The following is a 144179-nucleotide window of genomic DNA, read 5'->3' as shown; positions in this document are numbered from 1 at the left end:
GCACGCACAGAGAGAGAGAGAGAGCAAGGCGCACGCACAGAGAGAGAGAGAGAGAGAGCAAGGCACACGCACAGAGAGAGAGCAAGGCACACGCTCAGAGAGAGAGAGAGAGCAGGGCGCACGCACAGAGAGAGAGATAGAGAGAGCAAGGCACACACACAGAGAGAGAGAGAGAGCAAGGCACATGCACAGAGAGAGAGAGAGAGCAAGGCGCACGCACAGAGAGAGAGAGAGAGAGAGCAAGGCACACGCACAGAGAGAGAGAGAGCAAGGCACACGCTCAGAGAGAGAGAGAGAGCAAGGCGCACGCACAGAGAGAGAGATAGACAGAGCAAGGCACACACACAGAGAGAGAGAGAGAGCAAGGCACATGCACAGAGAGAGAGAGAGAGCAAGGCGCACGCACAGAGAGAGAGAGAGAGCAAGGCGCACGCACAGAGAGAGAGAGAGAGAGAGAGCAAGGCACACACACAGAGAGAGAGAGAGAGAGCAAGGCGCACGCACAGAGACAGAGAGAGAGAGAGCAAGGCACACGCACAGAGAGAGAGAGAGAGCAAGGCACACGCACAGAGAGAGACAGAGTGAGCAAGGCACACGCACAGAGAGAGAGAGACAGAGTGAGCAAGGCACATGCACAGAGAGAGAGAGAGAGACAGAGAGAGCAAGGCACACGCACAGAGAGAGAGAGACAGCGAGAGCAAGGCACACGCACAGAGGGAGAGAGAGAGAGCAAGGTGCACGCACAGAGAGAGAGAGCAAGGCACACGCACAGAGAGAGAGAGAGCAAGGCACACGCACAGAGAGAGAGAGAGAGAGCAAGGCACACGCACAGAGAGAGAGAGCAAGGCACACGCACAGAGAGAGAGAGAGAGAGCAAGGCACACGCACAGAGAGAGAGAGAGAGAGCAAGGCACACGCACAGAGAGAGAGAGAGAGAGCAAGGCACACGCACAGAGAGAGAGAGAGAGAGAGAGCAAGGCACACGCACAGAGAGAGAGAGAGCAAGGCACACGCACAGAGAGAGAGAGAGAGAGAGCAAGGCGCACGCACAGACACAGAGAGAGAGAGCAAGGCACACGCACAGAGAGAGAGAGCAAGGCGCACGCTCAGAGAGAGAGAGAGAGAGCAAGGTGCACGCACAGAGAGAGAGAGAGCAAGGCGCACGCTCAGAGAGAGAGAGAGAGAGAGCAAGGCACACGCACAGAGAGAGAGAGAGCAAGGCGCACGCTCAGAGAGAGAGAGTGAGAGCAAGGCACACGCACAGAGAGAGAGAGAGCAAGGCGCACGCACAGAGAGAGAGAGAGAGAGCAAGGCGCACGCACAGAGAGAGAGAGAGAGAGAGCAAGGCACACGCACAGAGAGAGAGAGAGCAAGGCACACGCTCAGAGAGAGAGAGGGAGCAAGGCGCACGCACAGAGAGAGAGATAGAGAGAGCAAGGCACACACACAGAGAGAGAGAGCAAGGCACATGCACAGAGAGAGAGAGAGAGCAAGGCGCACGCACAGAGAGAGAGAGAGAGCAAGGCGCACGCACAGAGAGAGAGAGAGAGAGAGAGCAAGGCACACACACAGAGAGAGAGGGAGAGCAAGGCGCACGCACAGAGACAGAGAGAGAGAGAGCAAGGCACACGCACAGAGAGAGAGAGCAAGGCGCACGCACAGAGAGAGAGAGAGCAAGGCGCACGCACAGAGAGAGAGAGAGAGAGAGAGAGCAAGGCGCACGCTCAGAGAGAGAGAGAGCAAGACGCACGCACAGAGAGAGAGAGAGCAAGCACACGCACAGAGAGAGAGAGAGCAAGGCACAAGCACAGAGAGAGAGAGAGAGCAAGGCGCACGCACAGAGAGAGAGAGCAAGGCGCACGCACAGAGAGAGAGAGAGAGCAAGGCACAAGCACAGAGAGAGAGAGAGAGCAAGGCACACGCACAGAGAGAGAGAGAGCAAGGCACACACAGAGAGAGAGAGAGAGAGAGCAAGGCACACGCACAGAGAGAGAGAGAGAGAGCAAGGCACACGCACAGAGAGAGAGACAGAGAGCAAGGCACACGCTCAGAGAGAGAGAGAGCAAGGCACACACAGAGAGAGAGAGAGAGCAAGGCACACGCTCAGAGAGAGAGAGAGCAAGGCGCACGCACAGAGAGAGAGAGAGAGCAAGGCACAAGCACAGAGAGAGAGAGAGAGCAAGGCACACGCACAGAGAGAGAGAGAGAGAGCAAGGCGCACGCTCAGAGAGAGAGAGAGAGAGCAAGGTGCACGCACAGAGAGAGAGAGAGAGCAAGGCGCACGCTCAGAGAGAGAGAGAGAGCAAGGCACACGCACAGAGAGAGAGAGAGAGCAAGGCGCACGCTCAGAGAGAGAGAGTGAGAGCAAGGCACACGCACAGAGAGAGAGAGAGAGCAAGGCGCACGCACAGAGAGAGAGAGAGAGCAAGGCACACGCACAGAGAGAGAGAGAGCAAGGCACACGCACAGAGAGAGAGAGAGAGCAAGGCACACGCACAGAGAGAGAGAGAGCAAGGCACATGCACAGAGAGAGAGAGAGAGCAAGGCGCACGCACAGACACAGAGAGAGAGAGCAAGGCACACGCACAGCGAGAGAGAGAGCAAGGCGCACGCTCAGAGAGAGAGAGAGAGAGAGCAAGGTGCACGCACAGAGAGAGAGAGAGAGCAAGGCGCACGCTCAGAGAGAGAGAGCAAGGCACACGCACAGAGAGAGAGAGGGAGCAAGGCGCACGCTCAGAGAGAGAGAGTGAGAGCAAGGCACACGCACAGAGAGAGAGAGAGAGAGAGCAAGGCGCACGCACAGAGAGAGAGAGAGAGAGCAAGGCGCACGCACAGAGAGAGAGAGAGAGCAAGGCACACGCACACAGAGAGAGAGAGCAAGGCACACGCTCAGAGAGAGAGAGAGAGCAAGGCGCACGCACAGAGAGAGAGATAGAGAGAGCAAGGCACACACACAGAGAGAGAGAGCAAGGCACATGCACAGAGAGAGAGAGAGAGCAAGGCGCACGCACAGAGAGAGAGAGAGCAAGGCGCACGCACAGAGAGAGAGAGAGAGAGAGAGCAAGGCACACACACAGAGAGAGAGAGCAAGGCGCACGCACAGAGACAGAGAGAGAGAGAGCAAGGCACACGCACAGAGAGAGAGAGAGAGCAAGGCACACGCACAGAGAGAGACAGAGTGAGCAAGGCACACGCACAGAGAGAGAGACAGAGTGAGCAAGGCACATGCACAGAGAGAGAGAGAGAGACAGAGAGAGCAAGGCACACGCACAGAGAGAGAGAGACAGCGAGAGCAAGGCACACGCACAGAGGGAGAGAGAGAGAGCAAGGTGCACGCACAGAGAGAGAGAGCAAGGCACACGCACAGAGAGAGAGAGAGCAAGGCACACGCACAGAGAGAGAGAGAGAGAGCAAGGCACACGCACAGAGAGAGAGAGCAAGGCACACGCACAGAGAGAGAGAGAGAGAGCAAGGCACACGCACAGAGAGAGAGAGAGAGAGCAAGGCACACGCACAGAGAGAGAGAGAGAGAGCAAGGCACACGCACAGAGAGAGAGAGAGAGAGAGAGCAAGGCACACGCACAGAGAGAGAGAGAGCAAGGCACACGCACAAAGAGAGAGAGAGAGAGAGCAAGGCGCACGCACAGACACAGAGAGAGAGAGCAAGGCACACGCACAGAGAGAGAGAGCAAGGCGCACGCTCAGAGAGAGAGAGAGAGAGCAAGGTGCACGCACAGAGAGAGAGAGAGCAAGGCGCACGCTCAGAGAGAGAGAGAGAGAGAGCAAGGCACACGCACAGAGAGAGAGAGAGCAAGGCGCACGCTCAGAGAGAGAGTGAGAGCAAGGCACACGCACAGAGAGAGAGAGAGCAAGGCGCACGCACAGAGAGAGAGAGAGAGAGCAAGGCGCACGCACAGAGAGAGAGAGAGAGAGAGCAAGGCACACGCACAGAGAGAGAGAGAGCAAGGCACACGCTCAGAGAGAGAGAGGGAGCAAGGCGCACGCACAGAGAGAGAGATAGAGAGAGCAAGGCACACACACAGAGAGAGAGAGCAAGGCACATGCACAGAGAGAGAGAGAGAGCAAGGCGCACGCACAGAGAGAGAGAGAGAGCAAGGCGCACGCACAGAGAGAGAGAGAGAGAGAGAGCAAGGCACACACACAGAGAGAGAGGGAGAGCAAGGCGCACGCACAGAGACAGAGAGAGAGAGAGCAAGGCACACGCACAGAGAGAGAGAGCAAGGCGCACGCACAGAGAGAGAGAGAGCAAGGCGCACGCACAGAGAGAGAGAGAGAGAGAGAGAGCAAGGCGCACGCTCAGAGAGAGAGAGAGCAAGACGCACGCACAGAGAGAGAGAGAGCAAGCACACGCACAGAGAGAGAGAGAGCAAGGCACAAGCACAGAGAGAGAGAGAGAGCAAGGCGCACGCACAGAGAGAGAGAGCAAGGCGCACGCACAGAGAGAGAGAGAGAGCAAGGCACAAGCACAGAGAGAGAGAGAGAGCAAGGCACACGCACAGAGAGAGAGAGAGCAAGGCACACACAGAGAGAGAGAGAGAGAGAGCAAGGCACACGCACAGAGAGAGAGAGAGAGAGCAAGGCACACGCACAGAGAGAGAGACAGAGAGCAAGGCACACGCTCAGAGAGAGAGAGAGCAAGGCACACACAGAGAGAGAGAGAGAGCAAGGCACACGCTCAGAGAGAGAGAGAGCAAGGCGCACGCACAGAGAGAGAGAGAGAGCAAGGCACAAGCACAGAGAGAGAGAGAGAGCAAGGCACACGCACAGAGAGAGAGAGAGAGAGCAAGGCGCACGCTCAGAGAGAGAGAGAGAGAGCAAGGTGCACGCACAGAGAGAGAGAGAGAGCAAGGCGCACGCTCAGAGAGAGAGAGAGAGCAAGGCACACGCACAGAGAGAGAGAGAGAGCAAGGCGCACGCTCAGAGAGAGAGAGTGAGAGCAAGGCACACGCACAGAGAGAGAGAGAGAGCAAGGCGCACGCACAGAGAGAGAGAGAGAGCAAGGCACACGCACAGAGAGAGAGAGAGCAAGGCACACGCACAGAGAGAGAGAGAGAGCAAGGCACACGCACAGAGAGAGAGAGAGCAAGGCACATGCACAGAGAGAGAGAGAGAGCAAGGCGCACGCACAGACACAGAGAGAGAGAGCAAGGCACACGCACAGCGAGAGAGAGAGCAAGGCGCACGCTCAGAGAGAGAGAGAGAGAGAGCAAGGTGCACGCACAGAGAGAGAGAGAGAGCAAGGCGCACGCTCAGAGAGAGAGAGCAAGGCACCCGCACAGAGAGAGAGAGGGAGCAAGGCGCACGCTCAGAGAGAGAGAGTGAGAGCAAGGCACACGCACAGAGAGAGAGAGAGAGAGAGCAAGGCGCACGCACAGAGAGAGAGAGAGAGAGCAAGGCGCACGCACAGAGAGAGAGAGAGAGCAAGGCACACGCACACAGAGAGAGAGAGCAAGGCACACGCTCAGAGAGAGAGAGAGAGCAAGGCGCACGCACAGAGAGAGAGATAGAGAGAGCAAGGCACACACACAGAGAGAGAGAGCAAGGCACATGCACAGAGAGAGAGAGAGAGCAAGGCGCACGCACAGAGAGAGAGAGAGCAAGGCGCACGCACAGAGAGAGAGAGAGAGAGAGAGCAAGGCACACACACAGAGAGAGAGAGCAAGGCGCACGCACAGAGACAGAGAGAGAGAGAGCAAGGCACACGCACAGAGAGAGAGAGAGAGCAAGGCACACGCACAGAGAGAGACAGAGTGAGCAAGGCACACGCACAGAGAGAGAGAGAGAGAGACAGAGTGAGCAAGGCACATGCACAGAGAGAGAGAGAGAGACAGAGAGAGCAAGGCACACGCACAGAGAGAGAGAGACAGAGAGAGCAAGGCACACGCACAGAGGGAGAGAGAGAGAGCAAGGTGCACGCACAGAGAGAGAGAGAGAGCAAGGCACACGCACAGAGAAAGAGAGAGAGAGCAAGGCACACGCACAGAGAGAGAGAGAGAGCAAGGCGCACGCTCAGCGAGAGAGAGAGAGAGAGCAAGGTGCACGCACAGAGAGAGAGAGAGAGAGCAAGGCGCACGCTCAGAGAGAGAGAGTGAGAGCAAGGCACACGCACAGAGAGAGAGAGAGAGCAAGGCGCACGCACAGAGAGAGATAGAGAGCAAGGCGCACGCACAGAGAGAGAGAGAGAGCAAGGCACACGCACAGAGAGAGCAAGGCACACGCTCAGAGAGAGAGAGAGCAAGGCACACGCACACAGAGAGAGAGAGAGCAAGGCACACGCTCAGAGAGAGAGAGAGAACAAGGTGCACGCACAGAGAGAGAGAGAGCAAGGCGCACGCTCAGAGAGAGAGAGAGAACAAGGTGCACACACAGAGAGAGAGAGCAAGGCGCACGCACAGAGAGAGAGAGAGAGAGAGCAAGGCACATGCACAGAGAGAGAGAGAGAGAGAGCAAGGCACACGCACAGAGAGAGAGAGAGAGAGCAAGGCACATGCACAGAGAGAGAGAGAGAGAGAGCAAGGCACACGCACAGAGAGAGAGAGAGCAAGGCACACGCTCAGCGAGAGAGAGAGAGCAAGGCACACGCACAGAGAGAGAGAGAGAGCAAGGCGCACGCACAGGGAGAGAAAGAGAGAGCAAGGCACACGCACAGAGAGAAAGAGCAAGGCACACGCACAGAGAGAGAGAGTGAGAGCAAGGCTCACGCACAGAGAGAGAGAGAGAGCAAGGCACACGCACAGAGAGAGAGAGAGAGAGCAAGGCACACGCACAGAGAGAGAGAGAGAGAGCAAGGCACACGCACAGAGAGAGAGAGACAGAGCAATGCGCACACACAGAGAGAGACAGAGAAAGTCACACGCACAGAGAGAGAGAGAGCAAGGCACAGGCACAGAGAGAGAGAGAAAGGCGCACGCTCAGAGAGAGAGAGAGAGCAAGGCACACGCACAGAGAGAGAGAGAGCAAGGCGCACGCACAGAGAGAGAGAGAGAGCAAGGCACACGCACAGAGAGAGAAAGGCGCACGCTCAGAGAGAGAGAGAGAGCAAGGCGCACGCACAGAGAGAGAGAGAGCAAGGTGCATGTGCACAGAGTGAGAGAGAGAGAGAGAGAGAGCAAGGTGCATGTGCACAGACAGAGAGAGAGAGCAAGGCTCACGCACAGAGAGAGAGAGAGCAAGGCGCACGCACAGAGAGAGAGAGACAGCAAGGCACACGCACAGAGAGAGAGACAGAGCAAGGCGCACGCACAGAGAGAGAGAGAGAGCAAGGCACACGCACAGAGAGAGAGAGAGAGAGAGAGCAAGGCGCAAGCACAGAGAGAGAGAGAGAGCAAGGCACACGCACAGAGAGAGAGAGAGAGCAAGGCGCACGCACAGAGAGAGAGAGCAATGTGCATGTGCACAGAGAGACAGAGAGAGCAAGGTGCATGTGCACAGAGTGAGAGAGAGAGAGCAAGGCTCACGCACAGAGAGAGAGAGAGCAAGGTGCACGCACAGAGAGAGAGAGACAGCAAGGCACACGCACAGAGAGAGAGACAGAGCAAGGCGCACGCACAGAGAGAGAGAGAGAGCAAGGCACACGCACAGAGAGAGAGAGAGAGCAAGGCGCACGCACAGAGAGAGAGAGAGCAAGGCGCACGCACAGAGAGAGAGAGAGAGCAAGGCTCACGCACAGAGAGAGAGAGAGCAAGGCGCACGCACACAGAGAGATGAGAGAGCAAGGCGCACGCACAGAGAGAGAGAGAGCAAGGCACACGCACAGAGAGAGAGAGAGACAGCAAGGCACACGCACAGAGAGAGAGAGAGCAAGGCACACGCACAGAGAGAGAGAGAGAGAGAGCAAGGCGCACGCACAGAGAGAGAGAGCAAGGCACACGCACAGAGAGAGAGAGAGAGAGAGCAAGGCGCACGCACAGAGAGAGAGAGCAATGTGCATGTGCACAGAGAGAGAGAGAGCAAGGTGCATGTGCACAGAGTGAGAGAGAGAGAGAGAGCAAGGCACACGCACAGAGAGAGAGAGAGAGAGCAAGGTGCATGTGCACAGAGAGAGAGAGAGAGCAAGGCACACGCACAGAGAGAGAGAGAGAGCAAGGCACACGCACAGAGAGAGAGAGAGAGCAAGGCGCACACACAGAGAGAGAGAGAGAGAGCAAGGCACACGCACAGAGAGAGAGAGAGCAAGGCACACGCACAGAGAGAGAGAGAGCAAGGCACACGCACAGAGAGAGAGAGAGAGAGCAAGGCACACGCACAGAGTGAGAGAGAGAGAGCAAGGCACACGCACAGAGAGAGAGAGAGAGCAAGGCACACGCACAGAGAGAGTGAGAGCAAGGCACACACAGAGAGAGAGAGAGAGAGCAAGGCACACGCACAGAGAGAGAGAGAGCAAGGTGCACGCACAGAGAGAGAGAGAGAGCAAGGCGCACGCTCAGAGAGAGAGAGAGAGAGAGCAAGGCACACGCACAGAGAGAGAGAGAGAGCAGGGCGCACGCTCAGAGAGAGAGAGTGAGAGCAAGGCACACGCACAGAGAGAGAGAGAGAGAGAGAGCAAGGCGCACGCACAGAGAGAGAGAGAGAGCAAGGCGCACGCACAGAGAGAGAGAGAGAGAGAGCAAGGCACACGCACAGAGAGAGAGCAAGGCACACGCTCAGAGAGAGAGAGAGAGCAGGGCGCACGCACAGAGAGAGAGATAGAGAGAGCAAGGCACACACACAGAGAGAGAGAGAGAGCAAGGCACATGCACAGAGAGAGAGAGAGAGCAAGGCGCACGCACAGAGAGAGAGAGAGAGAGAGCAAGGCACACGCACAGAGAGAGAGAGAGCAAGGCACACGCTCAGAGAGAGAGAGAGAGCAAGGCGCACGCACAGAGAGAGAGATAGACAGAGCAAGGCACACACACAGAGAGAGAGAGAGAGCAAGGCACATGCACAGAGAGAGAGAGAGAGCAAGGCGCACGCACAGAGAGAGAGAGAGAGCAAGGCGCACGCACAGAGAGAGAGAGAGAGAGAGAGCAAGGCACACACACAGAGAGAGAGAGAGAGAGCAAGGCGCACGCACAGAGACAGAGAGAGAGAGAGCAAGGCACACGCACAGAGAGAGAGAGAGAGCAAGGCACACGCACAGAGAGAGACAGAGTGAGCAAGGCACACGCACAGAGAGAGAGAGACAGAGTGAGCAAGGCACATGCACAGAGAGAGAGAGAGAGACAGAGAGAGCAAGGCACACGCACAGAGAGAGAGAGACAGCGAGAGCAAGGCACACGCACAGAGGGAGAGAGAGAGAGCAAGGTGCACGCACAGAGAGAGAGAGCAAGGCACACGCACAGAGAGAGAGAGAGCAAGGCACACGCACAGAGAGAGAGAGAGAGAGCAAGGCACACGCACAGAGAGAGAGAGCAAGGCACACGCACAGAGAGAGAGAGAGAGAGCAAGGCACACGCACAGAGAGAGAGAGAGAGAGCAAGGCACACGCACAGAGAGAGAGAGAGAGAGCAAGGCAAACGCACAGAGAGAGAGAGAGAGAGAGAGCAAGGCACACGCACAGAGAGAGAGAGAGCAAGGCACACGCACAAAGAGAGAGAGAGAGAGAGCAAGGCGCACGCACAGACACAGAGAGAGAGAGCAAGGCACACGCACAGAGAGAGAGAGCAAGGCGCACGCTCAGAGAGAGAGAGAGAGAGCAAGGTGCACGCACAGAGAGAGAGAGAGCAAGGCGCACGCTCAGAGAGAGAGAGAGAGAGAGCAAGGCACACGCACAGAGAGAGAGAGAGCAAGGCGCACGCTCAGAGAGAGAGAGTGAGAGCAAGGCACACGCACAGAGAGAGAGAGAGCAAGGCGCACGCACAGAGAGAGAGAGAGAGAGCAAGGCGCACGCACAGAGAGAGAGAGAGAGAGAGCAAGGCACACGCACAGAGAGAGAGAGAGCAAGGCACACGCTCAGAGAGAGAGAGGGAGCAAGGCGCACGCACAGAGAGAGAGATAGAGAGAGCAAGGCACACACACAGAGAGAGAGAGCAAGGCACATGCACAGAGAGAGAGAGAGAGCAAGGCGCACGCACAGAGAGAGAGAGAGAGCAAGGCGCACGCACAGAGAGAGAGAGAGAGAGAGAGCAAGGCACACACACAGAGAGAGAGGGAGAGCAAGGCGCACGCACAGAGACAGAGAGAGAGAGAGCAAGGCACACGCACAGAGAGAGAGAGCAAGGCGCACGCACAGAGAGAGAGAGAGCAAGGCGCACGCACAGAGAGAGAGAGAGAGAGAGAGCAAGGCGCACGCTCAGAGAGAGAGAGAGCAAGACGCACGCACAGAGAGAGAGAGAGCAAGCACACGCACAGAGAGAGAGAGAGCAAGGCACAAGCACAGAGAGAGAGAGAGAGCAAGGCGCACGCACAGAGAGAGAGAGCAAGGCGCACGCACAGAGAGAGAGAGAGCAAGGCGCACGCACAGAGAGAGAGAGAGAGAGCAAGGCGCACGCTCAGAGAGAGAGAGAGCAAGACGCACGCACAGAGAGAGAGAGAGCAAGGCGCACGCACAGAGAGAGAGAGAGCAAGGCACACGCTCAGAGAGAGAGAGAGAGCAAGGCGCACGCACAGAGAGAGAGATAGACAGAGCAAGGCACACACACAGAGAGAGAGAGAGAGCAAGGCACATGCACAGAGAGAGAGAGAGAGCAAGGCGCACGCACAGAGAGAGAGAGAGAGCAAGGCGCACGCACAGAGAGAGAGAGAGAGAGAGCAAGGCACACACACAGAGAGAGAGAGAGAGAGCAAGGCGCACGCACAGAGACAGAGAGAGAGAGAGCAAGGCACACGCACAGAGAGAGAGAGAGAGCAAGGCACACGCACAGAGAGAGACAGAGTGAGCAAGGCACACGCACAGAGAGAGAGAGACAGAGTGAGCAAGGCACATGCACAGAGAGAGAGAGAGAGACAGAGAGAGCAAGGCACACGCACAGAGAGAGAGAGACAGCGAGAGCAAGGCACACGCACAGAGGGAGAGAGAGAGAGCAAGGTGCACGCACAGAGAGAGAGAGCAAGGCACACGCACAGAGAGAGAGAGAGCAAGGCACACGCACAGAGAGAGAGAGAGAGAGCAAGGCACACGCACAGAGAGAGAGAGCAAGGCACACGCACAGAGAGAGAGAGAGAGAGCAAGGCACACGCACAGAGAGAGAGAGAGAGAGCAAGGCACACGCACAGAGAGAGAGAGAGAGAGCAAGGCACACGCACAGAGAGAGAGAGAGAGAGCGAGCAAGGCACACGCACAGAGAGAGAGAGAGCAAGGCACACGCACAAAGAGAGAGAGAGAGAGAGCAAGGCGCACGCACAGACACAGAGAGAGAGAGCAAGGCACACGCACAGAGAGAGAGAGCAAGGCGCACGCTCAGAGAGAGAGAGAGAGAGCAAGGTGCACGCACAGAGAGAGAGAGAGCAAGGCGCACGCTCAGAGAGAGAGAGAGAGAGAGAGCAAGGCACACGCACAGAGAGAGAGAGAGCAAGGCGCACGCTCAGAGAGAGAGAGTGAGAGCAAGGCACACGCACAGAGAGAGAGAGAGCAAGGCGCACGCACAGAGAGAGAGAGAGAGAGCAAGGCGCACGCACAGAGAGAGAGAGAGAGAGAGCAAGGCACACGCACAGAGAGAGAGAGAGCAAGGCACACGCTCAGAGAGAGAGAGGGAGCAAGGCGCACGCACAGAGAGAGAGATAGAGAGAGCAAGGCACACACACAGAGAGAGAGAGCAAGGCACATGCACAGAGAGAGAGAGAGAGCAAGGCGCACGCACAGAGAGAGAGAGAGAGCAAGGCGCACGCACAGAGAGAGAGAGAGAGAGAGAGCAAGGCACACACACAGAGAGAGAGGGAGAGCAAGGCGCACGCACAGAGACAGAGAGAGAGAGCAAGGCACACGCACAGAGAGAGAGAGCAAGGCGCACGCACAGAGAGAGAGAGAGCAAGGCGCACGCACAGAGAGAGAGAGAGAGAGAGAGCAAGGCGCACGCTCAGAGAGAGAGAGAGCAAGACGCACGCACAGAGAGAGAGAGAGCAAGCACACGCACAGAGAGAGAGAGAGCAAGGCACAAGCACAGAGAGAGAGAGAGAGCAAGGCGCACGCACAGAGAGAGAGAGCAAGGCGCACGCACAGAGAGAGAGAGAGCAAGGCGCACGCACAGAGAGAGAGAGAGAGAGCAAGGCGCACGCTCAGAGAGAGAGAGAGCAAGACGCACGCACAGAGAGAGAGAGAGCAAGGCGCACGCACAGAGAGAGAGAGAGCAAGGCACACGCACAGAGAGAGAGAGAGAGAGCAAGGCACACGCACAGAGAGAGAGAGAGCAAGGCACACGCACAGAGAGAGAGAGAGCAAGGCGCACGCACAGAGAGAGAGAGAGCAAGGCGCACGGACAGAGAGAGAGAGAGAGAGCAAGGCACACGCACAGAGAGAGAGAGAGCAAGGCGCACGCTCAGAGAGAGAGAGAGCGAGGTGCACGCACAGAGAGAGAGAGAGAGAGCAAGGCACACGCACAGAGAGAGAGAGAGAGCAAGGCACACGCACAGAGAGAGAGAGGGCGCAAGGCGCACGCTCAGAGAGAGAGAGAGAGAGCAAGGCACACGCACAGAGAGAGAGAGAGAGAGAGCAAGGCACACGCTCAGCGAGAGAGAGAGAGCAAGGCGCACGCTCAGAGAGAGAGAGAGAGAGCAAGGCACACGCACAGAGAGAGAGAGAGAGCAAGGCGCACGCTCAGAGAGAGAGAGAGAGAGCAAGGCACACGCACAGAGAGAGAGAGAGAGCAAGGCACACGCTCAGCGAGAGAGAGAGAGAGAGCAAGGTGCACGCACAGAGAGAGAGAGAGAGAGCAAGGTGCACGCTCAGAGAGAGAGAGAGAGCAAGGTGCACGCACAGAGAGAGAGAGAGAGCAAGGCAAACGCACAGAGAGAGAGAGAGAGCAAGGCACACGCTCAGCGAGAGAGAGAGAGAGAGCAAGGTGCACGCACAGAGAGAGAGAGAGAACAAGGCACACGCACAGAGAGAGAGAGAGAGAGCAAGGCACACGCACAGAGAGAGAGAGCAAGGCACACGCACAGAGAGAGAGAGAGAGCAAGGCGCACGCACAGAGAGAGAGAGCAAGGCGCACGCACAGAGAGAGAGAGAGAGAGCAAGGCGCACGCTCAGAGAGAGAGAGTGAGAGCAAGGCACACGCACAGAGAGAGAGAGAGAGAGAGAGCAAGGCACACGCACAGAGAGAGAGAGAGAGCAAGGCGCACGCACAGAGAGAGAGAGCAAGGCGCACGCACAGAGAGAGAGAGAGAGAGCAAGGCGCACGCTCAGAGAGAGAGAGTGAGAGCAAGGCACACGCACAGAGAGAGAGAGAGAGAGAGCAAGGCGCACGCACAGAGAGAGAGAGAGAGAGAGCAAGGTGCACGCACAGAGAGAGAGAGAGAGCAAGGCGCACGCTCAGAGAGAGAGAGTGAGAGCAAGGCACACGCACAGAGAGAGAGAGAGAGAGCAAGGCGCACGCACAGAGAGAGAGAGAGAGCAAGGCGCACGCACAGAGAGAGAGAGAGAGAGCAAGGCGCACGCTCAGAGAGAGAGAGAGCAAGACGCACGCACAGAGAGAGAGAGAGCAAGCACACGCACAGAGAGAGAGAGAGAGAGCAAGGCGCACGCACAGAGAGAGAGAGAGCAAGGCACACGCACAGAGAGAGAGAGAGAGCAAGGCGCACGCACAGAGAGAGAGAGAGAGCAAGGCACACGCACAGAGAGAGAGAGAGCAAGGCACACGCACAGAGAGAGAGAGAGCGAGAGCAAGGCGCACGCACAGAGAGAGAGAGAGAGAGCAAGGCGCAAGCTCAGAGAGAGAGAGAGCAAGACGCACGCACAGAGAGAGAGAGAGCAAGGCGCACGCACAGAGAGAGAGAGCAAGGCACACGCACAGAGAGAGAGAGAGCAAGGCACACGCACAGAGAGAGAGAGAGCAAGGCGCACGCACAGAGAGAGAGAGCAAGGCGCACGCACACAGAGAGAGAGAGAGAGCAAGGCACACGCACAGAGAGAGAGAGAGCAAGGCGCACGCTCAGAGAGAGAGAGAGAGAGGGCAAGGTGCACGCACAGAGAGAGAGAGAGAGCAAGGTGCACGCTCAGAGAGAGAGAGAGAGCAAGGCACATGCACAGAGAGAGAGAGAGAGAGCAAGGCACACGCACAGAGAGAGAGAGCAAGGCACACGCTCAGCGAGAGAGAGAGAGAGAGCAAGGTGCACGCACAGAGAGAGAGAGAGAGCAAGGCGCACGCTCAGAGAGAGAGAGTGAGAGCAAGGCACACGCACAGAGAGAGAGAGAGAGAGAGCAAGGCGCACGCACAGAGAGAGAGAGAGAGCAAGGCGCACGCACAGAGAGAGAGAGAGAGCAAGGCACGCGCACAGAGAGAGCAAGGCACACGCTCAGAGAGAGAGAGAGCAAGGCACACGCACGCAGAGAGAGAGAGAGCAAGGCACACGCTCAGAGAGAGAGAGAGAACAAGGTGCACGCACAGAGAGAGAGAGAGCAAGGCGCACGCTCAGAGAGAGAGAGAGAACAAGGTGCACACACAGAGAGAGAGAGAGAGCAAGGCGCACGCACAGAGAGAGAGAGAGAGCAAGGCACATGCACAGAGAGAGAGAGAGGGAGAGCAAGGCACACGCACAGAGAGAGAGAGAGCAAGGCACACGCTCAGCGAGAGAGAGAGAGCAAGGCACACGCACAGAGAGAGAGACAGAGCAAGGCACACGCACAGAGAGAGAGAGAGAGCAAGGCGCACGCACAGGGAGAGAGAGAGAGAGCAAGGCACACGCACAGAGAGAGAGAGCAAGGCACACGCACAGAGAGAGAGAGTGAGAGCAAGGCTCACGCACAGAGAGAGAGAGAGAGCAAGGCACACGCACAGAGAGAGAGAGAGACAGAGCAATGCGCACACACAGAGAGAGACAGAGAAAGTCACACGCACAGAGAGAGAGAGAGCAAGGCACACGCACAGAGAGAGAGAGAAAGGCGCACGCTCAGAGAGAGAGAGAGAGCAAGGCACACGCACAGAGAGAGAGAGAGCAAGGCGCACGCACAGAGAGCGAGAGAGAGAGAGCAAGGCACACGCACAGAGAGAGAGAGAGCGAGAGAGAGAGTGAGCAAGGTGCATGTGCACAGAGTGAGAGAGAGAGAGAGAGAGAGAGCAAGGTGCATGTGCACAGACAGAGAGAGAGAGCAAGGCTCACGCACAGAGAGAGAGAGAGCAAGGCGCACGCACAGAGAGAGAGAGAGAGAGAGCAAGGCGCACGCACAGAGAGAGAGAGAGAGAGAGAGAGCAAGGTGCATGTGCACAGAGTGAGAGAGAGAGAGAGCGAGAGAGAGCAAGGTGCATGTGCACAGACAGAGAGAGAGAGCAAGGCGCACGCACAGAGAGAGAGAGACAGCAAGGCACACGCACAGAGAGAGAGAGACAGCAAGGCACACGCACAGAGAGAGAGACAGAGCAAGGCGCACGCACAGAGAGAGAGAGAGAGCAAGGCACACGCACAGAGAGAGAGAGAGAGCAAGGCGCACGCACAGAGAGAGAGAGAGAGCAAGGCACACGCACAGAGAGAGAGAGAGAGAGAGCAAGGCGCACGCACAGAGAGAGAGAGCAATGTGCATGTGCACAGAGAGAGAGAGAGCAAGGTGCATGTGCACAGAGTGAGAGAGAGAGAGAGCAAGGCACACGCACAGAGAGAGAGAGAGAGAGCAAGGTGCATGTGCACAGAGAGAGAGAGAGAGCAAGGCACACGCACAGAGAGAGAGAGAGAGCAAGGCACACGCACAGAGAGAGAGAGAGCAAGGCGCACACACAGAGAGAGAGAGAGAGAGCAAGGCACACGCACAGAGAGAGAGAGCAAGGCACACGCACAGAGAGAGAGAGAGAGCAAGGCACACGCACAGAGAGAGAGAGAGCAAGGCTCACGCACAGAGAGAGAGAGAGAGAGCAAGGCTCACGCACAGAGAGAGAGAGAGAGCAAGGCACACGCACAGAGAGAGAGAGAGAGAGCAAGGCACACGCACAGAGAGAGAGAGAGAGCAAGGCACACGCACAGAGAGAGAGAGAGAGCAAGGCACACGCACAGAGAGAGTGAGAGCAAGGCACACACACAGAGAGAGAGAGAGAGAGCAAGGCACACGCACAGAGAGAGAGAGAGCAAGGCACACGCACAGAGAGAGAGAGAGAGACAAGGCACACGCACAGAGAGAGAGAGAGAGAGCAAGGCACACGCACAGAGAGAGAGAGTGAGAGCAAGGCACACGCACAGAGAGAGAGAGAGCAAGGCACACGCACAGAGAGTGAGAGAGAGAGAGCAAGGCACACGCACAGAGAGAGAGAGAGCAAGGCGCACGCTCAGAGAGAGAGAGAGAGAGAGAGCAAGGTGCACGCACAGAGAGAGAGAGAGAGCAAGGCGCACGCTCAGAGAGAGAGAGAGAGAGAGCAAGGCACACGCACAGAGAGAGAGAGAGAGCAAGGCGCACGCTCAGAGAGAGAGAGAGAGAGAGAGCAAGGTGCACGCACAGAGAGAGAGAGAGAGCAAGGCGCACGCTCAGAGAGAGAGTGAGAGCAAGGCACACGCACAGAGAGAGAGAGAGAGCAAGGCACATGCACAGAGAGAGAGAGGGAGCAAGGCGCACGCACAGAGAGAGAGAGAGAGAGAGCAAGGCACACGCACAGAGAGAGAGAGAGCAAGGCACACGCTCAGAGAGAGAGAGAGAGCAAGGCGCACGCACAGAGAGAGAGATAGACAGAGCAAGGCACACACACAGAGAGAGGGAGAGAGCAAGGCACATGCACAGAGAGAGAGAGAGAGCAAGGCGCACGCACAGAGAGAGAGAGAGAGCAAGGCGCACGCACAGAGAGAGAGAGAGAGAGAGCAAGGCACACACACAGAGAGTGAGAGCAAGGCACACACGCACAGAGAGAGAGAGAGAGAGCAAGGCACACGCACAGAGAGAGAGAGAGAGCAAGGCGCACGCACAGAGAGAGAGAGCAAGGCGCACGCACAGAGAGAGAGAGAGCAAGGCGCACGCTCAGAGAGAGAGAGTGAGAGCAAGGCACACGCACAGAGAGAGAGAGAGAGAGAGCAAGGCGCACGCACAGAGAGAGAGAGAGAGAGAGCAAGGTGCACGCACAGAGAGAGAGAGAGAGCAAGGCGCACGCTCAGAGAGAGAGAGTGAGAGCAAGGCACACGCACAGAGAGAGAGAGAGAGAGCAAGGCGCACGCACAGAGAGAGAGAGAGAGCAAGGCGCACGCACAGAGAGAGAGAGAGAGAGCAAGGCGCACGCTCAGAGAGAGAGAGAGCAAGACGCACGCACAGAGAGAGAGAGAGCAAGCACACGCACAGAGAGAGAGAGAGAGAGCAAGGCGCACGCACAGAGAGAGAGAGAGCAAGGCACACGCACAGAGAGAGAGAGAGAGCAAGGCGCACGCACAGAGAGAGAGAGAGAGCAAGGCGCACGCACAGAGAGAGAGAGAGCAAGGCACACGCACAGAGAGAGAGAGAGCGAGAGCAAGGCGCACGCACAGAGAGAGAGAGAGAGAGCAAGGCGCAAGCTCAGAGAGAGAGGGAGCAAGACGCACGCACAGAGAGAGAGAGAGCAAGGCGCACGCACAGAGAGAGAGAGCAAGGCACACGCACAGAGAGAGAGAGAGCAAGGCACACGCACAGAGAGAGAGAGAGCAAGGCGCACGCACAGAGAGAGAGAGAGCAAGGCGCACGCACACAGAGAGAGAGAGAGAGCAAGGCACACGCACAGAGAGAGAGAGAGCAAGGCGCACGCTCAGAGAGAGAGAGAGAGAGGGCAAGGTGCACGCACAGAGAGAGAGAGAGAGCAAGGTGCACGCTCAGAGAGAGAGAGAGAGCAAGGCACACGCACAGAGAGAGAGAGAGCAAGGCACACGCACAGAGAGAGAGAGCAAGGCACACGCTCAGCGAGAGAGAGAGAGAGAGCAAGGTGCACGCACAGAGAGAGAGAGAGAGCAAGGCGCACGCTCAGAGAGAGAGAGTGAGAGCAAGGCACACGCACAGAGAGAGAGAGAGAGAGAGAGCAAGGCGCACGCACAGAGAGAGAGAGAGAGCAAGGCGCACGCACAGAGAGAGAGAGAGAGCAAGGCACGCGCACAGAGAGAGCAAGGCACACGCTCAGAGAGAGAGAGAGCAAGGCACACGCACGCAGAGAGAGAGAGAGCAAGGCACACGCTCAGAGAGAGAGAGAGAACAAGGTGCACGCACAGAGAGAGAGAGAGCAAGGCGCACGCTCAGAGAGAGAGAGAGAACAAGGTGCACACACAGAGAGAGAGAGAGAGCAAGGCGCACGCACAGAGAGAGAGAGAGAGCAAGGCACATGCACAGAGAGAGAGAGAGGGAGAGCAAGGCACACGCACAGAGAGAGAGAGAGCAAGGCACACGCTCAGCGAGAGAGAGAGAGCAAGGCACACGCACAGAGAGAGAGACAGAGCAAGGCACACGCACAGAGAGAGAGAGAGAGCAAGGCGCACGCACAGGGAGAGAGAGAGAGAGCAAGGCACACGCACAGAGAGAGAGAGCAAGGCACACGCACAGAGAGAGAGAGTGAGAGCAAGGCTCACGCACAGAGAGAGAGAGAGAGCAAGGCACACGCACAGAGAGAGAGAGAGACAGAGCAATGCGCACACACAGAGAGAGACAGAGAAAGTCACACGCACAGAGAGAGAGAGAGCAAGGCACACGCACAGAGAGAGAGAGAAAGGCGCACGCTCAGAGAGAGAGAGAGAGCAAGGCACACGCACAGAGAGAGAGAGAGCAAGGCGCACGCACAGAGAGCGAGAGAGAGAGAGCAAGGCACACGCACAGAGAGAGAGAGAGCGAGAGAGAGAGTGAGCAAGGTGCATGTGCACAGAGTGAGAGAGAGAGAGAGAGAGAGAGCAAGGTGCATGTGCACAGACAGAGAGAGAGAGCAAGGCTCACGCACAGAGAGAGAGAGAGCAAGGCGCACGCACAGAGAGAGAGAGAGAGAGAGCAAGGCGCACGCACAGAGAGAGAGAGAGAGAGAGAGAGCAAGGTGCATGTGCACAGAGTGAGAGAGAGAGAGAGCGAGAGAGAGCAAGGTGCATGTGCACAGACAGAGAGAGAGAGCAAGGCGCACGCACAGAGAGAGAGAGACAGCAAGGCACACGCACAGAGAGAGAGAGACAGCAAGGCACACGCACAGAGAGAGAGACAGAGCAAGGCGCACGCACAGAGAGAGAGAGAGAGCAAGGCACACGCACAGAGAGAGAGAGAGAGCAAGGCGCACGCACAGAGAGAGAGAGAGAGCAAGGCACACGCACAGAGAGAGAGAGAGAGAGAGCAAGGCGCACGCACAGAGAGAGAGAGCAATGTGCATGTGCACAGAGAGAGAGAGAGCAAGGTGCATGTGCACAGAGTGAGAGAGAGAGAGAGAGCAAGGCACACGCACAGAGAGAGAGAGAGAGAGCAAGGTGCATGTGCACAGAGAGAGAGAGAGAGCAAGGCACACGCACAGAGAGAGAGAGAGAGCAAGGCACACGCACAGAGAGAGAGAGAGCAAGGCGCACACACAGAGAGAGAGAGAGAGAGCAAGGCACACGCACAGAGAGAGAGAGCAAGGCACACGCACAGAGAGAGAGAGAGAGCAAGGCACACGCACAGAGAGAGAGAGAGCAAGGCTCACGCACAGAGAGAGAGAGAGAGAGCAAGGCTCACGCACAGAGAGAGAGAGAGAGAGCAAGGCACACGCACAGAGAGAGAGAGAGAGAGCAAGGCACACGCACAGAGAGAGAGAGAGAGCAAGGCACACGCACAGAGAGAGAGAGAGAGCAAGGCACACGCACAGAGAGAGTGAGAGCAAGGCACACACAGAGAGAGAGAGAGAGAGCAAGGCACACGCACAGAGAGAGAGAGAGCAAGGCACACGCACAGAGAGAGAGAGAGAGACAAGGCACACGCACAGAGAGAGAGAGAGAGAGCAAGGCACACGCACAGAGAGAGAGAGTGAGAGCAAGGCACACGCACAGAGAGAGAGAGAGCAAGGCACACGCACAGAGAGTGAGAGAGAGAGAGCAAGGCACACGCACAGAGAGAGAGAGAGCAAGGCGCACGCTCAGAGAGAGAGAGAGAGAGAGAGCAAGGTGCACGCACAGAGAGAGAGAGAGAGCAAGGCGCACGCTCAGAGAGAGAGAGAGAGAGAGCAAGGCACACGCACAGAGAGAGAGAGAGAGCAAGGCGCACGCTCAGAGAGAGAGAGAGAGAGAGAGCAAGGTGCACGCACAGAGAGAGAGAGAGAGCAAGGCGCACGCTCAGAGAGAGAGTGAGAGCAAGGCACACGCACAGAGAGAGAGAGAGAGAGAGCAAGGCACATGCACAGAGAGAGAGAGGGAGCAAGGCGCACGCACAGAGAGAGAGAGAGAGAGAGCAAGGCACACGCACAGAGAGAGAGAGAGCAAGGCACACGCTCAGAGAGAGAGAGAGAGCAAGGCGCACGCACAGAGAGAGAGATAGACAGAGCAAGGCACACACACAGAGAGAGGGAGAGAGCAAGGCACATGCACAGAGAGAGAGAGAGAGCAAGGCGCACGCACAGAGAGAGAGAGAGAGCAAGGCGCACGCACAGAGAGAGAGAGAGAGAGAGCAAGGCACACACACAGAGAGAGAGAGCAAGGCGCACGCACAGAGACAGAGAGAGAGATCAAGGCACACGCACAGAGAGAGAGAGAGAGCAAGGCACACGCACAGAGAGAGACAGAGTGAGCAAGGCACACGCACAGAGAGAGAGAGAGAGAGACAGGGAGAGCAAGGCACACGCACAGAGAGAGAGAGACAGAGAGAGCAAGGCACACGCACAGAGGGAGAGAGAGCAAGGTGCACGCACAGAGAGAGAGAGAGCAAGGCACACGCACAGAGAGAGAGAGAGAGCAAGGCACACGCACAGCGAGAGAGAGAGAGAGCAAGGCACACGCACAGAGAGAGAGAGAGAGAGCAAGGCACACGCACAGAGAGAGAGAGAGAGAGAGCAAGGCACACGCACAGAGAGAGAGAGAGAGCAAGGCACACGCACAGAGAGAGAGAGAGCAAGGCACATGCACAGAGAGAGAGAGAGAGCAAGGCGCACGCACAGACACAGAGAGAGAGAGCAAGGCACACGCACAGCGAGAGAGAGAGCAAGGCGCACGCTCAGAGAGAGAGAGAGAGAGAGCAAGGTGCACGCACAGAGAGAGAGAGAGAGCAAGGCGCACGCTCAGAGAGAGAGAGAGAGCAAGGCACACGCACAGAGAGAGAGAGGGAGCAAGGCGCACGCTCAGAGAGAGAGAGTGAGAGCAAGGCACACGCACAGAGAGAGAGAGAGAGAGCAAGGCGCACGCACAGAGAGAGAGAGAGAGAGCAAGGCGCACGCACAGAGAGAGAGAGAGAGCAAGGCACACGCACAGAGAGAGAGAGAGCAAGGCACACGCTCAGAGAGAGAGAGAGAGCAAGGCGCACGCACAGAGAGAGAGATAGAGAGAGCAAGGAACACACACAGAGAGAGAGAGCAAGGCACATGCACAGAGAGAGAGAGAGAGCAAGGCGCACGCACAGAGAGAGAGAGAGCAAGGCGCACGCACAGAGAGAGAGAGAGAGAGAGCAAGGCACACACACAGAGAGAGAGAGAGAGCAAGGCGCACGCACAGAGACAGAGAGAGAGAGAGCAAGGCACACGCACAGAGAGAGAGAGAGAGCAAGGCACACGCACAGAGAGAGACAGAGTGAGCAAGGCACACGCACAGAGAGAGAGAGAGAGAGACAGAGTGAGCAAGGCACATGCACAGAGAGAGAGAGAGAGACAGAGAGAGCAAGGCACACGCACAGAGGGAGAGAGACAGAGAGAGCAAGGCACACGCACAGAGGGAGAGAGAGAGAGCAAGGCGCACGCACAGAGAGAGAGAGAGCGAGAGCAAGGCGCACGCACAGAGAGAGAGAGAGAGAGCAAGGCGCAAGCTCAGAGACAGAGAGAGCAAGACGCACGCACAGAGAGAGAGAGAGCAAGGCGCACGCACAGAGAGAGAGAGCAAGGCACACGCACAGAGAGAGAGAGAGCAAGGCACACGCACAGAGAGAGAGAGAGCAAGGCGCACGCACACAGAGAGAGAGAGAGAGCAAGGCACACGCACAGAGAGAGAGAGAGCAAGGCGCACGCTCAGAGAGAGAGAGAGAGAGGGCAAGGTGCACGCACAGAGAGAGAGCAAGGTGCACGCTCAGAGAGAGAGAGAGAGCAAGGCACACGCACAGAGAGAGAGAGAGAGAGCAAGGCACACGCACAGAGAGAGAGAGCAAGGCACACGCTCAGCGAGAGAGAGAGAGAGAGCAAGGTGCACGCACAGAGAGAGAGAGAGAGCAAGGCGCACGCTCAGAGAGAGAGAGTGAGAGCAAGGCACACGCACAGAGAGAGAGAGAGAGAGAGAGCAAGGCGCACGCACAGAGAGAGAGAGAGAGCAAGGCGCACGCACAGAGAGAGAGAGAGAGCAAGGCACGCGCACAGAGAGAGCAAGGCACACGCTCAGAGAGAGAGAGAGCAAGGCACACGCACGCAGAGAGAGAGAGAGCAAGGCACACGCTCAGAGAGAGAGAGAGAACAAGGTGCACGCACAGAGAGAGAGAGAGCAAGGCGCACGCTCAGAGAGAGAGAGAGAACAAGGTGCACACACAGAGAGAGAGAGAGAGCAAGGCGCACGCACAGAGAGAGAGAGAGAGCAAGGCACATGCACAGAGAGAGAGAGAGGGAGAGCAAGGCACACGCACAGAGAGAGAGAGAGCAAGGCACACGCTCAGCGAGAGAGAGAGAGCAAGGCACACGCACAGAGAGAGAGACAGAGCAAGGCACACGCACAGAGAGAGAGAGAGAGCAAGGCGCACGCACAGGGAGAGAGAGAGAGAGCAAGGCACACGCACAGAGAGAGAGAGCAAGGCACACGCACAGAGAGAGAGAGTGAGAGCAAGGCTCACGCACAGAGAGAGAGAGAGAGCAAGGCACACGCACAGAGAGAGAGAGAGACAGAGCAATGCGCACACACAGAGAGAGACAGAGAAAGTCACACGCACAGAGAGAGAGAGAGCAAGGCACACGCACAGAGAGAGAGAGAAAGGCGCACGCTCAGAGAGAGAGAGAGAGCAAGGCACACGCACAGAGAGAGAGAGAGCAAGGCGCACGCACAGAGAGCGAGAGAGAGAGAGCAAGGCACACGCACAGAGAGAGAGAGAGCGAGAGAGAGAGTGAGCAAGGTGCATGTGCACAGAGTGAGAGAGAGAGAGAGAGAGAGAGCAAGGTGCATGTGCACAGACAGAGAGAGAGAGCAAGGCTCACGCACAGAGAGAGAGAGAGCAAGGCGCACGCACAGAGAGAGAGAGAGAGAGAGCAAGGCGCACGCACAGAGAGAGAGAGAGAGAGAGAGAGCAAGGTGCATGTGCACAGAGTGAGAGAGAGAGAGAGCGAGAGAGAGCAAGGTGCATGTGCACAGACAGAGAGAGAGAGCAAGGCGCACGCACAGAGAGAGAGAGACAGCAAGGCACACGCACAGAGAGAGAGAGACAGCAAGGCACACGCACAGAGAGAGAGACAGAGCAAGGCGCACGCACAGAGAGAGAGAGAGAGCAAGGCACACGCACAGAGAGAGAGAGAGAGCAAGGCGCACGCACAGAGAGAGAGAGAGAGCAAGGCACACGCACAGAGAGAGAGAGAGAGAGAGCAAGGCGCACGCACAGAGAGAGAGAGCAATGTGCATGTGCACAGAGAGAGAGAGAGCAAGGTGCATGTGCACAGAGTGAGAGAGAGAGAGAGAGCAAGGCACACGCACAGAGAGAGAGAGAGAGAGCAAGGTGCATGTGCACAGAGAGAGAGAGAGAGCAAGGCACACGCACAGAGAGAGAGAGAGAGCAAGGCACACGCACAGAGAGAGAGAGAGCAAGGCGCACACACAGAGAGAGAGAGAGAGAGCAAGGCACACGCACAGAGAGAGAGAGCAAGGCACACGCACAGAGAGAGAGAGAGAGCAAGGCACACGCACAGAGAGAGAGAGAGCAAGGCTCACGCACAGAGAGAGAGAGAGAGAGCAAGGCTCACGCACAGAGAGAGAGAGAGAGAGCAAGGCACACGCACAGAGAGAGAGAGAGAGAGCAAGGCACACGCACAGAGAGAGAGAGAGAGCAAGGCACACGCACAGAGAGAGAGAGAGAGCAAGGCACACGCACAGAGAGAGTGAGAGCAAGGCACACACAGAGAGAGAGAGAGAGAGCAAGGCACACGCACAGAGAGAGAGAGAGCAAGGCACACGCACAGAGAGAGAGAGAGAGACAAGGCACACGCACAGAGAGAGAGAGAGAGAGCAAGGCACACGCACAGAGAGAGAGAGTGAGAGCAAGGCACACGCACAGAGAGAGAGAGAGCAAGGCACACGCACAGAGAGTGAGAGAGAGAGAGCAAGGCACACGCACAGAGAGAGAGAGAGCAAGGCGCACGCTCAGAGAGAGAGAGAGAGAGAGAGCAAGGTGCACGCACAGAGAGAGAGAGAGAGCAAGGCGCACGCTCAGAGAGAGAGAGAGAGAGAGCAAGGCACACGCACAGAGAGAGAGAGAGAGCAAGGCGCACGCTCAGAGAGAGAGAGAGAGAGAGAGCAAGGTGCACGCACAGAGAGAGAGAGAGAGCAAGGCGCACGCTCAGAGAGAGAGTGAGAGCAAGGCACACGCACAGAGAGAGAGAGAGAGCAAGGCACATGCACAGAGAGAGAGAGGGAGCAAGGCGCACGCACAGAGAGAGAGAGAGAGAGAGCAAGGCACACGCACAGAGAGAGAGAGAGCAAGGTACACGCTCAGAGAGAGAGAGAGAGCAAGGCGCACGCACAGAGAGAGAGATAGACAGAGCAAGGCACACACACAGAGAGAGGGAGAGAGCAAGGCACATGCACAGAGAGAGAGAGAGAGCAAGGCGCACGCACAGAGAGAGAGAGAGAGCAAGGCGCACGCACAGAGAGAGAGAGAGAGAGAGCAAGGCACACACACAGAGAGAGAGAGCAAGGCGCACGCACACAGACAGAGAGAGAGATCAAGGCACACGCACAGAGAGAGAGAGAGAGCAAGGCACACGCACAGAGAGAGACAGAGTGAGCAAGGCACACGCACAGAGAGAGAGAGAGAGAGACAGAGAGAGCAAGGCACACGCACAGAGAGAGAGAGACAGAGAGAGCAAGGCACACGCACAGAGGGAGAGAGAGCAAGGTGCACGCACAGAGAGAGAGAGAGCAAGGCACACGCACAGAGAGAGAGAGAGAGCAAGGCACACGCACAGCGAGAGAGAGAGAGAGCAAGGCACACGCACAGAGAGAGAGAGAGAGAGCAAGGCACACGCACAGAGAGAGAGAGAGAGAGAGCAAGGCACACGCACAGAGAGAGAGAGAGAGCAAGGCACACGCACAGAGAGAGAGAGAGCAAGGCACATGCACAGAGAGAGAGAGAGAGCAAGGCGCACGCACAGACACAAAGAGAGAGAGCAAGGCACACGCACAGCGAGAGAGAGAGCAAGGCGCACGCTCAGAGAGAGAGAGAGAGAGAGCAAGGTGCACGCACAGAGAGAGAGAGAGAGCAAGGCGCACGCTCAGAGAGAGAGAGAGAGCAAGGCACACGCACAGAGAGAGAGAGGGAGCAAGGCGCACGCTCAGAGAGAGAGAGTGAGAGCAAGGCACACGCACAGAGAGAGAGAGAGAGAGCAAGGCGCACGCACAGAGAGAGAGAGAGAGAGCAAGGCGCACGCACAGAGAGAGAGAGAGAGCAAGGCACACGCACAGAGAGAGAGAGAGCAAGGCACACGCTCAGAGAGAGAGAGAGAGCAAGGCGCACGCACAGAGAGAGAGATAGAGAGAGCAAGGAACACACACAGAGAGAGAGAGCAAGGCACATGCACAGAGAGAGAGAGAGAGCAAGGCGCACGCACAGAGAGAGAGAGAGCAAGGCGCACGCACAGAGAGAGAGAGAGAGAGAGCAAGGCACACACACAGAGAGAGAGAGAGAGCAAGGCGCACGCACAGAGACAGAGAGAGAGAGAGCAAGGCACACGCACAGAGAGAGAGAGAGAGCAAGGCACACGCACAGAGAGAGACAGAGTGAGCAAGGCACACGCACAGAGAGAGAGAGAGAGAGACAGAGTGAGCAAGGCACATGCACAGAGAGAGAGAGAGAGACAGAGAGAGCAAGGCACACGCACAGAGGGAGAGAGACAGAGAGAGCAAGGCACACGCACAGAGGGAGAGAGAGAGAGCAAGGCGCACGCACAGAGAGAGAGAGAGCGAGAGCAAGGCGCACGCACAGAGAGAGAGAGAGAGAGCAAGGCGCAAGCTCAGAGACAGAGAGAGCAAGACGCACGCACAGAGAGAGAGAGAGCAAGGCGCACGCACAGAGAGAGAGAGCAAGGCACACGCACAGAGAGAGAGAGAGCAAGGCACACGCACAGAGAGAGAGAGCAAGGCGCACGCACAGAGAGAGAGAGAGAGCAAGTCGCACGCACAGAGAGAGAGAGAGAGAGCAAGGCACACGCACAGAGAGAGAGAGAGCAAGGCGCACGCTCAGAGAGAGAGAGAGAGAGGGCAAGGTGCACGCACAGAGAGAGAGAGAGCAAGGCGCACGCACAGAGAGAGAGAGACAGAGAGAGCAAGGCACACGCACAGAGGGAGAGAGAGAGAGCAAGGCACGCGCACAGAGAGAGCAAGGCACAAGCTCAGAGAGAGAGAGAGCAAGGCACACGCACGCAGAGAGAGAGAGAGCAAGGCACACGCTCAGAGAGAGAGAGAGAACAAGGTGCACGCACAGAGAGAGAGAGAGCAAGGCGCACGCTCAGAGAGAGAGAGAGAACAAGGTGCACACACAGAGAGAGAGAGAGAGCAAGGCGCACGCACAGAGAGAGAGAGAGAGCAAGGCACATGCACAGAGAGAGAGAGAGGGAGAGCAAGGCACACGCACAGAGAGAGAGAGAGCAAGGCACACGCTCAGCGAGAGAGAGAGAGCAAGGCACACGCACAGAGAGAGAGACAGAGCAAGGCACACGCACAGAGAGAGAGAGAGAGCAAGGCGCACGCACAGGGAGAGAGAGAGAGAGCAAGGCACACGCACAGAGAGAGAGAGAGAGAGCAAGGCACACGCACAGAGAGAGAGAGTGAGAGCAAGGCTCACGCACAGAGAGAGAGAGAGCAAGGCACACGCACAGAGAGAGAGAGAGACAGAGCAATGCGCACACACAGAGAGAGACAGAGAAAGTCACACGCACAGAGAGAGAGAGAGCAAGGCACACGCACAGAGAGAGAGAGAAAGGCGCACGCTCAGAGAGAGAGAGAGAGCAAGGCACACGCACAGAGAGAGAGAGAGCAAGGCGCACGCACAGAGAGCGAGAGAGAGAGAGCAAGGCACACGCACAGAGAGAGAGAGAGCGAGAGAGAGAGTGAGCAAGGTGCATGTGCACAGAGTGAGAGAGAGAGAGAGAGAGAGAGCAAGGTGCATGTGCACAGACAGAGAGAGAGAGCAAGGCTCACGCACAGAGAGAGAGAGAGCAAGGCGCACGCACAGAGAGAGAGAGAGAGAGAGCAAGGCGCACGCACAGAGAGAGAGAGAGAGAGAGAGAGCAAGGTGCATGTGCACAGAGTGAGAGAGAGAGAGAGCGAGAGAGAGCAAGGTGCATGTGCACAGACAGAGAGAGAGAGCAAGGCGCACGCACAGAGAGAGAGAGACAGCAAGGCACACGCACAGAGAGAGAGAGACAGCAAGGCACACGCACAGAGAGAGAGACAGAGCAAGGCGCACGCACAGAGAGAGAGAGAGAGCAAGGCACACGCACAGAGAGAGAGAGAGAGCAAGGCGCACGCACAGAGAGAGAGAGAGAGCAAGGCACACGCACAGAGAGAGAGAGAGAGAGAGCAAGGCGCACGCACAGAGAGAGAGAGCAATGTGCATGTGCACAGAGAGAGAGAGAGCAAGGTGCATGTGCACAGAGTGAGAGAGAGAGAGAGAGCAAGGCACACGCACAGAGAGAGAGAGAGAGAGCAAGGTGCATGTGCACAGAGAGAGAGAGAGAGCAAGGCACACGCACAGAGAGAGAGAGAGAGCAAGGCACACGCACAGAGAGAGAGAGAGCAAGGCGCACACACAGAGAGAGAGAGAGAGAGCAAGGCACACGCACAGAGAGAGAGAGCAAGGCACACGCACAGAGAGAGAGAGAGAGCAAGGCACACGCACAGAGAGAGAGAGAGAGAGCAAGGCTCACGCACAGAGAGAGAGAGAGAGAGCAAGGCTCACGCACAGAGAGAGAGAGAGAGAGCAAGGCACACGCACAGAGAGAGAGAGAGAGAGCAAGGCACACGCACAGAGAGAGAGAGAGAGCAAGGCACACGCACAGAGAGAGAGAGAGAGCAAGGCACACGCACAGAGAGAGTGAGAGCAAGGCACACACAGAGAGAGAGAGAGAGAGCAAGGCACACGCACAGAGAGAGAGAGAGCAAGGCACACGCACAGAGAGAGAGAGAGAGACAAGGCACACGCACAGAGAGAGAGAGAGAGAGCAAGGCACACGCACAGAGAGAGAGAGTGAGAGCAAGGCACACGCACAGAGAGAGAGAGAGCAAGGCACACGCACAGAGAGTGAGAGAGAGAGAGCAAGGCACACGCACAGAGAGAGAGAGAGCAAGGCGCACGCTCAGAGAGAGAGAGAGAGAGAGAGCAAGGTGCACGCACAGAGAGAGAGAGAGAGCAAGGCGCACGCTCAGAGAGAGAGAGAGAGAGAGCAAGGCACACGCACAGAGAGAGAGAGAGAGCAAGGCGCACGCTCAGAGAGAGAGAGAGAGAGAGAGCAAGGTGCACGCACAGAGAGAGAGAGAGAGCAAGGCGCACGCTCAGAGAGAGAGTGAGAGCAAGGCACACGCACAGAGAGAGAGAGAGAGCAAGGCACATGCACAGAGAGAGAGAGGGAGCAAGGCGCACGCACAGAGAGAGAGAGAGAGAGAGCAAGGCACACGCACAGAGAGAGAGAGAGCAAGGCACACGCTCAGAGAGAGAGAGAGAGCAAGGCGCACGCACAGAGAGAGAGATAGACAGAGCAAGGCACACACACAGAGAGAGAGAGAGAGCAAGGCACATGCACAGAGAGAGAGAGAGAGCAAGGCGCACGCACAGAGAGAGAGAGAGAGCAAGGCGCACGCACAGAGAGAGAGAGAGAGAGAGCAAGGCACACACACAGAGAGAGAGAGCAAGGCGCACGCACAGAGACAGAGAGAGAGAGAGCAAGGCACACGCACAGAGAGAGAGAGAGAGCAAGGCACACGCACAGAGAGAGACAGAGTGAGCAAGGCACACGCACAGAGAGAGAGAGAGAGAGACAGAGAGAGCAAGGCACACGCACAGAGAGAGAGAGACAGAGAGAGCAAGGCACACGCACAGAGGGAGAGAGAGAGAGCAAGGTGCACGCACAGAGAGAGAGAGAGCAAGGCACACGCACAGAGAGAGAGAGAGAGCAAGGCACACGCACAGAGAGAGAGAGAGAGAGCAAGGCACACGCACAGAGAGAGAGAGAGAGAGCAAGGCACACGCACAGAGAGAGAGAGAGAGAGAGAGCAAGGCACACGCACAGAGAGAGAGAGAGAGCAAGGCACACGCACAGAGAGAGAGAGAGCAAGGCACATGCACAGAGAGAGAGAGAGAGCAAGGCGCACGCACAGACACAGAGAGAGAGAGCAAGGCACACGCACAGCGAGAGAGAGAGCAAGGCGCACGCTCAGAGAGAGAGAGAGAGAGAGCAAGGTGCACGCACAGAGAGAGAGAGAGAGCAAGGCGCACGCTCAGAGAGAGAGAGAGAGCAAGGCACACGCACAGAGAGAGAGAGGGAGCAAGGCGCACGCTCAGAGAGAGAGAGTGAGAGCAAGGCACACGCACAGAGAGAGAGAGAGAGAGCAAGGCGCACGCACAGAGAGAGAGAGAGAGAGCAAGGCGCACGCACAGAGAGAGAGAGAGAGAGAGCAAGGCACACGCACAGAGAGAGAGAGAGCAAGGCACACGCTCAGAGAGAGAGAGAGAGCAAGGCGCACGCACAGAGAGAGAGATAGAGAGAGCAAGGCACACACACAGAGAGAGAGAGCAAGGCACATGCACAGAGAGAGAGAGAGAGCAAGGCGCACGCACAGAGAGAGAGAGAGCAAGGCGCACGCACAGAGAGAGAGAGAGAGAGAGAGCAAGGCACACACACAGAGAGAGAGAGCAAGGCGCACGCACAGAGACAGAGAGAGAGAGAGCAAGGCACACGCACAGAGAGAGAGAGCAAGGCACACGCACAGAGAGAGACAGAGTGAGCAAGGCACACGCACAGAGAGAGAGAGAGAGAGACAGAGTGAGCAAGGCACATGCACAGAGAGAGAGAGAGAGACAGAGAGAGCAAGGCACACGCACAGAGGGAGAGAGACAGAGAGAGCAAGGCACACGCACAGAGGGAGAGAGAGAGAGCAAGGTGCACGCACAGAGAGAGAGAGAGAGCAAGGCACACGCACAGAGAAAGAGAGAGAGAGCAAGGCACACGCACAGAGAGAGAGAGAGAGCAAGGCGCACGCTCAGCGAGAGAGAGAGAGAGAGCAAGGTGCACGCACAGAGAGAGAGAGAGAGAGCAAGGCGCACGCTCAGAGAGAGAGAGTGAGAGCAAGGCACACGCACAGAGAGAGAGAGAGAGAGAGCAAGGCGCACGCACAGAGAGAGAGAGAGAGCAAGGCGCACGCACAGAGAGAGAGAGAGAGCAAGGCACACGCACAGAGAGAGCAAGGCACACGCTCAGAGAGAGAGAGAGCAAGGCACACGCACACAGAGAGAGAGAGAGCAAGGCACACGCTCAGAGAGAGAGAGAGAACAAGGTGCACGCACAGAGAGAGAGAGAGCAAGGCGCACGCTCAGAGAGAGAGAGAGAACAAGGTGCACACACAGAGAGAGAGAGAGAGCAAGGCGCACGCACAGAGAGAGAGAGAGAGAGAGCAAGGCACATGCACAGAGAGAGAGAGAGAGCAAGGCACACGCACAGAGAGAGAGAGAGAGAGCAAGGCACATGCACAGAGAGAGAGAGAGAGAGAGAGAGCAAGGCACACGCACAGAGAGAGAGAGAGCAAGGCACACGCTCAGCGAGAGAGAGAGAGCAAGGCACACGCACAGAGAGAGAGAGAGAGCAAGGCGCACGCACAGGGAGAGAGAGAGAGAGCAAGGCACACGCACAGAGAGAAAGAGCAAGGCACACGCACAGAGAGAGAGAGTGAGAGCAAGGCTCACGCACAGAGAGAGAGAGAGAGCAAGGCACACGCACAGAGAGAGAGAGAGAGAGCAAGGCACACGCACGGAGAGAGAGAGAGAGAGCAAGGCACACGCACAGAGAGAGAGACAGAGCAATGCGCACACACAGAGAGAGACAGAGAAAGTCACACGCACAGAGAGAGAGAGAGCAAGGCACAGGCACAGAGAGAGAGAGAAAGGCGCACGCTCAGAGAGAGAGAGAGAGCAAGGCACACGCACAGAGAGAGAGAGAGCAAGGCGCACGCACAGAGAGAGAGAGAGAGCAAGGCACACGCACACAGAGAGAAAGGCGCACGCTCAGAGAGAGAGAGAGAGCAAGGCGCACGCACAGAGAGAGAGAGAGCAAGGTGCATGTGCACAGAGTGAGAGAGAGAGAGAGCAAGGTGCATGTGCACAGACAGAGAGAGAGAGCAAGGCTCACGCACAGAGAGAGAGAGAGCAAGGCGCACGCACAGAGAGAGAGAGACAGCAAGGCACACGCACAGAGAGAGAGACAGAGCAAGGCGCACGCACAGAGAGAGAGAGAGAGCAAGGCACACGCACAGAGAGAGAGAGAGAGAGAGAGCAAGGCGCAAGCACAGAGAGAGAGAGAGAGCAAGGCACACGCACAGAGAGAGAGAGAGAGCAAGGCGCACGCACAGAGAGAGAGAGCAATGTGCATGTGCACAGAGAGACAGAGAGAGCAAGGTGCATGTGCACAGAGTGAGAGAGAGAGAGAGAGCAAGGCACACGCACAGAGAGAGAGAGAGAGAGCAAGGTGCATGTGCACAGAGAGAGAGAGAGAGAGCAAGGCACACGCACAGAGAGAGAGAGAGAGCAAGGCACACGCACAGAGAGAGAGAGAGCAAGGCGCACACACAGAGAGAGAGAGAGCAAGGAACACGCACAGAGAGAGAGAGAGAGAGCAAGGCACACGCACAGAGAGAGAGAGAGAGAGAGCAAGGCACACGCACAGAGAGAGAGAGAGAGCAAGGCACACGCACAGAGAGAGTGAGAGCAAGGCACACACAGAGAGAGAGAGAGCAAGGCACACGCACAGAGAGAGAGAGAGAGAGCAAGGCACACGCACAGAGAGAGAGGGAGAGAGCAAGGCACACGCACAGAGAGAGAGAGAGAGAGCAAGGCACACGCACAGAGAGAGAGAGAGAGAGAGCAAGGCACACGCACAGAGAGAGAGAGAGAGCAAGGCACACGCACAGAGAGAGAGAGAGCAAGGCACACGCACAGAGAGAGAGAGAGAGAGAGCAAGGCGCACGCACAGACACAGAGAGAGAGAGCAAGGCACACGCACAGAGAGAGAGAGAGCAAGGCGCACGCTCAGAGAGAGAGAGAGAGAGAGCAAGGTGCACGCACAGAGAGAGAGAGAGAGCAAGGCGCACGCTCAGAGAGAGAGAGAGAGCAAGGCACACGCACAGAGAGAGAGAGAGAGCAAGGCGCACGCTCAGAGAGAGAGAGTGAGAGCAAGGCACACGCACAGAGAGAGAGAGAGAGAGCAAGGCGCACGCACAGAGAGAGAGAGCAAGGCGCACGCACAGAGAGAGAGAGAGAGCAAGCACACGCACAGAGAGAGAGAGAGCAAGGCACACGCTCAGAGAGAGAGAGAGAGCAAGGCGCACGCACAGAGAGAGAGATAGAGAGAGCAAGGCACACACACAGAGAGAGAGAGAGAGCAAGGCACATGCACAGAGAGAGAGAGAGAGCAAGGCGCACGCACAGAGAGAGAGAGAGAGCAAGGCGCACGCACAGAGAGAGAGAGAGAAAGAGAGCAAGGCACACACGGAGAGAGAGAGAGAGAGCAAGGCGCACGCACAGAGACAGAGAGAGAGAGAGCAAGGCACACGCACAGAGAGAGAGAGAGAGCAAGGCACACGCACAGAGAGAGACAGAGTGAGCAAGGCACACGCACAGAGAGAGAGAGAGAGAGAGACAGAGTGAGCAAGGCACATGCACAGAGAGAGAGAGAGAGACAGAGAGAGCAAGGCACACGCACAGAGAGAGAGAGAGACAGAGAGAGCAAGGCACACGCACAGAGGGAGAGAGAGAGAGCAAGGTGCACGCACAGAGAGAGAGAGAGAGCAAGGCACACGCACAGAGTGAGAGAGAGAGCAAGGCACACGCACAGAGAGAGAGCAAGGCACAAGCACAGAGAGAGAGAGAGAGAGCAAGGCACACGCACAGAGAGAGAGAGAGAGAGCAAGGCACACGCACAGAGAGAGAGAGAGAGAGCAAGGCACACGCACAGAGAGAGAGAGAGAGAGCAAGGCACACGCACAGAGAGAGAGAGAGCAAGGCACACGCACAGAGAGAGAGAGAGAGAGCAAGGCACACGCACAGAGAGAGCAAGGCACACGCACAGAGAGAGAGAGAGAGAGCAAGGCACACGCACAGAGAGAGAGAGAGAGAGCAAGGCACACGCACAGAGAGAGAGAGAGCAAGGCACACGCACAGAGAGAGAGAGAGAGAGAGCAAGGCACATGCACAGAGAGAGAGAGAGAGAGCAAGGCACACGCACAGAGAGAGAGAGAGAGAGCAAGGCACACGCACAGAGAGAGAGAGAGAGCAAGGCACACACACAGAGAGAGAGAGAGAGCAAGGCACACGCACAGAGAGAGAGAGAGAGAGCAAGGCACACGCACAGAGAGAGAGAGAGTGCAAGGCACACGCACAGAGAGAGAGAGAGCAAGGCACACGCTCAGCGAGAGAGAGAGAGAGCAAGGCACACGCACAGAGAGAGAGAGAGCAAGGCACACGCACAGAGAGAGAGAGAGCAAGGCACAAGCACAGAGAGAGAGAGAGAGCAAGGCACACGCACAGAGAGAGAGAGAGCAAGGCACACGCACAGAGAGAGAGAGAGCAAGGCACACGCACAGAGAGAGAGAGAGAGCAAGGCACACGCTCAGAGAGAGAGAGAGCAAGGCGCACGCACAGAGAGAGAGAGAGAGCAAGGCACAAGCACAGAGAGAGAGAGAGAGCAAGGCACACGCACAGAGAGAGAGAGAGCAAGGCACACACAGAGAGAGAGAGAGAGAGCAAGGCACACGCACAGAGAGAGAGAGAGAGAGCAAGGCACACGCACAGAGAGAGAGACAGAGAGCAAGGCACACGCTCAGAGAGAGAGAGAGCAAGGCACACGCACAGAGAGAGAGAGAGCAAGGCACACGCTCAGAGAGAGAGAGAGCAAGGCGCACGCACAGAGAGAGAGAGAGAGCAAGGCACAAGCACAGAGAGAGAGAGAGAGCAAGGCACACGCACAGAGAGAGAGAGAGAGCAAGGCGCACGCACAGAGAGAGAGAGAGCAAGGCGCACGCACAGCGAGAGAGAGAGAGAGAGCAAGGCACACGCACAGAGAGAGAGAGAGCAAGGCGCACGCTCAGAGAGAGAGAGAGAGCAAGGCACACGCACAGAGAGAGAGAGAGAGCAAGGTGCACGCTCAGAGAGAGAGAGTGAGAGCAAGGCACACGCACAGAGAGAGAGAGAGAGCAAGGCGCACGCACAGAGAGAGAGAGAGAGCAAGGCGCACGCACAGAGAGAGAGAGAGCAAGGCGCACGCACAGCGAGAGAGAGAGAGAGAGCAAGGCACACGCACAGAGAGAGGGAGAGCAAGGCACACGCTCAGAGAGAGAGATAGAGAGAGCAAGGCACACACACAGAGAGAGAGAGAGAGCAAGGCACATGCACAGAGAGAGAGAGAGAGCAAGGCGCACGCACAGAGAGAGACAGAGAGCAAGGCGCACGCACAGAGAGAGAGGGAGAGAGAGAGCAAGGCACACACACAGAGAGAGAGAGAGAGCAATGCGCACGCACAGAGACAGAGAGAGAGAGAGCAAGGCACACGCACAGAGAGAGAGAGAGAGAGCAAGGCACACGCACAGAGAGAGACAGAGTGAGCAAGGCACACGCACAGAGAGAGAGAGAGACAGAGTGAGCAAGGCACATGCACAGAGAGAGAGAGAGAGACAGAGAGAGCAAGGCACACGCACAGAGAGAGAGAGACAGAGAGAGCAAGGCACACGCACAGAGAGAGAGAGAGAGAGCAAGGCACACGCACAGAGAGAGAGAGTGCAAGGCACACGCACAGAGAGAGAGAGAGCAAGGCACACGCACAGAGAGAGAGAGAGCAAGGCACACGCACAGAGAGAGAGAGAGCAAGGCACACGCACAGAGAGAGAGAGAGAGCAAGGCACATGCACAGAGAGAGAGAGAGAGAGAGCAAGGCGCACGCACAGACACAGAGAGAGAGAGCAAGGCACACGCACAGAGAGAGAGAGAGAGCAAGGCGCACGCTCAGAGAGAGAGAGAGAGAGAGCAAGGTGCACGCACAGAGAGAGAGAGAGAGAGCAAGGCGCACGCTCAGAGAGAGAGAGAGAGAGAGAGCAAGGCACACGCACAGAGAGAGAGAGAGAGCAAGGCGCACGCTCAGAGAGAGAGAGAGAGAGCAAGGCGCATGCACAGAGAGAGAGAGAGAGAGCAAGGCGCACGCACAGAGAGAGAGAGAGAGCAAGGCACACGCACAGAGAGAGAGAGAGCAAGGCACACGCTCAGAGAGAGAGATAGAGAGAGCAAGGCACACACACAGAGAGAGAGAGAGAGCAAGGCACATGCACAGAGAGAGAGAGAGAGCAAGGCGCACGCACAGAGAGAGAGAGAGAGCAAGGCGCACGCACAGAGAGAGAGAGAGAGAGAGAGAGCAAGGCACACACACAGAGAGAGAGAGAGAGCAAGGCGCACGCACAGAGACAGAGAGAGAGAGAGCAAGGCACACGCACAGAGAGAGAGAGAGAGCAAGGCACACGCACAGAGAGAGACAGAGTGAGCAAGGCACACGCACAGAGAGAGAGAGAGAGAGACAGAGTGAGCAAGGCACATGCACAGAGAGAGAGAGAGAGACAGAGAGAGCAAGGCACACGCACAGAGAGAGAGAGACAGAGAGAGCAAGGCACACGCACAGAGGGAGAGAGAGAGAGCAAGGTGCACGCACAGAGAGAGAGAGAGAGCAAGGCACACGCACAGAGAGAGAGAGAGCAAGGCACAAGCACAGAGAGAGAGAGAGCAAGGCACACGCACAGAGACAGGGAGAGAGAGCAAGGCACACGCACAGAGAGAGAGAGAGAGAGCAAGGCACACGCACAGAGAGAGAGAGAGAGAGAGCAAGGCACACGCACAGAGAGAGAGAGAGAGTGCAAGGCACACGCACAGAGAGAGAGAGAGAGCAAGGCACACGCACAGAGAGAGAGAGAGAGCAAGGCACACACACAGAGAGAGAGAGAGAGAGCAAGGCACACGCACAGAGAGAGAGAGAGAGAGCAAGGCACACGCACAGAGAGAGAGAGAGAGCAAGGCACACGCACAGAGAGAGAGAGAGCAAGGCACACGCACAGAGAGAGAGAGAGCAAGGCACACGCACTGAGAGAGAGAGAGAGCAAGGCACACGCACAGAGAGAGAGAGAGAGCAAGGCACACGCACAGAGAGAGAGAGAGAGAGCAAGGCACACGCACAGAGAGAGAGAGCAAGGCACAAGCACAGAGAGAGAGAGAGAGCAAGGCACACGCACAGAGAGAGAGAGAGAGCAAGGCGCACGCACAGAGAGAGAGAGAGAGAGAGAGCAAGGCACACGCACAGAGAGAGAGAGAGAGAGCAAGGCACACGCACAGAGAGAGAGAGAGAGCAAGGCACAAGCACAGAGAGAGAGAGAGAGCAAGGCACATGCACAGAGAGAGAGAGAGCAAGGCACACGCACAGAGAGAGAGAGAGAGCAAGGCACACGCTCAGCGAGAGAGAGAGAGAGCAAGGCACACGCACAGAGAGAGAGAGAGAGCAAGGCACACGCACAGAGAGAGAGAGAGAGCAAGGCACACGCACAGAGAGAGAGAGAGCAAGGCACACGCACAGAGAGAGAGAGAGAGCAAGGCACACGCACAGAGAGAGAGAGAGAGCAAGGCACACGCACAGAGAGAAGAGAGAGCAAGGCACACGCACAGAGAGAGAGAGAGAGAGCAAGGCACACGCACAGAGAGAGAGAGAGAGCAAGGCACACGCACAGAGAGAGAGAGAGCAAGGCACACGCACAGAGAGAGAGAGAGAGAGCAAGGCACACGCACAGAGAGAGAGAGAGAGCAAGGCACACGCACAGAGAGAGAGAGAGAGAGCAAGGCACACGCACAGAGAGAGAGAGAGAGCAAGGCACACGCACAGAGAGAGAGAGCAAGGCACACGCACAGAGAGAGAGAGAGCAAGGCACACGCACAGAGAGAGAGAGAGAGCAAGCACACGCACAGAGAGAGAGAGAGCAAGGCGCACACAGAGAGAGAGAGAGAGAGCAAGGCACACGCACAGAGAGAGAGAGAGAGAGAGCAAGGCACACGCACAGAGAGAGAGAGAGAGAGCAAGGCACACGCACAGAGAGAGAGAGAGCAAGGCACACGCACAGAGAGAGAGAGAGCAAGGCTCACGCACAGAGAGAGAGAGAGAGAGCAAGGCACACGCACAGAGAGAGAGCAAGGCACACGCACAGAGAGAGAGAGTGCAAGGCACACGCACAGAGAGAGAGAGAGAGAGAGCAAGGCTCACGCACAGAGAGAGACAGAGCAAGGCGCACGCACAGAGAGAGACAGAGAAAGTCGCACGCACAGAGAGAGAGAGAGCAAGGCACACGCACAGAGAGAGAGAGAGAGCAAGGCACACGCACAGAAAGAGAGAGAGAGCAAGGTGCACGCACAGAGAGCGAGAGAGAGCAAGGCACACGCACAGAGAGAGAGAGAGAGCAAGGCACCGAGAGAGAGAGCAATGTGCATGTGCACAGAGAGAGAGAGCAAGGTGCATGTGCACAGAGTGAGAGAGAGAGAGAGAGCAAGGCACACGCACAGAGAGAGAGAGAGAGAGAGCAAGGCACACACACAGAGAGAGAGAGAGAGAGCAAGGTGCACGCACAGAGAGAGAGAGAGAGCAAGGCACACGCACAGAGAGAGAGAGAGAGCAAGGCGCACACTCAGAGAGAGAGAGCAAGGTGCACGCACAGAGAGCGAGAGAGAGCAAGGCGCACGCACAGAGAGAGAGAGAGAGCAAGGCACACGCACAGAGAGAGAGAGAGAGCAAGGCACACGCACAGAGAGAGAGAGAGAGCAAGGCGCACGCACAGAGAGAGAGAGAGAGCAAGGTGCACGCACAGAGAGCGAGAGAGAGCAAGGCGCACGCACAGAGAGAGAGAGAGAGCAAGGCACACGCACAGAGAGAGAGAGTGCAAGGCACACGCACAGAGAGAGAGAGAGAGCAAGGCGCACACACAGTGAGAGAGAGAGAGCAAGGTGCACGCACAGAGAGCGAGAGAGAGCAAGGCGCACGCAGAGAGAGAGAGAGAGAGCAAGGCACACGCACAGAGAGAGAGAGAGAGCAAGGCATACGCACAGAGAGAGAGAGAGAGCAAGGCACACGCACAGAGAGAGAGAGAGAGCAAGGCACACGCACAGAGAGAGAGAGAGCAAGGCACACGCACAGAGAGAGAGAGAGAGAGCAAGGCGCACGCACAGAGAGAGAGAGAGAGAGAGCAAGGCACACGCACAGAGAGAGAGAGAGCAAGGCGCACAGAGAGAGAGAGAGAGAGCAAGGCACACGCACAGAGAGAGAGAGAGCAAGGCACACGCACAGAGAGATCAAGGCAAACGCTCAGAGAGAGAGAGAGCAAGGCACACGCACACAGAGAGAGAGAGAGCAAGGCACACGCTCAGAGAGAGAGAGAGAACAAGGTGCATGCACAGAGAGAGAGAGCAAGGCGCACGCTCAGAGAGAGAGAGAGAACAAGGCGCACGCACAGAGAGAGAGAGAGAGAGCAAGGCACATGAACAGAGAGAGAGAGAGAGAGAGCAAGGCACACGCACAGAGAGAGAGAGAGAACAAGGTGCATGCACAGAGAGAGAGAGCAAGGCGCACGCTCAGAGAGAGAGAGAGAACAAGGCGCACGCACAGAGAGAGAGAGAGAGAGAGAGAGGGAACATGAACAGAGAGAGAGAGAGAGAGAGCAAGGCACACGCACAGAGAGAGAGAGAGAACAAGGTGCATGCACAGAGAGAGAGAGCAAGGCGCACGCTCAGAGAGAGAGAGAGAACAAGGCGCACGCACAGAGAGAGAGAGAGAGAGCAAGGCACATGAACAGAGAGAGAGAGAGCAAGTCACACGCACAGAGAGAGAGAGAGAACAAGGCGCACGCACACAGAGAGAGAGAGAACAAGGCGCACGCTCAGAGAGAGAGAGAGAACAAAGCACATGCACAGAGAGAGAGAGAGCAAGGCACACGCACAGAGAGAGAGAGAGAGAGAGCAAGGCACACGCACAGAGAGAGAGAGAGCAAGGCACACGCACAGAGAGAGAGAGCAAGGCACACGCACAGAGAGAGAGAGAGAGAGCAAGGCACATGCACAGAGAGAGAGAGAGAGCAAGGCACACGCACAGAGAGAGAGAGAGCAAGGCACACGCACAGAGAGAGAGAGAGAGAGCAAGGCACACGCACAGAGAGAGAGAGAGAGCAAGGCACACGCACAGAGAGAGAGAGAGAGAGCAAGGCACATGCACAGAGAGAGAGAGAGAGCAAGGCACACGCACAGAGAGAGAGAGAGCAAGGCACACGCACAGAGAGAGAGAGAGAGAGCAAGGCACACGCACAGAGAGAGAGAGAGAGCAAGGCACACGCACAGAGAGAGAGAGAGAGAGCAAGGCACACGCACAGAGAGAGAGACAGAGCAAGGCGCACGCACAGAGAGAGACAGAGAAAGTCGCACGCACAGAGAGAGAGAGAGAGAGCAAGGCACACGCACAGAGAGAGAGAGAGAGAGCAAGGCACACGCACAGAGAGAGAGAGAGAGAGAGCAAGGCACACGCACAGAGAGAGAGAGAGCAAGGCACACGCACAGAGAGAGAGAGAGAGGAAGGCGCACACACAGTGAGAGAGAGAGAGCAAGGTGCACGCACAGAGAGCGAGAGAGAGCAAGGCGCACGCACAGAGAGAGAGAGAGAGCAAGGCACACGCACAGAGAGAGAGAGAGAGCAAGGCACACGCACAGAGAGAGAGAGAGAGCAAGGCACACGCACAGAGAGAGAGAGAGAGCAAGGCACACGCACAGAGAGAGAGAGAGCAAGGCACCCGCACAGAGAGAGAGAGAGCAAGGCACACGCACAGAGAGAGAGAGAGAGAGAGCAAGGCACACGCACAGAGAGAGAGCAAGGCACACGCACAGAGAGAGAGAGTGCAAGGCACACGCACAGAGAGAGAGAGAGAGAGAGCAAGGCTCACGCACAGAGAGAGACAGAGCAAGGCGCACGCACAGAGAGAGACAGAGAAAGTCGCACGCACAGAGAGAGAGAGAGCAAGGCACACGCACAGAGAGAGAGAGAGAGCAAGGCACACGCACAGAAAGAGAGAGAGAGCAAGGTGCACGCACAGAGAGCGAGAGAGAGCAAGGCACACGCACAGAGAGAGAGAGAGAGCAAGGCACCGAGAGAGAGAGCAATGTGCATGTGCACAGAGAGAGAGAGAGCAAGGTGCATGTGCACAGAGTGAGAGAGAGAGAGAGAGCAAGGCACACGCACAGAGAGAGAGAGAGAGAGAGCAAGGCACACACACAGAGAGAGAGAGAGAGAGCAAGGTGCACGCACAGAGAGAGAGAGAGAGCAAGGCACACGCACAGAGAGAGAGAGAGAGCAAGGCGCACACTCAGAGAGAGAGAGCAAGGTGCACGCACAGAGAGCGAGAGAGAGCAAGGCGCACGCACAGAGAGAGAGAGAGAGCAAGGCACACGCACAGAGAGAGAGAGAGAGCAAGGCACACGCACAGAGAGAGAGAGAGAGCAAGGCGCACGCACAGAGAGAGAGAGAGAGCAAGGTGCACGCACAGAGAGCGAGAGAGAGCAAGGCGCACGCACAGAGAGAGAGAGAGAGCAAGGCACACGCACAGAGAGAGAGAGTGCAAGGCACACGCACAGAGAGAGAGAGAGAGCAAGGCGCACACACAGTGAGAGAGAGAGAGCAAGGTGCACGCACAGAGAGCGAGAGAGAGCAAGGCGCACGCAGAGAGAGAGAGAGAGAGCAAGGCACACGCACAGAGAGAGAGAGAGAGCAAGGCACACGCACAGAGAGAGAGAGAGAGCAAGGCACACGCACAGAGAGAGAGAGAGAGCAAGGCACACGCACAGAGAGAGAGAGAGCAAGGCACACGCACAGAGAGAGAGAGAGAGAGCAAGGCGCACGCACAGAGAGAGAGAGAGAGAGAGAGAGCAAGGCACACGCACAGAGAGAGAGAGAGCAAGGCGCACAGAGAGAGAGAGAGAGCAAGGCACACGCACAGAGAGAGAGAGAGCAAGGCACACGCACAGAGAGATCAAGGCAAACGCTCAGAGAGAGAGAGAGCAAGGCACACGCACACAGAGAGAGAGAGAGCAAGGCACACGCTCAGAGAGAGAGAGAGAACAAGGTGCATGCACAGAGAGAGAGAGCAAGGCGCACGCTCAGAGAGAGAGAGAGAACAAGGCGCACGCACAGAGAGAGAGAGAGAGAGCAAGGCACATGAACAGAGAGAGAGAGAGAGAGAGCAAGGCACACGCACAGAGAGAGAGAGAGAACAAGGTGCATGCACAGAGAGAGAGAGCAAGGCGCACGCTCAGAGAGAGAGAGAGAACAAGGCGCACGCACAGAGAGAGAGAGAGAGAGCAAGGCACATGAACAGAGAGAGAGAGAGAGAGAGCAAGGCACACGCACAGAGAGAGAGAGAGAACAAGGTGCATGCACAGAGAGAGAGAGCAAGGCGCACGCTCAGAGAGAGAGAGAGAACAAGGCGCACGCACAGAGAGAGAGAGAGAGAGCAAGGCACATGAACAGAGAGAGAGAGAGAGAGCAAGGCACACGCACAGAGAGAGAGAGAGAACAAGGCGCACGCACACAGAGAGAGAGAGAACAAGGCGCACGCTCAGAGAGAGAGAGAGAACAAGGCACATGCACAGAGAGAGAGAGAGCAAGGCACACGCACAGAGAGAGAGAGAGAGAGAGCAAGGCACACGCACAGAGAGAGAGAGAGCAAGGCACACGCACAGAGAGAGAGAGCAAGGCACACGCACAGAGAGAGAGAGAGAGAGCAAGGCACATGCACAGAGAGAGAGAGAGAGCAAGGCACACGCACAGAGAGAGAGAGAGAGAGCAAGGCACACGCACAGAGAGAGAGAGAGCAAGGCACACGCACAGAGAGAGAGAGAGAGAGCAAGGCACATGCACAGAGAGAGAGAGAGAGCAAGGCACACGCACAGAGAGAGAGAGAGCAAGGCACACGCACAGAGAGAGAGAGAGAGAGCAAGGCACACGCACAGAGAGAGAGAGAGCAAGGCACACGCACAGAGAGAGAGAGAGAGAGCAAGGCACATGCACAGAGAGAGAGAGAGAGCAAGGCACACGCACAGAGAGAGAGAGCAAGGCACACGCACAGAGAGAGAGAGAGAGAGCAAGGCACATGCACAGAGAGAGAGAGAGAGCAAGGCACACGCACAGAGAGAGAGAGAGAGAGCAAGGCACACGCACAGAGAGAGAGAGAGCAAGGCACACGCACAGAGAGAGAGAGAGAGAGCAAGGCACATGCACAGAGAGAGAGAGAGAGCAAGGCACACGCACAGAGAGAGAGAGAGCAAGGCACACGCACAGAGAGAGAGAGCAAGGCACACGCACAGAGAGAGTGAGAGAGCAAGGCACACGCACAGAGAGAGAGAGAGAGAGCAAGGCACACGCACAGAGAGAGAGACAGAGCAAGGCGCACGCACAGAGAGAGACAGAGAAAGTCGCACGCACAGAGAGAGAGAGAGCAAGGCACACGCACAGAGAGAGAGAGAGAGAGCAAGGCACACGCACAGAGAGAGAGAGAGAGAGAGCAAGGCACACGCACAGAGAGAGAGAGAGCAAGGCACACGCACAGAGAGAGAGAGAGAGGAAGGCGCACACACAGTGAGAGAGAGAGAGCAAGGTGCACGCACAGAGAGCGAGAGAGAGCAAGGCGCACGCACAGAGAGAGAGAGAGAGCAAGGCACACGCACAGAGAGAGAGAGAGAGCAAGGCACACGCACAGAGAGAGAGAGAGAGCAAGGCACACGCACAGAGAGAGAGAGAGAGCAAGGCACACGCACAGAGAGAGAGAGAGCAAGGCACCCGCACAGAGAGAGAGAGAGCAAGGCACACGCACAGAGAGAGAGAGAAAGAGAGCAAGGCACACGCACAGAGAGAGAGAGAGCAAGGCACACGCACAGAGAGATCAAGGCACACGCTCAGAGAGAGAGAGAGCAAGGCACACGCTCAGAGAGAGAGAGAGAGAGCAAGGCACACGCACAGAGAGAGAGAGAGCAAGGCACACGCTCAGAGAGAGGGAGAGAGAGCAAGGCACACGCACAGAGAGAGAGAGAGCAAGGCACACGCACAGAGAGAGAGAGAGCAAGGCACACGCACAGAGAGAGAGAGAGAGAGCAAGGCACACGCACAGAGAGAGAGAGAGAGCAAGGCACACGCACAGAGAGAGAGAGAGAGCAAGGCACACGCACAGAGAGAGAGAGAGAGAGCAAGGCACATGAACAGAGAGAGAGAGAGCAAGGCACACGCACAGAGAGAGAGAGAGAACAAGGCGCACGCACACAGAGAGAGAGAACAAGGCGCACGCTCAGAGAGAGAGAGAGAACAAGGCACATGCACAGAGAGAGAGAGAGCAAGGCACACGCTCAGAGAGAGAGAGAGAACAAGGTGCATGCACAGAGAGAGAGAGCAAGGCGCACGCTGAGAGAGAGAGAGAGAACAAGGCGCACGCACAGAGAGAGAGAGAGAGAGCAAGGCACATGAACAGAGAGAGAGAGAGCAAGGCACACGCACAGAGAGAGAGAGAGAACAAGGCGCACGCACACAGAGAGAGAGAACAAGGCGCACGCTCAGAGAGAGAGAGAGAACAAGGCACATGCACAGAGAGAGAGAGAGAGCAAGGCACACGCACAGAGAGAGAGAGAGAGAGAGCAAGGCACACGCACAGAGAGAGAGAGAGCAAGGCACACGCACAGAGAGAGAGAGAGAGCAAGGCACACGCACAGAGAGAGAGAGAGAGAGCAAGGCACATGCACAGAGAGAGAGAGAGAGCAAGGCACACGCACAGAGAGAGAGAGAGCAAGGCACACGCACAGAGAGAGAGAGAGAGAGCAAGGCACACGCACAGAGAGAGAGAGAGAGCAAGGCACACGCACAGAGAGAGAGAGAGAGAGCAAGGCACACGCACAGAGAGAGAGACAGAGCAAGGCGCACGCACAGAGAGAGACAGAGAAAGTCGCACGCACAGAGAGAGAGAGAGCAAGGCACACGCACAGAGAGAGAGAGAGAGAGAGCAAGGCACATGCACAGAGAGAGAGAGAGAGAGAGCAAGGCACACGCACACAGAGAGAAAGAGAGAGAGCAAGGCACACGCACAGAGAGAGAGAGAGCAAGGCACACGCACACAGAGAGAGAGAGAGCAAGGCACACGCACAGAGAGAGAGAGAGAGAGCAAGGCACATGCACAGAGAGAGAGAGAGAGCAAGGCACACGCACAGAGAGAGAGAGTGCAAGGCACACGCACAGAGAGAGAGAGAGCAAGGCACACGCACAGAGAGAGAGAGGGAGAGCAAGGCACACGCACAGAGAGAGAGACAGAGCAAGGCGCACGCACAGAGAGAGACAGAGAAAGTCGCACGCACAGAGAGAGAGAGAGAGAGCAAGGCACACGCACAGAGAGAGAGAGAGAGAGCAAGGCACATGCACAGAGAGAGAGAGAGAGCAAGGCACACGCACAGAGAGAGAGAGAGAGAGAGCCAGGCACACGCACAGAGAGAGAGAGCAATGTGCATGTGCACAGAGAGAGAGAGAGCAAGGTGCATGTGCACAGAGTGAGAGAGAGAGAGAGAGAGCAAGGTGCATGTGCACAGAAAGAGAGAGCAAGGCACACGCACAGAGAGAGAGAGAGCAAGGCGCACGCACAGAGAGAGAGAGAGAGCAAGGCACACGCACAGAGAGAGAGAGCAAGGCACACGCACAGAGAGAGAGAGAGCAAGGCGCACGCACAGAGAGAGAGAGCAAGGCGCACGCACAGAGAGAGAGCAAGGCGCACGCACAGAGAGAGAGAGCAAGGCGCACGCACAGAGAGAGAGAGAGAGCAAGGCGCACGCACAGAGAGAGAGAGCAAGGCGCACGCACAGAGAGAGAGAGCAAGGCGCACGCACAGAGAGAGAGGCAGAGCAAGGCGCACGCACAGAGAGAGAGAGAGCAAGGCGCACGCACAGAGAGAGAGAGCAAGGCGCACGCACAGAGAGAGAGAGAGCAAGGCGCACGCACAGAGAGAGAGACAGAGCAAGGCACACGCACAGAGAGAGAGAGAGCAAGGCGCACGCACAGAGAGAGAGAGAGAGAGCAAGGCGCACGCACAGAGAGAGAGAGAGAGAGCAAGGCACACGCACAGAGAGAGAGAGAGCAAGGCGCACGCACAGAGAGTCAGAGCAAGGCACACGCACAGAGAGAGAGAGAGCAAGGCGCACGCACAGAGAGAGAGAGAGAGAGAGCAAGGCGCACGCACAGAGAGAGAGAGAGCAAGGCACACGCACAGAGAGAGAGAGAGCAAGGCGCACGCACGGAGACAGAGCAAGGCACACGCACAGAGAGAGAGAGAGCAAGGCGCACGCACAGAGAGAGAGAGAGAGAGAGCAAGGCGCACGCACAGAGAGAGAGAGAGAGAGAGCAAGGCGCACGCACAGAGAGAGAGAGAGAGAGCAAGGCGCACGCACAGAGAGAGAGAGCAATGTGCATGTGCACAGAGAGAGAGAGAGAGAGCAAGGCGCACGCACAGAGAGAGAGAGAGAGCAAGGCACACGCTCAGAGAGAGAGAGAGCAAGACGCACGCACAGAGAGAGAGGCACACAGAAAGAGAGAGAGAGCAAGGCACACATGCACAGAGAGAGGGAGAGAGCAAGGTGCACGCACAGAGAGAGAGAGAGGCACACGCACAGAGAGAGAGAGAGCAAGGCACACGCACAGAGAGAGAGAGAGCAAGGCGCACGCACAGAGAGAGAGAGAGCAAGGCGCACGCACAGAGAGAGAGCAAGGCACACGCACAGAGAGAGAGAGAGAGCAAGGCACACGCACAGAGAGAGAGAGAGAGAGCAAGGCACATGCACAGAGAGAGAGAGAGAGCAAGGCACACGCACAGAGAGAGAGAGAGCAAGGCACACGCGCAGAGAGAGAGAGAGAGAGCAAGGCACACGCACAGAGAGAGAGAGAGAGCAAGGCACACGCACAGAGAGAGAGAGAGAGAGCAAGGCACACGCACAGAGAGAGAGAGAGAGCAAGGCACACGCACAGAGAGAGAGAGAGAGAGAGCAAGGCACACGCACAGAGAGAGAGAGAGCAAGGCACACGCACAGAGAGAGAGAGAGAGCAAGGCACACGCACAGAGAGAGAGAGAGAGAGCAAGGCACATGCACAGAGAGAGAGAGAGAGCAAGGCACACGCACAGAGAGAGAGAGAGCAAGGCACACGCACAGAGAGAGAGAGAGAGAGCAAGGCACACGCACAGAGAGAGAGAGAGAGCAAGGCACACGCACAGAGAGAGAGAGAGAGAGCAAGGCACACGCACAGAGAGAGAGAGAGAGCAAGGCACACGCACAGAGAGAGAGAGAGAGAGCAAGGCACACGCACAGAGAGAGAGACAGAGCAAGGCGCACGCACAGAGAGAGACAGAGAAAGTCGCACGCACAGAGAGAGAGAGAGAGAGAGAGCAAGGCACACGCACAGAGAGAGAGAGAGAGAGAGCCAGGCACACGCACAGAGAGAGAGAGAGAGAGAGCAAGGCACACGCACAGAGAGAGAGAGAGCAAGGCACACGCACAGAGAGAGAGAGAGAGCAAGGCACACGCACAGAGAGAGAGAGAGAGAGCAAGGCACATGCACAGAGAGAGAGAGAGAGCAAGGCACACGCACAGAGAGAGAGAGAGCAAGGCACACGCACAGAGAGAGAGAGAGAGAGCAAGGCACACGCACAGAGAGAGAGAGAGAGCAAGGCACACGCACAGAGAGAGAGAGAGAGAGCAAGGCACACGCACAGAGAGAGAGACAGAGCAAGGCGCACGCACAGAGAGAGACAGAGAAAGTCGCACGCACAGAGAGAGAGAGAGAGAGCAAGGCACACGCACAGAGAGAGAGAGAGAGAGAGCAAGGCACACGCACAGAGAGAGAGAGAGAGAGAGCAAGGCACACGCACAGAGAGAGAGAGAGAGAGAGCCAGGCACACGCACAGAGAGAGAGAGCAATGTGCATGTGCACAGAGAGAGAGAGAGCAAGGTGCATGTGCACAGAGTGAGAGAGAGAGAGAGAGAGCAAGGTGCATGTGCACAGAAAGAGAGAGCAAGGCACACGCACAGAGAGAGAGAGAGCAAGGCGCACGCACAGAGAGAGAGAGAGAGCAAGGCACACGCACAGAGAGAGAGAGCAAGGCACACGCACAGAGAGAGAGAGAGCAAGGCGCACGCACAGAGAGAGAGAGCAAGGCGCACGCACAGAGAGAGAGCAAGGCGCACGCACAGAGAGAGAGCAAGGCGCACGCACAGAGAGAGAGAGAGAGCAAGGCGCACGCACAGAGAGAGAGAGAGCAAGGCGCACGCACAGAGAGAGAGAGCAAGGCGCACGCACAGAGAGAGAGGCAGAGCAAGGCGCACGCACAGAGAGAGAGGCAGAGCAAGGCGCACGCACAGAGAGAGAGAGAGCAAGGCGCACGCACAGAGAGAGAGAGCAAGGCGCACGCACAGAGAGAGAGAGAGCAAGGCGCACGCACAGAGAGAGAGAGAGAGCAAGGCACACGCACAGAGAGAGAGAGCAAGGCGCACGCACAGAGAGAGAGACAGAGCAAGGCACACGCACAGAGAGAGAGAGAGCAAGGCGCACGCACAGAGAGAGAGAGAGCAAGGCGCACGCACAGAGAGAGAGAGCAAGGCGCATGCACAGAGAGAGAGACAGAGCAAGGCACACGCACAGAGAGAGAGAGAGCAAGGCGCACGCACAGAGAGAGAGAGAGCAAGGCGCACGCACAGAGAGAGAGAGAGCAAGGCACACGCACAGAGAGAGAGAGAGCAAGGCGCACGCACAGAGAGACAGAGCAAGGCACACGCACAGAGAGAGAGAGAGCAAGGCGCACGCACAGAGAGAGAGAGAGAGAGAGCAAGGCGCACGCACAGAGAGAGAGAGAGCAAGGCACACGCACAGAGAGAGAGAGAGCAAGGCGCACGCACAGAGACAGAGCAAGGCACACGCACAGAGAGAGAGAGAGCAAGGCGCACGCACAGAGAGAGAGAGAGAGAGAGCAAGGCGCACGCACAGAGAGAGAGAGAGAGAGCAAGGCGCACGCACAGAGAGAGAGAGAGAGAGCAAGGCGCACGCACAGAGAGAGAGAGAGAGAGAGCAAGGCACACGCTCAGAGAGAGAGAGAGCAAGACGCACGCACAGAGAGAGAGGCACACAGAAAGAGAGAGAGAGCAAGGCACACATGCACAGAGAGAGCAAGGCACACGCACAGTGAGAGGGAGAGAGCAAGGTGCACGCACAGAGAGAGAGAGAGGCACACGCACACAGAGAGAGAGAGGCACACGCACAGAGAGAGAGAGAGCAAGGCACACGCACAGAGAGAGAGAGAGGCACACGCACAGAGAGAGAGAGAGCAAGGCACACGCACAGAGAGAGAGAGAGGCACACGCACAGAGAGAGAGAGAGCAAGGCACACGCACAGAGAGAGAGAGAGCAAGGCGCACGGACAGAGAGAGAGAGAGCAAGGCGCACGCACAGAGAGAGAGAGAGAGACGCTCAGAGATCGAGAGAGACGCACACAGAGAGAAAGGCGCACACACAGAGGGAGATGCGCACAGAGAGAGAGCGAGGTGTACAGAGTGAGGCACACACGCACAGAGGGAGGCGCACACAGAGAAAGAGAGCGAGGCGCACAGAGAGAGAGTGAGGCGCGCACACACACAGAGACAGTGAAGCGCTCTTGCCGAGAGTACTGTGAGGCAGCAGTGCGAACCACTGTGTCACCCCAAAGTTTATGTAGTTATTGTGAAAATCCCCTGGTCACCACACTCCGGCGCCTGTTCGGGTTACACTGAGGGAGAATGTAGCACGGCCCAATGCATCTAACCAGCACGTCTTTCAGAATTTGGGAGGAAACTGGAGCACCTGCAGGAAACCCACGCAGACACGGGGAGAACGTGCAGACTCTGCATAGACAGCGACCTGAGCTGGGAATTGAACCCAGGTCCCTGTGGAGCAGCAGTGCTGACCACTGTGCCACAGTGCCACCTGAAGCAGAGAAAGGGCTCGGGGAAAAGGCGGAGAAATGGAGTTAGGATGAGATGGAGATCAGCCATGATCATATTAAGTGGTGGAGCGGGCTTGAAGGACTGAATGGCCAACTCTCGCTCTTAATTCCTTCGTTCCTGTGAAAGAAACAATGAGACAAAGGGATAGACATAGAGAGAGAGAAACTAAGAAAGAGAGAAAGGCAGACACATAGAAATTACAGATGAGTGAGAGACAATCAGAGAAAGGGATAGACAGAGAGGCAGGGAGAGTGAGAAAGGGATTGACATATATATATTATGTATATATATATATATACATATATATATATATCTAGTGAGAAAGAAACCAGTGAGAAATGGATAGAAAGAGAGAGAGAGAGATGGGGTGAGAAAGGGATAGAAAGAGACAATGATGGGGTGCAAAAGGGTTGGGAAGAGAGAGAAAGGGATAGAAAGAAAGATGGGGTGCAAAAGGGATAGAAAGAGAGATGGGGTGTGAAAGGGTTAGAAAGAGAGTTGGGGTGGGAAAGGGTTAGAAAGAGAGTTGGGGTGGGAAAGGGTTAGAAAGAGAGTTGGGGTGGGAAAGGGTTAGAAAGAGAGTTGGGGTGGGAAAGGGTTAGAAAGAGAGTTGGGGTGGGAAAGGGTTAGAAAGAGAGTTGGGGTGGGAAAGGGACAGGAAAGAGACTGAGAAACAAGGAAAGGGAACACAGCACAGGAGGAGACCCTTCGGTCCTCCAAACTTGCACCAACCATGCTGCCCATCTGAACTAAAAACCCCTGCCCTTCCGGGTACCATATCCCCATATTCCAATCCTATTCATGTATTTGTCAAGATGCCCCTTAAAAGTCACTATCGTATCTGCTTTCACCATCACCCCCGGCAACGGGTTCCAGGCACCCACCACCCTCTGTGTAAAGAAAACTTGCCTCGTACATCTCCTTTAAACCTTGCCCCTCACACCTTAAACCTGTGCCCCCTCGTGATTGACTCTTCCACCCTGGGAAAAAGCTTCCGACTGTCCACCCTGTCCATGCCCCTCATAATCTTGTAGACTTCTCTCAGGTCGCCCCTCAATCTCTGTCATTCCAGTGAGAACAAACCAAGTTTCTCCAACCTCTCCTCATAGCTAATGCCCTCCATACCAGGCAACATCCTGGTAAATCGTTTCCGTAACCTCTCCAAAGCCTCCACATCCTTCTGGTAGTGTGGCGACCAGAATTGGACACTATATTCCAAATGCAGCCCAACTAAGGTTCTATGAAGCCGCAACATGACTTGCCAATTTTTAAACTTAATGCCCCGGCCGATAAAGGCAAGCATGCCGTATGCCTTCTTGACTACCTTCTCCACCTGCATTGCCATTTTCAGTGATCTGTGTACCTGTACATCAAGATCCCTCTGCCTATCAATACACGGTTCTGTATTGATTGTATTGAAGGGTTCTGCCATTTACTGTATATTTCTCATCATATTGGACCTTCCAAAATGCATTACCTCACATTTGTCCAGATTAAACTCCATCTGCCATCTCTCCACCCAAATCCCCAACTGATCCGTACCTGCTGTATGCTCTAACGGTCCTCATTGTTATCCACAATTCCACCCAGTTTTATGCTGTCCGCAAACTTACTAAGCAAACCAGTTACATTTTCCTCCAAACCATTTATATATATTGAAAATAGCAAAGGTCCCAGCACTGATCCCTTAGGAAGGCCACTAGTCACAGCACTTGATTCAGAAACGTACCCTTCCACTGCGACCCTCTGTTAGAGGCCAGATTGGCCAAGACAAACAATAGGTCTGAAGATTGGGAGCAGTTTAGAATTCAGGAAAGAACGAACAAGGGATTGATTAAGAAGGGGAAATTACGAAAAGTATGAATGCAAGCTTGCAGGGAACATAAAGACTGACACTAAGAGTTTCTATAGATATATGAAGAGAAAGAGGTTGTTGAAGACAAATGTACGTCCCCTACAGACAGAAACGGGGAAATGTGTAACAGAGGACAAAGAAATGGCTGAGTAGCTCCACTGGTTACTGCCTGCCAATTTGAAAAGCATCCATTAATTCCTACTCTTTCTTTCCTCTCTGCCAACCAGTTTTCTATTCATCTTCACTTCTCCCAATCCCAAGCGCTTTCATCTTGCAGGATAATCTCTTGTGCAGGAATTTGTCAAACGCTTTCTGCAAGACCAAATATACCACATCGACTGGTTACCCCCTTGTCAACTCTACTAATTACATCTTGAAAGAATTCCAACAGATTTGTCAAGCATGACTTTCCCTTCATAAATCCATGCTGACTCTGTCTGATCCTGCCACTGCTTTCCAAAGGCTCTGCTATAAAATCCTTAATAATGGATTAGAAAACTTCCACCACTAGCAATGTTAAGTTTACTGGTCCATAATTTCCTGTTTTCTCTCTACCTCCCTTTTTGAATATTGGAGTGACATTAACTACCCTCCAATCTGCAGGGACTGTTCCAGAGTCTATAGAATCCTGGAAGGTGACCACCAATGCATCCACTATCTCTAGAGCCACTTCCTTAAGTTCTCTGGGGTGCAGATTATACATTTGGTTCTGTCTTCACAAAAGAGGTCACAAATCAAATGCCAGAAATGTTGGAGAATGCAAGATTTAGTGACAGAGAAGAACTGAGGGAGATCAATATTAGTAGAGAAATGGTGGTGGGATTGAAGGTGGATAAATCCCCAGGGCCTGATAATCTGCACCCCAGAGAACTTAAGGAAGTGGCTCTCGAGATAGTGGATGCATTGGTGGTCACCTTCCAGGATTCTACAGACTCTGGAACAGTCCCTGCAGATTGGAGGGTAGTTAATGTCACTCCAATATTCAAAAAGGGAGGTAGAGAGAAAACAGGAAATTATGGACCAGTAAACTTAACATTGCTAGTGGTGAAAGTTTTCTAATCCATTATTAAGGATTTTATAGCAGAGCCTTTGGAAAGCAGTGGCAGGATCGGACAGAGTCAGCATGGATTTATGAAGGGAAAATCATGCTTGACAAATCTGTTGGAATTCTTTCAAGATGTAATTAGTAGAGTTGACAAGGGGGTAACCAGTCGATGTGGTATATTTGGTCTTTCAGAAAGCGTTTGACAAATTCCTGCACAAGAGATTATCCTGCAAGATGAAAGCGCTTGGGATTGGGAGAAGTGAAGATGAATAGAAAACTGGTTGGCAGAGAGGAAAGAAAGAGTAGGAATTAATAGATGCTTTTCAAATTGGCAGGCAGTAACTAGTGGAGTGCCACAGGGAGCGGTTCTGGGACCCCAGCTATTAGAACCATAGAACCATAGAAAATTACAGCTCAGAAACAGGCCTTTTGGCCCTTCTTGTCTGTGCCGAACCATTTTATGCCTCGTCCCACTGACCTGCACTTGGACCATCCTCCATCATCCTCCACACCCCTCTCATCCATGAACCCGTCCAGGTTTTTCTTAAATGTTAAAATGTTAAAAATTTACCACTTTATCCGGCAGCTCATTCCACATTCCCACCACTCTCTGCGTGAAGAAGCCCCCCCTAATATTCCCTTTAAACTTTTCTCCTTTCACCCTTAACCCATGCCCTCTGGTTTTTTTCTCCCCTAGCCTCAGTGGAAAAAGCCTGCTTGCATTCACTCTATCTATACCCATCAAAATCTTATACACCTCTATCAAATCTCCCCTCAATCTTCTACGCTCCAGGGAATAAAGTCCCAACCTATTCAATCTCTCTCTGTAATTCAGCTTCTCAAGTCCCGGCAACATCCTTGTGAACCTTCTCTGCACTCTTTCAATCTTATTTACATCCTTCCTGTACCTAGGTGACCAAAACTGTACACAATACTCCAAATTCGGCCTCACCAATGCCTTATATAACCTTACCATAACACTCCAACTTTTATACTCGATACTCCGATTTATAAAGGCCAATGTACCAAAGGCACTCTTTACGACCCTATCCACCTGTGACGCACTTTTAGGGAATTCTGTACCTGTATTCCCAGATCCCTCTGTTCAACTGCACTCTTCAGAGTCCTACCATTTACCCTGTACGTTCTTCTTTGGTTTGTCCTTCCAAAGTGCAATATCTCACACTTGTCTGCGTTAAATTCCATTTGCCATTTTTCAGCCCATTTTTCTAGTTGGTCCAAATCCCTCTGCAAGCTTTGAAAACCTTCCTCACTGTCCACTACACCTCCAATCTTTGTATCATCAGCAAATTTGCTGATCCAATTTACCACATTATCGTCCAGATCATTGATATAGATGACAAACAACAATGGACCCAACACCGATCCCTGCGGCACACCACTAGTCACAGGCCTCCACTCAGAGAAGCAATCCTCCACAACCACTCTCTGGCTTCTTCCATTGAGCCAGTGTCTAATCCAATTTACTACCTCCCCATGTATACCTAGCGAGTGAACCTTCCTAACTAACCTCCCATGAGGGACCTTGTCAAAGGCCTTGCTGAAATCCAGGTAGACAACATCCACCGCCTTCCCTTCATCCACTTTCCTGGTAACCTCCTCGAAAAACTCTAATAGATTGGTCAAACATGACCTACCACGCACAAAGCCATGTTGACTCTCCCTAATAAGTCCCTGTCTATCCAAATATTTGTAGATCCTATCCCGTATCACACCTTCCAATAACTTGCCCACCACCGACGTCAAACCTACTGGCCAATAATTTCCCGGATTTCTTTTGGAACCTTTTTTAAACAACGGAACAACATGAGCCACCCTCCAATCATCCGGCACCTCCCCCGTGAATACTGACATTTTAAATATGTCTGCCAGGGCATGTTCAACACTAGCTTCCCTCAAGGTCCGTGGGAATACCCTGTCCGGTCCTGGGGATTTATCCACTCTGATTTGCCTCAAGACAGCGAGCACCTCCTCCCCTTTAATCTGTAAAGGTTCCATGGCCTCCCTACCAGTTTGCCCTATTTCCGTAGACTCCATGCCCATTTCCTCAGTAAATACAGATGCAAAAAAACCATTTAGTATCTCTCCCATCTCTTTTGGTTCCATACACAGTCTACCACTCTGGTCTTCAAGAGGACCAATTTTATCCCTCACTATCCTTTTGCTCCTAACATACCTATAGAAGCTCTTTGGATTTTCCTTCACTCTGTCTGCCAAAGCAACCTCATGTCTTCTTTTAGCCCTCCTGATTTCCCTCTTAAGTAGCTTCTTGCACTTTTTATACTCCTCGAGCATCTGATGTGTTCCTTGCTGCCTGTACATTTCATACAACTCTCTCTTCCTCTTAATCAGTGTTACAATCTCCCTTGAGAACCAAGGTTCCTTATTCCTATTTACTTTGCCTTTAATCCTGACAGGAACATACAAACTCTGCGCACTCAAAATTTCTCCTTTGAAGGCCTCCCACTTTCCATTTTCATCTTTACCAGAGAACAGCCTGTGCCAATCCACACTTCACAATATATATTAATGATTTGGATGAGGGAACAAAATGTAACATCTCAAAGTTTGCAGATGATACCAAGTTGGGTGGGAGGGTGAATTGTGACGAGGATGCAGAGATCCTTCAGAATGATCTGGAGAAGGTGGGTGAGTGGGCGAATCAATGGCAGATGCAGTATAATTTGGATAAGTGTGAAGTTATTCACTTTGGAAGCAAAAACAAGGCGGCAGATTACCACCTGAATAGCTGTAAATTGCGAGAGGGGAGTGTGCAGCGGGACCTGGGTGTCCTTGTGCACCAGTCACTGAAGGTAAGCATGCAGGTGCAGCAGGCGGTAAAGAAGGCAAATGGCGTGTTGGCCTTCATTGCGAGAGGTTTTGAGTACAGAAGCTGAGGTGTGTTGTCACAATTATACAGGGCCTTGGTGAGGCCACACCGAGAGCATTGTGTGCATTTTGGTCTCCTTTTCTGAGGAAGGATGTTCTTGCTCTCGAGGGAGTGCAGCGAAGGTTTGCCAGGCTGATTCCGGGGATGGCGGGACTGATGTATGAGGAGAGATTGACTAGGTTAAGATTGTTTTCACTGGAGTTCAGATGAATGAGGAAGGAACTCATAGAGATTTATAAAATTCTAACAGGACTAGACAGGGTAGATGCAGGGAGGATATTCCCAATGGTGAGGGAATCCAGGACCAGGTGTCACAGTCTGACGATACAGGGTAGACCATTTAGGATGGCGGTGAGGAGACATTTCTTCACTCAAAGAGTGGTGAGCCTGTGGAATTCATTACCACAGGAAGTAGTTGATGCCAAAACATTGAATGTATTCAAGAGGCGGCTGGATATAGCACTTGGGGTGAATGGGATCAAAGGTTATGGGGAAAAAGCAGGATTAGGCTATTGAGTCGGATGATCAGCCATGATCGTGATGAATGGTGGAGCAGGATCGAAGGACCAAATGGCCTCCTCCTAAGTTCGTGAGACACGACCTCCCCTTCACAAAACCATGTTGCCTCTCGCTAATACGTCCACTTATTTCCAAGTGGGAATAAATCCTGTCTCGAAGAATCCTCTCCAATAATTTCCCTACCACTGATCTAAGACTCACCAGCTTGTAATTACCTGGATTATTCTTGCTACACTTCTTAAACAAAGGAACAACATTGGCTATTCTCCAATCCTCTGGAATCTCTCCTTCTGACAGTGAGGATACACAGCCTGTCTCCGTCTCGCTCTCTCTGCGCCTTTGTCTGCATCTCTCTCTGCTTCTCTTTCTGTCTTTCTCCCTCTTTCGCAGAGACACACCAAGGGGAGACCTGAGAAAAAGAAAAAAAAATGATCCATGCACATATACCTCCCGGTCCCGTTCAGAATGGTACACCCTGTTTGTTGTATACTATCTCGATGTTCCCCTCTGTGTTGTTTTGCCATGTGTTAACACAATGCGAAGTAATCCCAGCTTGATTCAATCTCGTGCAACTTCATGAACCTCTTCTCACTCAGAAGACTTGACAACGACTCGAGGATTGAATTGTAAAAACCTTTATTCAGTTAAATTTCACATTTCCAATATCGGCAGCATCCTTGTATAACCCGTCTATGTCTGGCAGATCCGAGATCCTGGCAAAACTGTCTTCGCTCGGTTGAATCTGGTGGGAGCCGTGAAGATATTTGCCTCTCCCCCTCATCGTTCACATGAATTGTGTTTGTCCTGATTCACGCCGTCTGTGTTGTTTGACGTTCCTCGTGTGAGGAGTTTCGAGATCATTGAAAGCAGCACCCAGTGTTACTTAGTCTATGAAACATTGACTGGTTAGCGTGTCTGTCTGTGCTGGGCTGCACCCAACAGGAAGTGTGTTGTGATGACCGAGAGGCTCACTGAGATGTTGGCCGCCAATCCAGGCAAAAGTTTACAATTCAGGATGAGAGTCCATTCAAACAACAGATTTCTTGCATTTGGCCAACCTGTGACCGAGAAGGACAAGGGCAGCAGATACCTGGGAATGCCACCGACTAGAGGTTCCCCTCCCGAGCCACTCAGTATCCTGACTTGGAAATATATTGACTGTTCCTTCACTGTCGCTGGGGCAAAATCCTGCAGCACCCTCCCTAACTGTGAGTGGAGCTACACCACAGGGGATCAAGAGTGCGCCTGGCGAAGGGGCAATTAGGGTGAGCAACAAAGGCTGGTCTGGCCTGCAATGTTCAGGTCATGGGAACATGACAAAACTGCCTTTCCACACAAGAGGCGGGGAGCTGGGGAAGTGACGTCGAGGATTGGGAATTGAAATATGATGGATCTCAGGGGTCAAACCGGACAGATGAGCGGAGAGGGGCAAATTGAGTGAAAGGGCATGGCGGCCTCTGTCCTGTGTCTCAGCATTCAGGCATGTGAACCCATGAGCCTTTCAGCATTTAATGAGGTCCATGTGTGGTGGCAATGATCGATGTGAAACTCAGTGTGAAGACAGGAAAACAGGTGATGAGCTGCATAACGGCTGTCTGTGGTTCTGCTTGATCCCTTGGCCACTATCGCTCACGCTGTCCAATCCCAGCATTGCCCCCCCCCGCCCCCGCCAGCAGTCCTCCACCAATCCACCCCCCGAAGAGCTCCTCTGGCACCTGCCCAGAGTGTCCCTCTCTCTTAACATCCCTCAGGAACAGCTGGAATCTCCCGCCACTGTGCTTGCGTCCTGGGTCCATCCCCAGTGCTCCCAGATCCAGCGCTCCCTCTCCCAGTGTGGCCCGAGGCCACGGTTCGCCACGGCCCTCCCGGAGCTCAGCGCAGCCCCACCCCAGTGTTCCCAGATTCCGGGCTCCCTCCGCCACTCGCCCCAGACAGCCGGACTATCCCCTGGACTCCCAGAAGCGGCTTGGCCCGCTGCGCCAGCGGTGCCCGAGAGTCGGCAGGAAGCAGCGCGGGGGTCCGTGTAGCCAGCCGGCCGGGCCCCGGCATGGACGCGCTGGTGGGTCAGCAGGTGGGACGAGCGGGTGAAGCCTTTCCCACAGAGGGAGCAGGCGAAGGGGCGCTCCCCGGTGTGGGTACGCTGGTGCCTGAGCAGGGTGGAGGACTGGGTGAAGCCCTTGCCACAGAGATTGCAGAGGAAGGGGCGCTCACCGGCGTGCACCCGCTGGTGCCTCAGCTGGTTGGACATCTGGGTGAAGCCCTTCCCACACACCGTGCAGCGGAAGGGCCTCTCTCCGGTGTGAATGTGCCGGTGGCTCAGCAGGTGGGAGGACTGGGTGAAACCCTTGCCACACACCGAGCAGGTGAAGGGGCGCTCGCCAGTGTGGACCGGCCGGTGGGTCAGCAGGTGGGACGAGCGGGTGAAACGCTTGCCGCACACGGGGCAGCTGAAGAGCCGCTCACCGGTGTGGCTGCGCCGGTGGGTCTCCAGTTCAGACGGGTAGTTGAACCCCTTGCCGCACTCGCCGCACTTGTACGGCTGCTGACCGGTGTGGCTTCGCATGTGGACCTTGAGGTTGGAGGAGCGGCTGAAGGCGCAGTCGCACTGCGAGCATGGAAACGGCTTCTCCCCGCCACGTGCCCCTCGCTGCTTCCCCTGCACCCTCCTGGGCTGGTGACATTCTGCTCCTGACGCACTCAGCAACTCCGTCACATCTCCGCGCATCTCGCTGGGTTTTGGTGCCGCCCAATCCGACCCTTCCGACTTCCTGCAAAGGAGGGAGAGACAAATTAACACGGTCTCCTCCTCAAACCAGAGAACGCATCCTTTCGCGCTCCGCACCCAATCGAATACTTCCAAGTTATTGTTGGCACTGTGATGTACACAGTACCAGAGGCGTGGGAGCAGGAGGAGGCCATTTGGCCCTCTGAGCCTGTCCTGACATTTGATACAATCAAGGGTTTTTTCCCTTGCCTCCCATTCAGTGGTTCGTTACTTTGTGTATAACTAAGAAAGTTGATATGTGCTATTTTGTGTGTAATGAAGTCAGTTGAGGTGAGTTACTTTGTGTCTATCAAGGAAAGCTGAGATTAGTTACTTTATGTATAACAAACAAAGCTGAAGTTAGTTACTTTGTGCATAACAAAATCAGTGAGAATAGTTACTTTGTATCGCAAAGAAAGTTGAGGTTAGTTAGTTCATGTACATGACTCAAATCAAAAATAAGTCAAAATAGGGTAATTTTTTAGTCCACTACAAAGTTTCTGAACGAGTCCCTAACATTTGTCACGTCAGATCAGTTCTGATCTCATTCATTCGGGAAGGAGACACAATGGGCTGAATGGCATCCTTCTGCTCCTCCCCCACTGCTCTCTGGGGGAGAGAATATTTCCACTGGGATCAACCCTCTGAGAGATAAGAATTCTCCTCCTCTGTCTAAAAAGGGAGACACCCGACTGTGAAACAATGTCCCCTCACTTTGGTCAACCCAAATGTCCCCTCACTTTGGTCAGCCTCTTTCACATGTCCTCCCCACCCAGCCCTCTCAGGAGACTTGGTGAGCGGCTGCAGTGTGTCAGTGATGGAGGGGCTGAACCCTCAAATCCCTACCGTGCAGAAGGAGGCCATTCAGCCCATCGAGTCTGCACCAACTCTCCAAAACAGAATCGGAAACAAGCCCTCTCCTCCAACCGATCGCCGTGATCCTGCGCATTTCCCCAGGCTAATCTCCCTAATGTACACACCTTGGGACAGTAAGGGGCAATTTAACATGGCCAATCCTCCAACATGCACATCTTTGGACACTAAGGGACAATTTTGCATGGCCAATCCACCTAACCCGCATATACAACAAAGAACAAAGAAAATTACAGCAAAGGAACAGGCCCTTCAGTCTTCCAATCCTGCACCGATCAGGCTGTCATCTAAACTAAAACTCCCTGCCCTTCTGGGGACCGTTTCCCTCTATTCCCACCCTATTCATATATTTGTCAAGACGCCCCTTAAAAGTCACGTTCGTATCTGCTTCCACTACCTCCCCTGGCAGCAAATTCCAGGCACCCACCACCCTCTGTGTAAAAATCTTGCCTTGTACATCTCCTTTAAACCTTGCCCCTCGCTCCTTAAACCTATACCTCCCAGTAATTGACTCTTCCACCCTGGGAAAAAGCTTCTGACTATCCACTCTGTCCATGCCCCTCATAATCTTGTAGACCTCTATCAGATCGCCCCTCAATCTCTGTCACTCCAGTGAGAACAAACCAAGTTTCTCCAACCTCTCCTCATCGCTAATGCCCCCCATGCCAGGCAACATCCTGGTAAATCTTTTCTGTATCCTCTCCAAAGCCTCCACATCCTACTGGCAATGTGGCGACCAGAATTGGGCACTATATTCCAAGTGCGGCCTAACTAAAGTTCTATTAAGCTGCAACATGACTTGCCAATTTTTAAACTCAATACCCCGGCCAATGAAGGCAAGCATGCTGTATGCCTTCTTGACTACCTTCTCCACCTGCATTGCCACTTTCAGTGACCTGTGTACCTGTACACCCAGATCCTTCTGCCTATCAATACTCCAAAGGGTTCTGCCATTTACAGTATATTTCCTACCTGTATTAGACCTTCCAAAATACATTACCTCACATTTGTTCAGATTAAATTCCGTCTGTCAACTTTCCGGCCAAATATCCAACTGATCTATATTCTGCTGTATCCTCTGATAGTCCTCATCGCTATCCACAATTCCATCACCTCTGTGTCATCCGCAAACGTAGGCCCAGCAATTTCCTCCTTTGACGCTCTCAGTATTCTGGGGTATATTACATCAGGCCCTGGGGACTTGTCTACCTTAAAGCTTTCAAGACCCCCAATACCTCCTCTTTTTGATTTCAACATGACCATAAGACCAGACATAGGAGCAGAATGAGGCCACTCAGCCCATCGAGTCTGCTCCACCATTCAATCAAGGCTAATATTTTTCTCATCCCCATTCTCCTGCCTTTTCTCCATAACCTCTGATCCCTTATTAATCAAGAACCAATCTATCTCTGTCTTAAAGACACTCAATGACCTGGCCTCCACAGCCTTCTGCGGCAAAGAGTTCCACACATTCACCACTCTCTGGCTGAACAAATTTCTCGTCATCTCTGTTTTAAAGGATTCGTCCCTTTAGCCTGAGGTTGTGGCCTCTGGTTCTAGTTTTTCCTACTAGAAACATAGAAACATAGAAAAACTACAGCACAAACAGGCCCTTCGGCCCACAAGTTGTGCCGAACACATCCCTACCTTCTAGACCTACCTATAACCCTCCATCCTATTAAGCTCCATGTACTCATCCAGGAGTGTCTTAAAAGACCCTATTGAGTTCGCCTCCACCACCACTGATGGCAGCCGATTCCACTCGCCCACCACCCTCTGTGTGAAAAACGTACCCCTAACATCTCCCCTGTACCTACCCCCCAGCACCTTAAACCTGTGTCCTCTCGTAGCAGACATTTCCACCCTGGGAAAAAGCCTCTGAGAGTCCACCCGATCTATGCCTCTCAACATCTTATATACCTCTGTTAGGTCTCCTCTCATCCTTCGTCTCTCCAAGGAGAAAAGACCGAGCTCCCTCAGCCTATCCTCATAAGGCATGCCACTCAATCCAGGCAACATCCTTGTAAATCTCCTCTGCACCCTTTCAATCTATTCCACATCCTTCCTGTAATGAGGCGACCAGAACTGAGCACAGTACTCCAAGTGGGATCTGACGAGGGTCTTATATAGCTGCATCATTATCCCCGGACTCCTAAACTCAATCCCTCGATTGATAAAGGCCAGCACACCATACGCCTTCTTAACCACCTCCTCCACCCTGCGGGGCCGATTTTAGAGTCCTATGGACCCGGACCCCAAGGTCCTTCTGATCCTCTAGTGGAAACATCCTCTCCACGACCGCTCTATCCAGGCCTCGCAGTATCCTGTAAGTTTCAATAAGATCCCCCCTCATCCTTCTAAACTCCAACGAGTACAGATCAAGAGCCCTCAACTGTTCCTCATACGACAAGCTCTTTATTCCAGGGATCATTCTTGTGAACCTCCTCTGGACCCTTTCCAAGGCCAGCACATCCTTCCTTAGATATGAAGCCCAAAACCGCTCACAATATCCAAATGGGGTCTGACCAGAGCCTTATACAGCCTCAGAAGTACATCCCTGCTCTTGTATTCTAGCCCTCTCAACATGAATGCTATCATTGCATTTGCCTTCCTAACTGCTGACAGAACCTGCACGTTAACCTGAAGAGAGTAGTCATATAGTCATGGAAACAGGCCCCTCAGCCCAACTTGTCCATGCCACTCTTTTTTTGTTAAACGCCGAAGCTAGTCCCAATTGCCGCGTTTGGCCCATATCCCTCTATACCCATCTTAACCATGTAACTGTCTAAATGCTTTTTAAAAGACAAAATTGTACCCGCCACTACTGCTACCTCTGGCAGCCTGTTCCAGACACTCATCACACTCAGTGTGAAAAAATTGCCCTTCTGGACACTTTTGTATCTCTCCCCTCTCACCTTAAACCTATGCCCTCTAGTTTTAGACTCCCCTATCTTTGGGAAAAGATATTGACTATCTCGCTGATCTATGCCCCTCATTATTTTATAGACCTCTATAAGATCACCCCCTCAGCCTTCTACGCTCCAGAGAAAAAAGTCTCAGTCTATCCAGCCTCTCCTTATAACTCAAACCATCAAGTCCCAGTAGCATCCCAGTAAATCCTTTCTGCACTCTTTCTCGTTTAATCATATTCTTTCTAGAATAGGGTAACCAGAACTGTACACAATATTCCAAGTGTGGCCTTACCAATGTCTTGTACAACTTCAACAAGATGTCCCAACTCCTGTATTCAATGTTCTGACCAATGAAATCAAGCATGCTGAATGCCTTCTTCACCACTCTGTCCACCTGTGACTCCACTTTCAAGGAGCTATGAACCTGTACACCGAGATCTCTTTGCTCTGTAACTCTCCCCAATGCCCTACCATTAACTGAGTAAGTTGGGCCTCTGACGCAAATCTTTGTCTCGTCACTGGACGCAGGTGAGGTCCCAGAGGATTGGAGGATAGCCAATGTGGTCCCGTTATTTAAGAAGGGTAGGAAGGATAACCCGGGTAATTATAGGCCGGTGAGCTTGACGTCCGTGGTGGGGAAGTTGTTGGAGAAGATTCTTAGAGATAGGATGTATGCGCATTTAGAAAGGAATAAACTCATTAACGATAGTCAGCATGGTTTTGTGAGAGGGAGGTCATGCCTCACTAACCTGGTGGAGTTTTTTGAAGAAGTGACCAGAATGGTTGACGAAGGAAGGGCCGTGGATGTTGTCTATATGGACTTTAGTAAAGCGTTTGACAAAGTATCTCATGGTAGGCTAGTGAAAAAGGTTGGATCTCATGGGATAAAGGGGGAGGTGGCTAGATGGGTGGAGAACTGGCTTGGTCATAGAAGACAGAGGGTGGTAGTGGAAGGGTCTTTTTCCGGCTGGAGGCCTGTGACTAGTGGTGTACCGCAGGGCTCTGTATTGGGACCTCTGCTGTTTGTGATTTATATAAATGATCTGGAAGAAGGAGTAACTGGGGTGATCAGTAAGTTTGCGGACGACACAAAACTGGCAGGACTTGCAGATAGTGAGGAACATTGTCAGAGGCTACAGAAGGATATAGATAGGCTGGAAATTTGGGCAAGGAAATGGCAGATGGAGTTCAATCCTGATAAATGCGAAGTGATGCATTTTGGTGGGAATAATGTAGGGAGGAGCTACACGATAAATGGAAGAACCATAAAGGGTGTAGAGACGCAGAGGGACCTGGGTGTGCAAGTCCACAGATCTTTGAAGGTGACGTCACAGGTGGAGAAGGTGGTGAAGAAGGCATATGGCATGCTTGCCTTTATAGGACGGGGCATAGAGTATAAAAGTTGGGGTCTGATGTTGCAGATGTATCGAACTTTGGTTCGGCCGCATTTGGAATACTGCGTCCAGTTCTGGTCGCCACACTACCAGAAGGACGTGGAGGCTTTGGAGAGAGTACAGAGGAGGTTTACCAGGATGTTGCCTGGTATGGAGGGGCTTGGTTATGAGGAGAGATTGGGGAAACTGGGGTTGTTCTCCTTGGAAAGACGGAGGATGAGGGGAGACTTAATAGAGGTGTATAAAATTATGAAAGGCATAGATAGGGTGAACGGTGGGAAGCTTTTCCCCGGGTCGGTGGTGACGTTCACGAGGGGTCATAGGTTCAAGGTGAAGGGGGGGAGGTTTAACACAGATATCAGAAGGACATATTTTACACAGAGGGTCGTGGGGGCCTGGAATGGGTTGCCGGGCAAGGTGGTGGAGGCGGACACACTAGGAACGTTTAAGACTTATCTAGACAGCTATATGAACGGAGTGGGAATGGAGGGATACAAAAGAGTGGTCTAGTTTGGACCAGGGAGCGGCGCGGGCTAATTGTTCTTTGTTTCTCGTTTCAAGGCTTCATTCTATGATCATCTTGCTGGTGCCAGTACAGAGCGAGACTGCGGATAGTTGGGAACCTGTTTCGGGGGCAGGGAATTCATATGGTGTTCGTGGAAGTGGAAATGAATAGGGTTGGGAAGCATTTTCCGATCAGGGCCAGTGTGATCTCCTGGACTCGTTTCGATCGCCTCAGGGGGTCGGAGAGGAATTTCCCAGATTTTTTTTCCCCATATTGGCCCTGGGGTTTTCACTCTGGGTTTTCGCCTCTCCCTGGAGATCACATGGTCTGGAATGGGGGGGTGGGAGTGAGTTAATAGGTTGTGATGAACAAAGCATCGTAGCTGTGAGGGACAGCTCAGTGGATAGGATATTAGTATGTAGATAAGCTGGAAAATTGGGTGGGGATCCTGGATTCAGGATTCAATCCTGGACCGGGGAGCGGCGCGGGCTTGGAGGGCCGAAGGGCCTGTTCCTGTGCTGTATTGTTCTTTGTTCTTTGTTCTAAGTCCTGCCCTGGTTCAATCTACGAAAATGCATCACCTTGCATTTATCTAAATTAAACTCCATTTGCCATTCGTCAGCCCACTGGCCCAATTGATCAAGATCCTGTTGCAATTGGAGATAACCTTCTTCACTGTCCACTATGCCACCAATCTTGGTGCCATCCACAAACTTACTAACCATGTCTCCTATATTCTCATCCAAATCATTAATATAAATGACAAATAACAGTGGACCCAGCACTGATCCCTGAGGCACACCGCTGGTCACAGGCCTCCAGTTTGAAAAACAACCCTCTACAACCACCCTCTGGCTTCTGTCATCCAGCCAATTTTGTATCCATTTGGCTACCTCACCCTGGATCCCCTGAGATTTAACCTTATGCAACAACCTACCATGTGGTACCTTGTCAAGGACCTTGCTAAAGTCCATGTAGACAACATCAACTGCACTGCCCTCATCTACCTTCTTGGTTACCCCTTCAAAAAAAAACTTAATTCAAATTTGTGAGACATGATTTTCCACTCACAAAGCCATGTTGACTGTCTCTAATCAGTCCTTTCCTCTCTAAATGCCTGTCGATCCTGTCTCTCAAAATACCTTCCAACAACTTACCCACTACAGATGTGAGGCTCACTGGCCTGTAGTTCCCAGGCTTTTCTCTGCAGCCCTTTTTAAACAAAGGCACGACATTTGCCACCCTCCAATCTTCAGGCACCTCACCTGTGACTATTGATGATTCAAATATCTCTGCTAAGGGACCTGCAATTTCCTCCCTAGCCTCCCACAATGTCCGGGGATACACTTCATCAGGTCCCCGGGATTTATCTACCTTGATGCGCTTTAAGACTTCCAGCACCTCTTTCTCCGAAATATGTACACTCCTCAAGAATCAATATTTATTTCCCCAAGTTCCCTAACATCTATGCTTTACTCAACATTAAATACTGATGAGAAATATTCATTTAGGATCTCATCCATCTCTTGTGCATCCGCACAGAGATGACCTTGTTGATCCGTAAGAGGCCTTTTGGCCTTTATGTATTTGTCGAAGCTTTTTGGACTCTCCTTTGCCTTATCTGCCAAAACAATCTCGTGTGCCCTTTTTGCCCTCCTGATCTCTCTCTTTACTCTACTCCTACACCCCCTATACTCTTCAAGGGGTCCACTTGATCCCAGCCGCCTATGCATGTCATGAGGAGAGGCTGAGGGATTTGGGATTGTTTTCGCTGGAAAGGCGGCGGCTAAGAGGGGATCTTATTGAAACATATAAGATGATTAGAGGTTTAGATAGGGTGGATAGTGATAGCCTTTTTCCTCTGATGGAGAAATCCAGCACGAGGGGGCATGGCTTTAAATTGAGGGGGGGTAGTTATAGAACCGATGTCAGGGGTAGGTTCTTTACCCAGAGGGTGGTGAGGGATTGGAATGCCCTGCCAGCATCAGTAGTAAATGCGCCTAGTTTGGGGGCGTTTAAGAGATCCGTAGATAGGTTCATGGACGAAAAGAAATTGGTTTAGGTTGGAGGGTCACAGTTTTTTTTTAACTGGTCGGTGCAACATCGTGGGCCGAAGGGCCTGTTCTGCGCTGTAATGTTCTATGTTCTATGTTCTATGTGCCTCCTTCTTGACCAGGGACCAGAATCCTGAACAATGACTCCCAAGTCCCTTTGTGTTTCTAATTTCCTAAGTATTTTCCCATTTAGAAAATAGTCTATGCCTCCATTCCTCCTTCCAAAGTGCATAAACTCACACTTTTCCACATTGTATTCCATCTGCCACTTCTTTGCCCACTCTCCTAACTATCCAAATCCTTCTGCAGCCCCCTCTGCTTCTTCAATACTACCTGTCCCTCTACATATCTTTGTATCATCTGCAAACTTAGCAACAGTGCCTTCAGTTCCTTCCTCCAAATCGTAATAGAACATAGAACAGTACAGCACAGAACAGGCCCTTCGGCTCACGATGTTGTGCCGAGCTTTACCTGAAACCAAGATCAAGCTGTCCCACTCCCTATCATCCTGGTGTGCTCCATGTGCCTATCCAATAACCACTTAAATGTTCCTAAAGTGTCTGACTCCACAATCACTGCAGGCAGTCCATTCCACACCCCAACCACTCTCTGCGTAAAGAACCTACCTCTGATATCCTTCCTGTATCTCCCACCACGAACCCTATAGTTATGCCCCCTTGTAATAGCTCCATCCACCCGAGGAAATAGTCTTTGAACGTTCACTCTATCTATCCCCTTCATCATTTTGTAAACCTCTATTAAGCCTCCCCTCAGCCTCCTCCGCTCCAGAGAGAACAGCCCTAGCTCCCTCAACCTTTCCTCATAAGACCTACCCTCCAAACCAGGCAGCATCCTGGTAAATCTCCTCTGCACTCTTTCCAGCGCTTCCATCCATCTGCTGGTAATGTATGTTATGAAAAGTTGTTGGGCCACTCCACCTAACGGGCACATCTTTGGCACTAAGGGACAATTTACTATGGCTAATCCACCTAACGTGCACATCTTTGGATACTAAGGGGCAATTTAGCATGGCCATTCCACCTGTTGAGCACATCTTTGTAAACTAAGGGACAAATGAGCATGGCAAATCCACCTAACAGACACATCCTGTTGGATAGAAGGGCGGCCCGGTAGCACAGTGGTTAGCACTGCTGCTTCACAGCTCCAGGGACCTGGGTTCGATTCCCGGCTTGGGTCACTGTCTGTGTGGAGTTTGCACATTCTCCTCGTGTCTGCGTGAGTTTCCTCCGGTTTCCTCCCACAGTCCAAAGATGTGTGGGTTAGGTTGATTGGCCATGCTAAAATTGCCGCTTAGTGTCCTGGGATGCGTAGGTTAGAGGGATTAGCGGGTAAATGTGTAGGGATATGGGAGTAAGGCCTGGGTGGGATTGTGGTCGGTGCAGACTCGATGGGCCGAATGGCCTCTTTCTGCACTGCAGGTTTCTATGATACTTCTACCTTTGGATTATGGGAGAAAACCCATGCAGACGTGGGGAGAATGTGCAAACTCCACACAGACAGAGACCCAAGGCTGGAAATGAATCTGGGTCCCAGGAGCTGTGAGGCAGCAGTGGTAACAACTGTGCCACCATGAAAGTTTAAGGTGGTGGAAGGGCTGCTTTGTCCTGGATGGTGTCGATCTTTGCGTGTTGTTGGAACTGCACCCATCCAGACAAGTGGGGAGTATTCCATCACACTCCAGGCTTGTGCCTTGTGGATGCTGGACAGGCTTTGTGGGGTCAGCAGGTTAGATACTGACTGGGAGAGATGTTTACTGCTCAGATGGTGGATGAGAACAGTGATGTTCTCCCAATGCTCAGTGTGGCCATCACTGCCTTTTCTTTGGTGACATACAAATGACTTGGAGAGAGGAATAGGGAGGAAACATTCTAAACCGAGTCAGCCACCCTATCGAGTTTGCCTCCACCACCACTGACGGCAGCCGATTCCACTCACCCACATCCTTTTACTCTTCACATATTTATAGAACGCCTTCGGGTTCTCCTTAATCTTACCTGCCAAGGCCTTCTCGTGACCCCTTCTGGCTCTTCTCATTTCTTTCTTAAGTCCCTTCCTACAAGCCGTATACTCATCTAGATCCCTATCATCGCCTATCTCTCTGAACCTTTTGTACGCTTTCCTTTTCTTTTTGACAAGGTTCAGCGCAGCTTTCGTGCACCACGGTTCCCGTAACCGACCAAAACCTCCCTGTCTCATCGGAACGTTGTCATGCAGAACTCCAGACAAACATTCCTTGAAAATCTGCCACCTTACTTCGGTACTTTTCCTCGAGAATACCTCCTTCCAATATACGCCTCTAATCTCCTGCCTGATGGCTTATATTGAAGGTAGTGGGACCATTGAGAGAGTGGATATTGAAGGTACTGGGACACATTGAGAGAGTGGATATTGAAGGTACTGGGGCACATTGAGAGAGTGGATATTGAAGGTACTGGGACACATTGAGAGAGTGGATATTGTAGACACTGGGACACATTGAGAGAGTGGATATTGAAGGTACTGGGACACATTGAGCGAGCGGATATTCAAGGCCCTGGGACACATTGAGAGAGTGGATATTGAAGGGACTGGGACACATTAAGAGGGTGGATATTGAAGGCACTGGGACACATTGAGAGAATGGATATTGAAGGTACTGGGACACATTGAGAGAGTCGATATTGAAGGTACTGGGACACATTGAGAGAGTGGATATTGAAGGTACTGGGACACATTGAGAGAGTAGATATGGAAGGCACTGGGACACATTGAGAGAGTGGATATTGAAGGTACTGGTACACATTGAGAGAGTGGATATTGTGGACACTGGGACACATTGAGAGAGTGGATATTGTAGACACTGGGACACATTGAGAGAGTGGATATTGAAGGTACTGGGACACATTGAGAGAGTGGAAATAGAAGGTACTGGGACACATTGAGAGAGTGGATATTGAAGGTACTGGGACACAATGAGAGAATGGATATTGAAGGTACTGGGACACATTGAGAGGGTGGACATTGAAGGTACTGGGACACATTGAGGGAGTGGATATTGAAGGTCCTGGGACACATTGAGAGAGTGGATATTGAAGGCACTGGGACACATTGAGAGAGTGGATATTGTAGACACTGGGACACATTGAGAGAGTGGACATTGAAGGCAAAGGGACACATTGAGAGAGTGGATATTGAAGGTACTGGAGGACATGGAGCGAGTGGATATTGAAGGCACTGGGACACATTGAGAGAGTGGATATTGTAGATACTGGGACACATTGAGAGGGAGGATATTGAAGGCACTGGGACACATTGAGAGGGTGGATATTGTAGACACTGGGACATATTGAGAGAGTGGATATTGAAGGTACTGGAGCACATTGTGAGAGTGGATATTGAAGGTATTGGGCCAGGTTGAGAGAGTAGATATTGAAGGTACTGGGAAACTTTGAGAGAGTGGATATTGAAGGTACTGGGACACATTGAGAGAGTGGATATTGTAGACACTGGGACACATTGAGAGAGTGGATATTGTAGACACTGGAACACATTGAGAGAGTGGATATTGTAGACACTGGGAAACATTGAGAGAGTGGATATTGTAGACACTGGGACACATTGAGAGAGTGGATATTGAAGGTACTGGGGCACATTGAGAGAGTGGATATTGAAGGTACTGGAACACATTGAGAGAGTGGATATTGAAGGTACTGGGACATATTGGGAGTGTGGATATTGAAGACACTGGGACACATTGAGAGGGTGGATATTGAAGGCACTGGGACATCTTGAGAGATGGGATATTGAAGGTACTGGGACACATTGAGAGGCTGGATATTGAAGGCACTGGGACACATTGAGCGAGTGGATATTGAAGGTACTGGGACACAATGAGAGAATGGATATTGAAGGTACTGGGACACTTTGAGGGAGTGGATATTGAAGGTCCTGGGACACATTGAGAGAGTGGATATTGAAGGCACTGGGACACATTGAGAGGGTGGATATTGAAGGTACTGGGACACAATGAGAGAATGGATATTGAAGGTACTGGGACACTTTGAGGGAGTGGATATTGAAGGTCCTGGGACACATTGAGAGAGTGGATATTGAAGGCACTGGGACACATTGAGAGAGTGGATATTGTAGACACTGGGACATATTGAGAGAGTGGATATTGAAGGTACTGGAGCACATTGTGAGAGTGGATATTGAAGGTATTGGGCCAGGTTGAGAGAGTAGATATTGAAGGTACTGGGAAACTTTGAGAGAGTGGATATTGAAGGTACTGGGACACATTGAGAGAGTGGATATTGTAGACACTGGGACACATTGAGAGAGTGGATATTGTAGACACTGGAACACATTGAGAGAGTGGATATTGTAGACACTGGGAAACATTGAGAGAGTGGATATTGTAGACACTGGGACACATTGAGAGAGTGGATATTGAAGGTACTGGGGCACATTGAGAGAGTGGATATTGAAGGTACTGGAACACATTGAGAGAGTGGATATTGAAGGTACTGGGACATATTGGGAGTGTGGATATTGAAGACACTGGGACACATTGAGAGGGTGGATATTGAAGGCACTGGGACATCTTGAGAGATGGGATATTGAAGGTACTGGGACACATTGAGAGGCTGGATATTGAAGGCACTGGGACACATTGAGCGAGTGGATATTGAAGGTACTGGGACACAATGAGAGAATGGATATTGAAGGTACTGGGACACTTTGAGGGAGTGGATATTGAAGGTCCTGGGACACATTGAGAGAGTGGATATTGAAGGCACTGGGACACATTGAGAGGGTGGATATTGAAGGTACTGGGACACAATGAGAGAATGGATATTGAAGGTACTGGGACACTTTGAGGGAGTGGATATTGAAGGTCCTGGGACACATTGAGAGAGTGGATATTGAAGGCACTGGGACACATTGAGAGGGTGGATATTGAAGGTACTGGGACACATTGAGGGAGTGGATATTGAAGGTCCTGGGACACATTGAGAGAGTGGATATTGAAGGCACTGGGACACATTGAGAGAGTGGATATTGTAGACACTGGGACACATTGAGAGAGTGGACATTGAAGGCAAAGGGACACATTGAGAGAGTGGATATTGAAGGTACTGGAGGACATGGAGCGAGTGGATATTGAAGGCACTGGGACACATTGAGAAAGTGGATATTGTAGATACTGGGACACATTTAGAGGGTGGATATTGAAGGCACTGGGACACATTGAGAGGGTGGATATTGAAGGTACTGGGACATATTGAGAGAGTGGATATTGAAGGTACTGGAGCACATTGTGAGAGTGGATATTGAAGGTATTGGGCCAGGTTGAGAGAGTGGATATTGAAGGTACTGGGAAACTTTGAGAGAGTGGATATTGAAGGTACTGGGACACATTGAGAGAGTGGATATTGTAGACACTGGGACACATTGAGAGAGTGGATATTGTAGACACTGGAACACATTGAGAGAGTGGATATTGTAGACACTGGGAAACATTGAGAGAGTGGATATTGTAGACACTGGGACACATTGAGAGAGTGGATATTGAAGGTACTGGGGCACATTGAGAGAGTGGATATTGAAGGTACTGGAACACATTGAGAGAGTGGATATTGAAGGTACTGGGACACATTGAGAGGCTGGATATTGAAGGCACTGGGACACATTGAGCGAGTGGATATTGAAGGTACTGGGACACATTGAGAGAGTGGATATAGAAGGTACTGCGGCACATTGTGAGGGTGCAAATTGAAGGCACTGGGACACATTGAGAGGGTGGATATTGATGGCACTGGGACACATTGAGAGAGTGGATATTGAAGGTACTGGGACACATTGAGAGAGTGGATATTGATGGCACTGGGACACATTGAGAGAGTGGATATTGAAGGCACTGGGACACATTGAGAGAGTGGATATAGAAGGTACTGGGACACATTGAGCGAGTGGATATTGAAGGAACTGGGACACATTGAGAGAGTGGATATAGAAGGTACTGGGACACATTGAGCGAGTGGATATTGAAGGAACTGGGACACATTGAGAGAGTGGATATTGAAGGTACTGGGACACATTGAGCGAGTGGATATTGAAGGAACTGGGACACATTGAGAGAGTGGATATAGAAGGTACTGCGGCACATTGTGAGGGTGCAAATTGAAGGCACTGGGACACATTGAGAGGGTGGATATTGATGGCACTGGGACACATTGAGAGAGTGGATATTGAAGGTACTGGGACACATTGAGAGAGTGGATATTGAAGGTACTGGGACACATTGAGAGAATTGACAAAGTCCCACATGGCAGGTTGGTTAAGAAGGTTAAGGCTCATGGGATACAAGGAGAAGTGGCTCGATGGGTGGAGAACTGGCTTGGCCATAAGAGACAGAGGGTAGTGGTCGAAGGGTCTTTTTCCGGCTGGAGGTCTGTGACCAGTGGTGTTCCGCAGGGCTCTGTACTAGGACCTCTGCTATTTGTGATATTTCTAAATGATTTGGAAGAAGGTGTAACTGGTGTAATCAGCAAGTTTGCGGATGACACGAAGATGGCTGGAATTGCGGATAGCGAAGAGCATTGTCGGGCAATACAGCAGGATATAGATAGGCTGGAAAATTGGGCGGAGAGGTGGCAGATGGAATTTAATCCGGATAAATGCGAAGCGATGCATTTTGGAAGGAATAATGTAGGGAGGAGTTATACAATAAATGGCAGAGTCATCAGGAGTATAGAAACACAGAGGGACCTAGGTGTGCAAGTCCACAAATCCTTGAAGGTGGCAACACAGGTGGAGAAGGTGGTGAAGAAGGCATATGGTATGCTTGCCTTTATAGGACGGGGTATCGAGTATAAAAGCTGGAGTCTGATGATGCAGTTGTATAGAACGCTGGTTAGGCCACATTTGGAGTACTGCGTCCAGTTCTGGTCGCCGCACTACCAGAAGGACGTGGAGGCATTGGAGAGAGTGCAGAGAAGGTTTACCAGGATGTTGCCTGGTATGGAGGGTCTTAGCTATGAGGAGAGATTGGGTAGACTGGGGTTGTTCTCCTTGGAAAGACGGAGAATGAGGGGAGATCTAATAGAGGTATACAAGATTATGAAGGGTATAGATAGGGTGAACAGTGGGAAGCTTTTTCCCAGGTCGGAGGTGACGATCACGAGGGGTCACGGGCTCAAGCTGAGAGGGGCGAAGTATAACTCAGACATCAGAGGGACGTTTTTTACACAGAGGGTGGTGGGGGCCTGAAATGCGCTGCCAAGTAGGGTGGTGGAGGCAGGCACACTGACATCGTTTAAGACTTACCTGGATAGTCACATGAGCAGCCTGGGAATGGAGGGATACAAACGATTGGTCTAGTTGGACCAAGGAGTGGCACAGGCTTGGAGGGCCGAAGGGCCTGTTTCCTGGGCTGTACTGTTCTTTGTTCTTTGTTCTTTGAAGTTACTGGGACAAATTGAGAGAGTGGATATTGAAGGAACTGGAACACATTGAGCGAGTGGATATTGAAGGCACTGGGACACATTGAGAGAGTGGATATTGTAGACACTGTAACCCAGTGTGAGAGTGGATATTGAAGGTACTGGGACAGATTGAGAGAATGGATATTGAAGGTACTGGGACACATTGAGGGAGTGATATTGAAGGTACTGGGACACATTGCGGGAGTGGATATTGAAGGTACTGGGGCACATTGAGGGAGTGGATATTGATGGTACTGGGACACATTGAGAGAGTGGATATTGTAGACACTGCGACACATTGAGAGAGTGGATTTTGAAGACACTGGGACATATTGAGAGAGTGGATATTGAAGGTACTGGGACACATTGAGAGAGTGGATATTGTAGACACTGCGACACATTGAGAGAGTGGATATTGAAGACACTGGGACATATTGAGAGAGTAGATATTGAAGGTACTGGGACACATTGAGAGGGTGGATATTGTAGACACTGGGACACATTGAGACAGTGGATATTGAAGGCACTGGGACACATTCAGAGAGTGGATATTGAAGGTACTGGAACACATTGAGAGAGTGGATATTGTAGACACTGGGACACATTGAGAGAGTGGATATTGAAGGTACAGGGACACATTGAGGGAGTGGATATTGAAGGTACTGGGACACATTCAGAGAGTGGATATTGAAGGTACTGGGACACATTGAGAGAGTGCATATTGTAGACACTGGGACACATTGAGAGAGTGGATATTGAAGGTACAGGGACACATTGAGGGAGTGGATATTGAAGGTACTGGGACACATTGAGAGAGTGGATATGGATGGCACTGGGACACTTTGAGAGAGTGGATATTGAAGGTACTGGGACACATTCAGAGAGTGGATACTGGAGACACTGGGACACATTGAGAGAGTGGATATTGTGAACACTGGGACACATTGAGAGAGTGGATATTGTAGACACTGGGACACATTGAGAGAGTGGATATTGAAGGTACTGGGACACATTGAGAGAGTTGATATTGAAGGCACTGGGACACATTGAGAGAGTGGATATTGTAGACACTGGGACACATTGAGAGAGTGGACATTGAAGGCAAAGGGACACATTGAGAGAGTGGATATTGAAGGTACTGGAACACATGGAGCATGTGGAAATTGAAGGCACTGGGACACATTGAGAGAGTGGATATAGAAGGTACTGGGACACATTGAGAGAGTCGATATTGAAGGTCCTCGGACACATTGAGAGAGTGGATATTGAAGGCACTGGGACGCATTGAGAGAGTGGATATTGTAGACACTGGGACACATTGAAAGAGTGGACATTGAAGGCAAAGGGACACATTGAGAGAGTGGATATTGAAGGCACTGGGACACATTGAGAGAGTGGATATTGTAGACACTGTGACAAATTGAGAGAGTGGATAATGAAGGTACTGGGACACATTGGGAGTGTGGATATTGAAGACACTGGGACACATTGAGAAGGTGGATATTGAAGGCACTGGGACAAATTGAGATAGTGGATATTGAAGGTACTGGGACACATTGAGAGAGTGGATATTGAAGGTACTGGGACACATTGAGGGAGTGGATATTGAAGGTACTGGGACACATTGAGCAAGTGGACATTGAAGACAAAGGGACACATTGAGAGAGTGGATATTGTAGAAACTGGGACACATTGAGAGGTTGGATACTGTAGACAGTGGGACACATTGTGAGAGTGGATATTCAAGGTATTGGGCCACGTTGAGAGAGTGGATATTGAAGGAACTGGAACATCTTGAGAGATGGGATATTGAAGGTACTGGGACGCATTGAGAGACTGGATATTGAAGGCACTGGGACACATGGAGCGAGTGGATATTGAAGGAACTGGGACACATTGAGAGAGTGGATATAGAAGGTACTGCGGCACATTGTGAGGGTGCATATTGAAGGCACTGGGACACATTCAGAGGGTGGATATTGATGGCACTGGGACACATTGAGAGAATGGATATTGAAGGCACTGGGACACATTGAGAGAGTGGATATTGAAGGTACTGGGACACATTGAGAGAGTGGATATTGAAGGTACTGGGACACATTGAGAGAATGGATATTGAAGGTACTGGGACAAATTGAGAGAGTGGATATTGAAGGAAGTGGGACAAATTGAGAGAGTGGATATTGAAGGTACTGGGACACATTGCGGGAGTGGATATTGAAGGTACTGGGGCACATTGAGGGAGTGGATATTGAAGGTATTGGAACACATTGAGAGAGTGGATATTGTAGACACTGCGACACATTGAGAGAGTGGATATTGTAGACACTGGGACATATTGAGAGAGTGGATATTGAAGGTACTGGGACACATTGAGAGGGTGGATATTGTAGACACTGGGACACATTGAGACAGTGGATATTGAAGGCACTGGGACACATTGAGAGAGTGGATATTGAAGGTACGAGAACACATTGAGAGAGTGGATATTGTAGACACTGGGACACATTGAGAGAGTGGATATTGAAGGTACTGGGACACATTCAGCGAGTGGGTATTCAAGGCCCTGGGACACATTGAGAGAGTGGATATTGAAGGCACTGGGACACACTGAGAGAATGGATATTGAAGATACTGGGACACATTGAGAGAGTGGATATTGAAGTTACTGGGACACACTGAGAGAATGGATATTGAAGGTACTGGGACACATTGAGAGAGTAGATATTGAAGGTACTGGGACACATTGAGAGAGTGGATATTGAAGGTACTGGGACACATTGAGAGAGTGGATATGGATGGCACTGGGACACTTTGAGAGAGTGGATATTGAAGGTACTGGGACACATTGAGAGAGTGGATATTGTGGACACTGGGACACATTGAGAGAGTGGATATTGTAGACACTGGGACACATTGAGAGAGTGGATATTGAAGGTACGGGGGCACATAGAGAGTGTCGATATTGGAGGCACAGGGACACATTGAGCAAGTGGATAATGAAGGCACTGGGACACATTGAGAGAGTGGATATTGTAGACACTGGAACCCAGTGTGAGAGTGGATATTGAAGGTACTGGGACAGATTGAGAGAATGGATATTGAAGGTACTGGGACACATTGAGGGAGTGGATATTGAAGGTCCTGGGACACATTGAGAGAGTGGATATTGTAGACACTGGGACACATTGAGAGAGTGGATATTGAAGGTACTGGGACACATTGGGAGTGTGGATATTGAAGACACTGGGACACATTGAGAGTGTGGATATTGAAGGAATTGGGACACATTGAGAGGGTGGATATTGGAGACACTGGGACACATTGAGACAGTGGATATTAAAGGCACTGGGACACATTGAGAGAGTGGATATTGAAGGTACTGGAACACATTGAGAGAGTGGATATTGTAGACGCTGGGACACATTGAGAGAGTGGATATTAAAGGTACTGGGACACATTGAGAGAGTGGATATTGAAGGTCCTGGGACACATTGAGAGAGTGGTTATTGAAGGGACTGGGACACATTGAGAGAGTGGTTATTGAAGGGACTGGGACACATTGAGAGAATGGATATTGAAGGTACTGGGACACATTGAGAGGGTCGATATTGAAGGTACTGGGACACATTGAGAGAGTGGATATTGAAGGTACTGGGACACATTGAGAGAGTGGATATGGATGGCACTGGGACACATTGAGAGAGTGGATATTGAAGGTACTGGGCACATTGAGAGACTGGATATTGTGGACACTGGGACACATTGAGAGAGTGGATATTGAAGTTACTTGGGCACATTGAGAGGGTGGATATTGAAGGCACTGGGACACATTAAGAGGGTGGATATTGAAGGTACTGGGACACATTGAGAGAGTGGATATTGAAGGTACTGGGACACATTGAGAGAGTGGATATTGAAGGTACTGGGGAACATTGAGAGAGTGGATATGGTAGACACTGGAACACATTGAGAGAGTGGAGTTTGTAGACACTGGGACACATTGAGAGGGTGGATATTGAAGGTACTGGGAGACATTGAGAGAGTGGATATTGAAGGTACTGGGACACATGGAGAGAGTGGGTATTCAAGGCCCTGGGACACATTGAGAGAGTGGATATTGAAGGAACTGGGACACATTGAGAGAGTGGATATTGAAGGCACTGGGACACATTGAGAGGGTGGATATTGAAGGAACTGGGACACATTGAGAGAGTGGATATTGAAGGCACTGGGACACATTGAGAGAGTGGATATTGAAGGAACTGGGACACATTGAGAGAGTGGATATTGAAGGCACTGGGACACATTAAGAGGGTGGATATTGAAGGTACTGGGAGACATTGAGAGAGTGGATATTGAAGGTACTGGGACACATGGAGAGAGTGGGTATTCAAGGCCCAGGGACACATTGAGAGAGTGGATATTGAAGGGACTGGGACACATTGAGAGAGTGGATATTGAAGGCACTGGGACACATTGAGAGAATGGATATTGAAGGTACTGGGACACATTGAGAGAGTTGATATTGAAGGCACTGGGACACATTGAGAGAGTGGACATTGAAGACAAAGGGACACATTGAGAGAGTGGATATTGAAGGTACTGGAACACATGGAGCGAGTGGAAATTGAAGGCACTGGGACACATTGAGAGAGTGGATATCGAAGGTACTGGGACACATTGAGAGAGTCGATATTGAAGGTCCTCGGACACATTGAGAGAGTGGATATTGAAGGCACTGGGACACATTGAGAGAGTGGATATTGTCGACACAGGGACACATTGAAAGAGTGGACATTGAAGGCAAAGGGACACATTGAGAGAGTGGATATTGAAGGCGCTGGGACACATTGAGAGAGTGGATATTGTAGACACTGTGACACATTGAGAGAGTGGATATTGTAGACACTGGGACACATTGAGAGAGTGGATATTGAAGGTACTGGCACACATTGAGAGAATGGATCTTGAAGGTACTGGGACAAATTGAGAGAGTGCATATTGAAGGCACTGGGACACATTGAGAGAGTGGATATTGTAGACACTGGGACACATTGAGAGAGTGGACATTGAAGGCAAAGGGACACATTGAGAGAGTGGATATTGAAGGTACTGGAACACATTGAGCAAGTGGATATTGAAGGCACTGGGACACATTGAGAGAGTGGATATTGTAGACACTGGAACCCAGTGCGAGAGTGGATATTGAAGGTACTGGGACAGATTGAGAGAATGGGTATTGAAGGTACTGGGACACATTGAGGGAGTGGATATTGAAGGTACTGGGACACATTGAGAGAGTGGATATTGAAGGTACAGGGACACATTGAGAGGGTGGATATTGTAGACACTGGGACACATTGAGACAGTGGATATTGAAGGCACTGGGACACATTGAGAGAGTGGATATTGAAGGTACTGGGACACATTGAGAGAGTGGATATTGAAGGTACTGGGACACATTGAGCGAGTGGGTATTCAAGGCCCTGGGACACATTGGGAGAGTGGATATTGAAGGTACTGGGACACGGTAGCACAGTGGTTAGCACTGCTGCTTCACAGCTCCAGGGTCCCGGGTTCGATTCCCGGCTCGGGTCACTGTCTGTGTGGAGTTTGCACATTCTCCTCGTGGATCAGTACCTGGGACTTCGATGTTGTGGCTATTTCAGAGACATGGATAGAGCAGGGGCAGGAATGGATGCTGCAGGTCCCGGGGTTCAAATGTTTTAGTCGAAGTAGGGAAGGAGGTAGAAGAGGGGGAGGGGTAGCATTATTGGTCAGAGATTGTATCACAGTGTCAGAGAGGAGGTTTGATGAGGACTTATCTGTTGAGGTAGTATGGGCGGAGATTAGAAATAGGAGAGGAGAGGTCACCCTGTTGGGAGTCTTTTATAGACCTCCTAAAAGTTCTAGAGAGGTTGAGGAAAGGATTGCGGAGTCAATCCTGCTTAGGAGTGAAAGTAATAGGGCAATTGTTATGGGGGATTTTAACTTGACTAATATTGACTGGAATTGTTATAGCTCTAGCTCGTTAGAGGGGTCAGTTTTTGTTCAAAGCGTGCAGGAAGGTTTTTTGACTCAGTATGTAGACAGGCCAACTAGAGGTGAGGCTATATTGGATCTGGTGCTGGGAAATGAGCCAGACCAGGTGCTAGACTTGGAAGTTGGTGTGCATTTTGGTGATAGTGACCACAATTCGGTTACGTTCACCTTAGTGATGGAAAGGGATAGGCATGAACCTCGGGCCAGTGGTTTTAGCTGGGGGAAGGGTAATTATGAGGCTATTAGGAGAGAATTAGGAAACATAGGTTGGACTAGGAGATTACAGGGACTGGGAACGTCCGACATGTGGAGTTTTTTCAAGGAGCAGCTACTGCGAGTCTGTGATAGGTATGTCCCTGTCAGGCAAGGAGGAATTGGTAGGGCTAGGGAACCGTGGTGCACCAAAAAAGTTTCTTTGTTGGTTAAAAAGAAAAAGGAGGCTTATGTTCGGATGAGACGTGAGCACTCGGGTAGTGCACTAGAAAGCTTTAGATTGGCTAAGAGGGAGTTGAAGAGCGAGCTTAGAAGGGCTAAAAGGGGACATGAGAAGACTTTGGCGGATAGGGTTAAAGAGAATCCTAAGGCGTTCTATAGGTATGTCAAGAACAGAAGGTTGGTTAGGGCAAGTTTAGGGCCAGTTATAGATGGCAGAGGGAAGTTATGTGTGGAACCGGAGGAGATTGGTGAAGCATTGAACCAATATTTCTCTTCGGTGTTCACGCAAGGGGACATGAATATAGCTGAGGAGGACACTGGGTTGCAAGGGAGTAGAATAGACAGTATTACAGTTGATAAGGAGGATGTGCAGGATATTCTGGAGGGTCTGAAAATAGATAAATCCCCTGGTCCGGATGGGATTTATCCAAGGATTCTCTGGGAGGCAAGAGAAGTGATTGCAGAGCCTCTGGCTCTGATCTTCAGGTCGTCGTTGGCCTCTGGTATAGTACCAGAAGATTGGAGGTTAGCGAATGTTGTCCCATTGTTTAAGAAGGGGAACAGAGACTTCCCCGGGAATTATAGACCGGTGAGTCTCACTTCTGTTGTCGGCAAGATGTTGGAAAAAATTATAAGGGATAGGATTTATAGTTATTTGGAGAGTAATGAATTGATAGGTGATAGTCAGCATGGTTTTGTGGCAGGTAGGTCGTGCCTTACTAACCTAATTGAGTTTTTTGAGAAAGTGACCAAGGAGGTGGATGGGGGCAAGGCAGTGGACGTGGTATATATGGATTTTAGTAAGGCGTTTGATAAGGTTCACCATGGTAGGCTTCTGCAGAAAATGCAGATGTATGGGATTGGGGGTGATCTAGGAAATTGGATCAGGAATTGGCTAGCGGATAGGAAACAGAGGGTGGTGGTTGATAGTAAATATTCATCATGGAGTGCGGTTACAAGTGGTGTACCTCAGGGATCTGTTTTGGGGCCACTGCTGTTTGTAATATTTATTAATGATCTGGATGAGGGTATAGTTGGGTGGATTAGCAAATTTGCTGATGACACCAAAGTCGGTGGTGTGGTAGACAGTGAGGAAGGGTGTCGTAGTTTGCAGGAAGACTTAGACAGGTTGCAAAGTTGGGCCGAGAGGTGGCGGATGGAGTTTAATGCGGAGAAGTGTGAGGTAATTCACTTTGGTAGGAATAACAGATGTGTTGAGTATAGGGCTAACGGGAGGACTTTGAATAGTGTGGAGGAGCAGAGGGATCTAGGTGTATGTGTGCATAGATCCCTGAAAGTTGGGAATCAAGTAGATAAGGTTGTTAAGAAGGCATATGGTGTCTTGGCGTTTATTGGCAGGGGGATTGAATTTAGGAGTCGTAGCGTTATGTTGCAACTGTACACAACTCTGGTGCGGCCGCACTTGGAGTACTGTGTGCAGTTCTGGTCCCCACATTACAGGAAGGATGTGGAGGCTTTGGAGAGGGTGCAGAGGAGGTTTACCAGGATGTTGCCTGGTATGGAGGGGAGATCCTATGAGGAGAGGCTGAGGGATTTGGGATTGTTTTCGCTGGAAAGGCGGCGGCTAAGAGGGGATCTTATTGAAACATATAAGATGATTAGAGGTTTAGATAGGGTGGATAGTGATAGCCTTTTTCCTCTGATGGAGAAATCCAGCACGAGGGGGCATGGCTTTAAATTGAGGGGGGGTAGTTATAGAACCGATGTCAGGGGTAGGTTCTTTACCCAGAGGGTGGTGAGGGATTGGAATGCCCTGCCAGCATCAGTAGTAAATGCGCCTAGTTTGGGGGTGTTTAAGAGATCCGTAGATAGGTTCATGGACGAAAAGAAATTGGTTTAGGTTGGAGGGTCACAGTTTTTTTTTTTAACTGGTCGGTGCAACATCGTGGGCCGAAGGGCCTGTTCTGCGCTGTAATGTTCTATGTTCTATGTTCTATGTTCTATGTCTGCGTGGGTTTCCTCCGGGTGCTCCGGTTTCCTCCCACAGTCCAAAGATGTGCAGGTTAGGTTGATTGGCTAGGTTAAAAAAATTGCCCCTTAGAGTCCTGGGATGCGTAGGTTAGAGGGATTAGCGGGTAAAATATGTGGGGGTGGGGCCTGGGTGGGATTGTGGTCGGTGCAGACTCGATGGGCCGAATGGCCTCCTTCTGCACTGTAGGGTTTCTATGATTCTATGATTGAGAGAGTGGATATTGAAGGCACTGGGACGCATTGAGAGAATGGATATTGAAGGCACTGGGACACATTGAGAGAGTGGACATTGAAGACAAAGGGACACATTGAGAGAGTGGATATTGAAGGTACTGGAACACATGGAGCGAGTGGAAATTGAAGGCACTGGGACACATTGAGAGAGTGGATATCGAAGGTACTGGGACACATTGAGAGAGTCGATATTGAAGGTCCTCGGACACATTGAGAGAGTGGATATTGAAGGCACTGGGACACATTGAGAGAGTGGATATTGTCGACACAGGGACACATTGAAAGAGTGGACATTGAAGGCAAAGGGACACATTGAGAGAGTGCATATTGAAGGCACTGGGACACATTGAGAGAGTGGATATTGTAGACACTGTGACACATTGAGAGAGTGGATATTGTAGACACTGGGACACATTGAGAGAGTGGATATTGAAGGTACTGGGACACATTGAGAGAGTGGATATTGAAGGTACTGGGACACATTGAGAGAGTGGATATTGTAGAAACTGGAACACATTGAGAGAGTGGATATTGTCGACACTGGGACACATTGAGAGAGTGGATATTGGAGACACTGGGACACATTGAGGGAGTGGATACTGAAGATACTGGGACACATTGGGAGTGTGGATATTGAAGACACTGGGACACATTGAGAAGGTGGATATTGAAGGCACTGGGACAAATTGAGAGAGTGGATATTGAAGGTACTGGGACACATTGAGAGAGTGGATATTGAAGGTACTGGGACACATTGTGAGAGTGGATATTGAAGGTACTGGGACACATTGAGGGACTGGATACTGAAGGCACGGGGACACATTGAGCGAGTGGACATTGAAGGCAAAGGGACACATTGAGAGAGTGGATATTGTAGATACTGGGACACATTGAGAGGTTCGATACTGTAGACAGTTGGACACATTGTGAGAGTGGATATTGAAGGTATTGGGCCACGTTGAGAGAGTGGATATTGAAGGTACTGGGACACATTGAGAGAGTGGATATTGAAGGTGCTGGGACACATTGAGAGAGCGGATATTGAAGGCACTGGGACACATTGAGAGAGTGGATATTGAAGGTACTTGGGCACATTGAGAGGGTGGATATTGAAGGCACTGGGACACATTAAGAGGGTGGATATTGAAGGTACTGGGACACATTGAGAGAGTGGATATTGAAAGTACTGGGACACATTGAGAGAGTGGATATTGAAGGTACTGGGACACATTGAGAGAGTGGATATTGAAGGTACTGGGACACATTGAGAGAGTGGATATTGAAGGTACTGGGGCACATTGAGAGAGTGGATATGGCAGACGCTGGAACACATTGAGAGAGTGGATATTGTAGACACTGGGACACATTGAGAGAGTGGATATTGTAGACACTGGAACACATTGAGAGAGTGGATATTGTCGACACTGGGACACATTGAGAGAGTGGATATTGAAGGTATTGGGCCACGTTGAGAGAGTGGATATTGAAGGTACTGGGACACATTGGGAGTGTGGATATTGAAGACACTGGGACACACTGAGAAAGTGGATATTGAAGGCACTGGGACACATTGAGAGAGTGGATATTGAAGGCACTGGGACACATTGAGAGAGTGGATATTGAAGGTACTGGGACACATTGAGAGAGTGGATATTGAAGGTACTGGGACACATTGAGAGAGTGGATATTGAAGGTACTGGGACACATTGAGAGAGTGGATATTGAAGGTACTGGGACACATTGAGAGAGTGGATATTGAAGGTAGTGGGGAACATTGAGAGAGTGGATATGGTAGACACTGGAACACATTGAGAGAGTGGAGTTTGTAGACACTGGAACACATTGAGAGAGTGGATATTGATGGCACTGGGACACAGTGAGAGAGTGGATGTTGAACGCACTGGGACACATTGAGAGAGTGGATATTGAAGGTACTGGGACACATTGAGAGAGTGGATATAGAAGGTACTGGGACACATTGAGAGAGTGGATATTGAAGGTACTGGGACACATTGAGAGAATGGATCTTGAAGGTACTGGGACAAATTGAGAGAGTGCATATTGAAGGCACTGGGACACATTGAGAGAGTGGATATTGTAGACACTGGGACACATTGAGAGAGTGGACATTTAAGGCAAAGGGACACATTGAGAGAGTGGATATTGAAGGTACTGGAACACATTGAGCAAGTGGATATTGAAGGCACTGGGACACATTGAGAGAGTGGATATTGTAGACACTGGAACCCAGTGTGAGAGTGGATATTGAAGGTCCAGGGACAGATTGAGAGAATGGGTATTGAAGGTACTGGGACACATTGAGGGAGTGGATATTGAAGGTACTGGGACACATTGAGAGAGTGGATATTGTAGACACTGCGACACATTGAGAGAGCGGATATTGTAGACACTGGGACATATTGAGAGAGTGGATATTGAAGGTACAGGGACACATTGAGAGGGTGGATATTGCAGACACTGGGACACATTGAGAGAGTGGATATTGAAGGCACTGGGACACATTGAGAGAGTGGATATTGAAGGTACTGAGACACATTGAGAGAGTGGATATTGAAGGTACTGGGACACATTGAGCGAGTGGGTATTCAAGGCCCTGGGACACATTGAGAGAGTGGATATTGAAGGTACTGGGACACATTGAGAGAGTGGATGTTGAAGGCACTGGGACACATTGACAGAATGGATATTGAAGGTACTGGGACACATTGAGAGAGTGGATATTGAAGGTACTGGGACACATTGAGAGAGTGGATATTGAAGGTACTGGGACACATTGAGAGAGTGGATATGCATGGCACTGGGACACATTGAGAGAGTGGATATTGAAGGTACTGGGACACATTGAGAGAGTGGATATTGTGCACACTGGGACACATTGAGAGAGTGGATATTGTGGACACTGGGACACATTGAGAGAGTGGATATTGAAGGTACTGGGACACATAAAGAGAGTTGATATTGAAGGCACTGGGACACATTGAGAGAGTGGATATTGTAGACACTGGGACACATTGAGAGAGTGGAAATTGAAGGCACTGGGACACATTGAGAGAGTGGATATAGAAGGTACTGGGACACATTGAGAGTCGATATTGAAGGTCCTCGGACACATTGAGAGAGTGGATATTGAAGGCACTGGGACACATTGAGAGAGTGGATATGCATGGCACTGGGACACATTGAGAGAGTGGATATTGAAGGTACTGGGACACATTGAGAGAGTGGATATTGTGCACACTGGGACACATTGAGAGAGTGGATATTGTGGACACTGGGACACATTGAGAGAGTGGATATTGAAGGTACTGGGACACATTGAGAGAGTTGATATTGAAGGCACTGGGACACATTGAGAGAGTGGATATTGTAGACACAGGGACACATTGAGAGAGTGGACATTGAAGGCAAAGGGACACATTGAGAGAGTGGATATTGAAGGTACTGGAACACATGGAGCGAGTGGAAATTGAAGGCACTGGGACACATTGAGAGAGTGGATATAGAAGGTACTGGGACACATTGAGAGAGTCGATATTGAAGGTCCTCGGACACATTGAGAGAGTGGATATTGAAGGCACTGGGACACATTGAGAGAGTGGATATTGTCGACACTGGGATACATTGAAAGAGTGGACATTGAAGGCAAAGGGACACATTGAGAGTGTGGATATTGAAGGCACTGGGACACATTGAGAGAGTGGATATTGTAGACACTGGGACACATTGAGAGAGTGGATATTGAAGGAACTGGGACACATTGAGAGAGTGGATATTGTAGACACTGGAACACATTGAGAGAGTGGATTTTGTCGACACTGGGACACATTGAGAGAGTGGATATTGTAGACACTGGGACACATTGAGAGAGTGGATACTGAAGGTACTGGGACACATTGGGAGTGTGGATATTGAAGACACTGGAACACATTGAGAAGGTGGATATTGAAGGCACTGGGACAAATTGAGAGAGTGGATGTTGAAGGTACTGGGACACATTGAGAGAGTGGATATTGAAGGTACTGGGACACATTGTGAGAGTGGATATTGAAGGTACTGGGACACATTGAGAGACTGGATATTGAAGGCACTGGGACACATTGAGAGAGTGGATATTGTAGATACTGGGACACATTGAGAGGTTGGATACTGTAGACAGTGGGACACATTGTGAGAGTGGATATTGAAGGTATTGGGCCACGTTGAGAGAGTGGATATTGAAGGTACTGGGACACATTGAGAGAGTGGATATTGAAGGTACTGGGGAACATTGAGAGAGTGGATATGGTAGACACTGGAACACATTGAGAGAGTGGATATTGTAGACACTGGGACACATTGAGAGAGTGGATATTGTAGACACTGGAACACATTGAGAGAGTGGATATTGTCGACACTGGGACACATTGAGAGAGTGGATATTGAAGGTACTGGGGAACATTGAGAGAGTGGATATGGTAGACACTGGAACACATTGAGAGAGTGGATATTGTAGACACTGGGACACATTGAGAGAGCGGATATTGTAGACACTGGAACACATTGAGAGAGTGGATATTGTCGACACTGGGACACATTGAGAGAGTGGATATTGAAGGTACTGGGAACATTGAGAGAATGGATCTTGAAGGTACTGGGACAAATTGAGAGAGTGCATATTGAAGGCACTGGGAAACATTGAGAGAGTGGATATTGTAGACACTGGGACACATTGAGAGAGTGGACATTGAAGGCAAAGGGACACATTGAGGGAGTGGATATTGAAGGTACTGGAACACATTGAGCAAGTGGATATTGAAGGCACTGGGACACATTGAGAGAATGGATATTGTAGACACTGGAACCCAGTGTGAGAGTGGATATTGAAGGTACTGGGACAGATTGAGAGAATGGATATTGAAGGTACTGGGACACATTGAGGGAGTGGATATTGAAGGTACTGGGACACATTGAGAGAGTGGATATTGTAGACACTGCGACACATTGAGAGAGTGGATATTGTAGACACTGGGACATATTGAGAGAATGGATATTGAAGGTACAGGGACACATTGAGAGGGTGGATTTTGTAGACACTGGGACACATTGAGACAGTGGATATTGAAGGCACTGGGACACATTGAGAGAGTGGATATTGAAGGTACTGGGACACATTGAGAGAGTGGATATTGAAGGGACTGGGACACATTGAGCGAGTGGGTATTCAAGGCCCTGGGACACATTGAGAGAGTGGATATTGAAGGTACTGGGACACATTGAGAGAGTGGATATTGAAGGCACTGGGACACATTGAGAGAATGGATATTGAAGATACTGGGACACATTGAGAGAGTTGATATTGAAGGTACTGGGACACATTGAGAGAGTGGATATGGATGGCACTGGGACACACTGAGAGAGTGGATATTGAAGGTACTGGGACACATTGAGAGAGTGGATATTGTGCACACTGGGACACATTGAGAGAGTGGATATTGTGGACACTGGGACACATTGAGAGAGTGGATATTGAAGGTACAGGGACACATTGAGAGAGTTGATATTGAAGGCACTGGGACACATTGAGAGAGTGGATATTGTAGACACTGGGACACATTGAGAGAGTGGACATTGAAGGCAAAGGGACACATTGCGAGAGTGGAAATTGAAGGCACTGGGACACATTGAGAGAGTGGATATAGAAGGTACTGGGACACATTGAGAGAGTCGATATTGAAGGTCCTCGGACACATTGAGAGAGTGGATATTGAAGGCACTGGGACACATTGAGAGAGTGGATATTGTCGACACTGGGACACATTGAAAGAGTGGACATTGAAGGCAAAGGGACACATTGAGAGAGTGGATATTGAAGGCACTGGGACACATTGAGAGAGTGGATATTGTAGACACTGTGACACATTGAGAGAGTGGATATTGTAGACACTGGGACACATTGAGAGGTTGGATACTGTAGACAGTGGGACACATTGTGAGAGTGGATATTGAAGGTATTGGGACACATTGAGAGAGTGGATATTGAAGGTGCTGGGACACATTGAGATAGCGGATATTGAAGGCACTGGGACACATTGAGAGGGTGGATATTGAAGGCACTGGGACACATGAAGAGGGTGGATATTGAAGGTACTGGGACACATTGAGAGAGTGGATATTGAAGGTACTGGGACACATTGAGAGAGTGGATATTGAAGGTACTGGGGAACATTGAGAGAGTGGATATGGTAGACACTGGAACACATTGAGAGAGTGGAGTTTGTAGACACTGGAACACATTGACAGAGTGGATATTGTAGACACTGGGACACATTGAGTGGGTCGATATTGAAGGCACTGGGACACATTGAGAGGGTGGATATTGAAGGTACTGGGACACATTGAGCAAGTGGATATTGAAGGCACTGGGACACATTGAGAGAGTGGATATTGTAGACACTGGAACCCAGTGTGAGAGTGGATATTGAAGGTACTGGGACAGATTGAGAGAATGGATATTGAAGGTACTGGGACACATTGAGGGAGTGGATATTGAAGGTACTGGGACACATTGAGAGAGTGGATATTGAAGGTACTGGGGCACATTGAGGGAGTGGATATTGAAGGTACTGGGACACATTGAGAGAGTGGATATTGAAGGTACTGGGACACAGTGAGAGAGTGGATATTGTAGACACTGCGACACATTGAGAGAGTGGATATTGTAGACACTGGGACACATTGAGAGAGTGGATATTGAAGGTACTGGGACACATTGAGAGGGTGGATATTGTAGACACTGGGACACATTGAGAGAGTGGATATTGAAGGTACTGGAAGACATTGAGAGAGTGGATATTGTAGACACTGGGACACATTGAGAGAATAGATATTGAAGGTACTGGGACACATTGAGAGAGTGGATATTGAAGGTACTGGGACACATTGAGAGAGTGGATATTGAAGGTACTGCGACACATTGAGAGAGTAGATATGGAAGGCACTGGGACACATTGAGAGAGTGGATATTGAAGGTACTGGGACACATTGAGAGAGTGGATATTGTGGACACTGGGACACATTGAGAGAGTGGATATTGTAGACACTGGGACACATTGAGAGAGTGGATATTGAAGGTACTGGGACACATTGAGAGAGTGGATATAGAACGTACTGGGACACATTGAGAGAGTGGATATTGAAGGTACTGTGACACAATGAGAGAATGGATATTGAAGGTACTGGGACACATTGAGGGAGTGGATATTGAAGGTACTGGGACACACTGAGAGAGTGGATCTTGTAGACACAGGGACACATTGAGACAGTGGACATTGAAGGCAAAGGGACACATTGAGAGAGTGGATATTGAATGTACTGGAAGACATGGAGCGAGTGGATATTGAAGGCACTGGGACACATTGAGAGAGTGGATCTTGTAGACACAGGGACACATTGAGAGAGTGGACATTGAAGGCAAAGGGACACATTGAGAGAGTGGATATTGAATGTACTGGAAGACATGGAGCGAGTGGATATTGAAGGCACTGGGACACATTGAGAGAGTGGATATTGTACATACTGGGACACATTGAGAGGGTGGATATTGAAGGCACTGGGACACATTGAGAGGGTGGATATTGAAGGTACTTGGACACATTGAGAGAGTGGATATTGAAGGTACTGGGACACATTGTGAGAGTGGATATTGAAGGTATTGGGCCACGTTGAGAGAGTGGATATTGAAGCCTCTGACGGAAATCTTTGTCGCTTCTTTGGACACGGGTGAGGTCCCTGAGGATTGGAGGATAGCCAATGTGGTCCCGTTGTTTAAGAAGGGTAGCAGGGATAACCCAGGAAATTATAGGCCGGTGAGCTTGACGTCCGTGGTAGGGAAGTTGTTGGAGAGGATTCTTAGAGACAGGATGTATGTGCATTTAGAACGGAACAATCACATTAGTGACAGACAGCATGGTTTTGTAAGAGGGAGGTCGTGCCTTACAAATTTGGTGGAGCTTTTTGAGGAAGTGACAAAAACGGTTGATGAAGGAAAGGCCGTGGATGTCGTCTCTATGGATTTCAGTAAGGCATTTGACAAAGTCCCACATGGCAGGTTGATTAAGAAGGTTAAGGCTCATGGGATACAAGGAGAAGTGGCTAGATGGGTGGAGAACTGGCTTGGCCATAAGAGACAGAGGGTAGTGGTCGAAGGGTCTTTTTCCGGCTGGAGGTCTGTCTCCAGTGGTGTTCCGCAGGGCTCTGTACTGGGACCTCTGCTATTTGTGATATATATAAATGATTTGGAAGAAGGTGTAACTGGGGTTCTCAGCAAGTTTGCGGATGACACGAAGATGGCTGGAATTGCGGATAGTGAAGAGCATTGTCGGGCAATACAGCAGGATATAGATCGGCTGGAAAATTGGGCGGAGAGGTGGCAGATGGAATTTAATCCGGATAAATGCGAAGTGATGCATTTTGGAAGAAATAATGTAGGGAGGAGTTATACAATAAATGGCAGAGTCATCAGGAGTATAGAAACACAGAGGGACCTAGGTGTGCAAGTCCACAAATCCTTGAAGGTGGCAACACAGGTGGAGAAGGTGGTGAAGAAGGCATATGGTATGCTTGCCTTTATAGGACGGGGTATAGAGTATAAAAGCTGGAGTCTGATGATGCAGCTGTATAGAACGCTGGTTAGGCCACATTTGGAGTACTGCGTCCAGTTCTGGTCGCCGCACTACCAGAAGGACGTGGAGGCATTGGAGAGAGTGCAGAGAAGGTTTACCAGGATGTTGCCTGGTATGGAGGGTCTTAGCTATGAGGAGAGATTGGGTAGACTGGGGTTGTTCTCCTTGGAAAGACGGAGAATGAGGGGAGATCTAATAGAGGTATACAGGATTATGAAGGGTATAGATAGGGTGAACAGTGGGAAGCTTTTTCCCAGGTCGGAGGTGACGATCACGAGGGGTCACGGGCTCAAGCTGAGAGGGGCGAAGTATAACTCAGACATCAGAGGGACGTTTTTTACACAGAGGGTGGTGGGGGCCTGGAATGCGCTGCCAAGTAGGGTGGTGGAGGCAGGCACACTGACATCGTTTAAGACTTACCTGGATAGTCACATGAGCAGCCTGGGAATGGAGGGATACAAACGATTGGTCTAGTTGGACCAAGGAGCGGCACAGGCTTGGAGGGCCGAAGGGCCTGTTTCCAGTGCTGTACTGTTCTTTGTTCTTTGTTCTTTGAAGGTACTGGGAAACTTTGAGAGAGTGGATATTGAAGGTACTGGGACACATTGAGAGAGTGGATATTGAAGGCACTGGGACACATTGAGAGAGTGGATATTGAAGGAACTGGTGCACATTGAGAGGGTGGATATTGAAGGCACTGGGACACATTGAGGGAGTGGATATTGAAGGTACTGGGACACATTGAGAGGGTCGATATTGAAGGCACTGGGACACATTGAGAGAGTGGATATTGAAGGTACTGGGGCACATTCAGAGGGTCGATACTGGAGGCACTGGGACACATTGAGAGGGTGGATATTGAAGGCACTGGGACACATTGAGAGAGTGGATATTGTAGACACTGGGACACATTGAGAGAGTGGATATTGTAGACACTGGGACACATTGAGAGAGTGGCTATTGTAGACACTGGAACACATTGAGAGAGTGGATATTGAAGGCACTGGGACACATTGAGAGAGTGGATATTGTAGACACTGGGACACATTGAGAGAGTGGACATTGAAGGCAAAGGGACACATTGAGAGAGTGGATATTGAAGGTACTGGAACACATTCAGAGAGTGCATATTGTAGACACTGCGACACATTGAGAGACTGGATATTGAAGGTACCGGGAGACTTGAGAGAGTGGATATTGTAGACACTGCGACACATTGAGAGACTGGATATTGAAGGTACTGGGACACATTGAGAGAGTGGATATTGTAGACACTGGGACACATTGAGACAGTGGATATTGAAGGCACTGGGACACATTGAGAGAGTGGATATTGAAGGTACTGGGACACATTGAGAGAGTGGATATTGTAGACACTGCGACACATTGAGAGAGTGGATATTGAAGGTACTGGGACACATTGAGAGCGTGAATATTGTAGACACTGGGACACATTGAGAGAGTGGATATTGAAGGTACTGGGACACATTGAGAGAGTGGATATTGAAGGTACTGGGACACATTGAGAGAGTGGATATTGAAGGAACTGGGACACATTGAGAGAGTGGATATTGAAGATACTGGGACACATTGAGAGAGTGGATATTGAAGGCACTGCAACACATTGAGAGAGTGGATATTGAAGGTACTGGGACACATTGAGAGAGTGGATATTGTAGACACTGGAACACATTGAGAGAGTTGATATTGAAGGTCCTGGGACACATTGAGAGAGTGGATATTGTAGACACTGGGACACATTGAGAGAGTGGATATTGTAGACACTGGAACACATTGAGAGAGTGGATATTGTAGACACTGGGACATATTGAGAGAGTGGATATTGTAGACACTGGGACACATTGAGAGAGTGGATATTGTAGACACTGGAACACATTGAGAGAGTGGATATTGTAGACACTCGGACACATTGAGAGAGTGGATATTGTGGACACTGGGACGGATTGAAGGAGTGGATATTGTAGACACTGGGACACATTGAGAGAGTGGATATTGTAGACACTGGAACACATTGAGAGAGTGGATATTGTCGACACTGGGACACATTGAGAGAGTGGATATTGTAGACACTGGGACACATTGAGAGAGTGGATACTGAAGGTACTGGGGCACATTGGGAGTGTGGATATTGGAGACACTGCGACACATTGAGAAGGTGGATATTGAAGGCACTGGGACAAACTGAGAGAGTGGATATTGAAGGTACTGGGACACATTGAGAGAGTGGATATTGAAGGTACTGGGACACATTGTGAGAGTGGATATTGAAGGTACTGGGACACATTGAGAGACTGGATATTGAAGGCACTGGGACACATTGAGCGAGTGGACGTTGAAGGCAAAGGGACACATTGAGAGAGTGGATATGGTAGATACTGGGACACATTGAGAGGTTGGATAGTGTAGACAGTTGGACACATTGTGAGAGTGGATATTGAAGGTATTGGGCCACGTTGAGAGAGTGGATATTGAAGGTGCTGGGACACATTGAGAGAGCGGATATTGAAGGCACTGGGACAGATTGAGAGAGTGGATATTGAAGGTACTGGGGCACATTGAGAGGGTGGATATTGAAGGCACTGGGACACATTGAGAGAGTGGATGTTGAAGGTACTGGGACACATTGAGAGGGTCGATATTGAAGGCACTGGGACTCATTGAGAGAGTGGATATTGAAGGTACTGCGGCACATTCAGAGGGTCGATATTGGAGGCACTGGGACACATTGAGAGGGTGGATATTGAAGGCATTGGGACACATTGAGAGAGTGGATATTGTAGACACTGGGACACATTGAGAGAGTGGATATTGTAGACACTGGGACACATTGAGAGAGTGGATATTGAAGGTACTGGGACACATTGAGAGGGTCGATATTGAAGGCACTGGGACTCATTGAGAGAGTGGATATTGAAGGTACTGGGACACATTGAGAGACTGGATATTGAAGGCACTGGGACACATTGAGCGAGTGGACATTGAAGGCACTGGGACATATTGAGAGAGTGGATATTGAAGGTACAGGGACACATTGAGAGGGTGGATATTGTAGACACTGGGACACATTGAGACAGTGGATATTGAAGGCACTGGGACACATTGAGAGAGTGGATATTGAAGGTACTGGGACACATTGAGAGAGTGGATATTGAAGGGACTGGGACACATTGAGCGAGTGGGTATTCAAGGCCCTGGGACACATTGAGAGAGTGGATATTGAAGGTACTGGGACACATTGAGAGAGTGGATATTGAAGGCACTGGGACACATTGAGAGAATGGATATTGAAGATACTGGGACACATTGAGAGAGTTGATATTGAAGGTACTGGGACACATTGAGAGAGTGGATATGGATGGCACTGGGACACACTGAGAGAGTGGATATTGAAGGTACTGGGACACATTGAGAGAGTGGATATTGTGCACACTGGGACACATTGAGAGAGTGGATATTGTGGACACTGGGACACATTGAGAGAGTGGATATTGAAGGTACAGGGACACATTGAGAGAGTTGATATTGAAGGCACTGGGACACATTGAGAGAGTGGATATTGTAGACACTGGGACACATTGAGAGAGTGGACATTGAAGGCAAAGGGACACATTGCGAGAGTGGAAATTGAAGGCACTGGGACACATTGAGAGAGTGGATATAGAAGGTACTGGGACACATTGAGAGAGTCGATACTGAAGGTCCTCGGACACATTGAGAGAGTGGATATTGAAGGCACTGGGACACATTGAGAGAGTGGATATTGTCGACACTGGGACACATTGAAAGAGTGGACATTGAAGGCAAAGGGACACATTGAGAGAGTGGATATTGAAGGCACTGGGACACATTGAGAGAGTGGATATTGTAGACACTGTGACACATTGAGAGAGTGGATATTGTAGACACTGGGACACATTGAGAGGTTGGATACTGTAGACAGTGGGACACATTGTGAGAGTGGATATTGAAGGTATTGGGACACATTGAGAGAGTGGATATTGAAGGTGCTGGGACACATTGAGATAGCGGATATTGAAGGCACTGGGACACATTGAGAGGGTGGATATTGAAGGCACTGGGACACATGAAGAGGGTGGATATTGAAGGTACTGGGACACATTGAGAGAGTGGATATTGAAGGTACTGGGACACATTGAGAGAGTGGATATTGAAGGTACTGGGGAACATTGAGAGAGTGGATATGGTAGACACTGGAACACATTGAGAGAGTGGAGTTTGTAGACACTGGAACACATTGACAGAGTGGATATTGTAGACACTGGGACACATTGAGTGGGTCGATATTGAAGGCACTGGGACACATTGAGAGGGTGGATATTGAAGGTACTGGGACACATTGAGCAAGTGGATATTGAAGGCACTGGGACACATTGAGAGAGTGGATATTGTAGACACTGGAACCCAGTGTGAGAGTGGATATTGAAGGTACTGGGACAGATTGAGAGAATGGATATTGAAGGTACTGGGACACATTGAGGGAGTGGATATTGAAGGTACTGGGACACATTGAGAGAGTGGATATTGAAGGTACTGGGGCACATTGAGGGAGTGGATATTGAAGGTACTGGGACACATTGAGAGAGTGGATATTGAAGGTACTGGGACACAGTGAGAGAGTGGATATTGTAGACACTGCGACACATTGAGAGAGTGGATATTGTAGACACTGGGACACATTGAGAGAGTGGATATTGAAGGTACTGGGACACATTGAGAGGGTGGATATTGTAGACACTGGGACACATTGAGAGAGTGGATATTGAAGGTACTGGAAGACATTGAGAGAGTGGATATTGTAGACACTGGGACACATTGAGAGAATAGATATTGAAGGTACTGGGACACATTGAGAGAGTGGATATTGAAGGTACTGGGACACATTGAGAGAGTGGATATTGAAGGTACTGCGACACATTGAGAGAGTAGATATGGAAGGCACTGGGACACATTGAGAGAGTGGATATTGAAGGTACTGGGACACATTGAGAGAGTGGATATTGTGGACACTGGGACACATTGAGAGAGTGGATATTGTAGACACTGGGACACATTGAGAGAGTGGATATTGAAGGTACTGGGACACATTGAGAGAGTGGATATAGAACGTACTGGGACACATTGAGAGAGTGGATATTGAAGGTACTGTGACACAATGAGAGAATGGATATTGAAGGTACTGGGACACATTGAGGGAGTGGATATTGAAGGTACTGGGACACACTGAGAGAGTGGATCTTGTAGACACAGGGACACATTGAGACAGTGGACATTGAAGGCAAAGGGACACATTGAGAGAGTGGATATTGAATGTACTGGAAGACATGGAGCGAGTGGATATTGAAGGCACTGGGACACATTGAGAGAGTGGATCTTGTAGACACAGGGACACATTGAGAGAGTGGACATTGAAGGCAAAGGGACACATTGAGAGAGTGGATATTGAATGTACTGGAAGACATGGAGCGAGTGGATATTGAAGGCACTGGGACACATTGAGAGAGTGGATATTGTACATACTGGGACACATTGAGAGGGTGGATATTGAAGGCACTGGGACACATTGAGAGGGTGGATATTGAAGGTACTTGGACACATTGAGAGAGTGGATATTGAAGGTACTGGGACACATTGTGAGAGTGGATATTGAAGGTATTGGGCCACGTTGAGAGAGTGGATATTGAAGCCTCTGACGGAAATCTTTGTCGCTTCTTTGGACACGGGTGAGGTCCCTGAGGATTGGAGGATAGCCAATGTGGTCCCGTTGTTTAAGAAGGGTAGCAGGGATAACCCAGGAAATTATAGGCCGGTGAGCTTGACGTCCGTGGTAGGGAAGTTGTTGGAGAGGATTCTTAGAGACAGGATGTATGTGCATTTAGAACGGAACAATCACATTAGTGACAGACAGCATGGTTTTGTAAGAGGGAGGTCGTGCCTTACAAATTTGGTGGAGCTTTTTGAGGAAGTGACAAAAACGGTTGATGAAGGAAAGGCCGTGGATGTCGTCTCTATGGATTTCAGTAAGGCATTTGACAAAGTCCCACATGGCAGGTTGATTAAGAAGGTTAAGGCTCATGGGATACAAGGAGAAGTGGCTAGATGGGTGGAGAACTGGCTTGGCCATAAGAGACAGAGGGTAGTGGTCGAAGGGTCTTTTTCCGGCTGGAGGTCTGTCTCCAGTGGTGTTCCGCAGGGCTCTGTACTGGGACCTCTGCTATTTGTGATATATATAAATGATTTGGAAGAAGGTGTAACTGGGGTTCTCAGCAAGTTTGCGGATGACACGAAGATGGCTGGAATTGCGGATAGTGAAGAGCATTGTCGGGCAATACAGCAGGATATAGATCGGCTGGAAAATTGGGCGGAGAGGTGGCAGATGGAATTTAATCCGGATAAATGCGAAGTGATGCATTTTGGAAGAAATAATGTAGGGAGGAGTTATACAATAAATGGCAGAGTCATCAGGAGTATAGAAACACAGAGGGACCTAGGTGTGCAAGTCCACAAATCCTTGAAGGTGGCAACACAGGTGGAGAAGGTGGTGAAGAAGGCATATGGTATGCTTGCCTTTATAGGACGGGGTATAGAGTATAAAAGCTGGAGTCTGATGATGCAGCTGTATAGAACGCTGGTTAGGCCACATTTGGAGTACTGCGTCCAGTTCTGGTCGCCGCACTACCAGAAGGACGTGGAGGCATTGGAGAGAGTGCAGAGAAGGTTTACCAGGATGTTGCCTGGTATGGAGGGTCTTAGCTATGAGGAGAGATTGGGTAGACTGGGGTTGTTCTCCTTGGAAAGACGGAGAATGAGGGGAGATCTAATAGAGGTATACAGGATTATGAAGGGTATAGATAGGGTGAACAGTGGGAAGCTTTTTCCCAGGTCGGAGGTGACGATCACGAGGGGTCACGGGCTCAAGCTGAGAGGGGCGAAGTATAACTCAGACATCAGAGGGACGTTTTTTACACAGAGGGTGGTGGGGGCCTGGAATGCGCTGCCAAGTAGGGTGGTGGAGGCAGGCACACTGACATCGTTTAAGACTTACCTGGATAGTCACATGAGCAGCCTGGGAATGGAGGGATACAAACGATTGGTCTAGTTGGACCAAGGAGCGGCACAGGCTTGGAGGGCCGAAGGGCCTGTTTCCAGTGCTGTACTGTTCTTTGTTCTTTGTTCTTTGAAGGTACTGGGAAACTTTGAGAGAGTGGATATTGAAGGTACTGGGACACATTGAGAGAGTGGATATTGAAGGCACTGGGACACATTGAGAGAGTGGATATTGAAGGAACTGGTGCACATTGAGAGGGTGGATATTGAAGGCACTGGGACACATTGAGGGAGTGGATATTGAAGGTACTGGGACACATTGAGAGGGTCGATATTGAAGGCACTGGGACACATTGAGAGAGTGGATATTGAAGGTACTGGGGCACATTCAGAGGGTCGATACTGGAGGCACTGGGACACATTGAGAGGGTGGATATTGAAGGCACTGGGACACATTGAGAGAGTGGATATTGTAGACACTGGGACACATTGAGAGAGTGGATATTGTAGACACTGGGACACATTGAGAGAGTGGCTATTGTAGACACTGGAACACATTGAGAGAGTGGATATTGAAGGCACTGGGACACATTGAGAGAGTGGATATTGTAGACACTGGGACACATTGAGAGAGTGGACATTGAAGGCAAAGGGACACATTGAGAGAGTGGATATTGAAGGTACTGGAACACATTCAGAGAGTGCATATTGTAGACACTGCGACACATTGAGAGACTGGATATTGAAGGTACCGGGAGACTTGAGAGAGTGGATATTGTAGACACTGCGACACATTGAGAGACTGGATATTGAAGGTACTGGGACACATTGAGAGAGTGGATATTGTAGACACTGGGACACATTGAGACAGTGGATATTGAAGGCACTGGGACACATTGAGAGAGTGGATATTGAAGGTACTGGGACACATTGAGAGAGTGGATATTGTAGACACTGCGACACATTGAGAGAGTGGATATTGAAGGTACTGGGACACATTGAGAGCGTGAATATTGTAGACACTGGGACACATTGAGAGAGTGGATATTGAAGGTACTGGGACACATTGAGAGAGTGGATATTGAAGGTACTGGGACACATTGAGAGAGTGGATATTGAAGGAACTGGGACACATTGAGAGAGTGGATATTGAAGATACTGGGACACATTGAGAGAGTGGATATTGAAGGCACTGCAACACATTGAGAGAGTGGATATTGAAGGTACTGGGACACATTGAGAGAGTGGATATTGTAGACACTGGAACACATTGAGAGAGTTGATATTGAAGGTCCTGGGACACATTGAGAGAGTGGATATTGTAGACACTGGGACACATTGAGAGAGTGGATATTGTAGACACTGGAACACATTGAGAGAGTGGATATTGTAGACACTGGGACATATTGAGAGAGTGGATATTGTAGACACTGGGACACATTGAGAGAGTGGATATTGTAGACACTGGAACACATTGAGAGAGTGGATATTGTAGACACTCGGACACATTGAGAGAGTGGATATTGTGGACACTGGGACGGATTGAAGGAGTGGATATTGTAGACACTGGGACACATTGAGAGAGTGGATATTGTAGACACTGGAACACATTGAGAGAGTGGATATTGTCGACACTGGGACACATTGAGAGAGTGGATATTGTAGACACTGGGACACATTGAGAGAGTGGATACTGAAGGTACTGGGGCACATTGGGAGTGTGGATATTGGAGACACTGCGACACATTGAGAAGGTGGATATTGAAGGCACTGGGACAAACTGAGAGAGTGGATATTGAAGGTACTGGGACACATTGAGAGAGTGGATATTGAAGGTACTGGGACACATTGTGAGAGTGGATATTGAAGGTACTGGGACACATTGAGAGACTGGATATTGAAGGCACTGGGACACATTGAGCGAGTGGACGTTGAAGGCAAAGGGACACATTGAGAGAGTGGATATGGTAGATACTGGGACACATTGAGAGGTTGGATAGTGTAGACAGTTGGACACATTGTGAGAGTGGATATTGAAGGTATTGGGCCACGTTGAGAGAGTGGATATTGAAGGTGCTGGGACACATTGAGAGAGCGGATATTGAAGGCACTGGGACAGATTGAGAGAGTGGATATTGAAGGTACTGGGGCACATTGAGAGGGTGGATATTGAAGGCACTGGGACACATTGAGAGAGTGGATGTTGAAGGTACTGGGACACATTGAGAGGGTCGATATTGAAGGCACTGGGACTCATTGAGAGAGTGGATATTGAAGGTACTGCGGCACATTCAGAGGGTCGATATTGGAGGCACTGGGACACATTGAGAGGGTGGATATTGAAGGCATTGGGACACATTGAGAGAGTGGATATTGTAGACACTGGGACACATTGAGAGAGTGGATATTGTAGACACTGGGACACATTGAGAGAGTGGATATTGAAGGTACTGGGACACATTGAGAGGGTCGATATTGAAGGCACTGGGACTCATTGAGAGAGTGGATATTGAAGGTACTGGGACACATTGAGAGACTGGATATTGAAGGCACTGGGACACATTGAGCGAGTGGACATTGAAGGCACTGGGACATATTGAGAGAGTGGATATTGAAGGTACAGGGACACATTGAGAGGGTGGATATTGTAGACACTGGGACACATTGAGACAGTGGATATTGAAGGCACTGGGACACATTGAGAGAGTGGATATTGAAGGTACTGGGACACATTGAGAGAGTGGATATTGAAGGGACTGGGACACATTGAGCGAGTGGGTATTCAAGGCCCTGGGACACATTGAGAGAGTGGATATTGACGGTACTGGGACACATTGAGAGAGTGGATATTGAAGGCACTGGGACACATTGAGAGAATGGATATTGAAGATACTGGGACACATTGAGAGAGTTGATATTGAAGGTACTGGGACACATTGAGAGAGTGGATATGGATGGCACTGGGACACACTGAGAGAGTGGATATTGAAGGTACTGGGACACATTGAGAGAGTGGATATTGTGCACACTGGGACACATTGAGAGAGTGGATATTGTGGACACTGGGACACATTGAGAGAGTGGATATTGAAGGTACAGGGACACATTGAGAGAGTTGATATTGAAGGCACTGGGACACATTGAGAGAGTGGATATTGTAGACACTGGGACACATTGAGAGAGTGGACATTGAAGGCAAAGGGACACATTGCGAGAGTGGAAATTGAAGGCACTGGGACACATTGAGAGAGTGGATATAGAAGGTACTGGGACACATTGAGAGAGTCGATACTGAAGGTCCTCGGACACATTGAGAGAGTGGATATTGAAGGCACTGGGACACATTGAGAGAGTGGATATTGTCGACACTGGGACACATTGAAAGAGTGGACATTGAAGGCAAAGGGACACATTGAGAGAGTGGATATTGAAGGCACTGGGACACATTGAGAGAGTGGATATTGTAGACACTGTGACACATTGAGAGAGTGGATATTGTAGACACTGGGACACATTGAGAGGTTGGATACTGTAGACAGTGGGACACATTGTGAGAGTGGATATTGAAGGTATTGGGACACATTGAGAGAGTGGATATTGAAGGTGCTGGGACACATTGAGATAGCGGATATTGAAGGCACTGGGACACATTGAGAGGGTGGATATTGAAGGCACTGGGACACATGAAGAGGGTGGATATTGAAGGTACTGGGACACATTGAGAGAGTGGATATTGAAGGTACTGGGACACATTGAGAGAGTGGATATTGAAGGTACTGGGGAACATTGAGAGAGTGGATATGGTAGACACTGGAACACATTGAGAGAGTGGAGTTTGTAGACACTGGAACACATTGACAGAGTGGATATTGTAGACACTGGGACACATTGAGTGGGTCGATATTGAAGGCACTGGGACACATTGAGAGGGTGGATATTGAAGGTACTGGGACACATTGAGCAAGTGGATATTGAAGGCACTGGGACACATTGAGAGAGTGGATATTGTAGACACTGGAACCCAGTGTGAGAGTGGATATTGAAGGTACTGGGACAGATTGAGAGAATGGATATTGAAGGTACTGGGACACATTGAGGGAGTGGATATTGAAGGTACTGGGACACATTGAGAGAGTGGATATTGAAGGTACTGGGGCACATTGAGGGAGTGGATATTGAAGGTACTGGGACACATTGAGAGAGTGGATATTGAAGGTACTGGGACACAGTGAGAGAGTGGATATTGTAGACACTGCGACACATTGAGAGAGTGGATATTGTAGACACTGGGACACATTGAGAGAGTGGATATTGAAGGTACTGGGACACATTGAGAGGGTGGATATTGTAGACACTGGGACACATTGAGAGAGTGGATATTGAAGGTACTGGAAGACATTGAGAGAGTGGATATTGTAGACACTGGGACACATTGAGAGAATAGATATTGAAGGTACTGGGACACATTGAGAGAGTGGATATTGAAGGTACTGGGACACATTGAGAGAGTGGATATTGAAGGTACTGCGACACATTGAGAGAGTAGATATGGAAGGCACTGGGACACATTGAGAGAGTGGATATTGAAGGTACTGGGACACATTGAGAGAGTGGATATTGTGGACACTGGGACACATTGAGAGAGTGGATATTGTAGACACTGGGACACATTGAGAGAGTGGATATTGAAGGTACTGGGACACATTGAGAGAGTGGATATAGAACGTACTGGGACACATTGAGAGAGTGGATATTGAAGGTACTGTGACACAATGAGAGAATGGATATTGAAGGTACTGGGACACATTGAGGGAGTGGATATTGAAGGTACTGGGACACACTGAGAGAGTGGATCTTGTAGACACAGGGACACATTGAGACAGTGGACATTGAAGGCAAAGGGACACATTGAGAGAGTGGATATTGAATGTACTGGAAGACATGGAGCGAGTGGATATTGAAGGCACTGGGACACATTGAGAGAGTGGATCTTGTAGACACAGGGACACATTGAGAGAGTGGACATTGAAGGCAAAGGGACACATTGAGAGAGTGGATATTGAATGTACTGGAAGACATGGAGCGAGTGGATATTGAAGGCACTGGGACACATTGAGAGAGTGGATATTGTACATACTGGGACACATTGAGAGGGTGGATATTGAAGGCACTGGGACACATTGAGAGGGTGGATATTGAAGGTACTTGGACACATTGAGAGAGTGGATATTGAAGGTACTGGGACACATTGTGAGAGTGGATATTGAAGGTATTGGGCCACGTTGAGAGAGTGGATATTGAAGCCTCTGACGGAAATCTTTGTCGCTTCTTTGGACACGGGTGAGGTCCCTGAGGATTGGAGGATAGCCAATGTGGTCCCGTTGTTTAAGAAGGGTAGCAGGGATAACCCAGGAAATTATAGGCCGGTGAGCTTGACGTCCGTGGTAGGGAAGTTGTTGGAGAGGATTCTTAGAGACAGGATGTATGTGCATTTAGAACGGAACAATCACATTAGTGACAGACAGCATGGTTTTGTAAGAGGGAGGTCGTGCCTTACAAATTTGGTGGAGCTTTTTGAGGAAGTGACAAAAACGGTTGATGAAGGAAAGGCCGTGGATGTCGTCTCTATGGATTTCAGTAAGGCATTTGACAAAGTCCCACATGGCAGGTTGATTAAGAAGGTTAAGGCTCATGGGATACAAGGAGAAGTGGCTAGATGGGTGGAGAACTGGCTTGGCCATAAGAGACAGAGGGTAGTGGTCGAAGGGTCTTTTTCCGGCTGGAGGTCTGTCTCCAGTGGTGTTCCGCAGGGCTCTGTACTGGGACCTCTGCTATTTGTGATATATATAAATGATTTGGAAGAAGGTGTAACTGGGGTTCTCAGCAAGTTTGCGGATGACACGAAGATGGCTGGAATTGCGGATAGTGAAGAGCATTGTCGGGCAATACAGCAGGATATAGATCGGCTGGAAAATTGGGCGGAGAGGTGGCAGATGGAATTTAATCCGGATAAATGCGAAGTGATGCATTTTGGAAGAAATAATGTAGGGAGGAGTTATACAATAAATGGCAGAGTCATCAGGAGTATAGAAACACAGAGGGACCTAGGTGTGCAAGTCCACAAATCCTTGAAGGTGGCAACACAGGTGGAGAAGGTGGTGAAGAAGGCATATGGTATGCTTGCCTTTATAGGACGGGGTATAGAGTATAAAAGCTGGAGTCTGATGATGCAGCTGTATAGAACGCTGGTTAGGCCACATTTGGAGTACTGCGTCCAGTTCTGGTCGCCGCACTACCAGAAGGACGTGGAGGCATTGGAGAGAGTGCAGAGAAGGTTTACCAGGATGTTGCCTGGTATGGAGGGTCTTAGCTATGAGGAGAGATTGGGTAGACTGGGGTTGTTCTCCTTGGAAAGACGGAGAATGAGGGGAGATCTAATAGAGGTATACAGGATTATGAAGGGTATAGATAGGGTGAACAGTGGGAAGCTTTTTCCCAGGTCGGAGGTGACGATCACGAGGGGTCACGGGCTCAAGCTGAGAGGGGCGAAGTATAACTCAGACATCAGAGGGACGTTTTTTACACAGAGGGTGGTGGGGGCCTGGAATGCGCTGCCAAGTAGGGTGGTGGAGGCAGGCACACTGACATCGTTTAAGACTTACCTGGATAGTCACATGAGCAGCCTGGGAATGGAGGGATACAAACGATTGGTCTAGTTGGACCAAGGAGCGGCACAGGCTTGGAGGGCCGAAGGGCCTGTTTCCAGTGCTGTACTGTTCTTTGTTCTTTGTTCTTTGAAGGTACTGGGAAACTTTGAGAGAGTGGATATTGAAGGTACTGGGACACATTGAGAGAGTGGATATTGAAGGCACTGGGACACATTGAGAGAGTGGATATTGAAGGAACTGGTGCACATTGAGAGGGTGGATATTGAAGGCACTGGGACACATTGAGGGAGTGGATATTGAAGGTACTGGGACACATTGAGAGGGTCGATATTGAAGGCACTGGGACACATTGAGAGAGTGGATATTGAAGGTACTGGGGCACATTCAGAGGGTCGATACTGGAGGCACTGGGACACATTGAGAGGGTGGATATTGAAGGCACTGGGACACATTGAGAGAGTGGATATTGTAGACACTGGGACACATTGAGAGAGTGGATATTGTAGACACTGGGACACATTGAGAGAGTGGCTATTGTAGACACTGGAACACATTGAGAGAGTGGATATTGAAGGCACTGGGACACATTGAGAGAGTGGATATTGTAGACACTGGGACACATTGAGAGAGTGGACATTGAAGGCAAAGGGACACATTGAGAGAGTGGATATTGAAGGTACTGGAACACATTCAGAGAGTGCATATTGTAGACACTGCGACACATTGAGAGACTGGATATTGAAGGTACCGGGAGACTTGAGAGAGTGGATATTGTAGACACTGCGACACATTGAGAGACTGGATATTGAAGGTACTGGGACACATTGAGAGAGTGGATATTGTAGACACTGGGACACATTGAGACAGTGGATATTGAAGGCACTGGGACACATTGAGAGAGTGGATATTGAAGGTACTGGGACACATTGAGAGAGTGGATATTGTAGACACTGCGACACATTGAGAGAGTGGATATTGAAGGTACTGGGACACATTGAGAGCGTGTATATTGTAGACACTGGGACACATTGAGAGAGTGGATATTGAAGGTACTGGGACACATTGAGAGAGTGGATATTGAAGGTACTGGGACACATTGAGAGAGTGGATATTGAAGGAACTGGGACACATTGAGAGAGTGGATATTGAAGATACTGGGACACATTGAGAGAGTGGATATTGAAGGCACTGCAACACATTGAGAGAGTGGATATTGAAGGTACTGGGACACATTGAGAGAGTGGATATTGTAGACACTGGAACACATTGAGAGAGTTGATATTGAAGGTCCTGGGACACATTGAGAGAGTGGATATTGTAGACACTGGGACACATTGAGAGAGTGGATATTGTAGACACTGGAACACATTGAGAGAGTGGATATTGTAGACACTGGGACATATTGAGAGAGTGGATATTGTAGACACTGGGACACATTGAGAGAGTGGATATTGTAGACACTGGAACACATTGAGAGAGTGGATATTGTCGACACTGGGACACATTGAGAGAGTGGATATTGTAGACACTGGGACACATTGAGAGAGTGGATACTGAAGGTACTGGGGCACATTGGGAGTGTGGATATTGAAGACACTGCGACACATTGAGAAGGTGGATATTGAAGGCACTGGGACAAACTGAGAGAGTGGATATTGAAGGTACTGGGACACATTGAGAGAGTGGATATTGAAGGTACTGGGACACATTGTGAGAGTGGATATTGAAGGTACTGGGACACATTGAGAGACTGGATATTGAAGGCACTGGGACACATTGAGCGAGTGGACATTGAAGGCAAAGGGACACATTGAGAGAGTGGATATGGTAGATACTGGGACACATTGAGAGGTTGGATAGTGTAGACAGTTGGACACATTGTGAGAGTGGATATTGAAGGTATTGGGCCACGTTGAGAGAGTGGATATTGAAGGTGCTGGGACACATTGAGAGAGCGGATATTGAAGGCACTGGGACAGATTGAGAGAGTGGATATTGAAGGTACTGGGGCACATTGAGAGGGTGGATATTGAAGGCACTGGGACACATTGAGAGAGTGGATGTTGAAGGTACTGGGACACATTGAGAGGGTCGATATTGAAGGCACTGGGACTCATTGAGAGAGTGGATATTGAAGGTACTGCGGCACATTCAGAGGGTCGATATTGGAGGCACTGGGACACATTGAGAGGGTGGATATTGAAGGCATTGGGACACATTGAGAGAGTGGATATTGTAGACACTGGGACACATTGAGAGAGTGGATATTGTAGACACTGGGACACATTGAGAGAGTGGATATTGAAGGTACTGGGACACATTGAGAGGGTCGATATTGAAGGCACTGGGACTCATTGAGAGAGTGGATATTGAAGGTACTGGGACACATTGAGAGACTGGATATTGAAGGCACTGGGACACATTGAGCGAGTGGACATTGAAGGCAAAGGGACACATTGAGAGAGTGGATATGGTAGATACTGGGACACATTGAGAGGTTGGATAGTGTAGACAGTTGGACACATTGTGAGAGTGGATATTGAAGGTATTGGGCCACGTTGTGAGAGTGGATATTGAAGGTATTGGGACACATTGAGAGAGTGGATATTGAAGGTGCTGGGACACATTGAGAGAGCGGATATTGAAGGCACTGGGACACATTGAGAGGGTGGATATTGACGGCACTGGGACACATTAAGAGGGTGGATATTGAAGGTACTGGGACACATTGAGAGAGTGGATATTGAAGGTACTGGGACACATTGAGAGAGTGGATATTGAAGGTACTGGGGAACATTGAGAGAGTGGATCTGGTAGACAGTGGAACACATTGAGAGAGTGGAGTTTGTAGACACTGGAACACATTGACAGAGTGGATATTGTAGACACTGGGACACATTGAGTGGGTCGATATTGAAGGCACTGGGACACATTGAGAGGGTGGATATTGAAGGTACTGGGACACATTGAGAGAGTGGATATAGAACGTACTGGGACACATTGAGAGAGTGGATATTGAAGGTACTGTGACACAATGAGAGAATGGATATTGAAGGTACTGGGACACATTGAGGGAGTGGATATTGAAGGTACTGGGACACACTGAGAGAGTGGATCTTGTAGACACAGGGACACATTGAGACAGTGGACATTGAAGGCAAAGGGACACATTGAGAGAGTGGATATTGAATGTACTGGAAGACATGGAGCGAGTGGATATTGAAGGCACTGGGACACATTGAGAGAGTGGATCTTGTAGACACAGGGACACATTGAGAGAGTGGACATTGAAGGCAAAGGGACACATTGAGAGAGTGGATATTGAATGTACTGGAAGACATGGAGCGAGTGGATATTGAAGGCACTGGGACACATTGAGAGAGTGGATATTGTACATACTGGGACACATTGAGAGGGTGGATATTGAAGGCACTGGGACACATTGAGAGGGTGGATATTGAAGGTACTTGGACACATTGAGAGAGTGGATATTGAAGGTACTGGGACACATTGTGAGAGTGGATATTGAAGGTATTGGGCCACGTTGAGAGAGTGGATATTGAAGCCTCTGACGGAAATCTTTGTCGCTTCTTTGGACACGGGTGAGGTCCCTGAGGATTGGAGGATAGCCAATGTGGTCCCGTTGTTTAAGAAGGGTAGCAGGGATAACCCAGGAAATTATAGGCCGGTGAGCTTGACGTCCGTGGTAGGGAAGTTGTTGGAGAGGATTCTTAGAGACAGGATGTATGTGCATTTAGAACGGAACAATCACATTAGTGACAGACAGCATGGTTTTGTAAGAGGGAGGTCGTGCCTTACAAATTTGGTGGAGCTTTTTGAGGAAGTGACAAAAACGGTTGATGAAGGAAAGGCCGTGGATGTCGTCTCTATGGATTTCAGTAAGGCATTTGACAAAGTCCCACATGGCAGGTTGATTAAGAAGGTTAAGGCTCATGGGATACAAGGAGAAGTGGCTAGATGGGTGGAGAACTGGCTTGGCCATAAGAGACAGAGGGTAGTGGTCGAAGGGTCTTTTTCCGGCTGGAGGTCTGTCTCCAGTGGTGTTCCGCAGGGCTCTGTACTGGGACCTCTGCTATTTGTGATATATATAAATGATTTGGAAGAAGGTGTAACTGGGGTTCTCAGCAAGTTTGCGGATGACACGAAGATGGCTGGAATTGCGGATAGTGAAGAGCATTGTCGGGCAATACAGCAGGATATAGATCGGCTGGAAAATTGGGCGGAGAGGTGGCAGATGGAATTTAATCCGGATAAATGCGAAGTGATGCATTTTGGAAGAAATAATGTAGGGAGGAGTTATACAATAAATGGCAGAGTCATCAGGAGTATAGAAACACAGAGGGACCTAGGTGTGCAAGTCCACAAATCCTTGAAGGTGGCAACACAGGTGGAGAAGGTGGTGAAGAAGGCATATGGTATGCTTGCCTTTATAGGACGGGGTATAGAGTATAAAAGCTGGAGTCTGATGATGCAGCTGTATAGAACGCTGGTTAGGCCACATTTGGAGTACTGCGTCCAGTTCTGGTCGCCGCACTACCAGAAGGACGTGGAGGCATTGGAGAGAGTGCAGAGAAGGTTTACCAGGATGTTGCCTGGTATGGAGGGTCTTAGCTATGAGGAGAGATTGGGTAGACTGGGGTTGTTCTCCTTGGAAAGACGGAGAATGAGGGGAGATCTAATAGAGGTATACAGGATTATGAAGGGTATAGATAGGGTGAACAGTGGGAAGCTTTTTCCCAGGTCGGAGGTGACGATCACGAGGGGTCACGGGCTCAAGCTGAGAGGGGCGAAGTATAACTCAGACATCAGAGGGACGTTTTTTACACAGAGGGTGGTGGGGGCCTGGAATGCGCTGCCAAGTAGGGTGGTGGAGGCAGGCACACTGACATCGTTTAAGACTTACCTGGATAGTCACATGAGCAGCCTGGGAATGGAGGGATACAAACGATTGGTCTAGTTGGACCAAGGAGCGGCACAGGCTTGGAGGGCCGAAGGGCCTGTTTCCAGTGCTGTACTGTTCTTTGTTCTTTGTTCTTTGAAGGTACTGGGAAACTTTGAGAGAGTGGATATTGAAGGTACTGGGACACATTGAGAGAGTGGATATTGAAGGCACTGGGACACATTGAGAGAGTGGATATTGAAGGAACTGGTGCACATTGAGAGGGTGGATATTGAAGGCACTGGGACACATTGAGGGAGTGGATATTGAAGGTACTGGGACACATTGAGAGGGTCGATATTGAAGGCACTGGGACACATTGAGAGAGTGGATATTGAAGGTACTGGGGCACATTCAGAGGGTCGATACTGGAGGCACTGGGACACATTGAGAGGGTGGATATTGAAGGCACTGGGACACATTGAGAGAGTGGATATTGTAGACACTGGGACACATTGAGAGAGTGGATATTGTAGACACTGGGACACATTGAGAGAGTGGCTATTGTAGACACTGGAACACATTGAGAGAGTGGATATTGAAGGCACTGGGACACATTGAGAGAGTGGATATTGTAGACACTGGGACACATTGAGAGAGTGGACATTGAAGGCAAAGGGACACATTGAGAGAGTGGATATTGAAGGTACTGGAACACATTCAGAGAGTGCATATTGTAGACACTGCGACACATTGAGAGACTGGATATTGAAGGTACCGGGAGACTTGAGAGAGTGGATATTGTAGACACTGCGACACATTGAGAGACTGGATATTGAAGGTACTGGGACACATTGAGAGAGTGGATATTGTAGACACTGGGACACATTGAGACAGTGGATATTGAAGGCACTGGGACACATTGAGAGAGTGGATATTGAAGGTACTGGGACACATTGAGAGAGTGGATATTGTAGACACTGCGACACATTGAGAGAGTGGATATTGAAGGTACTGGGACACATTGAGAGCGTGTATATTGTAGACACTGGGACACATTGAGAGAGTGGATATTGAAGGTACTGGGACACATTGAGAGAGTGGATATTGAAGGTACTGGGACACATTGAGAGAGTGGATATTGAAGGAACTGGGACACATTGAGAGAGTGGATATTGAAGATACTGGGACACATTGAGAGAGTGGATATTGAAGGCACTGCAACACATTGAGAGAGTGGATATTGAAGGTACTGGGACACATTGAGAGAGTGGATATTGTAGACACTGGAACACATTGAGAGAGTTGATATTGAAGGTCCTGGGACACATTGAGAGAGTGGATATTGTAGACACTGGGACACATTGAGAGAGTGGATATTGTAGACACTGGAACACATTGAGAGAGTGGATATTGTAGACACTGGGACATATTGAGAGAGTGGATATTGTAGACACTGGGACACATTGAGAGAGTGGATATTGTAGACACTGGAACACATTGAGAGAGTGGATATTGTCGACACTGGGACACATTGAGAGAGTGGATATTGTAGACACTGGGACACATTGAGAGAGTGGATACTGAAGGTACTGGGGCACATTGGGAGTGTGGATATTGAAGACACTGCGACACATTGAGAAGGTGGATATTGAAGGCACTGGGACAAACTGAGAGAGTGGATATTGAAGGTACTGGGACACATTGAGAGAGTGGATATTGAAGGTACTGGGACACATTGTGAGAGTGGATATTGAAGGTACTGGGACACATTGAGAGACTGGATATTGAAGGCACTGGGACACATTGAGCGAGTGGACATTGAAGGCAAAGGGACACATTGAGAGAGTGGATATGGTAGATACTGGGACACATTGAGAGGTTGGATAGTGTAGACAGTTGGACACATTGTGAGAGTGGATATTGAAGGTATTGGGCCACGTTGAGAGAGTGGATATTGAAGGTGCTGGGACACATTGAGAGAGCGGATATTGAAGGCACTGGGACAGATTGAGAGAGTGGATATTGAAGGTACTGGGGCACATTGAGAGGGTGGATATTGAAGGCACTGGGACACATTGAGAGAGTGGATGTTGAAGGTACTGGGACACATTGAGAGGGTCGATATTGAAGGCACTGGGACTCATTGAGAGAGTGGATATTGAAGGTACTGCGGCACATTCAGAGGGTCGATATTGGAGGCACTGGGACACATTGAGAGGGTGGATATTGAAGGCATTGGGACACATTGAGAGAGTGGATATTGTAGACACTGGGACACATTGAGAGAGTGGATATTGTAGACACTGGGACACATTGAGAGAGTGGATATTGAAGGTACTGGGACACATTGAGAGGGTCGATATTGAAGGCACTGGGACTCATTGAGAGAGTGGATATTGAAGGTACTGGGACACATTGAGAGACTGGATATTGAAGGCACTGGGACACATTGAGCGAGTGGACATTGAAGGCAAAGGGACACATTGAGAGAGTGGATATGGTAGATACTGGGACACATTGAGAGGTTGGATAGTGTAGACAGTTGGACACATTGTGAGAGTGGATATTGAAGGTATTGGGCCACGTTGTGAGAGTGGATATTGAAGGTATTGGGACACATTGAGAGAGTGGATATTGAAGGTGCTGGGACACATTGAGAGAGCGGATATTGAAGGCACTGGGACACATTGAGAGGGTGGATATTGACGGCACTGGGACACATTAAGAGGGTGGATATTGAAGGTACTGGGACACATTGAGAGAGTGGATATTGAAGGTACTGGGACACATTGAGAGAGTGGATATTGAAGGTACTGGGGAACATTGAGAGAGTGGATCTGGTAGACAGTGGAACACATTGAGAGAGTGGAGTTTGTAGACACTGGAACACATTGACAGAGTGGATATTGTAGACACTGGGACACATTGAGTGGGTCGATATTGAAGGCACTGGGACACATTGAGAGGGTGGATATTGAAGGTACTGGGACACATTGAGCAAGTGGATATTGAAGCCACTGGGACACATTGAGAGAGTGGATATTGTAGACACTGGAACCCAGTGTGAGAGTGGATATTGAAGGTACTGGGACAGATTGAGAGAATGGATATTGAAGGTACTGGGACACATTGAGGGAGTGGATATTGAAGGTACTGGGACACATTGAGGGAGTGGATATTGAAGGTACTGGGGCACATTGAGGGAGTGGATATTGAAGGTACTGGGACACATTGAGAGAGTGGATATTGAAGGTACTGGGACACAGTGAGAGAGTGGATATTGTAGACACTGCGACACATTGAGAGAGTGGATATTGTAGACACTGGGACACATTGAGAGAGTGGATATTGAAGGTACTGGGACACATTGAGAGGGTGGATATTGTAGACACTGGGACACATTGAGAAAGTGGATATTGAAGGTACTGGAACACATTGAGAGAGTGGATATTGTAGACATTGGGACACATTGAGAGAATAGATATTGAAGGTACTGGGACACATTGAGAGAGTGGATATTGTAGACACTGGGACACATTGAGAGAGTGGATATTGAAGGTACTGGGACACATTGAGCGAGTGGATATGGAAGGCACTGGGACACATTGAGAGAGTGGATATTGAAGGTACTGGGACACATTGAGAGAGTGGATATTGAAGGTACTGGGACACATTGAGAGAGTGGATATTGTAGACACTGGGACACATTGAGAGAGTGGATATTGTAGACACTGGGACACATTGAGAGAGTGGATGTTGAAGGTACTGGGACACATTCAGAGAGTGGATATAGAAGGTACTGGGACACATTGAGAGAGTGGATATTGAAGGCACTGGGACACATTGAGAGAGTGTATATTGAAGGTACTGGGACAAATTGAGAGAGTGGATATTGAAGGTACTGGGACACATTGAGAGAATGGATATTGAAGGTACTGGGACAAATTGAGAGAGTGGATATTGAAGGTACTGGGACACATTGAGAGAATGGATATTGAAGGTACTGGGACACATTGAGGGAGTGGATATTGTAGACACTGGGACACATTGAGAGGGTGGATATTGTAGACACTGAGACACGTTGAGAGAGTGGATATTGAAGGTACTGGGACACATTGAGAGAATGGATATTGTAGACACTGGAACACATTGAGGGAGTGGATATTGATTGCGCTGGGACACATTGAGAGAGTGGATATTGAAGGTACTTGGACACAATGAGAGAGTGGACATTGTGGACACTTGGACACGTTGAGGGAGTGGATGTTGAAGGTACAGGGACACATTGAGAGAGTGGATATTGTAGACACTGGAACACATTGAGGGAGTGGATATTGAAGGCACTGGGACACTTTGAAGGAGTGGATATGACGGCACTGGGACACATTGAGAGAGTGGCTATTGAAGGCACTGGGACCCAGTGAGGGAGAGGATATTGAAAGTTCTGGGAATCAATGAGAGAGTAGATATTGGAGGCACTGGGCTACATTGCGAGAGTGGATATTGCAAGTATTGGGTCACATTGAAAGACTGGTATCAAAGGTACTGGGACACATTGTGAGAGTGGATAAGATGGGCACTGTGACACGATGAGAGAATGGATATTGAAGGCGCCTGGACACATAGAATCATAGAAACACTACAGTGCAGAAGGAGGCCATTAGGCCCACCAAGTCTGCTCCGACCACAATCCCATCCTGGCCCTTTCCCCATAGCCCCATGCATTTGCCCTAGCTCGGCCCCCTGAGACGAAGTGGCAATTCATGGCCAATCCATCTAACCCACACATCTTTGGACAGTGGAAGGAAACCGAAGGACCCGGAAGAAACCCACGCAGACACGGGGAGAACGTTTAAACTCCATACAGACAGTGACGCAAGCTAGGAATCAAACCCGGGTCCCTGGTGCTGTGAGGCAGCAGTGCTGACCACTGTGCCACTGTGCCACCCCATTGAGTTACATCGAGACTGTGGATAATGAAGGCGATGCGATACATTGAGTGGTAATTGAAGGTACTGGGACACTGAGCGGAATTTTACCATGTTATCAGGCGCAAAAAATTCTGACGTGAGGTAAAGTCGGGCGCGAGGTGATTTGTGCGATCTGTGCCTGTTCCCACATTACCAAGGCCAAAACAGCGACGCAATCAGGAATCTGCCCAAAACAGGCGCAACGTCAATTTAAATATTTTTGCATGCATCTCAATGTAATTAACAAGCTGCACGCCCCAATTTACCAGCACTTGTGCCTTTACCACCGTGTTCGCCCAATCTGGATAGAGCTGGAAAACACCTCCTCTTTAAAAGTCGCTTTCTGGTGCTCCATCAGTGAGGGTTAGTGAGGAGATAAGTGCCTACAATCGGACGGCTCCGTGCTGCTCAGAGGGGGTCGTTTCATGGTATCCATGTTGCGTTTTGGGTTGGCAGGGGTCTGCGAATGTGTGGGGCGGTGGGGGTAAGGGGGCCGGTAATGTTGGCGGGGGCGGGGGGGGAGACCGATGTCTGTGGAGGCCAGGAGGAGGCATTATCTAGCCCGGAAGGAATCTGGCAGGGGAGCTGCATTATTTTATATTTTTACTGTGCGTGCACAGTTGGAGGCTCCGATTGGAGCTGAAGGGATTGGGCACATTAAGCCCTGCCCATAGGCTTCCGCAGCGAGAAATGGGCTCACTCAAAATTTTGCAAGCCAGAGTGTATATGATGAGGCCTAAAAACGTGCCCAAAAACCGGATCTGAAACTAGCCCAGTTTCAACTCCACTCAGCATTTCGACAAAAAATGGTAAAATACTACCCATTGAGAGAGTGGATATTGAACGTACTGGCTCACACTGAGGGAGTGGATATTGAAGGCACTGGGACACATTGAGAGAGTGGATATTGAAGGTACTGGGACACATTGAGGGAGTGGATACTGAAAGTACTGGGACACATTGAGAGAGTGGATATTGAAGGTACTGGGACACATTGAGGGAGTGGATACTGAAAGTACTGGGACACACTGGGGCAGTGGATTTTGAAGATACTGGAACTCAATCAGAAAGTGCATATTGAAGGTACTTTGACACATTGAGAGAGTGGGCATTGAAGATACTGGGTCACATAGAAACATAGAAGCTAGGAACAGGAGGAGGCCATTTGGTCCTTCGAGTCCGCTCCACCATTCATTATGATCATAGCTGATCATCCAACTCAATAGCCTAATCCTGCTTTTTGCCCGTAATGTTTGATCCCATTCGCCCCAAGTGCAATATCCAGCTGCCTCTTGAATACATTCAATGTTTTGGCATCAACTACTTCCTGTGGTAATGAATTCCTGTTTGGGTGAAGAAATGTCTCCTCACCTCCGTCCTAAATGATCTACCCTGTATCATCAGACTGTGACACCTGGTTCTGACTCCCCCATCATCGAGACTATCCTCCCTGTATCTACCCTGTCTAGTCCTGTTAGAATTTTATAAGTCTCTATGAGATCCCCTGCCCCTCATTCGTCTGTACTCCAGCGAAAACAATCCTAACCTAGCCAATCTTTCGTCATACATCAGTCCCGCCATCCCCAGAATCAGCCTGGTAAACCTTCGCTGCACTCCCTTGAGAGCAAGAACATCCTTTCTCAGAAAAGGAGACCAAAACTGTACACAATACTCCAGGTGTGGCCTCACCAAGGCCCTGTATGATTGCGACAACACATCCCTGCTCCTGTACTCGAAACCTTTCGCAATGAAGGTACTGGGACACATTGAGAGAGTGGATATTGAAGGTACTGGGACACAGTGAGAGAGTGGATATTGAAGGTACTGGGACACATTGAGAGAGTGGATATTGAAGGCACTGGGACACATTGAGAGAGTGGATATTGAAGGTACTGGGACACATTGGGAGAGTGGATATTGAAGGTACTGGGACACATTGAGGGAGTGGATATTGAAGGTACTGGGACACATTGAGAGAGTGGATATTGAAGGTATTGAGACACATTGAGAGAGTGGATATTGAAGGTACTGGACCACATTGAGGGAGTGGATATTGAAGGTATTGAGACACATTGAGAGAGTGGATATTGAAGGTATTGAGACACATTGAGAGAGTGGATATTGAAGGTACTGGAACACATTGAGGGAGTGGATATTGAAGGTATTGAGACACATTGAGAGAGTGGATATTGAAGGTATTGAGACACATTGAGAGAGTGGATATTGAAGGCACTGGGACACATTGAGGGAGTGGATATTGAAGGTACTGGGACACATTGAGAGAGTGGATATTGAAGGTATTGAGACACATTGAGAGAGTGGATATTGAAGGTACTGGAACACATTGAGAGAGTGGATATTGAAGGTAATGGGACACATTGAGAGAGTGGATATTGAAGATATTTGGACACATTGAGAGAGTGGATATTGAAGATATTTGGACACATTGAGACGGTGGATATTGAAGGTACTGGAACACATTGAGAGAGTGGATATTGAAGGTACTGGGGCACATTGAGAGAGTGGATATTGAAGGTACTGGGACACATTGAGATGGTGGATATTGAAGGCACTGGGACACATTGAGACGGTGGATATTGAAGGCACTTGGACACATTGAGAGAGTGGATATTGAAGGTACTGGAACACATTGAGAGAGTGGATATTGAAGGTACTGGAACACATTGAGAGAGTGGATATTGAAGGTATTGAGACACATTGAGAGAGTGGATATTGTAGACACTGCGACACATTGAGAGAGTGGATATTGAAGGTACTGGGACACATTGAGAGCGTGTATATTGTAGACACTGGGACACATTGAGAGAGTGGATATTGAAGGTACTGGGACACATTGAGAGAGTGGATATTGAAGGTACTGGGACACATTGAGAGAGTGGATATTGAAGGAACTGGGACACATTGAGAGAGTGGATATTGAAGATACTGGGACACATTGAGAGAGTGGATATTGAAGGCACTGCAACACATTGAGAGAGTGGATATTGAAGGTACTGGGACACATTGAGAGAGTGGATATTGTAGACACTGGAACACATTGAGAGAGTTGATATTGAAGGTCCTGGGACACATTGAGAGAGTGGATATTGTAGACACTGGGACACATTGAGAGAGTGGATATTGTAGACACTGGAACACATTGAGAGAGTGGATATTGTAGACACTGGGACATATTGAGAGAGTGGATATTGTAGACACTGGGACACATTGAGAGAGTGGATATTGTAGACACTGGAACACATTGAGAGAGTGGATATTGTAGACACTCGGACACATTGAGAGAGTGGATATTGTGGACACTGGGACGGATTGAGGGAGTGGATATTGTAGACACTGGGACACATTGAGAGAGTGGATATTGTAGACACTGGAACACATTGAGAGAGTGGATATTGTCGACACTGGGACACATTGAGAGAGTGGATATTGTAGACACTGGGACACATTGAGAGAGTGGATACTGAAGGTACTGGGGCACATTGGGAGTGTGGATATTGAAGACACTGCGACACATTGAGAAGGTGGATATTGAAGGCACTGGGACAAACTGAGAGAGTGGATATTGAAGGTACTGGGACACATTGAGAGAGTGGATATTGAAGGTACTGGGACACATTGTGAGAGTGGATATTGAAGGTACTGGGACACATTGAGAGACTGGATATTGAAGGCACTGGGACACATTGAGCGAGTGGACATTGAAGGCAAAGGGACACATTGAGAGAGTGGATATGGTAGATACTGGGACACATTGAGAGGTTGGATAGTGTAGACAGTTGGACACATTGTGAGAGTGGATATTGAAGGTATTGGGCCACGTTGAGAGAGTGGATATTGAAGGTGCTGGGACACATTGAGAGAGCGGATATTGAAGGCACTGGGACAGATTGAGAGAGTGGATATTGAAGGTACTGGGGCACATTGAGAGGGTGGATATTGAAGGCACTGGGACACATTGAGAGAGTGGATGTTGAAGGTACTGGGACACATTGAGAGGGTCGATATTGAAGGCACTGGAACTCATTGAGAGAGTGGATATTGAAGGTACTGCGGCACATTCAGAGGGTCGATATTGGAGGCACTGGGACACATTGAGAGGGTGGATATTGAAGGCATTGGGACACATTGAGAGAGTGGATATTGTAGACACTGGGACACATTGAGAGAGTGGATATTGTAGACACTGGGACACATTGAGAGAGTGGATATTGAAGGTACTGGGACACATTGAGAGGGTCGATATTGAAGGCACTGGGACTCATTGAGAGAGTGGATATTGAAGGTACTGGGACACATTGAGAGACTGGATATTGAAGGCACTGGGACACATTGAGCGAGTGGACATTGAAGGCAAAGGGACACATTGAGAGAGTGGATATGGTAGATACTGGGACACATTGAGAGGTTGGATAGTGTAGACAGTTGGACACATTGTGAGAGTGGATATTGAAGGTATTGGGCCACGTTGTGAGAGTGGATATTGAAGGTATTGGGACACATTGAGAGAGTGGATATTGAAGGTGCTGGGACACATTGAGAGAGCGGATATTGAAGGCACTGGGACACATTGAGAGGGTGGATATTGACGGCACTGGGACACATTAAGAGGGTGGATATTGAAGGTACTGGGACACATTGAGAGAGTGGATATTGAAGGTACTGGGACACATTGAGAGAGTGGATATTGAAGGTACTGGGGAACATTGAGAGAGTGGATCTGGTAGACAGTGGAACACATTGAGAGAGTGGAGTTTGTAGACACTGGAACACATTGACAGAGTGGATATTGTAGACACTGGGACACATTGAGTGGGTCGATATTGAAGGCACTGGGACACATTGAGAGGGTGGATATTGAAGGTACTGGGACACATTGAGCAAGTGGATATTGAAGCCACTGGGACACATTGAGAGAGTGGATATTGTAGACACTGGAACCCAGTGTGAGAGTGGATATTGAAGGTACTGGGACAGATTGAGAGAATGGATATTGAAGGTACTGGGACACATTGAGGGAGTGGATATTGAAGGTACTGGGACACATTGAGGGAGTGGATATTGAAGGTACTGGGGCACATTGAGGGAGTGGATATTGAAGGTACTGGGACACATTGAGAGAGTGGATATTGAAGGTACTGGGACACAGTGAGAGAGTGGATATTGTAGACACTGCGACACATTGAGAGAGTGGATATTGTAGACACTGGGACACATTGAGAGAGTGGATATTGAAGGTACTGGGACACATTGAGAGGGTGGATATTGTAGACACTGGGACACATTGAGAAAGTGGATATTGAAGGTACTGGAACACATTGAGAGAGTGGATATTGTAGACATTGGGACACATTGAGAGAATAGATATTGAAGGTACTGGGACACATTGAGAGAGTGGATATTGTAGACACTGGGACACATTGAGAGAGTGGATATTGAAGGTACTGGGACACATTGAGCGAGTGGATATGGAAGGCACTGGGACACATTGAGAGAGTGGATATTGAAGGTACTGGGACACATTGAGAGAGTGGATATTGAAGGTACTGGGACACATTGAGAGAGTGGATATTGTAGACACTGGGACACATTGAGAGAGTGGATATTGTAGACACTGGGACACATTGAGAGAGTGGATGTTGAAGGTACTGGGACACATTCAGAGAGTGGATATAGAAGGTACTGGGACACATTGAGAGAGTGGATATTGAAGGCACTGGGACACATTGAGAGAGTGTATATTGAAGGTACTGGGACAAATTGAGAGAGTGGATATTGAAGGTACTGGGACACATTGAGAGAATGGATATTGAAGGTACTGGGACAAATTGAGAGAGTGGATATTGAAGGTACTGGGACACATTGAGAGAATGGATATTGAAGGTACTGGGACACATTGAGGGAGTGGATATTGTAGACACTGGGACACATTGAGAGGGTGGATATTGTAGACACTGAGACACGTTGAGAGAGTGGATATTGAAGGTACTGGGACACATTGAGAGAATGGATATTGTAGACACTGGAACACATTGAGGGAGTGGATATTGATTGCGCTGGGACACATTGAGAGAGTGGATATTGAAGGTACTTGGACACAATGAGAGAGTGGACATTGTGGACACTTGGACACGTTGAGGGAGTGGATGTTGAAGGTACAGGGACACATTGAGAGAGTGGATATTGTAGACACTGGAACACATTGAGGGAGTGGATATTGAAGGCACTGGGACACTTTGAAGGAGTGGATATGACGGCACTGGGACACATTGAGAGAGTGGCTATTGAAGGCACTGGGACCCAGTGAGGGAGAGGATATTGAAAGTTCTGGGAATCAATGAGAGAGTAGATATTGGAGGCACTGGGCTACATTGCGAGAGTGGATATTGCAAGTATTGGGTCACATTGAAAGACTGGTATCAAAGGTACTGGGACACATTGTGAGAGTGGATAAGATGGGCACTGTGACACGATGAGAGAATGGATATTGAAGGCGCCTGGACACATAGAATCATAGAAACACTACAGTGCAGAAGGAGGCCATTAGGCCCACCAAGTCTGCTCCGACCACAATCCCATCCTGGCCCTTTCCCCATAGCCCCATGCATTTGCCCTAGCTCGGCCCCCTGAGACGAAGTGGCAATTCATGGCCAATCCATCTAACCCACACATCTTTGGACAGTGGAAGGAAACCGAAGGACCCGGAAGAAACCCACGCAGACACGGGGAGAACGTTTAAACTCCATACAGACAGTGACGCAAGCTAGGAATCAAACCCGGGTCCCTGGTGCTGTGAGGCAGCAGTGCTGACCACTGTGCCACTGTGCCACCCCATTGAGTTACATCGAGACTGTGGATAATGAAGGCGATGCGATACATTGAGTGGTAATTGAAGGTACTGGGACACTGAGCGGAATTTTACCATGTTATCAGGCGCAAAAAATTCTGACGTGAGGTAAAGTCGGGCGCGAGGTGATTTGTGCGATCTGTGCCTGTTCCCACATTACCAAGGCCAAAACAGCGACGCAATCAGGAATCTGCCCAAAACAGGCGCAACGTCAATTTAAATATTTTTGCATGCATCTCAATGTAATTAACAAGCTGCACGCCCCAATTTACCAGCACTTGTGCCTTTACCACCGTGTTCGCCCAATCTGGATAGAGCTGGAAAACACCTCCTCTTTAAAAGTCGCTTTCTGGTGCTCCATCAGTGAGGGTTAGTGAGGAGATAAGTGCCTACAATCGGACGGCTCCGTGCTGCTCAGAGGGGGTCGTTTCATGGTATCCATGTTGCGTTTTGGGTTGGCAGGGGTCTGCGAATGTGTGGGGCGGTGGGGGTAAGGGGGCCGGTAATATTGGCGGGGGCGGGGGGGGAGACCGATGTCTGTGGAGGCCAGGAGGAGGCATTATCTAGCCCGGAAGGAATCTGGCAGGGGAGCTGCATTATTTTATATTTTTACTGTGCGTGCACAGTTGGAGGCTCCGATTGGAGCTGAAGGGATTGGGCACATTAAGCCCTGCCCATAGGCTTCCGCAGCGAGAAATGGGCTCACTCAAAATTTTGCAAGCCAGAGTGTATATGATGAGGCCTAAAAACGTGCCCAAAAACCGGATCTGAAACTAGCCCAGTTTCAACTCCACTCAGCATTTCGACAAAAAATGGTAAAATACTACCCATTGAGAGAGTGGATATTGAACGTACTGGCTCACACTGAGGGAGTGGATATTGAAGGCACTGGGACACATTGAGAGAGTGGATATTGAAGGTACTGGGACACATTGAGGGAGTGGATACTGAAAGTACTGGGACACATTGAGAGAGTGGATATTGAAGGTACTGGGACACATTGAGGGAGTGGATACTGAAAGTACTGGGACACACTGGGGCAGTGGATTTTGAAGATACTGGAACTCAATCAGAAAGTGCATATTGAAGGTACTTTGACACATTGAGAGAGTGGGCATTGAAGATACTGGGTCACATAGAAACATAGAAGCTAGGAACAGGAGGAGGCCATTTGGTCCTTCGAGTCCGCTCCACCATTCATTATGATCATAGCTGATCATCCAACTCAATAGCCTAATCCTGCTTTTTGCCCGTAATGTTTGATCCCATTCGCCCCAAGTGCAATATCCAGCTGCCTCTTGAATACATTCAATGTTTTGGCATCAACTACTTCCTGTGGTAATGAATTCCTGTTTGGGTGAAGAAATGTCTCCTCACCTCCGTCCTAAATGATCTACCCTGTATCATCAGACTGTGACACCTGGTTCTGACTCCCCCATCATCGAGACTATCCTCCCTGTATCTACCCTGTCTAGTCCTGTTAGAATTTTATAAGTCTCTATGAGATCCCCTGCCCCTCATTCGTCTGTACTCCAGCGAAAACAATCCTAACCTAGCCAATCTTTCGTCATACATCAGTCCCGCCATCCCCGGAATCAGCCTGGTAAACCTTCGCTGCACTCCCTTGAGAGCAAGAACATCCTTTCTCAGAAAAGGAGACCAAAACTGTACACAATACTCCAGGTGTGGCCTCACCAAGGCCCTGTATGATTGCGACAACACATCCCTGCTCCTGTACTCGAAACCTTTCGCAATGAAGGTACTGGGACACATTGAGAGAGTGGATATTGAAGGTACTGGGACACATTGAGAGAGTGGATATTGAAGGTACTGGGACACATTGAGAGAGTGGATATTGAAGGCACTGGGACACATTGAGAGAGTGGATATTGAAGGTACTGGGACACATTGGGAGAGTGGATATTGAAGGTACTGGGACACATTGAGGGAGTGGATATTGAAGGTACTGGGACACATTGAGAGAGTGGATATTGAAGGTATTGAGACACATTGAGAGAGTGGATATTGAAGGTACTGGACCACATTGAGGGAGTGGATATTGAAGGTATTGAGACACATTGAGAGAGTGGATATTGAAGGTATTGAGACACATTGAGAGAGTGGATATTGAAGGTACTGGAACACATTGAGGGAGTGGATATTGAAGGTATTGAGACACATTGAGAGAGTGGATATTGAAGGTATTGAGACACATTGAGAGAGTGGATATTGAAGGTACTGGGACACATTGAGGGAGTGGATATTGAAGGTACTGGGACACATTGAGAGAGTGGATATTGAAGGTATTGAGACACATTGAGAGAGTGGATATTGAAGGTACTGGAACACATTGAGAGAGTGGATATTGAAGGTAATGGGACACATTGAGAGAGTGGATATTGAAGATATTTGGACACATTGAGAGAGTGGATATTGAAGATATTTGGACACATTGAGACGGTGGATATTGAAGGTACTGGAACACATTGAGAGAGTGGATATTGAAGGTACTGGGGCACATTGAGAGAGTGGATATTGAAGGTACTGGGACACATTGAGATGGTGGATATTGAAGGCACTGGGACACATTGAGACGGTGGATATTGAAGGCACTGGGACACATTGAGAGAGTGGATATTGAAGGTACTGGAACACATTGAGAGAGTGGATATTGAAGGTACTGGAACACATTGAGAGAGTGGATATTGAAGGTATTGAGACACATTGAGAGAGTGGATATTGAAGGTACTGGAACACATTGAGAGAGTGGATATTGAAAGTATTGAGACACATTGAGAGAGTGGATATTGAAGGTACTGGAACACATTGAGAGAGTGGATATTGTAGACACTGGAACACATTGAGAGAGTGGATATTGAAGGTATTGAGACACATTGAGAGAGTGGACATTGAAGGTACTGGAACACATTGAGAGAGTGGATATTGAAGGTACTGGAACACATTGAGAGAGTGGATATTGAAGGTACTGGGACACAGTGGGAGAGTGGATATTGAAGGGACGGGGTGATATTGAGTGAAAATTGAAATTATTGGGAGACATTTAGTTATTGGAAATTGAAGGTACTGGGACACAGTCGGAAAGGTGATATTGGAGGTAAGTGGTTTCTTACCTTCTATGTTAACAGCGGCAGCTTGGTGATACAAATGGAGCCGCTGCTCTTTTGTGTCATTTCTAGAGGTACTAGCTTGTCCTCGGCAAGCCCACACCTGTTTCTGCTGTCCGTGTGTTAACAGTTCACCTTGGTCTCCCGCCATCTGCTGCAGCTTTTTGCATTCAGACTCAGCCTTTTATAAGTTTAGGTCAACGGTCAGCGTGCAAGTTTTCTCTTGCCCCATTGCTGACAAACACTCCGTTATGGTCACTTTTTGCTGGTTGGTCCCTTGTGTCAGACTCTGAGTCCACCCCAAAATCATGTTTCTCTTTCTTATGCATTGGCCCTTGTTGTTGAGGCATTTGACGGGACTGGCAGTGAACCCCATGGGTTTTTGATGACAATCAGTGATAGCTTAATGTCCACTGGCTTTCCTTTCCCAATTATTGGAAGCGAAATTCTACCACATTGTCTGGTGGATTTGAACCCATTTATTATTTTTATTTTATTTATTACTGTCACAACTAGGCTTAGATTAAGACAATGAAGTTACTGTTAAGATCCACCAGTCGCCACACTCCAGCACCTGTTTCGGGTACACTGAGGGAGAAGTTAGTATGGCCAATACACCTTGTTTGACCGTCAGTGATGTTGCTCCACTAGCGCCTTCCCTGCCCTTCCTGGGAGACTGGATCGGCTACACAGTCCCCGCCCACGGGTACCTCTGGCTGCCGGGAGAATTTGCAGCAGTGCCGTCTCTCTGTCAGACACTGAGAAGTGGGGAGACAGGCAGCCAAACCTCCAGTATCCTCACCCGGCTCCCGACGCCTCGAATCGCGTCAGGTCAACTCGTCTGCAGACTCTCTGGGCATTTTCTCTTTTCCTAACGGAAAGACGTCACATTGTAAGGCCACATTTGGAGCACTGCCTACATTTCTGGTTGCCCTGCTATAGGAAAGATGTTATTGAACTGGAAAGGGTGCAAACAAGATTTACAAGGATGTTCCTGGGACTGGAAGGTTTGAGTTATAAGTACAGGCTGGGTAGGCTGAGACTGTTTTCCCTGGAGCATAGGAGGATGTGGGGTGACCTTATCGAGGTTTATAAAAACATGGGGGCAAGGCAGTGGACGTGGTATATATGGATTTTAGTAAGGCGTTTGATAAGGTTCACCATGGTAGGCTTCTGCAGAAAATGCAGATGTATGGGATTGGGGGTGATCTAGGAAATTGGATCAGGAATTGGCTAGCGGATAGGAAACAGAGGGTGGTGGTTGATAGTAAATATTCATCATGGAGTGCGGTTACAAGTGGTGTACCTCAGGGATCTGTTTTGGGGCCACTGCTGTTTGTAATATTTATTAATGATCTGGATGAGGGTATAGTTGGGTGGATTAGCAAATTTGCTGATGACACCAAAGTCGGTGGTGTGGTAGACAGTGAGGAAGGGTGTCGTAGTTTGCAGGAAGACTTAGACAGGTTGCAAAGTTGGGCCGAGAGGTGGCGGATGGAGTTTAATGCGGAGAAGTGTGAGGTAATTCACTTTGGTAGGAATAACAGATGTGTTGAGTATAGGGCTAACGGGAGGACTTTGAATAGTGTGGAGGAGCAGAGGGATCTAGGTGTATGTGTGCATAGATCCCTGAAAGTTGGGAATCAAGTAGATAAGGTTGTTAAGAAGGCATATGGTGTCTTGGCGTTTATTGGTAGGGGGATTGAATTTAGGAGTCGTAGCGTTATGTTGCAACTGTACACAACTCTGGTGCGGCCGCACTTGGAGTACTGTGTGCAGTTCTGGTCCCCACATTACAGGAAGGATGTGGAGGCTTTGGAGAGGGTGCAGAGGAGGTTTACCAGGATGTTGCCTGGTATGGAGGGGAGATCCTATGAGGAGAGGCTGAGGGATTTGGGATTGTTTTCGCTGGAAAGGCGGCGGCTAAGAGGGGATCTTATTGAAACATATAAGATGATTAGAGGTTTAGATAGGGTGGATAGTGATAGCCTTTTTCCTCTGATGGAGAAATCCAGCACGAGGGGGCATGGCTTTAAATTGAGGGGGGGTAGTTATAGAACCGATGTCAGGGGTAGGTTCTTTACCCAGAGGGTGGTGAGGGATTGGAATGCCCTGCCAGCATCAGTTGTAAATGCGCCTAGTTTGGGGGCGTTTAAGAGATCCGTAGATAGGTTCATGGACGAAAAGAAATTGGTTTAGGTTGGAGGGTCACAGTTTTTTTTTAAACTGGTCGGTGCAACATCGTGGGCCGAAGGGCCTGTTCTGCGCTGTAATGTTCTATGTTCTATGTTCTAAGATTATGAGGGGCATAGACAGAGTGGATAAGGAGCAGCTGTACCCTTAGTTGAAGGGTCAGTCACAAGGGGACATAGGTTCAAGGTGAGGGGCAGGTGGTTTAAGGGGGATGTGAGGAAAAACCTTTTAGCTCAGAAGGGGTGATAGTCTGGAATGCGCTGCATGGTGGTGGAGGTGCGTTGCCTCACATCCTTTAAAAAGTGTCAGGATGAGCACTTGGCACATTATAACTTTCAGGCCTATGGTCTAAGTGCTGACAGATGGGATTAAGTGGGAGTTCAGGTGTTTCTAATGTGTCACTGTGGACTCATAGAATCATAGAAACCCTACAGTGCAGAAGGAGGCCATTTGGCCCATCGAGTCTGCACCGACCACAATCCCACCCAGGCCCTACCCCCACATATTTACCTGCTAATCCCTCTAACCTACGCATCTCAGGACTCTAAGGGGCAATTTTTAACCTGGCCAATCAACCTAACCCGCACATCTTTGGACTGTGGGAGGAAACCAGAGCACCCGGAGGAAACCCACGCAGACACGAGGAGAATGTGCAAACTCCACACAGACAGTGACCCGAGCCGGGAATCGAACCCGGGACCCTGGAGCTGTGAAGCAGCAGTGCTAACCACTGTGCTACCGTGCCACCCATTCGATGGGCCTCTTCTGCCCTGCATGATTCTATGAGGGGCATAAATAAGGTGAATAGCCAAGGTCTTTTCCCCAGGGTAGGGGAGTCGAAAACTAGAGGGCACAGGTTTAAGGTGAGAGGGGAAAGATTTAAAAGGGACTCAAGGGGCAACTTTTTCACCCAGAGGGTAGTGCGTATATGGAATGAGCTGCCAGAGGAGGTGGTAGAGGCGGGTGCAATTACATTTAAAAGACATTTGGACCGGTACATGGATAGGAAAAGGTTTAGAGGGATATGGGCCAAATGCAGGCAAATGGGACACGTTCAGTTTCGGAAATCTGGTTGGCATTGACTAGTTGGGCCATAGAGCCTGTTTCCATGTTGTATGACTCTATGATGCTCAACAGAAGACAACAGAGTTTTCAGGCAGTCTGACGGAAAGACGCTGGGAGGGAGAGCAGAAGGCCTACAGACCCTTCTCTACAACAGGGCAACTCCTGGCCAAAGCCTCCAGGATTGTTGTGCTCCATTACCGAGGGCACAGCTATCTTGAAGCCTCTGGTACCTCAGCCTCATTGTGAGAAATCATAGAAACCCTACAGTGCAGATGGAGGCCATTCGGCCCATCGAGTCTGCACCGACCACAATCCCACCCAGGCCCTACCCCCACATATTTTACCCACTAATCTCTCTAACCTACACATCCCAGGACTCTAAGGGGCAATTTTTTGACCTGGCCAATCAACCTAACCCGCACATCTTTGGACTGTGGGAGGAAACCGGAGCACCCGGAGGAAACCCACGCAGACACGAGGAGAATGTGCAAACTCCACACAGACAGTGACCCGAGCCGGGAATCGAACCCGGGACCCTGGAGCTGTGAAGCAGCAGTGCTAACCACTGTGCTACCGTGCCGCCCGTGAGGGGCAGACTCTGCCGATTGGTTAGAATATTCAAAACCTATCCCTGCCCAGTTGGTAGCCAGGTCTCCTGTTGGTGACGATTATCTTCCCTGCGTTGAATCCGTGCTTTTAGTAGATCCTGACAGTGCATGAGGAGGCCATTTGGGCCATCTAGTCTGCGCTGACTCATCTCACCCAGGCACACAAATCCCTTCCCCCCCAACCTTACTCATATAACCCCACACATTTACCATGTCCAATCCCCCTAAACTATACATTTTAGGACCCTATGAAGCATATTAGCCTGGCTAATCCACCTCACCTACACACCTTAGGACTCTAAGGGGCAATTTAGCATGGCCAATCCAGCTAACTTGCACATCTGTGGGTACTAAGGGACAATTTCGCATGGCCAATCCACTTCACCTGCATATCTATGGACCCTAAAGAACAACTTAACACAGCCAAAGGGTGGCACGGTAGCACAGTGGTTAGCACTGCTGCTTCACAGCTCCAGGGACTTGGGTTTCATTCCCGGCTTGGGTCACTGTCTGTGTGGAGTTTGCACATTCTCCTCGTGTCTGCGTGGGTTTCCTCCGGGTGCTCCAGTTTCCTCCCACAGTCCAAAGATGTGCGGGTTAGGTTGATTGGCCATGCTAAAATTGCCTCTTAGTGTCCTGGGATGCGTAGATTAGAGGGATTAGCAGGCGGGACATGGGGGTAGGGCCTGAGTGGGATTGTGGTCGGTGCAGACTCGATAGGCCGAATGGCCTCTTTCTGTACTGTAGGGTTTCTATGAATCCACCGAACCTGTACATTTTTGGATACCAAGGGGGAATTTAACATGGCCAGTCCATCTAACCTACACATCTTTGGCGTGTGGGAGGAAACTGGAGCACCCAGATGAAACCCATGCAGACATGGGGAGAACATGCAAAGTCCACACAGTCACCTGAGGCCGGAATCAAAGTCGAGTCCCTGGCGCTGTGAGGCAGCAGTGCAAACCCACTGTGCTGCTGTGGCCCCCAGCCATGCCCAGGCAGTGTTTAAGTTACCATACATTGTCTCAGAAATGAAGCAGGAATGTCAAAATTGGCCAGTTATGTGAATTCTGATATTGGGACATGGATGACGGTGAATGCTGCGTTTTGCTCTCATCCAATTACGCTGTTTTATTTCCAAGCTCCCTCCTCAGCCCCATTATTAGATTGACGTTCCCTATTCCTGTTTGGAATGTCTATTGCAGAAGCAAAGTATACATTAAATGGTAGAGCCCTTATAATTATTAGCATACAGAGGGATCAAGACGTGCAGATCCACAGTTCCCTGAAGGTGGCAGCTCAGGTGGACAAGGTGGTCAACAAGGTGTATGGCATGCTGGCCTTCATCGGTTGGAGCGTTGAGTACTGGAATCGGAAAATCATGTTGCATCTGTATAAGACTTTGGTTAGGCCGCATTTGGAGTATTGTGTACAATTCTGGTCGTCACACTCCTCTAAGGATGTTAATACTTTGGAAAACTGGCAAACTGCTATCAGTACAGATTCCTAGCAAGACCGATCATGAAGATTCAAAACATATAGTCGTTGCTTTTGGGCTGTGGCAGTGCTGCATTTATGGCCCGTTCTTGCTGATATGGGACTGGAACCGCTTGGAATGTGCAGTACACTCGTTGGGTATGCGTGGTTGTTTATTTCTGATGCCAGCTCACAACCTGCCAGATTGGTTGCGTTCATCCTCGTGGGCGGCGTGGTGGCACAGTGGTTAGGGCTGCTGCCTCTCGACGCTCGGGACCCGGGTTCAATTCTCGGCTTGGGTCGCTGTCTGTGCAGAGTCTGCACATTCTCCCCGTGTCGGTGTGGGCTTCCTCCGGGTGCTCCGGTTTCCTCCCACACTCCAAAGATCATAGAAATCATAGAAACCCTACAGTGCAGAAGGAGGCCATTCGGCCCATCGAGTCTGCACCGACCACAATCCCACCTAGGCCTCACCCCCACATACCTTACCCACTAATCCCTCTAACCTACACATCCCAGGACTCTAAGGGGCAATTTTTTTTTAACCTGGCCAATCAACCTAACCTGCACATCTTTGGACTGTGGGAGGAAACCGGAGCACCCGGAGGAAACCCACGCAGACACGAGGAGAATGTGCAAACTCCACACAGACAGTGACCCGAGCCGGGAATCGAACCCGGGACCCTGGAGCTGTGAAGCAGCAGTGCTAACCACTGTGCTACCGTGCCGCCCATGTGTGTGTTAGGTTGATTGGCTATGCTAAATTGCTCCTTAGTGTCAGGGGATTAGCAGGGTAAATGTGTGGGGTTACGGGAATAGGGCCTGGGTGGGATTGTGGTCAGTGCAGACTCGCTGGGCCGAATGGCCTCCTTCTGCAATGTAGGGTTTCTATGATTCTATGAACGGGTGCAGGAGAGATTTATCAGGATGTTGTCTGGTTTGGAGGATATGGACTATGAAGAAAGGTTTAACAAACTTAACTTGTTTTCACTGGAGTGTTGGGCGATGAGGGGGGTCCTGATAGAAGTTTAAAAGATTATGAGAGGCTTGGATAGAGTAGACAGTCAGAATCTTTTTCCCCAGAGTCGAGGGGTCAATTACTTGGAGCGGCGGGGGAGGGGGTATAGGTTTAAAGTCAGAGGTGGAAAGTTTAAGAGAGATATATGGTGCAGGTTTTTCCACAGAGAGGGTGCTGAATGCCTAGAACGTGCTACCGGAGCAGGTGGTAGAAGCAGATTCTATAACACTGTTCAAGAGGCATGTGCATAGATACATGGATTGCAGGGAAGAACAAAGAACAGTACAGCACAGGAAACAGGCCCTTCGGCCCTCCAAGCCTGTGCCGCTCCTTGGTCCAACTAGACCAATCGTTTGTATCCCTCCATTCCCAGGCTGCTCATGTGACTATCCAGGTAAGTCTTAAACGATGTCAGCGTGCCTGCCTCCACCACCCTACTTGGCAGCGCATTCCAGGCCCCCACCACCCTCTCTGTAAAAAACATCCCTCTGATATCTGAGTTATACTTCGCCCCTCTCACCTTGAGCCCGTGACCCCTCGTGATCATCACCTCCGACCTGGGAAAAAGCTGCCCACCGTTCACCCTATCTATACCCTTCATAATCTTGTACACCTCTATTAGATCTCCCCTCATTCTCCGTCTTTCCAAGGAGAACAACCCCAGTCTACCCAATCTCTCCTCATAGCTAAGACCCTCCATACCAGGCAACATCCTGGTAAACCTTCTCTGCACTCTCTCTAAGGCCTCCACGTCCTTCTGGTAGTGCGGCGACCAGAACTGGACGCAGTACTCCAAATGTGGCCTAACCAGCGTTCTATACAGCTGCATCATCAGACTCCAGCTTTTATACTCTATACCCCGTCCTATAAAGGCAAGCATACCATATGCCTTCTTCACCACCTTCTCCACCTGTGTTGCCACCTTCAAGGATTTGTGGACTTGCACACCTAGGTCCCTCTGTGTTTCTATACTCCTGATGACTCTGCCATTTATTGTATAACTCCTCCCTACATTATTTCTTCCAAAATGCATCACTTCGCATTTATCCGCATTAAACTCCATCTGCCACCTCTCCGCCCAATTTTCCAGCCTATCTATATCCTGCTGTATTGCCCGAGGAATAGAGGAATATGCACCATGTAGAGGCAAGAAAATATTAGAGAGGCATCTGTATCATCACAGACTTGGTGGGCCAAAGAGCTTGTTCCTATGCGGTACTGTTCTTTGCTCTATTCTGCATTTTCTACTCTGCTCTTGCGGCCTCAGACTGCCTCGCTCAGATGTTGTTTGTCCTCCCTCACTCCTTGCAGATACCCTTGTGGCTAACCTGGGCCTCCTGTCTCGCCTCACCCGGATGCCTTGGAACCAGTCCAGCGCAGTCGCAGTCCTTGTCCATTCCTCCATCACACCGTGCCAAGTGCACCCCTCCTCCCCTTCTCTCTATCCCAAGCCACAATTCCCTCCCAATGGATAGTGATTTGTTGCAATTTTTACAGGGCGTTGGTGAGGCCACACCTGGCGTATTGTGTGTGCTTATCTGAGGAAGGATGTCCTTGCTATCGAGAGCGTAAAGCAAAGGTTTAGCAGGCTGATCCCTGGGACAGCAGGACTGTCATATGAGGAGAGACTAATTCAGATAGGATTATATTCACTGGAGTTTCAAAGAGTAAGAGGGGATTCATAGAATTCTAACAGGGTTATATGTAAAATTCGAACAGGATTAGACAGGGTAGATTCAGAAAGAATGTTCCCGATAGTGGGGGAGTCCAGAACTCGGGGAATCATAAAGTCTTTTAGAACGGAGGTGAGGAGAAATCTCTTCACCCAGAGGGTGGTGAATGTGGTAGTTGAGGCCACAACGTTGTGTGATTTTAAAAAACTAAATTAGATATAGTTCTTGGGGGCTAAAGGGATATGGGAGTGAGGAAATCAGGATATTGAATTTGATGATCAGCCATGATCAAAATGAATGGCGTTAGCAGGCTCGAAGGCCGAATCAGGGAAGCACGGTGGCAGGGGGCGACTGCTGCCTCAGAGCCAGGAACCGGGGTTCAATTCCGGCTTTGGGTCACTGTGTGGAGTATCCATGTTCTTCCCATGTCTGCATGGGTTTCCTCCGGATGCTCCCATTTCCTCCCATGCCCCAAACTTGTATGGGTTAGGTTGATTGGCCATACTCAATTGTTCCTTAGTGTCCAAAGTTGTGTCGGTTAGATGGATTAGCTATCATAAATTACCTTAGTGTCGGAGGACAAGTAGGGTAAATATGTGGGGTTACAGGGATGTGGGCTGGGTGGGATTGTTGTCGGTGCAGGTGCGATGGGCCGAATGGCCTCCTTCTGCACTGTAGATTCTATGATTCTATACTCCTGCTTCTAGTTCCCATGTTTCTGAGTCCAGAGTAACCCAAATCACATAGCATCCAATGCGAAAGATAAATCAACGTGTTGGTTTATTAAACAGACAGAAAGTACAGGCAATCTCTATGTCTATATACTTACAGGGAGGATAGCCATTGGAGTATGTGAATCTATCGCGCTTGAGAGAGAGAGAGCTCTGCACGCAATACAAAATAATGACTGAATACAGTTCATATTTACGCAGTCTCAAAACAACGCTGGGTGACTCGATGAGCACATCAGTTTGGAGATTGCCATGTGATTCCTGCGTTACCCACGCTCGAGGCCCAACGCAGCACCTCATGAACATCGTTGGAATGTAAAGAAGTTGAGGTCTTCATCAGTACAAACCAAGACGCTTGCACAACGACCGGAAACATTCACTCTTTACCTCCCCCCAACCCCGCCCCCCGGAAAGTCAAGCCAGACAATGCGGTCTCTCTAGACTCTTTAACAGACCATTATCCTTCTCACACAATCCACTGATCCTTGTGCTAAACTCCTAGCCGAGCCTTTTTTTTTGCCTAATCTACACCGTGTGTTTCCCTGCGCCACAAGTACATCGCTAAATACGGATATTAGTACTAACCTCTGCATCGGTCAATTATTTCTCCATTTCACACTGGATCTTCTGAGCCTTCTCTCTAACGAACGGCCCATGTTACGCCTGCTACTTTCTACACTGCCTCCACTATTGGAGCTAACTATCCCTTTGAGCTGTTAACCTACAGTATCGTACACTGCCCTACCACCCCCCCCTCTGTTCCTCCCGAATCCTTAACTCCTCCTCGGTCAGCCAACACCAAGAAGTGGGCACCAGGTGTTTGGAGAAAGAAAGCTACTTCCTGTATCCACAACGTTCAACCTCAGCCCTGTTTTAAAGGGGTTATTCTCATCAGCAGGCACTGATCCTTGGGCGAAGATCCAAGCAGCTAAGGAGTCTATCCTGGGTGTGATTTAAGAGTTAAGGACTCCAACCCTTGGGGCTGGGGCGCCTCCTTGGCTTGCAACTACAGGGTGTTCACCAATTCTCCTCTGCGAGAAGTGACTGTGTTCCCACCCCCTGCGCTCAAATGACAGCTGAACCTTAGCCCTGCTCCACATTCCCAGAAACGCTGCCTATTTCTTTCTCCACCTCCCCCCCGCCGCCTTGTTCAGCAGCAACATGGGAGACAACCCTCACCCCTGCTGAACCTCCTTCTGGCCTTTCTTCACAGCTCAGCTCTCTGGGCAGGGTCCAGGGCCCAAATGCAGCCCAAGCACTCTCAGACCACTCCATCTGGGAATCTGGCGATCCAAGGGTCTGTTGCCACTTTATCACTCCTCCTTGCTGCTCTCCGGTGAATTTCATCTATTTTTGTTCTGCGCCTTTGAACATGCGGTCATTTTTTTTTACAGCTGCCTTTCTTTCCCCTCACCCATTTAACTGCCCAGTTTGGTAACACTTACTATTCCTGTTCATTCACATTGGGTGTTTTTCAAGCTGGGTCCTTAATGTAAATTTGAGGCAGTCATGGTCCCAACTGTAGGCTCTCTGGGACTACCCAATCAAAATATGCCCCTTCCCACCGACCCATCCCACTTACCACCCCCCCCGCCCCCACCCCTCCCCTCCCCTGACAACTCCAACGAGTGCCTGTTGGCTTTCGAAGATTCAGTCGTCAGCTAATCTGGGCCGCATCCCAGCGGGAGTGCGAAGCCCTCCGTGTGGAACTTTTCACAGAAGTCTTCCGCAAGTGCCAGGGCGCAGCAGGGGGCCGGGCTCACCGGAGCCCAGCGCACCCAAAGGTGTCCCTCCCTCCAGAGAATCCGGGCCAGCAGCTTCCAGCAAATCGTATTTCCATGTGCCCGCCAGGGGGAGAGCAAGCAGGAGAAAACAGAGCACAGGAGCCAGGGTGCTCTGCAGAGGCATGAGAGAGAGAGAGGAACGCGAAGCAAAAGACTGACATGCAGCAAGTCAGTGTCAACGGCGGTCCTTCACAGGATTCCTTAATCGAGGTCGAATCTACAGCAGAAATCGGCCGTTTAGCGTCACCGTTCTCTACTTGCCCACTTATCCCTCCTCCCATCCATGATCCAGTCCTCTATACTTACCCCACCTTTCTCTGAACGCATCCACCATTCCCAGTTACAGAGCACCATTCCTCTGCGCTAAGCCGTTCCCCCTGAATTTTATTTATTTACTTATTAGTGTCACAAGTAGGAATACATTAACATTGCAATAAAGTTACTGTGAAAATCCCCGAGTCACCACACTCCAGCGCCTGTTCGGGTACACTGAGGGAGAATTTAGCATGGCCAATGCATCTAACCAGCACGTCTTTCGGACTGTGGTAGGGAAACCGGAGCACCCGGAGGAAACCCACGCAGACACGGAGAGAACATGCAGTCTCCGCACAGACTGACCCAAGCCGGGAATCAAACCTGGGGTTCCTGGCGCCGAGAGGCGTGAACCATTGCGCCACTGTGCTACCTGATTTCTCGATTTGATGGGTTCCCGTAGACCACCTCCACACAGTTACACTTGTCAACTTTCAAATCCGCACCTACCAACCCTCCTTATCCCAGCATCCACACTCCCCCGTCCCCGCAAACCCCACACGTACTAACACAATGCGCTGTCTCTGTGTAACTCTCTCCCTCACGTACTAACACACTCGCTGTCTCTGTGTAACTCCCACGTAGTAACACACTGTGCTGTCTCTGTGTAACTCTTCCTCCATGTACTAACACACTGCACTGTCTCTGTGTAACTCTCTCCCTCACGTACTAACACACTCGCTGTCTCTGTGTAACTCCCACGTAGTAACACACTGTGCTGTCTCTGTGTAACTCTTCCTCCATGTACTAACACACTGCGCTGTCTCTGTGTAACTCTGTCCCCCTCCGTGTACTAACACACTGCGCTGTCTCTGTGTAACTCTGTCCCCCCCCCGTGTACTAACACACTGTGCTGTCTCTGTGTAACTCTGTCCCTCACATACTAACACACTGCGCTGTCTCTGTGTAACTCTGTCCCCCTCCGTGTACTAACACACTGTGCTGTCTCTGTGTAACTCTGTCCCTCACATACTAACACACTGCGCTGTCTCTGTGTAACTCTTCCTCCATGTACTAACACACTGCACTGTCTCTGTGTAACTCTCTCCCTCACATACTAACACACTGCGCTGTCTCTGTGTAACTCTGTCCCCCTCCGTGTACTAACACACTGCGCTGTCTCTGTGTAACTCTGTCCCCCCCCCGTGTACTAACACACTGCGCTGTCTCTGTGTAACTCTCTCCCTCGTGTAGTAACACACTGCGCTGTCTCTGTGTAACTCTGTCCCCCTCCGTGTACTAACACACTGCGCTCTGTGTAACTCCCCCTCGTGTACTAACACACTGCGCTCTGTGTAACTCCCCCTCGTGTACTAACACACTGCGCTGTCTCTGTGTAACTCCCCCTCGTGTACTAACACACTGCGCTCTGTGTAACTCCCCCTCGTGTACTAACACACTGCGCTGTCTCTGTGTAACTCTCCCTCGTGTACTAACACACTGCGCTCTGTGTAACTCCCCCTCGTGTACTAACACACTGCGCTGTCTCTGTGTAACTCTGTCCCCCCCCCGTGTACTAACACACTGCGCTGACTCTGTGTAACTCTGTCCCCCTCCGTGTACTAACACACTGCGCTGTCTCTGTGTAACTCTGTCCCCCCCCCGTGTACTAACACACTGCGCTGTCTCTGTGTAACTCTGTCCCCCCCCCGTGTACTAACACACTGCGCTGTCTCTGTGTAACTCTGTCCCCCTCCGTGTACTAACACACTGCGCTCTGTGTAACTCCCCCTCGTGTACTAACACACTGCGCTCTGTGTAACTCCCCCTCGTGTACTAACACACTGCGCTGTCTCTGTGTAACTCCCCCTCGTGTACTAACACACTGCACTGTCTCTGTGTAACTCCCCCTCGTGTACTAACACACTGCGCTGTCTGTGTAACTCTCCCCCTCGTGTACTAACACACTGCGCTGTCTCTGTGTAACTCTCCCCCTCGTGTACTAACACACTGCGCTGTCTCTGTGTAACTCTCCCCCTCGTGTACTAACACACTGCGCTGTCTCTGTGTAACTCTCCCCCTCGTGTACTAACACACTGCACTGTCTCTGTGTGACTCCCCTCGTGTACTAACACACTGCGCTGTCTCTGTGTAACTCTCCCCCTCGTGTACTAACACACTGCACTGTCTCTGTGTGACTCCCCTCGTGTACTAACACACTGCGCTGTCTCTGTGTAACTCTGTCCCTCACGTACTAACACACTGCGCTGTCTGTGTAATTCTCCCCCTCCTGTACTAACACACTGCTCTGTCTCTGTGTAACTCTCACCCACCCCGGCTCCAGCTCTGCTCTGCTTGCCCCGACCCGCCCCTCATTGAGCAGTGAGGCCCCCGTCTTTTCGGTTGCTTGGGTCCTGCGTTGAGGGACACCCGCACCCTCACCCCCATCCGCTGATCGAAGGTACCCCTCAGGAACCCGAGCGAGCTTTCCAGTTTGCCCCGTCCCCAGCCCCCGTGGCCGCCTCTGCGCTCGTCTGCTCGGAGGGGCAGCTTGGCACCGTTTTCCTCAATCTCCCACGGCGTTGGCAGGAATACAAGTTGCTGGGTGTGCGGCGGATGCGCTGGCCTGTGCCCTCCGACCCCCCCCCCCCCCTCCCCCTCGGCACTCCCCGCCAGCTGACCCTGGAGCTCTGCTGCCGGGAATGCCCGACTCTTTCTACACCTGGAATTGGAGGAGGACCACGGGCTCGGTGGGCGGCTGTGGCTGCGGCTGGCCGGTGGAGGCGCACTGGTGGGTGAGCAGGTCGGGCCACTGGGTGAAGTCCTTGCCACAGGTGGAGCAGATGAAGGGGCGCTCGCCGGCGTGCAGGCGCTGGTGCCGCAGGAGGTGAGAGGACTGTGTGAACTCCTTGCTGCAGATGGCGCAGCTGAAGGGGCGTTCGCCCGTGTGCACCCGCTGGTGGGTCAGCAGGTGGGAGAGCTGTCGGAAGCGCTTGCCACAGAGGGTGCAGCCGCAGGGCCGCTCGTCGGTGTGGATGCGCTGGTGCTTCATCAGCTCCTCCGAGCCCTTGAAGGTCTTGCCGCACTGGGTGCACTTAAAGGGCCGGGCGTCGGTGTGGACCCGCCGGTGGGTGACCAGGTGGGAGGAGCGGGTGAAACCCTTGCCACACACCGAGCAGGTGAAGGGGCGCTCGCCGGTGTGGATGCGCTGGTGGGTCAGCAGGTGGGACGAGCGGGTGAAGCCCTTCCCGCACATGGAGCAGGTGAAGGGGCGCTCCCCGGTGTGGATGCGCTGGTGGGTCAGCAGGCTGGACGCCTGCGTGAACTCCTTGCCGCACAGGGTGCAGTTGAAGGGGCGCTCCCCAGTGTGGGTGCGCTGGTGGATCTGCAGGTTGGAGGAGCCCGTGAAACCCTTCCCGCACACCGAGCAGGTGAAGGGGCGCTCGCCCGAGTGGATGCGCTGGTGGGTCAGCAGGTTGGACGTCTGGGTGAAACGTTTGCCGCACACCGAGCAGCTGAAGGGGCGTTCGCCTGTGTGGCTGCGCCAGTGGGTCTCCAGCTTGGAGGGGTAGCTGAAGCCCTTGCCGCAGACGCCACACTTGTAGGGCTGCTCGCCCGTGTCGTTACACTTGTGCATCATCAGGCTGTCCGAGCCGCTGAAGGTCCTGTCACAGATGGAGCACGTGTAGGGCTTCTCGTGGCGATGAATGTTGCAGTGGTTCCTCAGACTGTGCAACTGGTTAAAGCTCTTGCCACAGTCAGAGCACTGGAACACCCGGCCCCGTGTGTGTGTGTCCCGGTGCTTCTCCATCCACACCAGCGTTTTAAACCGCTTCCCGCACACCGAGCACACAAAGCCCTGGCCGGCCTTTAAGGAGCGCTGGAAGGCAGGGCCTCCGGGCATGGAGGACTTGCTCAGGTCTTGGCGTGACGCTTGGTCTGAGTTTCCCGTCTCCACATCCTCCCCATCCTCCCTGCAAAAGGAGTTTATAACAGTCATCAGAAGAGAGAAATTCACAGCCCCCCTCCCGCCTGCATCTCCCCCACATCCCTCACTCAAACCGCTCCGCACATCTGCCCACCAATCCAGATTCATCAACTTCTCCATAAGTATATCCTCTCTGTATGTGTCTGCCTGTCTCTCTCTCTCTGCCTGTCTCTCTCTCTCTGCCTGTCTCTCTCTCTCTGCCTGTCTCTCTCTCTCTGCCTGTCTCTGTCTCTCTGCCTGTCTCTCTCTCTGCCTGTCTCTCTCTCTCTGCCTGTCTCTCCCTGCCTGTCTCTCTCTCTCTGCCTGTCTCTCCCTGCCTGTCTCTCTCTCTCTGCCTGTCTCTCTCTCTCTGCCTGTCTCTCTCTCTCTGCCTGTCTCTCTCTCTGCCCGTCTCTCTCTCTCTGCCCGTCTCTCTCTCTTTGCCCGTCTCTCTCTCTCTGCCCGTCTCTCTCTCTCTGCCCGTCTCTCTCTCTCTGCCCGTCTCTCTCTCTCTGCCCGTCTCTCTCTCTCTGCCCGTCTCTCTCTCTCTGCCCGTCTCTCTCTCTCTGCCCGTCTCTCTCTCTCTGCCTGTCTCTCCCTGCCTGTCTCTCCCTGCCTGTCTCTCCCTGCCTGTCTCTCCCTGCCTGTCTCTCCCTGCCTGTCTCTCCCTGCCTGTCCCTCTCTGCCTGTCTCTCCCTGCCTGTCTCTCCCTGCCTGTCTCTCCCTGCCTGTCTCTCCCTGCCTGTCTCTCCCTGCCTGTCTCTCCCTGCCTGTCTCTCTCTGCCTGTCTCTCTCTGCCTGTCCCTCCCTGCCTGTCTCTCCCTGCCTGTCCCTCCCTGCCTGTCTCTCCCTACCTGTCTCTCTCTCTGCCGCTGTCTCCCTGCCTGTCTCTCTGTTCATTTTCTGTCTGTCTCACTCTCTGTCTTTATCTGTCGGTCTGTCTTACTCTCTGTCTCACTCTGTCTGTATGTCACTCTCTCCGTCGGTCTCTCTCTCTCTCTCTGTTGGTCTCTCTCTCTCTCTCTGTTGGGCTCTCTCTCTCTCTATTGGCCTCGCTCTCGCTCTCTCTCGCTCTCTGTCCCCCCCGCCTCTCTCTCTGTCCCCCTCTCTCGCTCTCTGTTCCCATCTCTCGCTCACTCGTTGTCTGTCTGCACCTCAACCTCGGTCTCTCTCTCTCTCTCTCTCTCTGTGCCTCGGTCTCTCTCTCTCTCTGTGCCTCGGTCTCTCTCTCTCTGTGCCTCGGTCTCTCTCTCTCTCTCTCTCTGTGCCTCGGTCTCTCTCTCTCTCTGTACCTCGGTCTCTCTCTCTCTCTGTACCTCGGTCTGTCTCTCTCTCTGTGCCTCGGTCTCTCTCTCTCTCTCTCTCTCTCTGTGCCTCGGTCTCTCTCTCTCTCTGTGCCTCGGTCTCTCTCTCTCTCTCTCTCTGTGCCTCGGTCTCTCTCTCTCTCTGTGCCTCGGCCTCTCTCTCTCTCTGTGCCTCGGTCACTCTCTCTCTCTGTGCCTCGGTCTTTCTCTCTCTCTCTGTGCCTCGGTCTCCCTCTCTCTCTCTCTGTGCCTCGGTCTCCCTCTCTCTCTCTCTGTCCCTTGGTCTATCTCTCTCTCTCTCTCTGAGTCTCGTTCTCTCTCTCTCTGTGCCTCGGTCTCTCTCTCTCTCTCTCTCTCTGTGCCTCGGTCTCTCTCTCTCTGTGCCTCGGTCTCTCTCTCTCTCTCTCTCTCTGTGCCTCGGTCTCTCTCTCTCTCTCTCTGTGCCTCGGTCTCTCTCTCTCTCTGTGCCTCTCTCTCTCTGTGCCTCGGTCTCTCTCTCTCTCTGTGCCTCGGTCTCTCTCTCTCTCTGTGCCTCGGTCTCTCTCTCTCTCTCTCTCTGTACCTCGGTCTCTCTCTCTCTCTGTGCCTCGGTCTCTCTCTCTCTCTCTCTCTGTGCCTCGGTCTCTCTCTCTCTCTCTCTCTCTGTGCCTTGGTCCCACTCTCTCTGTGCCTCGGTCTCTCTCTCTCTCTCCGTACCTCGGTCTCTCTCTCTCTCCCTCTGTACCTCGGTCTCTCTCTCTGTGCCTCGGTCTCTCTCTCTCTCTCTCTGTGCCTCGGTCTCCCTCTCTCTCTCTCTGTCCCTTGGTCTATCTCTCTCTCTCTCTCTCTCTGAGCCTCGTTCTCTCTCTCTCTGTGCCTCGGTCTCTCTCTCACTCTCTCTCTGAGCCTCGGTCTCTCTCTCTCTGCGCCTCGGTCTCTCGCTCTCTCTCTCTCTCTCTCTGAGCCTCGGTCTCTCGCTCTTTCTGTGCCTCGGTCTCGCTCTGTGCCTCGGTCTCTCTCTCTGTGCCTCGGTCTCTCTCTCTCTCTCTCTGTGCCTCGGTCTCTCTCTCTCTCTGCGCCTCGGTCTCTCTCTCTCTGAGCCTCGGTCTCTCTCTCTCTCTCTGAGCCTCGGTCTCTCTCTCTCTGCGCCTCGGTCTCTCGCTCTCTCTCTCTCTCTCTGTGCCTCGGTCTCGCTCTCGCTCTGTGCCTCGGTCTCTCTCTCTGAGCCTCGGTCTCTCTCTCTTTCTCTGTGCCTCGGTCTCTCTCTGCCTCGGTCTCTCTCTCTGTGCCTCGGTCTCTCTCTCTCTCTGCCTCGGTCTCTCTCTGCCTCGGTCTCCCTCTCTCTCTGTGCCTCGGTCACTCTCTCTGCCTCGGTCTCTCTCTCTCTCTGTGCCTCGGTCTCTCTCTCTCTCGGTCTCTCTCTCTCTCTGCGCCTCGGTCTCTCTCTCTCTCTCTGTGCCTCGGTCTCTCTCTCTGTGCCTCGGTCTCTCTCTCTCTCTCTGTGCCTCGGTCTCTCTCTCTCTCTCTCTGCGCCTCGGTCTCTCTCTCTCTCTCTGAGCCTCGGTCTCTCTCTCTCTCTCTGTGCCTCGGTCTCTCTCTCTGTGCCTCGGTCTCTCTCTCTCTCTCTCTCTGTGCCTCGGTCTCTCTCTGCCTCGGTCTCTCTCTCTCTCTCTGCCTCGGTCTCTCTCTCTCTCTGTGCCTCGGTCTCTCTCTCTCTCTCTGTGCCTCGGTCTCTCTCTCTCTGTGCCTCGGTCACTCTCTCTCTCTGCCTCGGTCTCTCTCTGCCTCGGTCTCTCTCTGTGCCTCGGTCTCTCTCTCTCTCTCTCTCTGTGCCTCGGTCTCTCTCTCTCTCTCTGCCTCGGTCACTCTCTCTCTCTGTGCCTCGGTCTCTCTCTCTCTCTCTCGGTCTCTCTCTCTCTCTGCGCCTCGGTCTCTCTCTCTCTCTCTCTGTGCCTCGGTCTCTCTCTCTGTGCCTCGGTCTCTCTCTCTCTCTCTCTGTGCCTCGGTCTCTCTCTCTCTCTGTGCCTCGGTCTCTCTCTCTCTCTCTCTCTCTGTGCCTCGGTCTCTCTCTCTCTCTCTGTGCCTCGGTCTCTCTCTCTCTCTCTCTGTGCCTCGGTCTCTCTCTCTCTCTCTCTGTGCCTCGGTCTCTCTCTCTCTCTGTGCCTCGGTCTCTCTCTCTCTCGGTCTCTCTCTCTCTCTGCGCCTCGGTCTCTCTCTCTCTCTCTGTGCCTCGGTCTCTCTCTCTGTGCCTCGGTCTCTCTCTCTCTCTCTGTGCCTCGGTCTCTCTCTCTCTCTCTCTGCGCCTCGGTCTCTCTCTCTCTCCCTGAGCCTCGGTCTCTCTCTCTCTCTCTCTGTGCCTCGGTCTCTCTCTCTGTGCCTCGGTCTCTCTCTCTCTCTGTGCCTCGGTCTCTCTCTGCCTCGGTCTCTCTCTCTCTCTCTGCCTCGGTCTCTCTCTCTCTCTGTGCCTCGGTCTCTCTCTCTCTCTCTGTACCTCGGTCTCTCTCTCTCTGTGCCTCGGTCACTCTCTCTCTCTGCCTCGGTCTCTCTCTGCCTCGGTCTCTCTCTGTGCCTCGGTCTCTCTCTCTCTCTCTCTCTCTGTGCCTCGGTCTCTCTCTCTCTCTCTGCCTCGGTCTCTCTCTCTCTCTGTGCCTCGGTCTCTCTCTCTCTCTCTCTCGGTCTCTCTTCTCTCTCTGCGCCTCGGTCTCTCTCTCTCTCTCTCTGTGCCTCGGTCTCTCTCTCTCTCTCTCTCTGTGCCTCGGTCTCTCTCTCTCTCTGTGCCTCGGTCTCTCTCTCTCTCTCTCTCTGTGCCTCGGTCTCTCTCTCTCTCTCTGTGCCTCGGTCTCTCTCTCTCTCTCTCTGTGCCTCGGTCTCTCTCTCTCTCTCTCTCTGTGCCTCGGTCTCTCTCTCTCTCCTGTGCCTCGGTCTCTCTCTCTCTCTCTCTGTGCCTCGGTCTCTCTCTCTGCCTCGGTCTCTCTCTCTCTCTGTGCCTCGGTCTCTCTGCTCTGCCCTCGGGTCTCTCTCTCCCCCCCCCTCTCTCGCTGTGCTCCTCGTCT

At 51.0% G+C, this 144179-nt stretch overlaps 2 protein-coding genes across 2 annotated transcripts; both read right to left on the bottom strand.

Moving 5' to 3' along the window:
- Positions 1–56702: 56702 nt before the first annotated feature.
- Positions 56703–139847, bottom strand: LOC144487637 (uncharacterized). Its single transcript, XM_078205713.1, has 2 exons — positions 138690–139847; positions 56703–58671 (listed from the first exon to the last, which is right to left on the bottom strand). Exons 1-2 carry the CDS (start codon positions 139778–139780, stop codon positions 57831–57833), a joined length of 1932 nt encoding a protein of 643 aa, XP_078061839.1. The 5' UTR covers positions 139781–139847; the 3' UTR covers positions 56703–57830.
- A 1347-nt stretch (positions 139848–141194) lies between these two features.
- Positions 141195–144128, bottom strand: LOC144487636 (uncharacterized; the record flags this gene model as incomplete). Its single annotated transcript, XM_078205712.1, has 3 exons — positions 141195–141443; positions 141844–143337; positions 143618–144128. Coding segments are annotated over 3 exons (2124 nt in total), but the record flags the coding sequence as incomplete, so codon positions are not given.
- Positions 144129–144179: the final 51 nt, after the last annotated feature.

The sequence above is a fragment of the Mustelus asterias genome, unplaced genomic scaffold (genome assembly GCF_964213995.1).
Source record: "Mustelus asterias unplaced genomic scaffold, sMusAst1.hap1.1 HAP1_SCAFFOLD_943, whole genome shotgun sequence".
Lineage (NCBI taxonomy): Eukaryota > Metazoa > Chordata > Chondrichthyes > Carcharhiniformes > Triakidae > Mustelus > Mustelus asterias.
This window is presented reverse-complemented; position numbering and strand designations above follow the sequence as displayed.

Excerpts from the sequence above, each read along its gene's own strand:
- LOC144487637 (XM_078205713.1), bottom strand. The coding sequence starts at position 139,780 with ATGCCCGGAGGCCCTGCCTTCCAGCGCTCCTTAAAGGCCGGCCAGGGC. Across the intron at positions 58,672-138,689 it reads TGTGGCAAGGACTTCACCCA|CCGCTCCTCCAACCTCAAGG; the intron begins GTGGCCCGACCT and ends CTGCGCCTTCAG.